At 33.5% G+C, this 141915-nt stretch overlaps 13 protein-coding genes across 21 annotated transcripts; 11 read left to right on the top strand and 2 right to left on the bottom strand.

Annotated features, from left to right (window-relative positions):
• The first annotated feature begins 15914 nt into the window (after positions 1–15914).
• Positions 15915–20246, top strand: LOC133677329 (calcium-dependent protein kinase 32-like). Its single transcript, XM_062099303.1, has 8 exons — positions 15915–16998; positions 17778–17901; positions 18055–18198; positions 18345–18497; positions 18646–18761; positions 18936–19103; positions 19224–19454; positions 19754–20246. The coding sequence occupies exons 1-8, from the start codon at positions 16492–16494 to the stop codon at positions 19907–19909; spliced, it is 1599 nt and encodes a 532-aa protein (XP_061955287.1). The 5' UTR covers positions 15915–16491; the 3' UTR covers positions 19910–20246.
• Positions 20247–32170: 11924 nt separating this feature from the next.
• Positions 32171–38932, top strand: LOC133677253 (probable galactinol--sucrose galactosyltransferase 2). Of its 2 annotated transcripts, XM_062099168.1 has the most exons (15): positions 32171–32376; positions 33013–33062; positions 33820–34033; positions 34352–34599; positions 34996–35086; positions 35177–35225; positions 35336–35427; positions 35543–35653; positions 36226–36348; positions 36575–37127; positions 37266–37333; positions 37441–37575; positions 37665–37882; positions 38168–38256; positions 38353–38932. In XM_062099168.1, the coding sequence occupies exons 3-15, from the start codon at positions 33843–33845 to the stop codon at positions 38713–38715; spliced, it is 2331 nt and encodes a 776-aa protein (XP_061955152.1). In that variant the 5' UTR covers positions 32171–32376; positions 33013–33062; positions 33820–33842; the 3' UTR covers positions 38716–38932. The 2 variants fall into 2 exon arrangements, with proteins under 2 accessions (XP_061955152.1, XP_061955151.1); XM_062099167.1 differs by lacking the exon at positions 33013–33062.
• A 7599-nt stretch (positions 38933–46531) lies between these two features.
• On the top strand, positions 46532–49796 carry LOC133677142 (polygalacturonase-like). Its single transcript, XM_062098984.1, has 10 exons — positions 46532–47041; positions 47572–47700; positions 47799–47966; positions 48095–48115; positions 48295–48502; positions 48591–48672; positions 48837–48945; positions 49049–49165; positions 49263–49529; positions 49618–49796. The coding sequence occupies exons 1-9, from the start codon at positions 46733–46735 to the stop codon at positions 49479–49481; spliced, it is 1362 nt and encodes a 453-aa protein (XP_061954968.1). The 5' UTR covers positions 46532–46732; the 3' UTR covers positions 49482–49529; positions 49618–49796.
• Positions 49797–51670: 1874 nt separating this feature from the next.
• LOC133677109 (cellulose synthase A catalytic subunit 3 [UDP-forming]-like) lies at positions 51671–58251 on the top strand. Of its 2 annotated transcripts, XM_062098941.1 has the most exons (14): positions 51671–51962; positions 52632–52812; positions 52900–53120; positions 53205–53274; positions 53346–53547; positions 53790–54056; positions 54157–54502; positions 54594–54731; positions 55095–55220; positions 55290–55502; positions 55655–55916; positions 56283–56485; positions 56719–57069; positions 57328–58251. In XM_062098941.1, exons 1-14 carry the CDS (start codon positions 51933–51935, stop codon positions 57910–57912), a joined length of 3195 nt encoding a protein of 1064 aa, XP_061954925.1. In that variant the 5' UTR covers positions 51671–51932; the 3' UTR covers positions 57913–58251. The 2 variants fall into 2 exon arrangements, with proteins under 2 accessions (XP_061954925.1, XP_061954924.1); XM_062098940.1 differs by lacking the exon at positions 51671–51962 and having other exon boundaries at positions 52575–52812.
• A 4704-nt stretch (positions 58252–62955) lies between these two features.
• On the top strand, positions 62956–64890 carry LOC133677295 (small ribosomal subunit protein uS5x-like). Its single transcript, XM_062099233.1, has 2 exons — positions 62956–63709; positions 64546–64890. The coding sequence occupies exons 1-2, from the start codon at positions 63032–63034 to the stop codon at positions 64696–64698; spliced, it is 831 nt and encodes a 276-aa protein (XP_061955217.1). The 5' UTR covers positions 62956–63031; the 3' UTR covers positions 64699–64890.
• A 2569-nt stretch (positions 64891–67459) lies between these two features.
• Positions 67460–78612, top strand: LOC133676465 (protein SEMI-ROLLED LEAF 2-like). 3 transcript variants are annotated; one of them, XM_062098129.1, is made up of 20 exons: positions 67460–67613; positions 67899–68184; positions 69160–69234; positions 69857–69972; positions 70348–70462; positions 70637–70711; positions 71041–71088; positions 71765–71967; positions 72062–72255; positions 72416–72708; positions 72886–73035; positions 73128–73535; positions 74129–74278; positions 74722–74797; positions 75909–76036; positions 76348–76548; positions 76663–76800; positions 76920–77042; positions 77329–77523; positions 77772–78612. In XM_062098129.1, exons 2-20 carry the CDS (start codon positions 68038–68040, stop codon positions 77934–77936), a joined length of 3000 nt encoding a protein of 999 aa, XP_061954113.1. In that variant the 5' UTR covers positions 67460–67613; positions 67899–68037; the 3' UTR covers positions 77937–78612. The 3 variants fall into 3 exon arrangements, with proteins under 3 accessions (XP_061954113.1, XP_061954110.1, XP_061954111.1); XM_062098126.1 differs by having other exon boundaries at positions 70583–70711; XM_062098127.1 differs by lacking the exon at positions 71041–71088 and having other exon boundaries at positions 70583–70711.
• A 660-nt stretch (positions 78613–79272) lies between these two features.
• Positions 79273–82068, top strand: LOC133676836 (uncharacterized). Of its 2 annotated transcripts, none has more exons than XM_062098607.1 (3): positions 79273–79431; positions 81525–81625; positions 81704–82068. In XM_062098607.1, the coding sequence occupies exons 2-3, from the start codon at positions 81532–81534 to the stop codon at positions 81847–81849; spliced, it is 240 nt and encodes a 79-aa protein (XP_061954591.1). In that variant the 5' UTR covers positions 79273–79431; positions 81525–81531; the 3' UTR covers positions 81850–82068. The 2 variants fall into 2 exon arrangements, with proteins under 2 accessions (XP_061954591.1, XP_061954592.1); XM_062098608.1 differs by having other exon boundaries at positions 79305–79450.
• Positions 82069–90410: 8342 nt separating this feature from the next.
• On the top strand, positions 90411–92941 carry LOC133676889 (accelerated cell death 11-like). Its single transcript, XM_062098675.1, has 4 exons — positions 90411–90831; positions 90929–91101; positions 92266–92411; positions 92634–92941. The coding sequence occupies exons 1-4, from the start codon at positions 90640–90642 to the stop codon at positions 92738–92740; spliced, it is 618 nt and encodes a 205-aa protein (XP_061954659.1). The 5' UTR covers positions 90411–90639; the 3' UTR covers positions 92741–92941.
• A 7820-nt stretch (positions 92942–100761) lies between these two features.
• On the bottom strand, positions 100762–105016 carry LOC133677522 (leucine-rich repeat receptor-like tyrosine-protein kinase PXC3). Its single transcript, XM_062099602.1, has 2 exons — positions 101926–105016; positions 100762–101487 (listed from the first exon to the last, which is right to left on the bottom strand). The coding sequence occupies exons 1-2, from the start codon at positions 104264–104266 to the stop codon at positions 101162–101164; spliced, it is 2667 nt and encodes an 888-aa protein (XP_061955586.1). The 5' UTR covers positions 104267–105016; the 3' UTR covers positions 100762–101161.
• A 12602-nt stretch (positions 105017–117618) lies between these two features.
• Positions 117619–122142, top strand: LOC133676855 (uncharacterized). 3 transcript variants are annotated; one of them, XM_062098633.1, is made up of 9 exons: positions 117619–117795; positions 118402–118620; positions 118726–118775; positions 118862–118931; positions 119052–119157; positions 119371–119437; positions 119788–119863; positions 121118–121416; positions 121853–122142. In XM_062098633.1, the coding sequence occupies exons 2-9, from the start codon at positions 118461–118463 to the stop codon at positions 121934–121936; spliced, it is 912 nt and encodes a 303-aa protein (XP_061954617.1). In that variant the 5' UTR covers positions 117619–117795; positions 118402–118460; the 3' UTR covers positions 121937–122142. The 3 variants fall into 3 exon arrangements, with proteins under 3 accessions (XP_061954617.1, XP_061954618.1, XP_061954616.1); XM_062098632.1 differs by having other exon boundaries at positions 117621–117780; XM_062098634.1 differs by lacking the exon at positions 119788–119863 and having other exon boundaries at positions 117620–117780; positions 119371–119444.
• Positions 122143–122874: 732 nt separating this feature from the next.
• Positions 122875–128680, top strand: LOC133676853 (magnesium-chelatase subunit ChlH, chloroplastic-like). Its single transcript, XM_062098630.1, is given in 6 exon segments — positions 122875–124064; positions 124066–124609; positions 124923–125005; positions 125615–127417; positions 127598–128074; positions 128191–128680. Coding segments are annotated over 6 exon segments (4146 nt in total). The 5' UTR covers positions 122875–123203; the 3' UTR covers positions 128569–128680.
• Positions 128681–129203: 523 nt separating this feature from the next.
• Positions 129204–133892, bottom strand: LOC133676854 (probable glycosyltransferase STELLO1). The gene is made up of 3 exons (XM_062098631.1): positions 131695–133892; positions 130302–130428; positions 129204–129965 (listed from the first exon to the last, which is right to left on the bottom strand). The coding sequence occupies exons 1-3, from the start codon at positions 133413–133415 to the stop codon at positions 129498–129500; spliced, it is 2316 nt and encodes a 771-aa protein (XP_061954615.1). The 5' UTR covers positions 133416–133892; the 3' UTR covers positions 129204–129497.
• Positions 133893–138816: 4924 nt separating this feature from the next.
• LOC133676480 (uncharacterized) lies at positions 138817–139967 on the top strand. Of its 2 annotated transcripts, none has more exons than XR_009835616.1 (2): positions 138817–139201; positions 139688–139967. XR_009835616.1 is itself a non-coding variant. In XM_062098148.1 (2 exons), the coding sequence occupies exons 1-2, from the start codon at positions 139022–139024 to the stop codon at positions 139913–139915; spliced, it is 384 nt and encodes a 127-aa protein (XP_061954132.1). In that variant the 5' UTR covers positions 138817–139021; the 3' UTR covers positions 139916–139967. The 2 variants fall into 2 exon arrangements, 1 of the variants encoding a protein (XP_061954132.1); XM_062098148.1 differs by having other exon boundaries at positions 139712–139967.
• Positions 139968–141915: the final 1948 nt, after the last annotated feature.

Here is a 141915-nt window from a genome sequence, read left to right as displayed (position 1 = left end):
TGCATTTGTCCGTATGTATCTCGCAAGTTTCTTCTGGGAAACTACCTCCTAGACTAGCGCAATAGTAAAAAGTTTCTGTTTTTTTTTGTTCATTTAACCGACAAGTATCAACTAAAAATCTCGGTAGCTGCTGTCCAAGATTGTTCATAAAGCACACGAGTGTGATGGCTAGGCAGCTCTAGCCTCTATTATGGGATCTTGAATAGGAATTCTAAAGCTATAAATAATATAAAAAGCTAACCACATCACTTGGAAAACCTAACCATACACGTTTTTTTAGAGGAAGGTGTCAAAAGCAATTGAAAGCTAGTCAACATATAGTCTGTAGTTTTCGATCTACCTATCATGGAACAAAGAACAGTGATCAAATATGCTGGCATTTATAGTTTGTTTCGTTTCTTAGAGATTTGAAAGGAAACCAACGGGTTTTTTGAGACTCTAGCACAGGAGTCGCAAATGATAATTATAATTTTTAAGTTACAGTGTCATCTACAACTCTTTTAAATTTTAAAATTACTAGATACAAGATTCAATAAAAAAATAAAAAATATGAGAGATAAAAAAAAATAAAAAAGAAAAAAAACTCCAAATACATGTTTAAATTAACGACATCATCGATACTGTTAAAAAGATTTTAACGAGATAAATCTAATAATATCAAGAAAGTCACCAATGATGACCAAAAAAATATTAATACTGTTGAAGCTTCAATAATAATATTACAAGTACCTTAAAAAAATATTGACAAGACAAATCCAATGATACCAATAAAAGTCACAAACGATAAACGGAGTGGGTTACATGAGTCATTTCAAGATGTTGAGTCACACTTGGCTTTAGGCTACTAGTATAGCTCACTACATACAATCATCGTTTATTATCTTTCTTGGTGTTGTTAGATTAATCTTGTCGGGATTTTTCCAATAATACCGGTGATGCTATTATCAAAATTTTGATGTGCATCAAAGATTTTTTTTTTCATTTTTTATTCTCTCATAATTTTACAATTTGAGAGGATCACATGTCAAACCTGCTACTCAGAAATCATAAATATCATTTACGATTCTCTAAATTGTATTATTTTTCTGAATATTTTTTACACCATGTTATTTTATCAATTATGTTTCTTACCATGCTGAAAACCAAAAAACAATAACTCGAAATCCAACGATCCCAAACCACGCACCAGATAACCTAATCTTTAAACTGCCATGTGCTATATGTGATGCCTGACGACGTCATGATCCAAATCAATGGGGACACAAGCACCCTCATCACTAGTAGCAATGTTACGATGCATGCATCTAGCTGGTTCGGAGAAGATCTTGCTTTATTGAACTATTACTCCCCCTATCAGCATCAACACATATCTGCAATTGGTAACTGTATGTCTGTAAGAAATATAATGGTAGGTAACTCGGTTGATAATTTGTAATTATCAGCATCAGCACATAAATCCGCAATTTACAGCATAAAAAATTGGAACCGCTGAATTAAGTTTTCTCCAACATGTAAATTTGCAGCAAATGCAAGCTAGTCAGAATAAATCCAGTATCTCTTACTGCATTCAAGATAAGAATGACAATGCTTATAGCTGGGAGCTCCATCGATGACAACATCTAACTTCTCCTTGTCTAATTTATCCACAGTTTGAACTGTGGATTCACAGGTGCAGCATTCTGTAACTGCTTTATTTATGCAATGTAGTAATCAGGGGGAGGAGCAGGAATTTTTCCTGTCCAGGACTATAATATAAATACATATAAATTAGTTTTAAAAAATTAAAATCAATTATTTACTCGGATATATAAATTTATCAAGTTAATAATAAAATTTTAATTCAAATACATAACACAAAATATAAAAAAAATTAAAATTTAAAGTACATAAAATTCAAAATAAAAATAAATTATACTATCAAAGTTGTATCTTTCGATGTTTTGTTTAATAGAATTCATCTATGATTGAATCCAAATCAATATCTTTAACAAGCTCTCGTTCAATGTAAATTATCATTGAATCTGCTAAGAACTCCTTTTTCATTTTATTGCGAAGCACAGTCTTAACATGTTTTATAGCTTAAAATATCCGCTTTATAGTGACAGTGGAAACAGGCAAAGTCAAAACAAAACGAATCAACTTGTCAATCAAATAATAGTGCTGTGAATTATTTGTTTCAACTAATCCTCGACATAATTCAAAAATGATAGACATATTCTGAAAGCTCTCATGATGAATCATATCAATTTGATAATGCTCTAACTGAGATCTCAAATAATACATATCTTGTTCATTGAAATCTTCAGGATAAAATTTCTCAACAAGCTTGTAAATAACATTAGCTTTAAATGATTTAAAGTTGTTCTTAGGTTCTAAAGCAAAGTTAAGTACAAGGAGTTCCACTGTCTCACCACTGAAGTTAGAATTTAATTCTTCTAACTGACAATCTATTGTTGAGTTAAATATATAATAATAATAATGTTGGTAAACTGTCACTGAACCTTGTTATTGACATGAACGACCTGTAGCTTTTTTATACAAAGCATTCATATATGGTATGTAAATTTTTCACAAACATCAAAAGTGCACATCTAACTCCATTATTTACTTTACTAACAATTTTAAACTTTTTTATTAAAATATTTGCACAAATTTATAATATTATCATCTCGAATTGAATCGATATTAATTTTGCCTTCATTTCCACCTCTTATCAACTTTAACTATCTTTATAATAATAAAAATATTCAACATTGACTTTTTTAACTCACCAATCATAACATCATAACCTGGTTATCAACTCCGACATAACTGACCTTATTTGTGGCATTCTTTCTTTGGCTGCAATCAAGAAGTGGCCCCATCATTCACAAGTTTGATATTCTTTGGCATAGGTACTCCTGGTGGCTTAATTCCAAACACCGAACCTGTAATCTAAATCTATGCTGAAATCTGGGTGAAATCTCTCCAGCTGTTTCAATTGCAGTCTTGAGGTCAACCTGTGGATTTCCTGCGAAGATTGTCCCATTGCCAACTTAGCCTTGTAAACCTACGATTGCCCCAGAAGCAGACACTAAAATTTCCTTGTGCTGAAAACCTACAAACATCTGCCAACCCTTCAGTTCATGTTCGCCTGTATTAATTATCGTTGCCAAAGATTTGAACGCCCATGCTTGCACGGATGCATTCTGTACCCTTGGATATTCTTTTTCACGAGATGTGAAAGAATAGATAAGAGATGCAGTAATTTATTTTTTATTACCTGGCTACAGCCCACCTTAGCCTTGTAAAAGGCTCCGCCCTTGGTAGTAATTGAAGGGACCGAACCCAATGAACAAAGAGAACCCTGCAAGAGAGAAGAATTTTCCCCAGTCATACGAGTTCTAAAATTAGATGGAGATCAGCTATTCTATCATATGCCCCTCTCATTTAATTTCTTAATAGATCCAATCTTGTATAAATTTCTACACTTTCTAAATTTACATGCATTGACTAAGGTTGTGTTTGTTTCTTGAAAACTGGTTTCCGGGGAACAACTTTCCAAACTTTCCTGTGTTTGTTTGTCATTAGAAAAATTGGTCAACGGAAAACATTTTCTAGTCAAAGAAAAATTTGGCTTGATTTCCGAGAAAGTATTTTCCTTTTATTTTGAGTGGAAAACACTTTCCGGAAGTTGTGAAAAATTTAGAAATGTCATATTATTTGCTAATTATATCAAATTTGGTCCTCAAACTTTTGATTGCTATATATATTTTGTTTTGAATATTTGTTTTTCAATTCATCCCTTAGAATTTAATTTTTATATTAATTTTGGCTCATATTTTTATAATTGTTATTTGCTTTTTCCTTATCATTTTTTAATTGAAATTTTTTATCTATCAAATTTGATCCTCATTCTTTTGATTGTTACTTATTTTATTTGAAATAATTTATGAAATGTTAATTATTATTATTTTAATTTCTTCATCTTTCAATTTTTTTATTTTTTAGATTTGATCTCTATTATTTTGATTATTATTTATTTTAATTGAGATAATTTATAAAATTATATTTTTTTTCAATTTCATTCACATTTAAATTTTTAATTTGTAATATTTATTCCTTATTATTTTAATAAACTTGAAAAAAATAAAACATTAATAAGTTATTTTCCAGCTTATTTTCCATGACATAACCAAATATTGGAAAGTGTTTTCTAACTTATTTTTCATTACACTACCAAATATCGTAAAATAATTCATTTTTTCAGAATTTATTTTTCTAAAATTTACTTTTCAAAAAAAAATTATTTTTCAATAAATAAACGGCCTAAAACAAAGTTGTCTCTGAAAAGGCACTTGTGTTGATAATATCCACGGCTTGTGATAAATAGCCAGCCCGGCCCAAAAGATAAAGCATATAAGCATAGTGATCAATGGCTTAATTCCATATTTTGGCTCTATTATTTTAAATAGCCGTTCCATCTTCCAACAAGCCTGAATAAGTGCAAGCTCGAAGGATGAACAATATCGTGATCTCATAAGGTGAAAACCTTGTTTTTACATCTCTAGATATAGCAATAAGGCCTTTTGGCCTTGACCATGAAGAGCATAAGCAAAGATTACGGCATTCCAAGATATGCAATCATGGGCATTCATTGCATTATAAATGTTTGATAAGCATCCACAACTATTCCACATTTTGAATACATGGTAATTACAGCATTGGCTACAGAAATATCACCATGAAATCCTGTCTTAATAGAATATGCATGGAGACCTCTCGCTCTTACTAAAGAAGGCAGATAAACGTAGAAGCTGTGAGAAACTCACCGAGTCTCGTTTAATACCAGCTAATCTCGGCTGAATATGAAAAACCATGGGATCTTCATTGTTATCATTCTCAATAAATTCCACTAGATTGGCATTGAAAACTGTTTGGGGAAAGACAAAAACTGCTCTTGCAAATTGCAAGTTCTTGCATTTGGCATGTAAATCTATCAAGGCAATCCAAATATCAATATCATAGGAATAACCAAACCAAGCGTGATCACTAATCCATGAATTTGAATTCCCGATTCCAAGTTTTAGCATTTTAAGGGGTTTGGGAGTGTTTAGGTGTTTCGAGGTAATCATTTTGTGCAAGAGAGGATTATGGACTCGAATGATTTAGAACGTGAAAGAGGGATTACGATTTTTAGCAGAAATACTTCAATTACCTATAAGGATACCAAGATTAATATAATTGATACTCCAGGCCACTCTGATTTCGGTGGTGGAGTTGAAAGGATTCTCGATATGGTCGAAGGAGTTCTCATTGACAATTGGTATGCTTGCAGATTGCGTGCCAGAAGAACACACGGGGGCTGTGGTTGAACTTCTTGGCAGAATTAAGGCGTGGACAGATGTTTGATATGCAAGGGGTTGGGTGCGTAAAATATTCACTTTGCTTTAATTTTATTTTTAATGTTCTAGTCATGGAACATGTAAAACAAAAAACAAAAGAATCGCTTGCATGTGTTCGATCAACTTGTTAACCATATATATATAGAAAGATGAAAACTGCTCGTACAAGAAATCTTAAGCTGAGATGCCTTGACAGCAATATCTTTTTGATATTGATGTTTCTGTAAGTTTACGAACCAACCCTGCTTGTCATTTGGCCATGGATCTAGAAATAGACAACAACTATTTTCTACATTATCACTTATCAAGACAAGAACAAGCATGTGAAATCTCTCTCTTGAGCTTTCAGCATGATTCCACATTTAATTAGTTATTGCAATTTTTCTTGCATTGCCAGTGTGTAAAAAAGTCAGTTTTTGTTTTTCATTAACTCTATCACTCTGGTTATCTGACGTTGATTTTATGAACTTCTTTTGTTCACTAGATCCGAGGGAACAACCCTGCTTCCCATCCGTTGTCTTCTGGGATTGCGAAATGCCATTTGACAGCCTCTCGTGGGCACTGCCATTCTCAACACAATATTTGATAGCTACAGAGCTTGGGCTGGAGATATAATAACACTAGATCAGGTTTCATAGGTGATAAACCTAAATTTAAAGGCTAAAAAATAAATTTGTAAAACCTAATTTTCTTTGTGCTTAGTACACGGACTCGTCTTTCTTATACTCTATTATATTTGTTTTTCTTTTAATAATAATCAACAGGATATTGAAAAAGTTATATGTGTATTAGAATTTGCTATGTTTTGTATCTTATTTTTTATATATATATTTTTTTGGATTCAAGGAAACCCCATCCCCTGGAAAGTGTACTTTGTGGGTCCAGATGAGTGAGTAAAACCCCGGCTGTACCAGGCTATTATAAGAAGTGCACGCCCTGACTCGAACTCAAGACCTGCTATGCAGATCTCAAGCCCTTTGCCACCACGCTACGCCCACCATTAGATGTATAAATTTTTTAAAATACCCATCATATTTTTATCGATATTAATATTATGTAAAAAATAGTATGTAAAAGTCATTTAATTACCTACTATAATCTCATCCACATTAATACACATGTCATGAATATTTTTTTCTTTTTAATATTATCATAGCAATATTACATTTTAGCTCTTTCTCTTTATATATAAAAAAAACTCATATAAGCTATAAATAGATGATAGATCATGAATTCTTTAAACAAAAAGTTAGGAATTTTTATTATCTATTGCATATTTATTTTTAGAGTATATTTATATAATATTATTGTATTTTCTTTCAGAAAATCAGTGATGTAATCATTAGAAAGTCCTCAAATTCATTAAAAAGATATTTTGTAAGTATCCAACACCCACTTCAACTATTTTGACTAGAAAAAATAAATCAAATTATCAGAACAAAAAGATTAATTGATTATCCAAGATACAAACCTTTCTCAAAGTTATTTGGATTTTTTGTGAAATCATCAATTGATATATAATTACAACTTTCAGGATTCTTTTAGATCTCTCTGACTTTTGAGTATAAATTATTTGTTTGAGTGTATGTATTGCACATGAGCATATGTTTTGATGAATTGCATGCTCGACAGAAACAACAGTGGTTGAAAAAGAAACTATTGATCTTCCCCCGCCCTCAATTTCACAGGAGACCTAACTGCTTTACTAATAAAACTATGTTTATGCCTCTTGGTTGATAATTAAAAAACAAAAAACCTTAATTTTGATCTGAAACACGACAACCGAAGAAGAACCTAATTCCTGATCTGTGTCTAGCGAAGTAGATTCAAAAGACCATAGGAAATGATCTTTTGTTTTCACAAATGTTTGTTTTTCTATTTCTCTTAGGATCAATCTTTCTACGTGACTTCGTGAGAAGAGATTTTTTTCACATTGCCTTTGCAAGCCTTTTAAAATTATATTTTCTGATATATATATTGATAATTAAAACCAATTAACCTATGTAAAAAACCTCAAGATAAACGAAAGTAATGTGGAACTCAACCACAAATATCTGCATGTGGGGTTACACACGTATTTAATTACGTGTCTATTTTATTTTATAAAAAATGGCAAGAAATTGATTTTCAAGTTGCCTTTGAGGATGGAACATCTACGTCTAATTACGCCCTAGCTAGTTCACAAGAGAGAGGGCAAATGTTCATTGGACCTGGAGCAGAAGTTTATAAAGGTCAATTAGTTGGTATCCATCAACGACCTGGGGACTTGTCGTTTAATGTGTGCAAGAAAAAGGCTGCTGCTACCAATGTACGTTCACATAAAGAACAAACAGGTAAGAAGCAGGTTCAGTTCATAGCTGTTTTAACTGCCTTACAAATCCCCCATTTTCCTTTTCGACAGTACATTGAAAGTTGCAAAATTATCATATTTTCTCCAGAAAATGGATTTTTTATTGGGCTGATCATCAGATGAGATACTGTGGAAAGAGATCCTTTTCCTTGATATCACCTATAGGCTAATATAAGATACAAGGAAGAATTAATATCTTGTCATGTTACTGCTACTTTCATGCAATCTGCCTGCTCCTGTTTACTTAACGGCGCATTTATCTTTTTGATGCAGTGGTTCTTGATATCCCCTTGGATTATAGCCTGGATGACTGCATTGAGTATATCCAAGAAGATGAACTAGTGGAGGTTACTCGCTCAAGCATTCACACGTGCAAAAATGCAAAACCTGCAAAAAAGACAAGGTGAACAGTATAGACTTACACCGAGTGGATCTGTCAGGAGAGCATCCTTGTGAAACTAATCCGAATACAATACAAGCCGCACGCTTCCATGGCTAAGTTCATCCCATTTCTTTTACCTTTGATGCCATTTTTTTCTGCTCCCTCGCGTAAAAGTATTAAAGCTCTCTTCACGTACCATTTTTATAGAAATTTTGTTTCCTCATATATGATGGTATATAACTACATGGGTCATCCCATTATTCTAGTCTTGAAGATTTCTTGATGCAAGTTATACTGCTAGGGAATGAGCAAGTGAAGGTTGTCGTTGACATTGTAATTCGGATCGTGCTGTCGTTCCTCCCTGAGAGTGGCTGAAAATGATAAATATTATTTTTAGCAAGAATATATCCCAAGACAATCACAATATCTTTTTACTTCTGGTACATTTCCAGTATATGGCTACTTACAGCAGCTTTCAGTTTGACCCATTAAAGCATCTTTTTCCCCTTTGAACACTTGACCCCTTCAAGTTTCAATCCGAGGTTTGCTTTGTCAAGAGTATAAAAGAAGTTTGGTTTCTACGAAATGTTATAGGAAATTAGTTTGGTTTCGGTCCTGGGGCTTTGTCGAGATGTTGACAATACAATTGTTGTGACTGTGATCATGAAGAAAATATATATCCACTCCCATCACAATAAAGAAAATATCGAGGGGGATAAGATCAGGAAGCCGTCCAGTACTTATTCGACGTAACACAACATAAATGTCTGTACAAGTGGTTAATTAATGAGCCCATGACTTGGTTAATTAGTTTTGTGCAAGAATTAGAAGTTTCTTCTATGTGGTATCCAGAGTCAATTGCCCTCATGAAAGGCAATCATGGACCTTTTCTTCTCCATCACCGGCCTTTCCAGTCCTCCTCCATTGTGGGTTTGTTTAATACCACTGACATACTTTTGTTGACCTCTTATTGCTGACCTCCATTCTCTTGGATGCTATTTGTCTTGAACTGGGTCCAAAGTGTGACTGGTTACTTTTGTGCCACGCAGCCAGCTAGCTAGGTGAACAGCAAAGAAAAAACAAAGGGAAGATTCTTCACATACCATTCTTGACCTGGTGATAATGTAAGCCAACAGGATCAAGGAGACTCGTTGTTGTGGGGTTCGATTAATATAATGAATACTAGGTGTGATTGATAGCAGCCGTACGTAGACTTCAATGTTAAGAAGCGGATTCGGCAAGGCTTAAGATTATTCTTATTTATGTCTTCTCCTTTGTTTCTAGAGAAATGAATATATGCATGCAATGTTGGGTATGATAATATCATTACCAGCAGGAAACATGAATCCTGCATCTTTCTTCGGCCTTGTTTTCTTCCGGGCATCATTAATTGACAAACTGTAATAAAAGAAAAAAATAAAAATAAATTGAGAGGCTTTGTGTAATTATTTTAAAAAAAATGGTAAATGAGACTTTTTAATCTCCTAATTATAGTTAGAAAACTCAATTCTTGTGATAAAAGAAAATAGTTTGAAATGAAAGTGTGTCCAGACTAGATCATCAAATTAGCAGTTCTGAAAATTGATTCGTCAAATCGTATTGCTATAAATTGATCCACCATAGAAGGAGTTTTATAACTATGTTCCAAGTATGAAAAATGAGATCACATATAGAGATTTGGTGTTGCTGGAAAAGAACATTATTATCAAGCATGCATGCATGAGTACTAATCGTGGTCTCTCAGGTGAGGGGAAAAAAAACACAAATCGATCGGGGAAAGGAAGGTTTTGTTCCTACCTTGTACTCCAAGTACAAGATGTTAGACCGGAATAGATAAACTGTGAATTAAATACAAGACCAGCACACTCGAACCCATAAAACAACACAATTAGAGAGACATGTCAAAAAGAAGTTTCTTTCTTGTACTTTCAGCTTTGGTTTCCCTATCTAAAAATGAAAAGCACCAGATGGCATCATCATCATCTTTGACCCACTTTAGATTTTCTTAATATATTCTTAAAGTCTGAGTAATTCTCAAATATTATAACTAATTAAGTCTAATTTTATTAATTAAATGTGTTATCTTTTTTTCTGATATATATAATATTCTATTTCGCTGTCAATCTCTCCTAGGTTTGAAATCATAAATTAAATGAAAACGTGAAAACCAACAATCTCATTTACCATATAATATAAGCCTCAAGAGATAAATTAGTGTTAATTTTTATGGATTTTTATCCCCTTACGCACAGAATCCAGTACCCTTGTTGCTTGGTGCCCCAACCAGAATTCAAAAGTTCGTGCACACTGGCATGATGCCAACTCCAGCCCTTTTTACCACCTCAGACTGAGTTTTCTCCTTTGCATAAATGGTACCCCAACAAGAATGATGCTACTTGCGCTGGTTGTAGAAAGGATGTCCGAGAATTGTCTTCCAAGAGACAGCAACTCGAGAGGGAAGTGATCATAGGTGTTTGCATGCAATGTTTCATCATTCTAATTTAGTAGGCCACTGATATAATATCTTACATTGAAATCCGAAACAAGACAAACAATCCTACTAGATGAAACTAGTATATATATATACGGTAATATTGGTCACTTTTTTTTTTGTTTTTTTGGATAAAATGACTTGGGTGGATCTATAATATCTATAAAGGTGAAACGTGGGAAAGTGTTGATTAATTTTTTATGAAAATATAGGAGGGCCTATTGATGTATTAGAATAATAAGTTCACATACATATATATATATATATATATATATGAAAGAATTAATGAATAAATGAATGATTATATTTGGTAATTGGAGATTAGGTTTGGAAAACCAATCAACCAAGCTAGAAAGTTAGCTAAATACAAATCAATCTTCGATTACAAATTCAAAACTCAATTACTTTCATGAGCATTGTTGAACAATTCCATTTTATGATGAAAATGTTCATGAAAATTAAACACTTTTTAATAATTATGATAATATTATGGTATGTAATGTATTTTTCATACAAAATAATTACATGATAGTTATAGATAATTTATATAGAAGCTAATTTTTAATGTATTAATTCATACTACAGGTACAAAAATAAAAATAAAATATATTTATGTTTTTAAATCATTTTAATGTATTGATATCAAAAATAATTTTTAAAAAATATAAAAAATATTTTAATATATTTTTAAACGAAAAATATTTTAAAATGACATCATTATCATAATCTTAATCTGTAAAAAAATTATACATGCAGTAAGAAAAATATTATATTTTTTATATTTAAGAGCAAACTCGAACTTATTCAAAAGTTTTTACTTACCGTGATTTTATACAGCGCACCTGGAAATGCAAATTGTGCACGTATATAGTTAATGCAAGTAGTGCTCCAATCAACTCAGTGTGTTGCACTTGTATAACTAGTCTAATGTACTGGATTTTATAAGAACTCTAAAGTTAAATATTGTATTTAGGCTAGAAGAGTATATATTAGGATGCAGTAACCTTTTAGAAATTATCGTACACCCTAATTCACATGTAAGTGTGGGATTGATAGTAAAATCTTGAGTTGACGGGTTCTTTTCTATAATTTTTTTTTTATGATTTAATTCTTGAAAATAATTGTTTATCCGTGAATGATGTTTAAAAATGTCTGTGATATTAAAAAAAAAAACCTTAGATTGTATTTTATATGAATTTTGAAATCAACTTACCTCATGTAAAAGCGTTCAAATTCTGAAACTCATTAAAGTTTTTAGTAATTAAAATATTAAATATTAATTTTATTTTTTTAACTTATAAATAACAAGAATTTTTTATCTTTTTCACTTACATTATTCCTGACTATCTTAACTCGGGAGAATGATCATCGCAACACATACACATATAACAAGAGTTTCTAAAATTTTAAATTTGAACATTCATTAGTGAATGGTGGTAATATTTTTCCATAAAAAATAAAACAATTAGTTTGATGTTATTGGTCTAATTAAGATTGTGATAAAAGTTATTTTTAAAGTATTTTTAATTTAAAAATACATTAAAATAATATTTTTTTCATAATTTTTTATTTTTAACATTAATATATCAAAACAATAAAAAAAATTAAATTAACTTTTTTTCAAAAAAAAATTAAAAAAATTAAAAGAAAATACACTCCAACTGCACTCTCTATACTCTGTACTAAAAACTAGTTATATATTTAAACATGGTAATCATGTGGCTAATTACATAAGTATGTATTGTATTTCTTTTTAATTTTTAATTATACTGTACTCGTTTTTGAACACATGAAAGTGCAACGCGAAAGACAATTTCATACCTTACTTTCCACAAGTCAAGATTATCAAGTTTGACCGAGCATTCCAGGACGACGAGTTTTTTTTTTTGGTTTTTTCATTTTGATATGACAAAAATGACCTCCTGTTATCATTTCCAATGACGAAAACACCCTTTTTTGCAGCTACGTCAATTAGATGAGACAGGTCAGCTGATGGCTTTTCATTTTTCTCTTACCCAGAAAACCCCCCGCAATGTGACAATAATCAACACTCGAGCCATCTTTCTTACGTGAGATACAGTGCCCGCAATGATTAGAAAAGGGCAATGATGTCATTTAAGAAAATGAAGAAGGACATCTATGCCCTTTTTTTTAATCTTAAAAACCTACATACCTACTTGATTTTAATTGAATGCAAATAGTTTCTTTTTATTTTTAATGATGATTTTTATTTTTAATGATGATTAAGTGATTAATTTTTAAAATATATTTTAATTAGAAATATATTAAAATAATATTTTTTATTTTTTAAAATTTATTTTTGATCTCAATACATCAAAATGATCTAAAAATAATAAAAAATATCAATTAAAAAAAACTTAAATTTTAGTAACAATTAAATAATTTAGTCACAACCAGCTTCTTGTCTAACAATCAGGTCATCATATTTTATATATATATATATATATATATATATATATATATATATATATATATATATAATGGGGTTATTTTTGGGAATACGATATGCAAGAGAAATTCTCGAAGTTTTCATGTGGCCTCCAGAAGATCATGTCATGACAAATAGGAGAGTGCCACGTAAACACGCAAGTTTGCCAACTTTAAACACCTCTGCTTGCCGGTAAAGACGTTCACAAAAGCCAAATGAATATGAGTTTGATAACAAGGTTAAAGAAAAGAATTTAAATTTTTTAATTTTTAATTTTTTTCGCTTGTTATATAAAAAATAAATTTTAAAAAATAAAAAATATTATTTTAATATAATTCTGAACAAAAAAACATTGAAAAACAATCAGTACCACAATATTAATATCATGAACTACTGTCAAATAATCATCTTAACTCAAAAACTAAAACTATTAGTTGAGATCTCAAGATATAATTTATATTATTCTCTAACTTCAAGTGAAAGTTTTTTGAAATTAAAACTTCTACAGATCCACATTGTCTTATACTTAATTGTTATCAAATAAATAGAAATGATGAGATTCGAATTCGTGACCGTTTGATTATCAAAACTTTAATACCATATTAAATAATTATCTCAATCTAAAAACTTAAACTATTAAATAAAATCTCAAAATATAATTTATATTATTCTCTAACAACTACCAGAATTATCCATCACTAAATTTATATATTTTACCCCCTTTTACGTTGATGAAGGATCCATACATGGAAAACACATAAAAAATAGCCGGGCAGTAAGGTAGTTAATTTTGTATGGCACCCACCCACCTAATTAACTTGGAGAATCACATGGGATGGAATGATATGTGATTTCACGTTCTTTATCTTGTTTGATGAGTGTTGCACAAAGGCTCGTGGGATTCATCATGAACGAGGTGACCACAATGATTCTTCCATTGTTGATGATGATGATAATGGTGGTGGTGTTATTGATTCTTGAAGACGACCATGAATTTTATATATATATATACCCACCATAACTCATTTTCACAAAAACCCACAGCAAGCTACATTAACTCGGACATTCATATATTAAAAAACACACACACACACACACAGAAACCTAGCAAAAGGGAGACAATAAAAATTAACAAGACCTAGTCATCCAAAGTTATAGTTGCCGACAGCCTGACTTTCATTTGTTATAATGTCCCACACCACTATATACAGATTACACTTCTACAATCCTTGTTGTTTTTGGGGTGAATTTGTAGTGTTTTTGAATAAATTTTATTTATTTACTGAAGTAATCAATGATATTATAAGTGGAAATATTCTTATTATTTTTGACAAGTCATAAGTTTTAATTTTTAGTTTTTTTGTGTTTATTTTTTTTCAAGATGAGTTAAGAAAATAATTAATAAAATACTATTAATTACTCTATGGAAATTATAAAATGTTTCTGTGGCCTTTTTAAGTGTTTTCTTAGACTATTCACATTATTACAATTTCTTTTATCGAAATGTTGGTGATGAAAAGGACAAGAAAAGGGTGAGTCTCCAACTTGTTTCTAATAGAGCTGTAGATGTTTTCCATTAAAAAAAAAAAAGATGATATTTAGAGAGTGTTTGGAAACGTAGCTGCGAGTGTGTTTTTAAAAAATTTAAAAATTTTTCTTTTTTTTTTACTAAAATTTAATATAATTTGTACGTTTTGGATCGTTTTGATGTGCTGATATCAAAAGTAATTTTTTAAAAATAAAAAAATATCATTAACATGTATTTTAGCACGAAAAATTATTTAAAAAATACTCATAACCACACTGCCAAACACGCTATTAGTTATACTATGCTTTCGAAATTTGAGATTTTATTTTTGAAATTTCACAGCCAGGTGATATCGTAGCATATTTTTTATTTCACACCATTCCATTTCAACTACACGAATAAAGTACACCGTGCTTTGTCGTATTTTTTCTAGATTCGGTGCAAATCTTGATAGACGAGACTTGTTTGATGGTTAGTTTGATATTGTTTTTTATGGTAATTGTTTTTAAAATAATTTTTATGGTAATTGTTTTTAAAATAATAATTTTTAATTTTTTTAAATTTATTTTTATATTAAATATTAAAATAATATGAAAACATTAAAAAATTAATTTTAAAAAAATTAATTTTTTAAAAAATATTTTTAAAATATAAAAATAAACAAGACTTTTAAAATACAAAAATAAATAGGTAAGTTTTTCAAAATCTTCATCTCATTATTGGAAATAAAAATAAACTATATCAACTAATAAAATCATACCAAAAGGTAATTAAAAAATATAATAATCTTATTATACAATTAAAGTAATATTATCGAGCTAAATTATAGTAATGGAAATTAAACACACTTGATGAGAAGTAATATTGTCAAACTACTTCTACTAATCGAAATCAAACAAATTTTTTTTGATCGAGTTTATTATAATTAATAAGTAAGGAAATATATTCACTTATCAAGTAGACCAACAAATATTGGTCCTCTTATACCATTAAATAATTAAAAAAAAATTAATAAAAATAATTTAATATTAACATATTTTAGATTTGGTTTTTAATTATCACGACTTACAAGTTTGAGTTATTTTAAGATCGTTGAAGGTTTATATTGCCATTAATTTTAAAATTTATAAAATTAGTCGACGTATTAATTTAATCTGAATATTTATATTAATAAAAAAATAATAATAAAATTGTCTGATGAAAGAAAAAAATAAATTGAGTATTTAAAAGAAAAGGAAAAAAAAAAAGATGAGTCGAGCTTTGTTTTGGATATTTTGGGAAAACAACAGAGTAGCCTTCCATCTCTCTCGGGGACTCGTAGTGATATAAAATTGTCAAAGAGAGATCAAGGAAAGAGATTGGAAGGTAAGTGTAGTTGTGCATGAGATGGTAAAGAGGTTTGACTTTTTTGTTCTTCTCTTTGAACCAATCCAATCCAATCCAATCCCGTGTTGTTTTGTTGAATGAATTCTTAGTTTGTATATAAAAAGATACAATAGTGGATGTTGCCTTGCAAATAAATTCCTCTTATCAACCGCATTACCTTCCCTTCCCATCCCGTGAATATTACACCTTTCGTTTCTTGTCTTGAAATCCTTATAAATTTTCTTTCTTGATCTATTTTTCCTTAAAAGGCAACAGCTTGTTTGGAAATCTAGATTTTCTTCATGAATCAAGCTTTATCCTTTGTTTTTTGGTTCAAATTCTGTTGAGAGATTTGATCATTTGTAGCTGAAGTTTGTATCTTCCAAGCTAATTTCAAATACCCTTTCCTGTTTTCGTCTAAAGATCAGATTTCGATTGATCTAATCATCCAATTCCGTTTTTTTCTCCCTTGAAATTCAAGTACCCCACAAAGGGACAGAAGAAACATCCTCTTTATAATTTTTCTTTTATTTTTTTGAATCATGGGTAATTGTTGTGTAACACCACCAGGAGTCCCTGATCATGAGAAAAAGAAGCACAAGAAGAAACAAAACCCATTTGCCTTAGATTTTGGGCACCATAATGGAGGCACGAATCACAAGCTGATTGTGTTAAGAGACCCAACAGGAAAAGAAATTGAGCAAAGATATGAACTTGGCAGAGAACTAGGCAGGGGTGAATTTGGAATCACATACTTGTGTACTGATAAGGAGACTGGTGAGAATTTTGCTTGCAAATCTATCTCTAAAAAGAAGTTAAGGACAGCTGTTGATATAGAGGATGTGAGGAGAGAAGTGGAGATCATGAAACAAATGCCTCGGCATCCTAATCTTGTGACCTTGAAGGATACTTATGAGGATGATAGTGCTGTTCATTTGGTGATGGAGTTGTGTGAAGGAGGAGAGTTGTTTGATAGGATTGTGGCTAGAGGACACTACACTGAGAGGGCTGCTGCTGCTGTTACGAAGACCATTGTGGAGGTTGTTCAGGTAAGAAACACTCTTGTGGGTTTTTTTTTTTAAAAAAAAAATCAGAGTCGAATCCATTCCATGTGTTGATTGTAAACGCTTGTACATGAATTTTGCTTTTGGATCTTGAAATGGTGCTTGGTGCTATTTGAGTGCTGAGGAAATATGGTTTTATACTTGGTGTATGGAAGCCTAGGACCCATAGGTTGTTGGTAAAATGTTAATCTCCTGGGAGTGATTGGTGCATACTGTCTGGTAGAATTATGGGATAGTTTGTCTTGATGAGTAGATGCGGCAGATATTGATTCTGGTGATCTGAAAAGTTTATTTTTTACCGTGTGGATTCTCTCTGTTGATTTCCTCCTTTTGCCCTGGCTTCTTGTGCTTACTGCTGCTTACTTTGAGTAACCTCCAGGGTTCATCATATCTTGATTCCTCCCCTGACACACTGGTCATTAGCTTCGTGAGTAACTGTGTTGTTAGTACCTAAATGTTTGATTACCTCTTGGTTTTATCAGTTTCCTCTTTTCTTAATTTGATTTCTCACCACTGTTTCGAAACTCTTTTGCTAACAATGAAGATTTGACTGTAAAATAATTCATTTGTTTAAAAATGTTAATTCATTTGACTGTATTAACTTCTGTGTTGTCCAAAATCAATGGAAAGGCTTGTAGGGATTTCCTTCCTTTTTATCATACAGCATGCTATTCCTAAAACGACACTATTCCTCCCATCTTGCACACATTATATTCATTTAGCGGAGTCCTAATGCTTCTGAGATATGGTTTGTCATGTTGCAGATATGCCACGAACATGGGGTGATGCATAGGGATCTAAAACCCGAGAACTTTTTGTTCGGAAACAAGAAGGAGAATGCACCTTTGAAGGCAATTGATTTTGGATTGTCAGTGTTTTTCAAACCTGGTAATGTCTTATTGTTACCTATCACCTAGTGCAATGTGGTCACTTTCTTCATCTTCTTTTTTTCTTCTTACGAACGAACCCATTTCATTTTGCATTTCTGCTTTTTAGCTTTCATCCTTCTATGTTCATTAGCTGAGGTTTTACTTTCTCCAGGTGAAATATTTACTGAGATAGTCGGAAGTCCATACTACATGGCTCCTGAAGTGCTAAAGAGGAATTATGGCCCAGAAGTGGATGTCTGGAGTGCTGGTGTAATACTTTATATCTTACTTTGTGGTGTTCCACCCTTCTGGGCAGGTTGGTATTTTGTTTTGGTTAAAGAAAATCCTACTTTATGCATAATTATTGTTTTCATTGGGTGCTCAGGAACAATTCCTAGCTATACATGCATGATATACCGGTATAGGTATTTTCCACTAATAAAAACTCTGCCTCCACTGCAGAAACTGAACAGGGAGTTGCACAAGCAATTATCAGGTCAGTTATTGATTTTAAGAGGGATCCCTGGCCCAAAATTTCTGAAAATGCCAAAGACCTTGTGAGAAAGATGCTTGATCCTGACCCAAAGCGCCGGCTTACAGCACAGCAAGTGCTAGGTAATGTTCATTACTAATTAATGGAATTGTTGTCTTATGCTTTTGGATCTTTTATTATTTGGTTAATTGGATGAGATTGCTTGGGAAACTCCCAAAATGAAATTCTTGGAAACACAGGTCTTCTAAGTTGCTTGTTCTTGAAATGCAGATCACCCTTGGTTGCAGAATGCAAAGAAGGCTCCTAATGTTTCTTTAGGTGAAACAGTAAGAACAAGGCTCAAGCAATTTTCTGTTATGAACAAACTCAAGAAAAGAGCTCTGAGGGTAATGTCTTAAGCATTTGCTGGGTAGAATAAGTAATCTAGTGATTATTTTTTCCTTAACAGTTCAAGGAAGCTTGGTTTTGCCTCTTTAAATTGTTTGGATTTGGTATTTGTTTTAGTCCAAATTCTGTCTCTCTTACATTATCTTCCGTTCTTTACAATGTCAAATTAACAGGTAATAGCTGAGCATTTGTCAGTGGAGGAAGTTGCTGGCATAAAGGAGGGATTCCAACTGATGGATACTGGCAACAAGGGCAAGATTAACATTGATGAGCTAAGAGTTGGATTACAAAAACTTGGCCAACAGGTCCCTGAGAGTGATCTTCAAACTTTAATGGAAGTGGTAAGTCATCAAAATTTAGGTATTCTACATTTTTACACATTAATCTTGAATGGGAAAAAGAAACCTCTATACCGTCAACTGCCATTTTGTGCCATGAACTTAACAAGTTTTCTTGAACAGGGTGATGCAGATCGAGATGGCTATCTGGACTATGGAGAATTTGTGGCTATTACTGTTCACCTGAGAAAGATGGGGAATGACGAACACCTTCGCAAAGCCTTTGAATTCTTTGATCAAAACCAAAGTGGGCACATAGAAATCGATGAGCTAAGAGATGCCTTGGCTGATGAAGTTGATGGAAGTAATGAAGACGTTATTAATGCTATAATTCATGATGTGGACACAGATAAGGTCAGTCTTTTTTCTTTCAATTGTGTTTTTTTCCTGGATCTATAAACGGCATGCATGTTTCACACATTGATGGAAATCGAGTCCTCTGCATACACCTGTATATCATCTTTCTTATATGAAAAAAGAAAACTTATATCATGCATGCAAGCAAAAGATGCAATGTGTTCCTTTTGAAACTTTCTAATGAAACCCGGAAATGTCTGCAAAGTGTAAACTGGTAATGCTTCCCATAACCATCGGTGCTTATTCCCCTTGCCATGCATGGAATCTAACCCGAGCCCCCTTCTGTGAACTTGCAGGATGGAAAAATAAGTTACGAGGAGTTTGCCGCAATGATGAAGGCCGGCACAGATTGGCGGAAAGCATCAAGGCAGTATTCACGAGAGCGGTTCAACAATCTGAGCCTGAAACTAATGAAGGATGGATCATTAAAATTGACCAGTGAGGGTAGATGACTCAACAAGAATTAAACTGTATAATCTGTGTTTTTTCCCCATATCTTATTTTATTATTTTAAAAATCTTTATATTTAACTAGGACTTGTGCCCTAGTTGTGGTTTTTTGGTGTTGCAATGTTTGATTTGTTTGTTGTGTGAGTGATGAGAAAAAAAGCGCTGGTGAGAGATCGAAGGAGCTGTGTTGTAAATAGTGTTATACTGTTAATACCATTATCAAATTCATCATCTAGCAATTGTTGGGTGTAAATTTAACCATATGAATCTTTATTTCCTTGTTACAAAACGCTTCAAGGGGGCGCTATATTCTCTATGCATAGCAACATCTTGGTCTGTATGTTCTTTCTTTGCAAATTGCTACTCTAATCTCTCAACCCATTCTTTCACTTTCATTTTGATTTGTATTCAGGTTAAAAATCATAACAAGAGATCAAAGGAACGTTGCAAAATAGATATCCAGGAGATGCTTGTGTTTTTCAAGAAGAAAAATATGACACTCCTTGACTTTATCGAATTTAATAAATTTGGTTAATTTAATAATATAATTAAAATAAATATTAACAATAAATAAAAAAATAATAAATAATTAACAATAAATAATTATAAAAAATGAACTATTAATATTGTACCAAAAAAAAAAAAAAATAGAGATTCATTGTCGTCCTGCCATGGATACTGTCACATCACCAAAAATAGCTTATTGAAATAGCTTATTGAGACGGTTTTAAGTTAAACAGTTCTAATTTTTTTATTTTTTTATCAACCCGACCCGGTTACAGCCTCAGGCTGGCCGGATCTCGAGTCGACCCGCCAGCTCGGGCTTCAAAACTATGGTTCTAACACCATTTTGAAAGCCTGCACAATAACACCAAAAGAGGTTGCACACCCCTTCAAAGCAACAATCTGGAAAGTAAAATAAACAAAATATCATGAAGTGAGCATTTCATATTTATATTTAAGCAATTAATTTAATTTAATTCAAAAACAAAATTTCTTTAAAAACTAAATTTAATAAAGAACTATAAATAAAGAGACTTGATAAAACCTGATTTATTTTTAAAATTAAAAAAAAATCTTATAGAAATCAAATAAAAAATAATAGAGGATAATCTTCAATTAAAGAAATATTGAATGATGAAATAGAAAAAAACATGAGCTTTTTAAAAAAGGAAATAGAAAAACAAGCAAACTCTAACGGGTCTCTTAAACTTAGGTTAATCTCCTAAACTCGCAACTCATGAAATCTTAAACTCAAACTCAATCAAGAAGATCAATTTCCAATTAATTTAATGTTGAATAATAAAATAAAAAAAATATTAATTTAAAAATTTGCCGAAGTAACAAAAATAGCAATCAAAAGAATGAAATTGAAAAAAAATTAAAAATTATCTTAAATAAAACAAATAGCAATAAAAAAATAAGGACTAAATTTGAAGAAAAAATAGATGAAATTGAGAAAATTCTAATTTATAAATTATTTTAGATAAAAAAAATATTAATCAAAAGAATATGGATCAAAATTTTTTTAAAAAAATTGAAGTGATATTTTGAAAACTTGGAGGGTTAGACACAAAAATTAAAGAGCGAGAAAAGAAGAAAAAGAAAAAGAAAAAGGATTGTTGACATCAAACCAAATGTTAGTAAACTACAAGTATCATCTAGAAAGGAAGGGGCTACTAAGACAATTCCAACAAAGTCAAGGTAGATTATATTGGATCGCCAGAATCCACCACTCACATCGCCTAAACTCAATAGAGCAGCATTGCACGTTAATCATTTTTATCTTTTAAATAGTATTTTATATTTATTAAAATACAAAATTATTCTTCAATCAAGAAAAAGCCTTTAGATTATTTTTTTTGCTTTAAGAGTAATTTAATCATTTTAATATACTTAAAAAATGAAAATTAAAAAAAAAACCCTCGATATTAGTTAAATAAATTTTATTTTAAGAATAATTTAGTTATTTTATGTGCTTTAAAAATATAAAAATATCAAGTTATCCTCAATCAATTTAATAATTATTAATAAAACTTGTAAAAAAATTATATTACCCTACGAATAACGATTTTATTCGAGAAGGATAAAAGCATCGTGACTGTATTCCAATCCATGATATAATAAATTTGTGTGTACCATGAAACACTCATTCTTTTAGTTTTTTTTTTTTCAAAAAAAATTAATTTTAATATTCGCATGTAACTAGCATGCTGTTTTCCACCGCTTTTCTTTTATAAGTGAAAAATAAATTCCTGCAAACGTTCACTGTGTACAATAGAGTGGTTGAACAAACAAAAGGCAGTTTTTTTTACCAGTTATGTTAGGCTAATAATGCCTACGAACTCTACATGCTATACCTACCGTACAAATGCCGTGTCGAAGTGTAATATCCGCATGTTTGATTTTGGGTTTTAAAAATATTTTTAAAAGGAATTAAATTTTTTATTTATTTTAAATTAATGTTTTTTTAGTGTTTTTAGATATTTTAATGTGTTGATATCAAAAATAATTTTTTAAAAATAAAAACAATTATTATTTTGATATATTTTCAAGTAAAAAATATTTTAAAAAATAACAGCAAACACATTTCTAATCATACAGGCTATAATTAATACATGAATATGACACTGAGCTTGCGAAATAGTTATTTTTATATTAAAATTAAATCAATTTGGAAATCTTGACAAAATTATACTTATTTAATATTTGTTTTTGTGTGATTTATTGAGGGAAACTAAATTAAAATAAATTGATTTTGTGTATAATTCAAATAGTTGAAAAATCAAAATGGTAAAAACTTTGCACCTCACAAAGTATTAGGAAATTAAATAGATATTAATATTTTTTTTAGATTATAATTTAATTAATCACTTGTATTTGAGCACAACATTCACGTTATGTACATCCATTTTTCAAACCATATGTTGGACTTGTTTAGAATTCTTCGAAAACTTGAAAATCTTAACAATTAAAAAAATAATATAATAAAAATAATTATGCTTTAGAGAAACAATATATGTTCAAAATTAATTTATTCGGGAATGCATCTTTCTAATTTGTTTTGAAGTAACAAGATATTAATGGCTAAGAAATGGTCCTGAAATCATAATTAGTATACAATTACGGCACCATCAGGTTTCAATTATTGATGAAAAAGAAATGGTGAGATGTAATATCAAGTAGTTGTTATTTTTTTAATTTTATTTTTAATATTAATATATTAAAAAAATATAAAAAAGAATTTTAGATAAAAAAAATTAAATTTTTATAAAACATTGTTGAGCCGCCTTTAGAGACTAAACAAAGGTTTAAGGCATATCTCATAAATGTGACCCTGTGATGTGTGATGGACATAAAGACGACATGACATTCCTTTAATTAGTCTATGAAAAAAAAAAGATTATTTATTTTTAGAACACATGATAAAGGGGTTTCTTTGTGTTTGTGATATGTTCCTGGGCCCTTCTTTTTGAGTTGCAAAATTAAGGCTTCTGGCCCAACTAGCCCATTTAAGGGTGAAGGAGAGAGCGGTGCTCCCTGAGACAAGACCTCGCAATTCTACGCAGAATTTGTTTTTGAAGAAAAAGCTTTGCTCAAGTTAAATTGGTTCATTTTCGACTGTGTCATGCAATATCAGGAGAGTCATGGAGCTAATGTCAACGCAAAGGATGGCTCATTTTTTTTAACCGTGCTCTAGGAAAAAATATCAAATTACATTTATAATAATTATTTTTTAAAAAAAAAAACAGTGTACATGTAATAATTTACGCATAAAATAACTCAGATCAAACATCTTTTCTTTTCTTTTTTTAATTTTTTTTCCGACAAGAAATTGATGGCTAGGAAAATATATAGGTCTCGGGACAATAATTTAATTTACGATTAAATCACCATCAATTTCAATTATTGAGCAGCTTAAAACTGTGAATATTATTATAAGAAAAATAATAAATTGTGAGACAATTTTTTTATTGCACCCTCCAGTGTATCCTAATTAGCCTTTGTTTTTGGACTCATTTGATGACCAGGAAAGACTTGGCCCATTTGAAACTACATTTACCACACACTTTGGCCCATTTGAAATTGGGTCAACAAATATCCATCAAACCCGGGGCAAAGTGATTGAGCTAACCCATGTATGCCCATGAGAATCAGCTGCTTCTATCAATGGTATCAATTTCGTTGGAGCGATACATTTCGATTTTGGAGTCCGTCTCGGGTTGTACTATATATAGTTCTGATTTAAAAATAAATTAACTTAAAATAATACAATTTAAATTTTAAATATAATATAAAGTATCTAAATATAATTTTAAAATTTAAATATTTATATTTACTAACTACTAGATTCATGCGCTATGCTGTATCAGATTAATTTTTTTAACATAAAAAAAACTTCTAAGTATAGCTAACATTTTTCTAGTAGGAAAAAAATTAATCTCTGTTGGAGTTGACTCTGATATGATTTGATCAACTTGAGGAGTTTAAAGATAATTTAGATAATTGGTAAAAACATAGTTTGATTAAAATAAAATTTAAGACAATATCTTTTTTTTTAATATTAAGACGACAACATATTAGATCTAGCTATGTCAACTTAATTTAACCTTTTGAATTCGCGATATGAGTCATGAGACCATGATAACCCCAAATAAAGCAGGTAAAAACAAATTATGAAGCTCAATTTTCAATAAATTCATTATTGAATGATAAAATTAGAAAAAATTCAATCTAAATAAGGACATGATAAAGAGACTTAAGTTTATCCAGGATAACTTATAGAACTCGTGACTCAAGTCATAAGACTAGGATAACTTCATATAAAATAAATCGAAACAAATGAAAAAGTCTAATTGATAATTAACTAGACGTTGAATGATAAAATAAAAAAATTATTAAAATAATAGTTAAAAAAACTCGAGTCAACAAGATTAACTTGTCAAACTCGTGATGTGGATCATGAGACTGAAATAACAACAAAGAAAGCAACTCACAACAAATTATAAAGTCCAGTCTCTAATAAACCAAGTGTAAAGAAATGAAATTAAAAAAAAATATAGGTTAAAAAAAATAAAATGAAACCGAAATATTTCAACCAAATTTTGATCAAGAAATTTGGAATAAAACGAGATTCAAAGCAAGATAAAATTTATTCCAGTTGTTTTTTTAAATGAAACAGAATATACCACTTATTCCGAACAAAACAAAATATAGGTGTGTTTAACATACCATTTACATTGGTGAATCTTTCAAGCAAAAGTAATATAGAAAATCACACAAATGAACAAAATAAAACTAGACCGGAATCATGAAAATCTCATTCATAAACTGCCATGCAGGTGTGTTTAATATGAATAGAATATGTGACCTGTGATGAATATAAATAAATATGATCTGCATATTTGCTAGATTATTCTATAAATAAGAGTTTCTTCTGTGTTTTTTTATAATTTTGAAATTCCTACAATGATATATCTAATTTATTAATTATGAGCCTGTTTTTCTATTTTTTCATATTGAGCTATTTGAGGAAATTAAGTTCATATGCAAGTTTGACAAAAAAGGTTGAAATTCAAAACATAATTGCTTAAAATGTTGGAGTGGTGGGATTTTACATGAAAATGACCCCATGAAGATTCACAAGTATTTTGTATATTGAATATATAACGTGAAAATCCTTATTTTGCAGTGGTCTTCTGTCCATCTCCTCTCAAAAGCTAGCTCGAGGGACGAGGCTCTCTATTGCACTTACAAACTCCTTCACAAGCTCCTTCCTCAGCTGTTATGGGACAACCTCAGCAACCTCTCCTTGGGCCTTCGATCGGAGCCGCCACAACTCATTTCTCAGCCTGACTGTAGGGTATAGACTCGGTGGTAAACCTAGCCAGCCTCCATTGTAGGGTCCAAACTTGGTGGTAAATATGTGCTCCGATATTAATGTTTTAAAGATTTTCGTTAACAGATGGGAGAGTTTGAAAAGAAATCGAGAGAGAATTAACATATTGTACTGCTAAATTGTTTCATTTTTATTGCTTCTCCCCTTAAGTTTCATATTTCGATATACAAGTGACGTTTTTTTTCTTAAGAAAATATTGTATAATTCCTTGTTATTATAAGATGTTAGAATATAATATATTTTTGGAAAAATAGAATAAAAACCCGACTCATTTTCTTAACTGTGTTCCAATATCCTTGCATCTTACAAGGGAGAAATAACAAAGTATGTGTGTATATATTAAAAAAGAAGAAGCAGTATACATATAATAATTTACAATTAAAATAATTTAATTTAAAATTAAAACACCATCAATTTCAATTATTGAGATGCTTAAAATTATGAATATTATTATGAGAAAAATGATAAATTGTGAGACAAATCCTTAATTGAACCCACCCGTGTATCCTAATTAGGCTTAGTTTCTGGGCTCATATTTGATGAACAAGAAAGACTTGTTATGTTTCATAGAACAGGATCTGTGCTGTGCCTGAAAATTACATTTCACCCTCACTTTGGCCCATCTGGAACCGGGTCAAGAAATACCCATCAAACCCAGGGCAAAGCTATTGAGCTAACCCATCAGAAGCAGCCGCTTCTATGCCATTTGCATCGGCGAATCTTTCGAGGAAAAATTAGATGGGAATCGTGAAAAATCTCATTCATAAACTGCATATTTGCTAAATAGTATAATAAGACAAAAAATCATTTTTCTCCGCTTGCATGACTCAATTTATGACGTAGAATTTGCTTTAAATGTCTCCTCTTAATTTGTACTTGTTTTTAATTTTATTAATAAAGTTTTGTTGGTTTTGACAGAAAAAGAAAATAAAAAAAAACTCCATTTTTTTTCATTACATTTCCTTTGTTTTTTTAATATTTATTTTATCACAAGAAATAAATATATCATATCATGTTTGCAAGATTGTTCGGTTAGGGAAATCGGTAAATATCAGTTTTTTTTTTAACCGAATTCATGGCTTTTATGAAAATCGCATTTGTTATTTAAAATGGACAGGGCAGAATAATATATAGATAGAGAGAGAGTCGGTTATTGACAGCGTTCTTTTTTTTACTTAAATTAAAAAAAATAAACATAGAAAATAATATCTAAATAAATACATTTATTTTGTATATTTTTTTATCAATATACACAAACAAGTTTATATAGATTTAAAATATAATAATAAAATATTATGACAGTTAAATAATTTTGAATTAAATTAAATAGTTGTTATTTAATTTTATCTCAAAAGCCATAAATATCAAAATTAATTATAAAATTTTTAAATATATATATAATTTGAGTTCTATAACTTTCACTTAATTTATTATATATAAAAATATACTTGTAAACACTTTAAAAAAAAAATTTAATATAAAATAAATTATTTATTTATTTATTTATAAATTATCCCCGTCATTTTCATACTAATAAATATAGCACAACCATAACCATGGATTGTACGGGTCCTACCTTACCTGCCACTCAATCAATTTTGTCTTGATATGGTGACCTGTGATATATGGATTCATATCCTCTGTCCTTCTAGATCAATCTCTTTCATGATTTCATCATTTTAAGGTACACCTTAAAATGAGGGCACCTTGTTAGGACACAAGCAGGCCATGGCCTTGTGTCAAGTACAAAACGGGACGTCACCCCTTCCAAAGTGTCCGAATAAATCTGTTATTTTTTTTAAAAAAATTATTATTACCGTCGCACTGATATATTAATTAATATATAAGCTTCTAGAAATTATTATATTAATAACCACATAACTTAAATTTGAAATTATATAATAAATAAATTTTTTAAACCTAAATTTTCAAATCAATTCAAAGGGTCCTTATATTATTCATGCCTTGAATATTTTTCCCTCGGAGAGTTAAAATATACTTACTATCGGTATATGTCCTTTTCACGCACTCCTAATTTCAAAAACAACCAAACCATCTTGCAAAGTCATGCATGAAGACAGAATCTTAAAAGATTAGCTACCAACCAACAAGGGATTTATTTATTTATAAATTTTAAAGGTATTTTAAAAAAATAAAATTTGTTATTTGTTTTTCTTTAAATTAATTTTTTATATGTTTTTAGATTATTTTAATGTATTCATATTAAAAATAAATTTAAAAATAAAAAATATTATTTTAATATATTTTCAAATAAAAATTACTTTAAAAAATAACTACCACTAAACTCCCAGCAGTCTTAACATGAGAGGACCCTTCAAGGTGGAAGGATGGAGAACAAATGGCCAGTGCGTTGCAAATGGTCTCAAATCCAGACCTAAACCTTGGAAAATCATGGCTTCATTTCATGCTAGCCAGTTGGTTTCCATCGTCTAGATGAAGCCCACTGGTCTCCATTGAAAAAAATGATAGTTTTGAAGAGTACTGCGACGAAGCCAGAAAGCATATGTTGCTGGCTCGCCAATGGGAATGAACAAACCGTCGTCTCTTTTTTTAAAAAAAAAAAAAAAAAACAGATATTTGCTAAAAAATAAAGAGCTTTAATTCGTAGCCACATGAAGTAGTGTCTATACTCTGCCAAGTGCCCTAACTTGACGCAGATATTTCTATGCACGAAGACAGCCTCGTGAGCCCCTCGTATGAATTGAAAGGTACATCGACCAAGTAATATCACCTTCGTGGTAAGAAACCTCATAAATTCCTTTTACTAATATCACCGTCTTAATTTTTTTTTCTTATTAAATTAAAAAGTAAAATTGTTTTGAATTTTCTTATATTCTATTAACATATCGTATCTTGATGAACTCAAGGTTTTTAATTAAAATCAGTGTTTTTATTTTTTAAAAAATATATATTTTATGATTGTTAAAATAATTTAAAAAATATTAAAATAATATTTTCATATTTTCTGTGTGATTGAAAGCTATAAAAATCATAAATGTAATAAAATCATGTTGAAAATCTATTAATTTATTTAAAAAAATTAAATTGAATTTTCATGAACAGTTTATTATTAGCATTATTATTTTTGTATCATATACATAATAATTAAAAAATAAATTATTAAATTCAAATAAAAATTTAAAATAGTATTTAAGAACTATTTCAAAAACAAAATAATAAATGAATCTAGTAATTGTATTTTGAGTGCAAAAAAACCAAAAAAAAATAAAATATAGAAAGGGATCATGCCCGACACCACCCATCAATAACATGCATGGGCCTACAAACCAACCAAGCCCACTCAATTGGCCTAGTATTTTATATATATAAATATGATAAATTACTCGCCGCTTAAACTTAGAACCTCGACTTCAACCCTCGCACTAAACTCTTGAGTTACAAAATAAAGTTATTAATCAAATAATTTTTTAAAAAATATATCAACTTGGTTTATTATTCATGAAGAAAATTAAAATAACCCTCAATTATTACAGACTTCGCTTAGTATAGTAGAATAATGACATCTTGTGCTGGCGATTTCTCATCAAAAGGTTGTGTTAGTGTTCATGTGAGCATCTAAATCCCATCATTTGGGATCTATTTAGCATAAACAAATACTCTGCTTTTGTTTATGTACTTTCTTCGAATGGCCATCAAATGTCATCCTCAAGCTGCCGCCTCTCGGGGTATTTACCAATCGGTCACAGAAGCGTGCAAACCGAGGATTGAAAAGCAGCCTCCGAGTGAGAAATGCAACCAATGATATAGCTTCAATCAACCTTTTGCATCGGCTGCATCCCTTGCAGAAAGCACTGTTCCAAGCCATCATGAAGTGGGGATAGTTGGAGAGCTGGTGTCATGATTTTTAAAGTCATTTTTATTTAAAAATATATTGAAATATTATTTTTTAAAAAATTATTTTTAAGATTAATATATCAAAATAATTTAAAAATATCAAAAAATTTTAATTTTTTAAAAAACTTTTAAAACACAAAAATAAATAACAATAATTAAAAAAAATCCGCATGTGGGGTGGGTGGCATAACAACGTTCGATATGTGGACCGTCCATGTGCAAATTCATGGATTTCTTCTCTCACATGGTCAAGATATGGACTGTGAATGAGGCCGGTGAAATTGATGCTCCGTTGCAGGCGATTGGAGAGCTGCCTGGCTAAATTCTACCCGCAAACTTTGACCAACAAAAGGTTAAAAGATGCAACAAAATCACATGATATATTATCTCCTTTACAGAAAGCGAAAAGTCTACAGTCTCCTTCGTAAAAGCCTAGCAATTACATCAGCTGACAGGTTTCAAATCTTGCCAAATACATAGCCAATCTACCATTACCAACGTGCTGGTTCAGAAATCCAGATTCCGGCGTCCACATTTTTGACGCGCGTCAAGGAGAGGATTTCAGCTATTCCGTTACTCTCAGTCTCTCACACAAGCACGCACAAGATAAAAAATAAAAAAAAAAAAGAATTAAAAATGAGGAATTGATGTTGATACAAAAAATACATTTAGGTGAAATGTCACAGTGTAATATTTTCGCGCTTTAAAAGTATGATATTTAGTAAATCTTGGTATTTTTAAGTGCAACTTAATAGTTGACCCAATTTATAATAATAATATTTAGTAAATGTTGGGGTTTTATAACGTGATAGGGTTAAATTGTGCTATTTTTTTTGGTAACGTGATATAATCAAACTATGTTATTTTTTATAGCGCGATATAGTTAAACTATGCTATTTCTAACTCAACCAGTCAATCGGTTTGTAATGGTCAACGAAACTAGTCAATTAATTCCAAAAATAACAAGGAAAATCTTAAAATTGCCAAAACCTGGGGACCTAACCTAACAAATTTTTTGATATCTAAAAATATGATGGTTTACATAGCGACATGGTGGCTACAATAGATAAAATGACCTCCAGAAACTCGTATAAAAATTTAAGTGTGATCCAACAACCGGATTAAATATTATGATCTTTTGAGCTGTTATTCTGGTCTGATATAACCAGACATTCTCTTGAGCCCAAACCTGTTTCACTGGTCCATAAATATATTTACTTGGTCATTCACGTAATATGTTTGGAGTATGTCCTCATCTAATAATTGCAAACTCACACTCGACTGCTTAGGATCATCCACTAATGCATAAACAATAACTTTTTGAAATTTTGATTGGAGTCTATTTTTTAGTTTACAGGTTTGATAGAGACAATTTCAACTCATAAAATATATTTTGAAGAAAATTTTTATAAAATTATGATTTTTATACAAAATGGTCGACCAATTAGTACAATTAGATCTAATTGATTGACCGATTGAGGCAGAAGATTGGAGTTTGACTATGCCGCTCTTCAAAAGAGCAATATTTATTAAATATCGTTATTTTAAAGCGCGATAATTATATTGTCGTGCTTCAGAATAACAACATCTTGTCTCTTTTAGAAATAACAATATTTAGTAAATGTCACGTATTTGAAGTGCAACATGGTTAAACTATGTTATTTCATTGAATATTTTTGAAACGGTGTTATTTTATCAGAACTTTTCTTTTGCTGGGATAACTTTATAAAAAAAAATCCAAATATATTAATTTTCTATTAGACGGTGGGATGTTGATATATGTTCCAATTTTTATATCGTATAATTTAAGTATTTTATCTTTTTTAATTGTTATTATTCTAAAAAAAAAACAAACGAAACATGCAGCAGATGAAAATAGCATCTCTAGAAAATTTAGTACAAGGGAAAAATCGATATAAATCAGCTCAAACTATCAAATAATAACCTAATATATTATGTATATTAACTATCACCCCCTTCATCTTCATGCAATTAGACTTTACCTTAAAGATTTGCATAAGAATTGATTATGATGTTAGCTGATTTTGATGAATTCCGACGTAATTATGGTATAGATATTGTTCCATCCTCCACCATGCTATCCCAAATCAAAAAAAAAAAAAAAGGATCCAAGCATTCTCTAGAACATTAAATCAACAAATTAAGTAATGGTTCGATAATAATATATAAATGCAGCTCAGAATTGAGTGACATGATCATGTAAAATCAAGCCCTTGAACTTGCTGGAGCCGCCGATACAGCACCGCCTTGTCTATCATTTTCCCAGGAATTAAATTACTCGAGACTCCCACCTTGGCCTACCTGTTATCATGCATGAAAGAAAAATATCTCAATTATTTTAATTCCACCCGACAATGATCTCCACGTGTCAAGATCTAACCATTTAGGACACCAAACTTGTTCGATCTTTAACACCCAACATGGTATAAAAACCCTCTTCCCGGCCCTCACTTTTACCATCACTCTATTTCTTGATATTCAGCTCGTCTCCATCACTGAGCGTGCTTTGTGCTCCTCTTCAAGAACAAAGCTTTCCTCGTAGAATGCTCTTCTTTTGAGATCCCAAGAAAAGAAAAGGAAAACCCTGCTTGCTAAAGCCCTTTTGGTCTTCAAAGCTTGAAAACACAGTTTCTTGCTCGGCTAGCAGCAAGAGATCCTTTTTTTATTATTATTGGTGAGTTTTTATGAATTTCTTGATGGGAACTTATCTTACTTCCTTTGCTCTCGGAGAAACTGGTCGGTTTGTTTCTATCATAATAGACATTGCTAGTTTTCATAGTGCTCTCTGATATTGGAAGAGGCATGATAGCTTCCCGGCGAAGTTCTCTTAATTTCTCATCTACATCTGCTTAATCTGGCGTTGGTGATCGAATTGGAACAAAAACTAACTCTATATTAAGCTTAAAACATTCATGAATCAGAAATCAAGAATCACCACGATTCTTCAATTTGTTTAAGCGTTTGTTAATTGAAGTTATTTAATTAATTAGCTCTCTACCATTTTTTTTTTATTTTCCTTTACTGCCTCGATAAATTTGTTTAAGCTTTTGTTAAATTAAGTTATTTAATTAACTAACTATCTACCTATTTTATTTATTTTTTTTCCTCTCCTGCCTCAATACTGCCATTTTGAAGCTTTCTTCGAGCTCCTTTTCTCTCAAATCATAATCATCAACTTTGTCACTGTCATAACCCAATTTTTGACTAACTTCATTTTTCCTATTTTTGTTTTTTTTAACTATATACAAGAGTTTTGTTTCGGCTTTTGGATGTGAAATTTTAGAGATTGTTTTTGTTCTTGAATCCACAGGAAAAAAGGCTTTACAGCTAAAAGTGAACAACGAACAAACAGAAATGGAAGTATGAAACCATTGTGGTCCTCTGTCTTTACTGCTCCCCACAAATCCACCCTTTCCTTTATTTTTAATTTCCTTTTGAAGTCCTTTCTTTATTGTGTATTTTCACAGAACTCCTTGAATTCTATCTAATTTTCGAACAACACCCCCACAGAAATCCGAGAGGGATGCGTTTGTTCTTTTTCACAGGTTCACGAAGCATAAAAGGCTAAAACCCTGACTAACCGAAAACTCCAAAAACTTAGATTTATTTCGCTGTCCTATCCCCAAATATAAATTTATATGTAATTTTTTTTTCCTAATACTGATTTAACATCTATTTTTTCTTTTTGGAGATACTCAAACATCCCATTAGATTTGGTTCTTTGTATTTTTGAATCAGTACTTTGGAAAGTAACGTAAAAGATTAATTGGTTTCTAGTTTGTAAATATTTTATGGTAAGTGAGAAGGAAGGAAAGACAGAAATGATGAGGATTGCAAGAATCCAACAACAGCAGCAACTGAAGTGGATACCTTTGTGGAAGTGGGGTGGAAGGATTTTCAACAATTGTCGCAGAAACCATCGAAATGCTCAAACTAGCATCCTTAGAAATTACCCTTTTCCTCGCATTACCTTCCAATCCAAGAATCACACAACCCCTTTAGGATCATATTTAGTAGGCAACCATTTTATACCCTTTTGAGTTTTTAGGTCACTCAAGCTTCTTGGATTTGGGTTGGTTTGGTTTCTTCTTCTTACTATTTTTTTTTGGCTATGCAGTAACTAAGTGCAAGACAGCGACAATGACGGTGACACCAAAGATTTCAATCAATGATGGGAACCTTCTGGTTCATGGGAAGACAATTTTAACTGGAGTTCCTGATAACATTGTTTTGACGCCTGGCTCTGGTGTTGGACCTGTTGCTGGTGCTTTTATTGGTGCCACCGCTTCTCATAGCCAAAGTCTCCATGTTTTTCCTGTTGGGGTTTTAGAGTAAGCATCTCCTTTCATTGCTGATGATGTTAGAATAATCCATATATATATATATATATATATATATATATATATATATATTAATTTCGTTTCAAAAATCCTGCAATAAATTAGAAGTTAAAAATGAAAAAAAAAAACATGATGTGTTTAGTTAAATTTTTGCTGGTGAATATAAGACATAATGGCTTGATGCCTGCGGATGGTGTGTTTTAGTTTTACATTTAGTCACGTGGACTAATACTAAGTAAATAGTTTGATGATGGATATGTGGATGGTTTTTGAATTCCTGGAGACGCTCACATTCAATTTTGGTGGCAGGGATCTTCGTTTTATGTGTTGTTTCCGATTCAAGTTATGGTGGATGACCCAGAGAATGGGGAAGTGTGGGAAAGATATTCCTCTGGAGACTCAATTCATGCTAGTGGAAAGCAGGAATGGCGGTGAAGGAGTTGATCAAGATGATGCACAGACAATCTACACCGTCTTCCTTCCCCTACTAGAAGGCCAGTTCCGTGCTGTACTGCAAGGCAGCGACAGGAATGAGATGGAGATTTGCCTTGATAGCGGTGAGTTGATTAAAAGTGTCTGGTGTAAACTTATATGCACCTGCCCATGAGTGTAATCCTTGTTAATCTAGTCTCATTCCATCGGCTGGTATTGAATGAGACCACAACACAGACTTATGGGCTGTACCTGTCATTAGTCACCATATTTCATATGGCAAAGACTACTGTTAGTTCAGTCCCATCCTGCTGGCCATTAGTAGCAGACTAAATTCTGAAATTCTGGGTTGGAGCTCATGGATGCGAACACTATCAGGCTGCAGAATCAATCAATTACTCCATTCAAATGAATCAATTTTACGGAGTACATTTCAATTGGAAGAAATAGATAGAAAGGAACGAGTTCGAAAGAGCCGAAACGACATGTTTTTTTTTTCGTGGTGTGGTTTGGTTTTGCAGGGGATAGTGCTGTTGTAACCAATCAAGGACTTAACCTGGTCTACATGCATGCTGGGATTAACCCCTTTGAAGTCATAAACCAGGCTGTCATGTGAGCTCTCGACTTTACCTTAATCCAAACTTGCATCGAGTTTCAATTTTAGCTTGTAATCACCATTTTCCTAACAACTTATGAAAACAGGGCTGTGGAAAAATATATGCAAACTTTTCTTCATCGGGAAAAGAAAAAGGTCAGTGATTTTTTTATTTTTTGAGTATGTTAAACTCAATTTTTAATCAAGAAGTTCGGTTGTAAGTTCATCATTTCAATCTTATGTTGTGTTCTGTTGATCTTGTGCAGCTGCCCTCTTTTCTTGACTGGTTTGGCTGGTGTACCTGGGATGCCTTTTACACGGATGTCACCGCTGAGGGTGTTAAGGAAGGCCTTGAGAGGTAATTCAGAAATAACATGGGAGATTGAATTAGATCCTGATCATACATGACATAGAGACTTAGATCTACCAACACTGAGATTGAATGACTAAATTGGTTCCTATTGTGACTGCAGTCTGTCAGAAGGAGGGACTCCCCCACGATTTTTGATCATTGATGATGGTTGGCAACAGATCGAAAATAAAGCAAAGGAGGATGCTAATGTTGTTGTACAAGAAGGAGCACAGTATGGACTCTATATTTCTCTCTTACACAGGCACACACTCGTGGAGATGGCCCAAGTGTCGGGATGCTAAATGAAAAGTTAAAAATAATAATTATTTTAGCTTTTTAAAACTTATTTTACAAATAAAATGCCATTTTTTTTCATTTTTCTTACAAAAATATCATTCCTACATAAATTGCAAAAATGATAAAATAATATTTATTGTAATAGTATTTTTTTTATTTGATTTTTTTAAATTTGTTTATGAGATTATCTTGATGACATGCGGTTTGGCAAGTTCACTTTGGCAAGTTCACTTGAATTAACTTGGTTATTTTTTATTGTTATTTTTTAATTGATTTTTTTTTTAAAAAAATTATTTTTTTAAGTTATTTTTAGACCTGAAAACTCTTTGACAACGGGTCATATCAAGTTTTACTTTTCTAAATAGCATCTTCAATGAGAGATGCTCTTAGGCATAATGCGCATTAGCTGGGAAACTTTTCTAGAATAATATTTACCCATTTTGATGTTATCGTGATTTTGCTGATAATATCTAATCACTTGAGTGCTTGCAACTTTCTTTGTTGAAGATTTGCAAGTAGGCTTACTGGAATAAAGGAGAATTCAAAATTCCAGAAGAACTGTGAAAAGAATGAGCAGGTGATTGGACTGAAGCATGTTGTGGACGATGCTAAGCAATGCCACAATGTGAAGTGAGTGATCTTAGTTCTATTTCTGTATTAACTATTTTGCTACTGTACCAGCGGCGCACTTTCATGAAAAATTTTACCTTAATAAAGAAGGGTTGTCTGCAGTTCCCTTTGGTGCAGGGGATGTTAGTCTCATGCATCCACAAGATAAGGAAGGGAAGAGGATTAGCTGAAAGCAGGGTATAATTTTTTTAATTCTCATCTCATTTTGCTTTGTTTTCTGTTACAGGTGTGTTTATGTATGGCATGCTTTGGCTGGTTACTGGGGTGGAGTTAAACCAGCGGCTGCTGGTATGGAGCATTATGATACTGCACTGGCTTATCCGGTTCAATCTCCTGGTGTTATAGGCAACCAACCTGACGTTGTTATGGACAGCCTATCAGTTCATGGCCTTGGTTTAGTGCATCCAAAGAAGGTTTTCAACTTTTACAATGAGCTCCATGCCTATTTAGCATCATGTGGAGTTGATGGAGTAAAAGTTGATGCTCAGAACATTATTGAAACACTTGGTGCTGGCCATGGTGGAAGAGTGTCTCTCACCCGTAGCTATCACCAAGCTCTTGAGGCCTCAATTGCAAGAAACTTCCCTGACAATGGATGTATTGCCTGCATGTGTCATAACACTGATGGAATCTATAGTGCCAAGCAGACTGCTGTAGTGAGAGCTTCTGATGATTTCTATCCTCGAGACCCTGCTTCCCACACCATCCATATCTCCTCTGTGGCTTACAACACTCTTTTCCTTGGAGAATTTATGCAACCAGACTGGGATATGTTCCATGTAAGTGAAAATGAATCAATTCTGTTCCTGTGAGGTCATCAATTTTTGTCCTAATTGTTTTATATATCACTCTTAGGGGGGCTGCAATTAGTTTTGATATAGCTTTCATCTATGTAACATGGAATCCATGGTTTGCAGAGTTTACACCCGGCTGCAGAGTATCATGGGGCTGCTCGTGCTATTGGTGGATGTGCAATCTATGTCAGGTATTCTTTTTGTTGTTAAAATTATCATCTGTTGCCTATCATTCGAAAATATGAAACATATCACAAAATTCTGACATGGAATTGTACTCTCACGCGATCCTGTGCAGTGATAAACCAGGGAACCACAACTTTGACCTATTGAAGAAGCTGGTCCTCCCTGATGGATCTGTCCTCCGTGCCCAACTTCCAGGCCGGCCAACACTTGACAGCCTCTTTGCTGACCCAGCAAGAGATGGAACTAGGTGTGTTATTTCTTCTTTGCATGATGGTCATCTCTGTTTTTTACGTGCTCCTTCATTTAAAATCCTCATCCTGGATATCATTTTTGCAGCTTACTCAAGATCTGGAATGTGAACAAATGCACCGGTGTAGTAGGTGTCTTCAACTGCCAAGGTGCAGGGTGGTGCAAGATTGAGAAGAAGACCCGCATTCATGATGAAACTCCAGGTACTCTCACGGGCTCTGTTTGTGCTAGTGATGTTGATTGCATTGCTCAAGTTACTGGTGCAAAATGGAATGGGGAAACCGTGGTGTATGCCTACAAATCAGGTAATTACTCGACTTGTCCTTCCTAATATAAATTGACTCCTAAAGAGTTTAAATGTCAGCTATGCAATTTAATATTGCTAGCCTTGGCCCTCTCTATATGAAAGGAAATTGAGCCTTAAAGTGAGCTCCTAATGTTGAATGAATTGTATTAGAACATGACAGGAAGGGGTTATCTTCAATTTCTGGTAGATCAAGGCTCAATTTTCTTCAGAATTGGTAAACAATGCCTATGAAACTTCCGTGTTTAAATCATGTTAACGTGTTCCTGTGCCTTTTGGATTACAGGGGAGTTGGTTCGGTTGCCTAAAGGTGCTTCAGTGCCAGTGACACTAAAAGTTCTTGAATATGAACTCTTCCATTTCTGTCCTATCAATGTGAGTCTTTCTCAACAGATTTTTTTTCCTTTGCTGTTGCTGTATTTTAATTAGACAACTATGATTCACTGAATGATCATACTATCAATGATGCAGGATATCGCTTCCAACATTTCATTTGCACCAATAGGCTTGCTTGACATGTTCAACTCAGGCGGTGCTGTGGAGCAGGTTGAAATCCATATGACTTCTGACAAGGCGCCAGAGCACTTTGATGGTGAAGTCTCCTCAGAGCTGACTACTTCTCTCAGTGAGAACCGGTTTCCAACTGCAACCATTGCAATGAGAGTCAGGGGCTGCGGACGGTTTGGTGCTTACTCTTCCCAGCGCCCTCTAAAATGCACTGTGGGCAATGCTGACACTGACTTCAATCATGACTCTGCCACTGGGCTACTGACCCTGACTCTCCCTGTAGCAGAACAGGAAATGTACAGATGGCCTGTGGAGATACAGGTTTAAGCAGATTGAAGTAATGACATTTTATTAATATCAAGTGGAATATCACCATTCTTAGGAGGGTGTCCCTGCATCTAGGCAGGGATGATGGCGCCTGACTTGCAAAAGTGATGGGCGTGCATAGCATGGAGAGAGAGACCCCCTTGCATTGATGAATAACCAAGGGGCATGATATTGCTGTATTCCATTTATCAATAATAGAAGTTCCTTTCTTTTTATATTTCCACTCTGCTCCCTGTTTATTATCTCAAGACTGTTTGATTTTCAACAGCAAGGTAAACTCTCTATTGTTCTTGCGGGCTTTATTAAAAAATTAAGTTTAAAATGTAGTTTTTTTACAGTTTTTATAAGTATTGTAAAATTTTATTTGTATTTGCATTTTATTGTGAAAATTTTTAATTTTTTTTTTGTTTAAAATTGATATATTTTTAGTGTTTTTAGATTATTTTGATGTTTCAATATTAAAAATAATTTTTTAAAAATAAAAAAAATTATTTTGATATATTTTTTTTAAAAAAATATTTTAAAAAGTAACTGCAATTATACTTTTAACAAATATTTTATATATTTTTTATTTTTATTATACATAAACTTTAAATTATGTATTTAAATTTAACTAATCATAATTAATTATATTTTTTTAAAACCACGATCACATGTTAACTGCTATTAGCCCATTCGTTGCTAAGAAAATGTGACAAAACAGAGGCGATGTGGATATGGGTTTAGAAAATCCAAAATCCGAAGTTAGAAAACATAGAATATTTTTTTTTAACAACATATTGATGATATTAGTTTAATAGTTTGACTAACAAAACTTATTATTCGGTTTATGAATTTTATTTAGTTTAATAACTTAAAAAAATTATTTTTTACCTAAATATATAATAAAAAAGATATAAAAGATTTTTTTTAAAAAAATAAAAGATAAAATTAAAAAAAACAAAAAAAAAAAACCAAATGCATAGGTGTGACTTGAGTGGCCAAAGTGTACCTGGATCTTTAAAAAAGAAGTGTTGTTTGCTTGCTGTAAAAGACGACATGTCACATGTCTGCATAAATTCTGATCACAACAATTGTAACCGGAAATTGAGACAACTTTTTTTTTAAGAACTCATTTCCTCCTAAAAATAACTAATAAAAACCTCTAGAACTTTAAAAAAACAATTTATCGACTTATAAAATGGTTTAAAACATAAAATCAAACTAGATAATATTTTTCTTTCTCGACCTTTATCTGTTTTTTTAGACAATATTGAAGTTTAAAATAATCAACATCAAACTCTTCTCATTGAATAGAACTTGTTGACACTAACATCAATTGTTTTAGTTGCTGAAATTAGTGTCAACTAATACTTTATCTCTTATTGACATAATTCAATAACTTTCTCTATCCTCTCTCAAAACCAGTAACTAAAACAATAAGGAAAATGAGCTTTTGAATCAAAATTAAAATCACAAAAACTTTAGGGATTTTCAAGTGAGAAAAAATAAAAGGACTAAAATAAACTTTTCCTTCAATCTTTTTATTAGCCAATAGATTTCTCTTTGTTTTATGCCTTTGTCTCATTTGTTTTAGTTGTCATTCCTTAACAAATTTTGACATATTAGTTATTAATATTTCTATTAAATCTTGTAATTGAAAAAAAAAAACATTAGGATAAAAAAAAATGGTTGGTAGAGCTACAATAAAATACGTAGGGGTTTTAATATATTTAGCAATTTTATATATATATAAAATCACACCTATAAGGCTGGCCTTTTAAGTTCTCAAAAAATTCCATCTACTAAGGATCTTACACCTTTATAATAGATGTAAAACATCTCAGTTCATTAGATATTGTGATACCTAAACTATATTTTTGTCAATTTACCCATAATTATTAATTAAAACAAAATCTATAAGAAATTAGGAATACAATATCCATACACACTCATAATTTACTGTGGATTCTAAATTTACCATTTTACCCTCCACAATTGAAATTATATAACTAGCTTTCAAAGGTAAAATTGTTTTTTTCGTGAAACTCATTTGTCATTACAAGATTTAATAGAGATAAAATGGTCTTTTAGCCTTTTATTTGCACAGTATAATGTACAAAATACCCTTGAAAGTTAAACTTCTTTAACTCTTTAGGCGAGGGCATTTTAGGTTTTAAAATTTTTTTAGCACTATGTAATTATTACAATACCCTTAAAATATAAAAAACTATTGCTTAGGTCAAGGGCTTTTTAGTCCTTTTATTATGGTTTTTCTATCAATATCATATACGGTGAAGGACATATAAGTATTTTGATAAATTAAATTAAAAAAAAAAGAGAAAAATTGTTGGTGCATACAATACACACTCTAGCGTGTAGGAGGCGCCTGTGCCTTTTGAACAGAACGTGTAACACCTCTCAATGATAAAAATAGACAACTGTTATCTCCACTGATGGTTCATATAGAGGTGCATCCATGAGGGTGACGCATGTGAAGCTTTTCGTGGTGGTTAGGCAACATTTGAATTTTTCCTCCCTCTTCTTTTATCTTTATTCCCCTCGTAAAAAGTGTTAGCCCAACCAAGAATAATAGTTGTCCTCCATTTTCTTCTTATTCCAATTGTGCAATTTATTCTTTTGATTGCTCTTTATTTGTTTTGAATATTTTTTTTTAATTTCATCCCATAAAATTTTATCATATTTGATATTTATATCAAGTTTGGTCCTCATTCTTTTGATTGTTTTTTTTTTTTTTCCGATCACATCCCTTATCATTTGATTTAATTTAATTTTTATGTCAAGTTTGACACTCATTCTTTTAATTTATTTTTTCCTTGATTCTTTTTTGGAATTGGTTTTCTTTTTTCAATTCATTCTTTCAATATTTAATTTATTTAGAATTAAGTTTTGTTAATTTTTTTGACACAGTAATCCCGGTCTCAAGACTCGGGTTACAAGTACAAAATTTTAACCCAGATCGATATCGATCTTTGTTATGTCTTTTTATCACTAATTTTATTTTTTAATTTCATCATTTAACATTGAGTTTATTAAAAATTAAAAATCTTTATTATTTTTTCTTGTTTTAATTTCTATGATGATAGCTTGGCCTCACGATCTAGGTCACATATTTGTCATGCAAGCTTGGAATTGTTCAATGCTTTTATATCATTTTTTTATGTCAAAATTATTTTTAATTCTTTTAATTGCTTTTTTTATCCTTTTAAAAAAATAATTTTTATTTTTCAGTATTGAATTGTTGAGGATTGAGCTCTGTTACTTTTTTTTTATGTGGTCAACTTTGTTTCATGTCCTTGATCACGAGTGTGGGATGTTAGTCCAAGTTGATATTAATTTTTTTTTCAATCTTTTTTACGTCAATTTCTCTCTCTATTTCAACCTTTGACTTCGAGTTTATCAAATTTTTATTTTATTTTAATTTTTTTTTATATTTTTTATGAGAATGCTTCAGTCTTATGATCATGATCATAAATTTACTATGTTAATTTAGATTGGGTCGGAGTATTTTTTTTCATTTATCAATTTTTTTTTATCTTTTAATATTAGAATCTATAACTTAAGCCCCGTAGTATTTTTACTTTAAAACATGCTTGCAACGCTTTAACATCGTTTTTTAGGTTATGAAAAATAGGCCCCAGCAAAATACATCTTTCACTTGAATATATATATATATATATATAAAAGTTTAAGTTGTTAAACCTACTCGAAGCAAGATTTAAGTCCTCAGGGGTCGACTCATAAAAAATAAATATTTTTATAGGAAGAAAGCTTATGGGCTGAACACAGGCTTATAATGCCAACCCATTTATGTCCTCGTGGACTCTATAACATAAAGTCCAAACAAAACCCTAATAAATTTCTCAATTCTCATCAACGTTTCTCGGCTCCCCTTTCATTATAAAACCTTACTAGGAAGGTGCCTCTGCAAATTTACTCTCTGCTTTTGCTTCCGATACTTCATTTATTCTCTCTCTCTTTTTTTTTATCTTCCTCTTTTTGATCTGTTATCATACTTCTTCCTTCTTCTTCTTTTGGTTTTACTCTGTTCTCGTAATAAACCTATTTTTGATTTTAATCTTCCTCTGAAAAACCTTGGTTTTATCTTCTTTTATCAACTTTTCTTCAACTTAGACTAGTTTAGGCTAGGTCGAGTCGACTTACCGAGCCACTCCAAATTTATAACCATGACAAACTATGCATGAGAAACTATATGGGCTCCATTAATGGTAACGAGGTCCAACAAGTCTCTTCTAAATTATGAATGATGATCAATGCTGATACAATTTCTTTTGTATTTATGCCCCATTGTATGGTTTCATAAGTATGTTTAAATGGTTGTTATATTAGGTAAATTTTCTCTTTCTTAATGTTTTCTTATCTGTGTAAGTTTCATTGACGTTGAAACGAATCCAATGACGAAACAGGTTTTGGATGATGTAAGAAAAATGCATTGCATTCAAGTTTCCCGGCCAGTCTTTTTCTCCTGTAAATAAACAATTAACCCTCTCTCTATCTGGTTTGTCATCATGTGGATTGCTTAGTAATTGATAAAAGTCGATGTTTATGCTCTTAATTGATTAAACTGTCAAGTTTGATCATTATACAGTTACATCAGTGCCTTACCTTGTTCAAGTTCCCAATTGTATCTGTGTCTAAAAAATCATCCTCTGCTCACTACTCGAGGGCCCACTGATACAGATGGCGATCCCAGATGGGATGCTAAGCTGTGTTCCATTAACCTAACATGCCCCTTTATCTGGAAAATCATTCCCATAATTTGTCTGGTCATTATTGGTGATAAGAGAGACGATTACAAGTGTGTAGAACTCAACATGGGGGCGCTGGTGTTAAAGTCTTGCATTTCATGATTCCATGGAGACTAACACCTTAGAAAGTTTAGTCATCAACAAATGTTCTCTACACCAAAGTTATTCCCCTCCACTACTCTAGACAAATGGAGTACGAAAGCATTAAGTTAGCCATATCTACACACATTTCAAGGTCAGATGACGACCATATCAAAATCTGACACGTACCCATCCTATAAACCCACATGCAAGAGACAATTATATTTACTCCCAGTTCAAACCCTAGCTAGAATCATATCGGGTTGATGTACACCCACACACGAAATATACACCCCTCAGTGTCCCCAGCTCCTCTTGATAACCTTGTTTGCAAGAACTAACAACATATGCAATGAACCATGTGAGTGCCATCAGCAGCAGCAGCAGCAGAGCGAGTAGTATGAGGAATATTTATGGGCACATGAGAAAAGTTATGGATAATTACCAGCAATCTTTCGTGACCTAATTCTAAGCAGTTTGATATCATGTTGAAAAGTGTGAATTCTATATATAATTCTTAATGTTACAGACTCCCGTGTAGAATCCTGAGTACGCAAGGTGGGATCGATGCATGCTTGTAACCATGCAAATATGTACAAGAAGCTAATTATAGATGATAATATGAATGCAATTTCCTTGTAATCAATCGTGAATTAGTTTGAGTTTGTCTCTGCTTTACACTCTTGATTGTGACGCCATTGATTGATAATCATCGCTTTTGTGTGTGCACACACGCAAGGTATCAAGTATCAAGATAGATTTTCATGGTTTCTTCATACAAAAAAGAAAAGGGGGGAATGAGTTATATGGACATTGTTCTTGTCCAATACAGGGTCCAAAAGAGAAATAGTAGACTTGTAAGAATTTTATTTTGCTTTTCCTGAAAACCAACTAGAAGCTGCTGCTATATGAGCAACATGTTTAGCCAGGATCGATTGAAAATTAATTATCATGATTACCCACCTTAATTAATCTTCTCTTGCAAATTAATAACAAGCACAAATTGAATTAATGACCATAAAAAAATCAGTTCAACAAAAAAACTTAAACTATTAGGTAATATTTTAAAATATAATTTGTATTATTCTCGAACATACCCCCTCAAACTTTGAGTTTGAAACTTGCATATGTTCATATTACCTTATGCTTAATTCGCTACAACATTTAACAATATTACCAACGGAATTTTTTCGTCGGCATGAGATTATCATTCTGCCGGTGAAAATTTTTCCGACTAATTTACTGACGGAATACGTCCATCAAAATAACATTCATCGGTAATTCCATCATGATCTGTTGTTAATTCTGTTGGTAAAAAAAAATTGATGGTTTTATAGATGAAAAATGAGTGCCAAAAAAATCTCATTTCATTCCGTTGGTATTTTCCTCGGGAAAATTTTCATATAACAAAAAAATACCATATGCAATTTCGTCGGTAATTATTTAAAAATATATTTTTTAAAAAATCTATTTAAGAAAACTAGAAAATAATTAAATTAATATAAATCAACAGTCTATAATGCTCATAATTGAGTTTGCTTGGAAAAAAGAAGAAGAAAATCAACTCAAAAAATTTACAACAAATAAATAACACAAAAAATAAAACAAAAAAATCCTACGACAACATTCATACAATTATTAAGAATAAAAAATTTAAAAATAAAATAAATAACAAATATAATGAAAAAACACAAAAAAAAGAAGAAAAAAAAATCTTGCCTTAATGTAATTGCAAGTAAAGTTGCGAAGAGAAAAAAAAACAAATTCATAAAGTATGTTAATTAAAAAAAAATATGGGAAGAGAAAAGAAAAAAGAGAAGAAGACATACCTGAGAGTGGAGGAGAAGAGATTGAGGACAAAAGAGAAGAGAAAGAAAGAAAGGGATGTTAATGTTTTTTACATAAAGAGAAGAAGAAAAAGAACATGCTCGTTTGTTGTGAAAAAAGAGATTCTATTTATTGGGGTATTTTACCGATGGTTTTACTAATGGATAATTAAATGTTAATATTTCTAATAATTCCATTAGTGATTTCATTTGTAATATTTAATTTAAATTTTTAATTTAATAAAAAATTTTCAGAATCCACCAAATATCACCAACAACTTTCCAATCCTTCGGTGATTCTGTCTATAATATTTAATTTAAAATTTTAATTTACTCAAAATTTTTTAGAAACCCGTCAAATAACACCGATGACTTTGTAATCTGTCTATGATTTTATTTGTAAAGAACAATAATTAACAGTGCAATTAGAAAGTGAACAGTTGCAGTGCTCTCTGAAAAATACCGATGAAATATTCCTTTGGTGATTCTCTTTGTAATTGATATGATGAACAGTGTTAGGGAGAAGTGAACAATTTGCCAATGAATTTACTGAAGGAATTAATTCTGTTGGTTTAAATGACATGCCATTGTATTTTTTTGCTTTGTTCTAAATATTTTTTCCCACCATAATTCTCTCGGTATATACCGAGATAATATTTTTGTTGATAAAATTCACTGTAATTTACTGACAGAAATATTTCATCAATATTTCTGTTTGTATTTATCAATTTTATGGTAGTGATTTTTATCAAATAAATAGGAATAGTGAGATTCAAACTCATGACCACTCAATTATTAAAGCTCTGATAATATATTAAATAATCAATTTAATTTTAAAATTTAAATTATTAAATAAAATTTTAATATATAATTTATATTATTTTTTAAATCACACTTTATATAGATAGGCATACATAAAGAAAAGGATAAGATAATGGATGCCTGTATAGTTAGTAAAGTTGGGCATATATTGAACCCATCAAAGATAGGTTATGCCAAGTGCAGAATTTGGATTTTTATCTTGTGCTGATCAGAATATAATTTGTTATTAACTTTAATATTACATGGACAACATACAAAAGAATGCATGTAGATTATGCCAAGAGATCCTTTCGTCGTCTCTGTGATCTCTGGGGTCACAAGCCATGCCTCAAAAGTCATGCTCAAGGACACACAACCATCATTTCTCTCCTTCCTTTCTCCCTATAAATATACGAAAAACATCATGACATTTTCTTCACTTCCATACCTCTAAAATTTCATTTCCCATGTAACAATCTTTTGCTATACCTTTCAGATTATCGATCCTCTTTCTTGCAAGAGAAGAAATATCTAGTTATAATGGCCTTACAAAGGGCACTTCTTTACTCATTCTTCATAATCTCCATCTCCATTATTTCTTCCTATAGTTGTTCGCAAGAGGACCCACTTAATAATTACCTTGAAGAACAAGCATCTGGCTATGATTCTCAAGCTTATCCTTCGTATATTGAAGATGGCGGGTTTAAGGACTTACTTAAGCTACGAAGTGATGTTTTAGGTTTGCAGACGTTTAGCAAAGAGGGTAGCAAATCAACTCCAGTTATAACAGTTGGTGTCAGGGACTTTGGAGTAAAAGATGATGGAGGAGACGATACAGATGACACAGAGGTATTTTCTTCTCAGATAGTCAAGCTAGCTTTACATATATATACCACAAATTAAATTACATGATTATATAACTATAATCCATTAATATTATTATAGCATGCATGTATATTCATATTTTATTATAAGCATGTGTACATGTGACCATTTGTTCTTACATTAATTAAGATTTCAAATAATCTTGCTTTTCATTTGTGCAAATTAATGCACTGGGAATTCATGCAATATTTTCTAATCCAGTACTGATTAGCAACTTAATTTCGAGATAAATACTCTTAGAGCATTAATTATTTTACTTTTAAATCTTTAATTTGGTGACAAGAACTGGACCCTAATGTGAGACATGCTTAATTTCTCAGCACTTTCCTAGCTCTGCCTCCTACCAATATTCCTTTTCCACGGCCTTAATTAATTTCTTTTTTTTTCTTTTCCAAAGAATGCTTGATTCTCTTTCACTTGCTTTGTAGGAATATTGCATACCTTCTATTTATATTTCCTGCAAGTATTAATATAGACTTTATTGATTCTCTCAGACATTTGAAAGGGCTTGGAAGGAAGCTTGTTCTTCCCCTGAAGGTGCTATTATTGTTGTGCCCGAGTACACTTATCGTCTTAAGCCGATTAGATTCCAGGGTCCTTGCAAATCTAATATTGCATTGCAGGTGAGTTTAACTGCATATATAGATATAAATGCATAAATATTTGGAAGATGCTTCCTCCGTGAGACGGATAATAACCGTTTTTGAGAAACTGATGTCAGGTACATGGAACCATTGAAGCATCTTGTAATCAATCGGACTACAAAAAGGATAGTAGACATTGGCTACTCTTTGATAGTGTTGAGAATTTACTAGTTGAAGGTGGTGGAACTATCGATGGAAATGGGAAGATATGGTGGGAAAACTCGTGCAAAGTCAATAAATCTCTTGTAAGCCATATATATTTATAAAACTCAGTGTTTCTTAATGATAATTTTAGGAGTAATTCTTTCATCTTCTCAATTTTCTCCTGACCAAGAGCAACTGAATCTCTTACTTTTTCTTTCATTACCTGCAGCCTTGCAAAGAGGCACCTACGGTATGTTCCTTGTCTGTATAGTTCTGCAATTTTTTTCTGGCTTTCATCTTATGGTGGTGCGTGTGTGAATTTAATCAAAAGCAGTGTATTTTCCCCTAAAATTAAGCTTTGAGAATTAAGTAAGAGTATAAACTTAAGAAATTGTCATTTGGGAAACTATATGTATGCTTTGCATGCAGGCTGTCACCTTCTTTGAATGCCAGAATTTGATTGTGAAGGACCTCAAAATCCAAAATGCACAACAAATGCATGTTACTTTCAAGAAAAGCAATCATGTTCTAGTATCCAACCTCACAGTAACTTCACCAGAAGAGAGCCCTAACACCGACGGCATCCACATCACAAAGACTCAAAACATCCAGATTACTGATTCAGTCATTGGAACAGGTATGCTGTTATTACCCCCCCACCCCTCTCTTTCCAGATTCATTCCTTCATCGCATTTTTCTTGACTGTCCTGTGTTCTTTAATGAAGGTGATGATTGTATATCCATTGTAAGTGGATCACATAATGTGAAGGCCACGGGCATAACTTGTGGACCAGGTCATGGAATCAGGTCTGAATTATTAATTAAACACCAAACTTTAACCTTCTATATATGAACTGATATTTTTCTTTCTGGTATATTACTTATTTCCTTTGCTAATATATATGTGTGTGTGTGTTTCTGAAAGCATATATTATCTAATATTTCTCTTTCAATTTCCTTTCTATCAATAGTATTGGAAGCTTAGGAGCACATGATTCAAAAGACCATGTTTCAGGAGTTACTGTCAATGGTGCCAAGCTTTCTGGTACCGCAAATGGTGTTAGGATCAAAACATGGCAGGTAATATTTACCATCCTTAATTCACTTTATCAGCAATATCGATGTGCATCGTATGCCATTTAATCAAAATTTAAGCTCAGTTATGATCGTAATTAATATGCAGGGAGGGTCTGGGAATGTAAGCAACATCAAGTTTCAGAATATTGAAATGAACAAGGTCACCAACCCCATTATAATAGATCAAAACTATTGTGACCAGGATAAACCATGCAAACAACAGGTGAAGAACTCTATCCTACAGGATCTTCACAACTAATTAACATTGCCCATTACCGTTAATTTAGTTCTTAAAATGATTTCTTGATCACGGCATGCAGAAGTCAGCACTTCAAGTGAAAAATGTGATGTACAAGAACATAAAGGGGACTAGCGCTTCTGAAGTGGCTATGAGATTTGATTGCAGCAAGGCTTATCCATGTCAAGGGATTCTATTACAAGATATTAATCTTGAAAGAGCAGGAGATAGAACGGCCAAAGCTTTGTGCAACAATGTTAAATTAGCTACGTTGGGAGTTGTTTATCCAAAATGCTCTTGATGGAAAAATAAATAAATTCAAGAGAGAGAGAGAGAGAGTAAGAACAAGGTATGAAAGAATTTCCTAGTGGTTAGAGAATCGAACCTTTTCAAGTGGTTACTTTATTTTGACGTTTCTTTTGTTTTAATTTTCTCAGGTTTCAATTGGACCTCCATGGATTGTTTATTGTACATGATAGCTAGCCAATCATTGAGCAACTAATGTGTACATAATTGAAGAAACAAATAATTTATTGTTTTGTGTGTGTATTTACGCACATATGTATGTATATATTAGAAAAGTTGATTGTTAATAACAAATATTTGTATTTTTTAATTCCATGAATTATTTTTTTATCACATTTTTAGTAGAATTTCTTTTGTAAAAATCTCATTTATTTAGTGAAGTAATCCCACAAATTATTAAATATTTAACTGTTCATATAAATAATTAACTAAATTAATTTATTTTTTAGTAGTTTGATTAACAATTTTGTCTTGTAAGTAGTTAACCAGAGTTATGTTGAGGCTGCAAGTTTGGAAATGAGGACATAGTAACGACAAACGACGTCATTTATCGGGTCATTTGCCCTTGTTAAAAGAATTTTTTTAAAAAATCACAATCACACGGGCACGGGCTTGTCTCTGGCTCACACTTTTGGTCTTATTAACCAGCCACCTTAGCTCAGGCACCAATGAGTTTGTTTTTTTTTTTTTTTAATTAGTCTTTTAATTTTTTTTTAAGTCTCATCCTTTAATATTAATTTAATGTTAGGTTTTTAGATAATTCTATTATTTAATGTTTGATGCGTTGTGGATTGATTTTTATATTTTTATCATATTATAAAATAAAAAAAATAATTCAACCTAATAGAGTCAATAGCTCGATTTATAAGTTTTTCTAACTTTTTTTTTTTAATTTTATCATTTAATGTTGATTTATTTAATTTTATTATTCAGTAGCGATTTGAATTTTTATCATATAATAAAATAAAAAAATTAATTTAACTCAGTAAAGTTCATAATCCGGGTTGTAAGTCTTGCAAGTTGACTGGGGTGAAAAATAATATTTTTTTATTTGATTTTTTTTACGCAAACCTGCCTACTGAATAAGATCATGTCAAAATAATTTCCACACAATTTAATTTAAAACTCAAGCTAAGTAAATAGCTGAGTTAAAATTTTTCAAGTTTAAATTATTATATCGAGTTTAATGATAATATCAAAAAAAAAATTGACGATTTACATAATATTTCCTTACATTTCAAAAAAATTAGATCTAACCCGCAATAAAAGCACATGTAATAAACTAGTAGTTAGATATTTAAAAAAGTAATCAAGTGAAATATTTTGATAACTTTAATATTTTTTATTGAATAATATCAAATAATAGATTAGATGGTTAAGAAAATTTGCTATTTTATTTGATTTTTCTAATTCTAACCTTGAAATTAGTATTTAATGGAATTTATTTTTTGAAATATATCAAATTAATATAAATTTAATATTAAAATTGTTTAGAATAAATATTTAATTTTAATTAATGTACAAATTACTTTAAAGATATTTATTATGTAAAATTAAAAAACATTCATGTCATACCAATCATTGGCCTTAGCCTAGTGTCATTATTAGAACCATCGAACAATGAGGCTGACCCCTCCCCCATAAAAAAAAAAAAAAGTTTGATAATTATTTTTTTTCATGTATATGTTCTTGTGAAATTCAAGGTCGTTTAAATTGACCATTTGACCCCTTGGTAAACGTCACTCCTTCAATCAAGTCCTCACAGTAAAAAAAAAAATTCCAATTGATGCTAACAGTTTCTGCCAGCTCATCATCCTCTAGTCAAACCCCCACCATTTTTACACAGTTCCAAGCGTTTACTTTAACACCAATACCCTCCATTTCTCAATTTTCCGTCCAAAACTCGTGGCATATCAGTAAATTCACATATCCAGTGTTACCTAAACGCGAAGACTTACCTTCATTTGTTTGGATCCTGTCCGGTTACTGCAGAGGAAAGAAAAGAACCTCTACGAGGAACTACATGATAAAACATCCATTCATGTTTTGCCACGTCAAAAAGTCCGACACTTTATGCTTACGTGGCAAGTTCTGAAAGAAGCAAGTACTGTAACTTAAATATCTCCAACCTTGCACCTCAACAAGTTCCAGTTTGCACGTTTTTCTCTTTTGACAGCTTTTTTTATTCTTCTCTAAATTATTTATAAAAAAATACACGAAGAAATGGAGGGGGACGGGCAGTGTGGATCTGTGTCGGCCCTTGTCGTGTCTCTCTCAAAGTGTCGGTGTGTGAATTAAAGCTTTTATAGTCTACTAGGCCATAATTATTTGTGTGTGGCATCATCAGAACTCCATTGGTCATCAATGGAGGGGCGCCTTTAAAAATAGCTGCTTTCAAGATTTTGTGACCAGGGATAGAGCATTTTGCTTGCTTAAAGGGGCAGTAATGGATCTAGAAGGAGATGATGCTGCCGGGGTTAGTCACATTTTAATAACTTTGCTTAGTGTTACTGGGATTGATAGATAGAGAGTAGACACTCAATTGGTTGGATTGCGATGTATGAAGGGTGTTGTGCATTGCCGCTTTCAGTACCTTTTGGTGAAATGTTTAATGCGATCCAATCGGGAAGAAATTTTTGTTCTTTATGCCATGGTTGGATTCTTGAAAGAATATAGAGAGGGAAAGTGGAAGTGGGATTTTGTTGCTGTTCTTGTTTCATTTAATTAATTATTGTAGATGAAACTACTTCGATGAATTTTATATTCAGTCTACAGATCCAAATGGGATTTAATGTATAGCTCTAAATATGTTTAGCATGTTTGTCAGGTATCTTTGGTGGAGTGTAGATCATGAGCTATATTTTAGATGCAAACAGCTGAAACTTTTGCTTGTGTAATAATCTAAAGCTGCCTGCTTGATTGTTAGTGGTTCTTAATTTCTCTCTTTTGTTCCTATGGAAAAATCCGTTGGTTTGCTGCACTTAGAATCAAGGAAGATAGTTCCTCTATTTTTAATCTAATATATTTGAACTGCTTGGAAATTCTGCTGTCTTTGTGTTTTGCGGGAGCAATTATGAAATCTGTTCCTAGGTGCTTTTTATCTATGAATTTACTTTTGACTTTGGGTGTTTTGCTTGTTGTTCAGCCAAAAAAAATCCAGGTCTGCCAGATCTGCAGTGATGATATTGGCAAGACTATAGATGGAGAGCCCTTTGTTGCTTGCCATGTATGTGCATTTCCAGTTTGCCGTCCATGTTATGAGTATGAGAGGAAAGATGGTAACCAGTCCTGTCCTCAATGCAAGACCAAATACAAGAGGCATAAAGGTTAGTCCAGCACCATTTGTCGCTGCTTTTGCAATTTATGCTTAGGTAGATAATGTGTCTGTGATACATTTTGTTCTTCATCATCAGGAAGCCCTCCAATTCAAGGGGAAGAAATGGGAGATGCTGATTCTGAAGATGTAGGAAACAAGTCAAACCATCACATATCAGGCGTTCAAGATGAGAAGCAAAAGATAGAACGTATGCTGGGTTGGGATTCGAGTTCTGGTCGGAAAGAGCATCTTGCAACCACAAACTATGACAAAGATGGTTCTCTTAACCATATTCCTTATCTGGCTGGTAGACGTTCGGTAGGTGATGCAGCAATTCGTTGCTTCTAGTTTCTCTTCTCCCTTTAATATCAACGATAGTTGTTGATAATATTTATATTTCAGGTTTCCGGGGATCTTTCAGCTGCATCTCCTGAGCGTTACTCAATGGCTTCTCCTGAAAGTGGCATCAGAGGTATGAATATGTACGTACTAATAAAATATCACTGGGTTCAGATTTTAACGTTTGTATTGGACTTTCTGCAGCAAATATAAGGGTGGTGGATCCAACAAGGGATTCTGGCTCATTGGGGTTTGGCAATGTAGCCTGGAGAGAGAGGATTGATGGTTGGAAGATGAAGCCAGAGAAGAATACTGCTCCGATGAGTGTTAGTAATGCACCATCTGAAGGCAGGGGTGGCGGAGATTTTGATGCCAGCACTGATGTACTCATGGATGATTCTTTACTGTAAGTGCCTGAAGCACAGCGTAAAATTGATTCTTTTATGCACACTGTCTCTTTATCATCTGCCTAACAGCATTCACACATTACCTGTATGAAACTGTGACTTTTCTTCCCTGTCCTCCTCCAGTTTTTCCTCTCTCGGTTTCTCCCTTTTGGCTTTGCAAATCCATTAGTTTTAATTGAGATCATATTTGTTTTTTTTTTCCTCGTTGTTTTCTTGTATTCATTCCATTGTTGTAATGCAGAAATGATGAAGCCCGCCAGCCTCTCTCAAGGAAGGTTTCTATTCCTTCCTCTAGGATTAACCCTTACAGGATGGTCATAGTTTTGCGGCTTGTTGTCCTTTGCATTTTCTTACACTACCGTTTAACAAATCCAGTGAGGAATGCTTACGCTTTGTGGCTAATATCCGTTATCTGTGAGATATGGTTTGCAATATCATGGATATTGGATCAGTTCCCTAAATGGCTTCCTGTGAACCGTGAGACATATCTTGACAGGCTATCTCTCAGGTAGTTTTTCCTTTTTCCTATAATCTTGTAAGTTGTAATGTTTTTAAATTTTAATAAAATCCTTAAAAGATTTAACTTTGGATTTTTGAGTGCCTCACAGATATGAGAAAGAAGGAGAGCCGTCTCAGTTGGCTGCTGTTGACATTTTTGTCAGTACAGTCGACCCTTTAAAGGAACCTCCACTGGTCACAGCCAATACAGTACTATCTATTCTTGCAGTTGATTACCCAGTCGACAAAGTCTCTTGTTATGTTTCAGATGATGGAGCTGCTATGTTGACATTTGAAACTATGTCTGAAACGTCTGAATTTGCAAGAAAATGGGTTCCTTTCTGCAAGAGATATGATATTGAGCCCCGAGCTCCAGAATGGTACTTTTCACAGAAGATTGACTACTTAAAAGACAAGGTTCATCCATCATTTGTCAAAGAACGCAGAGCTATGAAGGTAGGAAATTGAGGTTCTAGTGAATGATTTTGATACTCATAAACTTAGCATGTATATATTACTTATCTTACTCCAAATAACTTTATTTCAGAGAGAATATGAAGAATTTAAAGTTCGTGTCAATGGGCTTGTTGCAAAGGCACAAAAGGTTCCTGATGAAGGATGGGTCATGCAAGATGGTACACCTTGGCCTGGAAATAACATCAGAGATCATCCAGGAATGATCCAGGTTTGTCCATTTTCAAACCAAACTAAGATTTTCCTCAGTCAGAAATGCCTTCTTAGGATAATTACAACCCACACAAAATTCACAACGTTGATATTTTTTGTGTACTGCACTCCTGTAAATGGCTTTTGGCTTTTCATTTCGCAATCTATAATTTTCTGCTTGCAGTTGAATAGTTATGTTTATCCTTCCGTTTCATAACCTTTTTATTCTATTTGCTGATTGTTATTTGGGCTTCACAACACGGAAACTACTGTTTTAAGCAACCTTGCCTTTTTTTTATTGATACTTCTCTTGGATCAATTTTTTCACGTTAAAATCAACACATGTCATGGTGTCTAATCCTATTTACATCATAATTTGCAGGTTTTCTTGGGCCATAGTGGAGGACTTGATACTGAGGGTAATGAACTTCCACGGCTGGTGTATGTGTCTCGTGAGAAGCGTCCTGGTTTTCAGCATCATAAGAAAGCTGGTGCTATGAATGCACTTGTAAGTTTTCAGTATTATCAATAATGGAACCTATTAAGGTTTTACTATTAACTATTGTGGGTTGTGCAGGTTCGTGTTTCAGCAGTCCTCACCAATGGGCCCTTCTTGTTAAATCTTGATTGTGATCATTACATAAACAACAGCAAGGCATTGAGAGAAGCTATGTGTTTTCTAATGGATCCTAATCTTGGAAGAACAGTTTGTTATGTCCAGTTTCCTCAGAGATTTGATGGGATTGATAGAAATGATCGATATGCCAACCGTAACACTGTTTTCTTTGATGTAAGTACTCACGGCAATCTTTGGCACAATTTTATCCTCTTGTAGTTTCATGATATAAGTGCCATGCAGAACTATTCATTTTACACGTTACAAAAAACTAAAATTCGTACATTTTCCTTGTTGATATTTTGTTGATGCTTATGCGATGTTAGATAAATTTAAGAGGATTGGATGGAATCCAAGGCCCTGTATACGTGGGTACAGGGTGTGTTTTCAATAGAACGGCCTTGTATGGCTATGAGCCTCCTCTCAAGCCTAAGCATAAGAAACCAGGGTTTCTGTCTTCATGCTTTGGTGGATCACGAAAGAAGAGTTCTAGATCGGGTAGAAAGGATAGTAAGAAAAAATCAAGCAAGCTTGTAGACCCTACTTTGCCGGTATTCAATTTAGAAGATATAGAAGAAGGGGTTGAAGGTAAGCATGGTCTTTTATTTTTCCTTAGCTGCTGATCTATCACATCTTCATTCTGCAGACATGGATATCTACTTACATTAGTTGGTGACTAGTCAATAACACATGGGTCTTCTATCTTTAATGATTCAAACTTCATATAATATAGCTTGAATTTTTTTTACTTCTATCCATTTTCTAAGTGAGAGTGATTTTGGTGGAACTTGTCTTCAGGATAGGGTTTAAAAATATTATTGACACACAAACAAGTTACTTCAGATAGTGGTTTAGTGGTGCTAAATAGATGATAGTCACTTGTCCTGTGGATAGTTATTGGTTACCTCTCCTTTGTGCTTGCAATGCTGATATTTCTGCAACTTTCTTGAAAAGGTACTGGATTCGATGATGAAAAATCATTGCTCATGTCTCAAATGACACTTGAGAAAAGATTTGGCCAATCAACTGTGTTTGTTGCTTCCACCCTTATGGAGAACGGTGGTGTTCCGGAGTCCGCCACCCCAGAGTCTCTTCTCAAAGAAGCTATTCATGTCATCAGCTGTGGATATGAAGACAAGACAGACTGGGGAAGTGAAGTATGTTAACCTTTTCTTTTCTCTAATGCTGGTACAATTATTTTCCCAGTTTTTTTAGCCTGTAAATATTGGTGAATGTACTATAAGCCAAAGATTATCACTTCTTCATCCCTCACAAAGAGAAAGGGAGGGAGTGAAGGAGGGTGAGAATTCTATATGCATCCCTACCTATGGCTCATGTTGACGCATTAATTTTGTATTTCTAATAAACATTTTGTTGTTTCTTTCTGCAGATAGGATGGATATATGGTTCTGTTACGGAAGATATCCTTACAGGATTCAAGATGCATGCTCGTGGTTGGAGATCAATATATTGCATGCCGAAGCGTCCTGCCTTTAAAGGATCTGCTCCCATTAATCTTTCTGATCGTCTAAATCAAGTGCTTCGGTGGGCTTTAGGTTCAGTTGAAATTCTTCTCAGTCGTCACTGCCCCATATGGTATGGCTATAGTGGAAGGCTAAAATGGCTCGAGAGATTTGCTTACATCAACACCACCATTTATCCAATCACATCCATTCCTCTTCTTGCCTATTGTACATTGCCCGCCGTGTGCCTTCTTACGGGAAAGTTCATTATTCCACAGGTGAATATAGTTGCACTTGCTGTTTCTGCTTTAGATTGCTGTATGAAAGTTTTGAAATTATGGAACAACAGAATCCTGACCTACAAATAATATTTTCTGTTGATGACTACTAAATAGAAATGTAGTTTTCTCCTCTCTTTTTTTAGGTTATATGCAAAGAACTTGTAGGCAGAAAATAACAATTTTTTTGGTGATTTGTCTTGAAAAGTAATATTCCGTGGTGTTTACATGCCTGGTTTGTGTTTTGTGGTATTGCAGATTAGTAACATTGCCAGTATCTGGTTCATATCCCTCTTTCTTTCAATCTTTGCAACCGGTATTTTGGAAATGAGATGGAGTGGTGTTGGGATCGATGAATGGTGGAGGAATGAACAGTTCTGGGTTATTGGAGGTGTGTCAGCTCATCTCTTTGCTGTCTTCCAAGGCCTGCTGAAAGTCCTTGCTGGAATAGATACAAATTTTACTGTCACTTCAAAAGCATCTGATGAAGATGGTGATTTTACCGAGCTATATATGTTCAAATGGACCACTTTACTTATCCCACCAACTACTCTCCTCATAATCAATCTGGTTGGAGTGGTTGCAGGAGTCTCTTACGCCATAAACAGTGGTTATCAATCTTGGGGTCCTCTCTTTGGCAAGCTTTTCTTTGCTTTCTGGGTGATTATTCATCTTTATCCTTTCCTCAAGGGTCTGATGGGACGCCAAAACCGAACACCTACGATTGTTGTGGTGTGGTCAGTTCTCCTTGCTTCTATCTTCTCCTTATTGTGGGTACGTGTTGACCCTTTTACAACCAAGGTGACTGGACCAGACGTTACGCAGTGTGGCATCAACTGCTAGAGGAACAGAATCGTAACCAGAAGGAATAAATTTTCCTGAAGATTTATGCAGATATCCTCAATCGGAAAATCATCACCTTTTGCTCGGGTCTAAATAACCGGACCAGAAAATAATATAGGTTCATTTCTGTGTTATTCTTTACATTTTTTTGTTTTTTCTCCTTCATTTTTTCAACAAGTTCTTTAGTCTCTTGAGTCGATTCACCTCATAAGCTTGTAATCCCAATCCCAAAGTATTTGGCCTCTAGAAATGATACTGTTCATCTCCTCCATGCATGTTGTATGGGATAATTTCTTAAACTTGTATGGCACAAATACCCTTTGCTTTATCGTCCTAAAAGTGGGCTAGATTACCTTCAGAAGTAGCAAGCAGAGGCCATGGAATGAGACAATTGCAGGTTATCAATGACCACCTGCACAGCATAGCTAAATGTCCCATCTCTCGCAGAAATTGGTTCATTCTATTTGAGGAGTGAATCAGGTAATGCAGAATGAAGAGCAATAACAAATTACACGTACAAATATAAGGATAAATGATGATATAATTCATAAATTATATGGCAGTTTGAAATGATTGGAACTCTTCAAGCAGTAGAATAATGGGTTTGGAAATCCAACATGAGTGCTTGAATTAAAAAAGAGAATCAATATTAAGTTCCTGGTTTTAAATTTTGTTTGAGAAAGGTGTTGTAACTCGATTTTGATCCCATTTCGATCACATTCTTAAGAATTCAAAAAACAATAATTATTCTATAATTTTCAATCATTTCACTTGTAGTTTTTATATCGATAAATATTAAAAAAAAAAGATTATTGAGTAAAACAATAATCATGCAAGGAAAGATGGATAAAAATAAACATAAAGTTTTGCCCCCTCCCCAAGAAATTAAGTGATAACGATGAAAAAAAAAGGAGGAGATGAAGGAAGGTTTGAGAAGATAAGAAGAGAAAAATAGGTACAAATAAGAGAGACTCGTGCAAGCAAAAACGAGGGGACAGTTTTTAGAAAGAAAAAGATGGAGTGAGAGAAAAGAGAGAGAGAGTAATTTGTTTACAGGGAGAAAGAGAGAAAGAAAAGGAGAGATGAGAAAAAAAAGAGTGAAGAAAAATTTTAAAAAAAAAAAAAAAAACATGGCAACTCCCCCTTGCTTCCCATTTTCTTCTAATTTTCCCTCTTTCCCACTGTCACCAACCATCACACCGTCATTCACAGCAACTCATGGTAGCTTCCATATCGTCAGCGCCAGACAGCCTCCCACATTGACAGTAGTGCTGCCAGACAGCCTCCCACATGTAGTGCTGCCAGCAGCCCAAGAGTCACCCCCCCCTCTCTCTCTCAAGCAAACCTAGAGTCACCAACCACCAATCATCATGTGTCCTCTTCTCCCATGGAAAATCACCAATCACTGCGACCTACCTCCTTCTCTCCATGAATTGAGAAATGAGTATGCATATTTTCAGAGTGTTAAAATGTGAGAGAGTCATAACCAACATGAGTATGCTGTACAGGCATGCACAAGGACCAAGTAACAAAGAAAAGATTTGCGTATATAGCCTGAAGAAAAGAAAAAAAATCCTTGACTGAAAAGGAATTAAGAATGAGGAAGTTAAAAGATTTATGTCTGCAAGTTGCAACAGAAGAAAAATACCCTAATTAATGGCAAGTAAAAATAGAAGAGAGAAGGGAATATGGCATTGCTTCTAAGGGTATCAGGAACTGAAATGGGATTCCCGAATTGAAACATTTCTTCTTTATTATCTTTCTTTTATCTTATAATGATTGCTTTACATATGTATTTTTGAGGTGCAGAACATGGATGAAAAGCCTAAACATCCATGCGTAGTGAAACTTCAGGGGGCAAGCTGTAGACCCTGATCTGCTTTTTATACCCACCAACCATGTGTGATTCATGGAGGGAGGTAATAAAAATAAGGATGGTGTTCATGGCATGTTCATAATTCATCTTCTCAAAACCATATATGTAAGTATTTCTTAAAAGAAAGTTTAAAAAAAGAAACTAAGTTACTGACTACGATAATACACTCATTTGCATACTCAACTCGATCTAGCCACAGGTCTTGGCCTTATTATAAGCAGATGGAAGTCCAACTTGCTAATTTAGTGCTTAATTAATAAGTTGAATTCGGTAATATTGTGCTATTTGAATTCAAGTATCAACTCTAAATTGTTCGTAGTTGTCTTTGAGTAATCATTGAATCTATCCTAACACTAGATGCCATTGGAGAAATATATGGGAAAAAAAAAAGGGTTAGTGATTATTCTGAGTTTTTAGTAACTCGAAATAAATACAGTCATTATTATGGGTTAACTTGAGAAATTTGAGATATAGAGTTTGGATTAAACTGATTTTTTAATTAAATCAAACTAAATATTAACATGGTCAAACTCACTTGATTGAGTTTTTAGTGACTCGTCGTAGTTTATAATGTTTCGATTAAATTTGACCAAACTCAATTCAAGCTTAGCCAAGTCAATACCTTATAAAAGCATTATTTATTGTTTTAATAAAATTAATTGACTCAGAATGTATTTGGTATAGTAGTATATGTTGTAGTTGTGATTTGAAAAAAAAATATTTTATAAAAAGTATTTTTAGTTAAGGTTGATTTAATATTTATATAAGTTTGGTTAAAACTGTAGTTGAAATTAAAGGTAAACAAAAAATACTTTAATGTGTTTGATTAAGAATGCTTTTCAAATTGAAGTTATATAATAATTTTTAAAAATATATATTAATATTAATGATTTTTAATTTAAATATTTTAGATTTAACTACTGTTATTATATAATGAAATGAATAATACTTAATATAAAATATTTTTTTATTATTCCATTAAACTATCTACAATTCCATCACGTATGAAATACATCCGACAAGGACTACAGTTTCATTGGTTTCGTAAGCACTCAACAACATCAGGAATAAAATTGGGATTGCAATCAAATCTATAAATGTTACATCATCAAACGATCTCTTTTTGACCTATGTAGTATTATTGAATAATATGAAACATTAGTTTTTCGAATAAAATACAATTAAAAATAAAATTTAATTTTTATTTTGTTTTACTGAGTCGGACCCGATTCAATACATTTAGCTTTAGACCGGATCTAGTCTGACTGGAACAATAAAGACAGTTTCCACCGTTCAAGTAAATAGTGGAGAGAGTTCACTCTCCACGCAAAAAAAAAAAAAAAACAGATAAAAATTGTTTCTCATAAATTGAAGTTTGACCTCAATTTTTGAGTGGGATTCATGTTAAAAGGAAATGTGGTTTTTAATTTAGTGTTTGTTTCTTGTTGCTGCCATATTCATAGTGCCAAACAGACACTTAGTTATCGTGCGACCCATACTTTTTTTTCTAGATGTTTAGGCTTTGCTGAATAATGGAGCATTACTCCATTTTTCCAAAGGAAAATGAACTTTGCTAGAATGCTTGCCTTCGAAATTCTTCATTAGTTTTAGATACTTTATAATCAATCGATTGATTATATATAATATTATTATATTTATATAAATATATATTTATTATTAATAAAAATTTAAATTATTTTTAATATTTATATAATATTATATTAATAAATATAAAATAAAGATAAAGTTATTCAGAACATGCTTTGTTGTAAAGCAAATGAGGATTTGAGTTTTGTGTCAATTTCTCAAAGAGGAACTCATTTGTTCGAAGTTATCCATTACGATGATAAAAATTAATTCCAATTACTTGTTGTACAACGTTGTATGTTTTTATTTGGATAGAAGATTGAGCTGATCAATTATTAATAAACATTTTGATAGTACAAATCTTATACTGTTCTTGTGTTTTTTTTCTTCTTGCCTTTTAATCATGTTAATTATATTTAATTTTTTTTCTTTTAAAAAATTAATAATATCCGAAAAATGTTTTTATATGTCAAAATTTAAAAAAAATCATGGAAAACAAGTTAATTTGAAGACGATTTTTATTTTGATATTTTTTCCAAATGTAAAAAAAAAGGAAATTATACTTGAAATCTACCTAAGGGCCTGAATGGGCTTCCACCAGTTGCCGAGTATATTATCTTAAGACAATTCAGAAGCCTTTTTTACCTATTATAGGCCCACGATAAGCCCAAAGAGTAGCTGTGAGAGGACCCGGGATTTAATTGATTTGGTCCAAATCCATGTCTGGCTGCTTGTAGGTTCTCACGCCGTTAGTCTCAGGCTACTGATGGGCAATGGCCTCTTAGTTTGTACCTTAGGGACTAAATTGAACAACACCAAAGTTCAGGTCACCTGATTGATAAAAGCATTCTTTGAAAACAATCGCGTATTAAATTTAATTGCTATTGAATTGGATTCAATTTGATGTTGAATTTCACCTGTTCGGGCGTCAAATTTCTTTCATGTGCTATTCATTAATCCAGGTTTTGGGGATAAAATTAAATTCCTATTGTCCAAATCTAAAAAAAATTAAGAATAATTTCATATTTTGAATTAATTTAAATAAAGTTAAGAAAAAAATGATTATTTTTCAAGCACTAATTAACATAATAATTCCATTGATGATTTTGTAGTGAGGTGTAAAAGAAAAGAATAGATTTGTTAAAAAAGAGGAAAAATAATTATGAAAGTAGGACAACTTCATTAAATAAATAAAGTAAAAAAAAAAAGCAATATATATATAAGTACACAAACAAAGTATTTAAATTCATTCATAATATAATAATATATTGTAAGTGAACGGTTTGATAAAAATATGTGTATATAAATTTTATTTTTAATAATTTTCATCGATTCACAGCCGCTTGAGATGAAAGTTTCAATGAAAAATAATTTTTATTAATTATAATAATTGAAAATTCTATTCTATAAAATGTTTTTAATTAAAACCACCAATTTGAGAGTTTATAAGTTTAGAAATTTAATTAAACACAAATAAAGTAAAGGTACCAAAGTGATCACAATGAAAATCTCTAGCTACTACTTCAAACCTTAACCCCCACACGAACCCTAGCTCTCCACTCCTCTTATAAATCCCTCCTTTTCAACACTCCTTCAACATCTGCGCCTCTCTCTCTCAAAACCCTAATCTCTCACATTTCAACAAAACCAGCAGCCATGGAAGAGCGCCCCCCTGCAGAACGTGGATCCTTCGGTCGTGGCTTCGGTGGACGTGGAGACCGGGGAGGCCGAGGTGGACGTGGAGATCGCGGTGGACGAGGCCGTCGCCGCTCTGGCCGCAAAGAGGAGGAAGAGAAATGGGTACCAGTCACAAAACTAGGCCGCCTTGTAAAAGATGGCAAAATCTCCTCCGTGGAGCAAATCTACCTCCACTCACTACCCATCAAAGAGTACCAAATCATAGACACCCTTATTGGTCCTATCTTGAAAGATGAGGTGATGAAAATCACCCCAGTTCAGAAACAAACAAGAGCTGGTCAGCGAACCAGGTTCAAGGCCTTTGTTGTTGTTGGTGATGGGAATGGACATGTTGGTTTGGGTGTGAAGTGTGCTAAAGAAGTGGCCACTGCCATTCGTGGGGCTATTATTTTGGCAAAACTCTCTATTATTCCGGTGAGGAGAGGGTACTGGGGGAACAAGATCGGAAAGCCACATACTGTGCCTTGTAAGGTTACAGGGAAGTGTGGCAGTGTGACTGTGAGAATGGTCCCTGCCCCTCGTGGAGCTGGGATTGTTGCTGCCAGGGTTCCTAAGAAGGTGCTTCAGTTTGCTGGAATTGATGATGTTTTTACATCTTCCAGAGGATCTACGAAGACTCTTGGAAACTTTGTTAAGGTTCGGTTTCGACATGTTTATTTTGTTGTGTGCTTGTGGTTGCTTTTATTTTCTGAACTTTTAAGTGATTTATTGTTGTGATGGGGTGCAATGTATAGTTTGTTAAATCTTTGGTTATGAATTGATCTGGAGATGTTTTTCTTGATGAATTTATTTTGCTTTGCCCACGTACATGTCTTCTTTTACTCACGAGACTGGTGGATTGATTTGTTTGTTTGAGAAAGTTGAGGCTTTCCCTATCACGAAATGTTGGTTATGGATTTTGATCCAATTTTTATGTTGTCATGTTTCTCATTACTGAATGGTGCTTTTCTGGGATTTGAAATGGAAGTAAATGTATTCTGCACTGATTGTTAATGATTTTCTTGTTTAAAACTCCTTTTCGCGCACAATTACGCCGTTGTAAATCATCTCTTTTGATTCCTTTTTTCTATATTGGTAGTAAAACAATTTATAATTAGGAGGAGATGATTAAGACAACTCCACTGAAGTAGAAAGTAAATCCATGTATGTTGAGGATATCTGTCTAGTTTGGGTTGCCTTGGTTTGCTATTCAGTACTGTTGTGTCAGTTTCTAGTTGATCCCTTGTGTCTTTATCTTTTGTTTGCTGCTGAGTTGCCATTGTAAGCAAGTAATGTTTACTTACCCGCTTGTTTTTCCACTTCTGTTTAATGATGTTAGAACTTTAGCATCTATCTATTAAGCATTGATGTAAGATCACCACTTCACTACTTAATTGCTTGTTCTTCTTGTGCGACTGAGGTGTTGAGTGTTAAGATGTAAAAATTAATGATGTGTATCATTGCGGATGTCTGAATCGTTTGTTCATCTGCAGGCCACATTTGACTGCTTGCTGAAGACTTATGGGTTCCTGACACCCGACTTCTGGAAGGAGACTCGCTTCATAAGGTCACCATTCCAAGAGTACACAGATCTGTTGGCAAAACCCACCAGCAAGGTTCTCATCACTGAGGTTCATGACGATTGATTCTCATGCTGCCTGGGATGCCATGGAAGATTATTACAAGACAATGTTTTTCCTTAGTATAGGCTGTAGTCAAAGATGATTATTGTATTCCCTGAGGATAGCCATGTTTGTTTTGGATTCCTTTCCAAGTTTTGATTCGGATTTTTTAAATGTTATTTTGGATGGATTTGCAATATTATGCATGTTTTAATACTTGCTGGAATCATTATTTGCTGATGTGCTGCTCCCCAACCTAGCACTTAGGTTACCAATCTTCTTGACACTTGAATCAGTGTGTTTAAGGTGGTTGTTTCGTTCTTCATTACCATGTCACCCTTTGTTGTTCTTGAACGAGGAAGGCCGGTGCTAATCTCGGACTGGATGACAACATGAGCTGATCGTCGATATTAGATTGAGATAATGATGTTGCTTGCTACGACTCTGGAAAAAGTCTGGATTGTTGATGTCTATAATAAATGTCCCTAGCCATCACCTTAGCACAGCGTTCTTTCACCCTTGAACTGGAAAATCTGCTGTGTTCGTTAAGAACCAGTCTATGGATGGTATGTCCTGTCTCTTGTCCAAGAAGATTTGATCCCTTCTCATTAGTGCATTGCGTGTGTTTCGATACCCTCAATGAAATTTAATAAATTTCTGTGTGATCATCCTAATATTTAAATAAAAAAAACCAAAGAAAAATGCGATTTGTTTTTCAAAAAATTCAGTTTAAATATTATTAAAGTGAATAGTTTATGATTTTTGAAAGTGAAACAATACATGCATCAACGAACAGAATTTATCCTTTAAACCAAGCACATTTATTAATTTTCAAATTTAAAGTTCATAAACATGTTGAACCATGCCCCAAGTTTAAGTTGGTATTTAGGTGGACTGGATGTAATAGATCCATGAACACCTTTATCTTCCATGTTGAAGAATTCGTAAGCTAAAGATGAGTTAGGTTCGTGTTCAGAATTAGAGGGACTCCTCTCAACAGCCTCATCTTGCTTCTTAAATTAAAGAAACCCTTTACGGTGCTAGAGGAATCAATTTTATTAAAACAATATGATATATTTTTTATTAATTTGCTTTAATAATTATAAACTATTTTTTAATAAAACTGATAATTTCAGTTATAAATATTGTGTTGGTTAAAATAAATAAATGATACGTTAACAAAAAAAAAATTATCTTAATAAAAGAATGTCAAGACCAATGTATTTTAAGGTTCACGATAGTATGGAAAAATTCTCATATATATATATATATATATATATATATATATATATATATAATTGAGGTTTTTTTAACAATTATAGCAATCATATTTTATAATTTATTGACTTTTTTTTTAAAAAAAATTTGAGTAACCTAAATTAACTTTATAGACTCGTAACTTATATATTATTTTAAATTTACTCTCGAGTAATATTTTAAAATTATAAATATATTTTCTCAAATTATGAAAGGGTATTTTTATTTCAATAATGAACATTTGCTTTAAGCAAACCATGAAAAGGTGCATCCACTTGACTTCTACAGGTGTTGCTTTTGTACAAAAGATTCTACTCATGTGATAATATTACAATTAGACATTATTAGCTTCGGTGCTCGTGTTTTACCATGGGATTGATTTTTTTATATATATATAAGAAATAATATTTAGGTGTTAAAATTAAATAAAAAATAACATAAAAATGGATCACGATAAACTTTTAAATACGATAATTAGAACTAAGTCAATTAAAAATATCTCACTAAACTTGTAATCTAGATTATATAATTAAAATAACCCGATAAAATAATAAAGAGAATTGTAAAGTTTTTTCATTAAAAGAAACAACTTGTACTAATTTTTTAAATTCTTGATCCAAATCATTACATTTGAAGTATTTAATATAAAAAAAACATTGAAGGATGAAATTGAAATATATATATATATACACACACACACACAAAGGGATTAAAAAATAGTAATTAAAAGAATGAGAATCAAAGTTAAAATAAAATTTTAATTTTATATTTAATTCAATGATGAAATTGAAAAAAATCAATTTTAAAACAAATAAAAAAAATTTAAAAAGAACAAGAATTAAAATTGATATAAAAAATAAAAAAATATTATAATTAAAAAATAAAATTAAAAAAAATAATAACTTCTACAAATAGATAAAGAAAAAGAAATTAAACAATATACCGTTATACCGTTTCATTTCAGTAATATAAATATCCTTGCAGCTATGTTTTCTAAGTGTCAACTAGCTCTCTTTAACTTTTTATAAGCTCTATAATTGGAGTCTACTCATTTTGTTTGAATGAAATTTAATAAAACCTCTCGCGCACCTAGCGATTTTGTAAGCATGACAACTTATCTGTTGTAAATATTTCTTATATCATAATCGAACAGTATTTTGCTTTCAATTACACAACCATTTGATCCTTGCTTTTAATTACATGATTATAGACATTTTGAGACAATATAAAATAAAAAAATGTGGATCATTTTTACTGTCCACAGGAAGTAGAAGTAAACCGGAGGTCAACGTTGATCAGGGGGTTAACATATAATTTTCTGAGCTATACGGATTAGCTTAGTAGTTTATAAAAGTTTAAGGATTCAGTTATAATTTACTCTTATCTGTTGGTGTAATTCAATTTCAGGTGATGCGATGGGGTCCGCATGTAATTCCATTTTTGAAGGTGTGGAACTTTCCAATCATTTTTTAATTTTAATTTGACATGGCGCCTGCTCATAATGCAAATTTTTTTTTCCTTAGTAGTTAGTACAGGTTTTAGAGAGAGAGAGACACGGAGGGAGGGTATAGGACAGGCATTAAATTGAGTGGTCTGGACAATGCTGGAAAATCGGTGCCTTTTTTACATGGTTTAGAGAGATTTCCAGCCTCTGGTCAGCTGTTTCTTGGCTCTGATCCGAGGTAAAATATATCGTATTTTCATGGTTTGGTTATAGGTTTTTTAAAAAATTTTCATTTATTATAACCCCTTTTGTTAGTTATATTTGTCTTTAAGAATTCTGATACTTCTTCACAATTTTGTGATTAGTTATATGATTTTGATTCAGTTTTCCTGTCCCCATAACGCCTTTTCTTGAATCTGAATTCCACATTGTCTTGACCGAAATTGTTCTGTATGGTGAAATTTTGAGTGTTTTTTTCCCCTTTAAGAATCCCTTTTGTAAAATTTGTAATTTTTCAACACAGGCTGGCCATTGAATTTGAGGGTACCCAGTTGAGTTTTGAGTCTTTCTTTCCCTTCTTGTTGCCGAAATCTTGAGTTTCTGTTCGGTTTAGAGGGGAAAGAGAGCAAAAAAAATTGAGGGAAATATATTTGGAATCCAAAATGAGCGCGATTTCGGGTTTAGTTTCAAGGCAAGTAATGCCTGCATGTGGTAGCCTTTGTTTCTTTTGCCCTGCAATGAGGGCAAGGTCCAGACAGCCTGTCAAGAGGTATAAGAAGCTCATGGCAGATATTTTTCCTCGAAACCAGGTTAGCACTCTTTAAATTCCTATCTTTTAACATTTTTTTTTATCACATTTGGTATGCATAACAAGAAGTTAATAATTTCTTGTTTCTGCATTTGTTGGTTAATTTATGTGAAGGCGGGTTTAAAGGAAAGCGATTTCATGAAAATAAGCTAGTTCATACTTCATAATGTGGCAATCCAATTTGGATTACACATATTCTTTTTTCCCTCTTTTAGCTGATTTTCTTTGCCAGTGACAGAATATGTTCATCTTGAGGTAGTTATATTGTACTTACTGACTGAAACATATGATGTCAATGTTGCAACTGCCAGCACATGGTCTCATGTAATGAAAAACAGACAGTGTATCAAAGATGAACAATGACCATGTATTATATCACCGGGGTTGCAAATGATGTATCATTGCTTGATAAATCTTAACATAGAAATAGGTTGTACAAAAACTTGGAATATGAGAGTGAGGTTTTACCTTTCAACTCCTAGATGGTCTGTGTTCTCTTTAGGTATTAGAAACAAGTGCCATCATTATGCATTAACAAATAAAATTTCATTAAGATCTTGTTCCGATTGATCCTGGAGCAATTTTGTGACTTGGGACACTATTGAATCCCTAAATAGCTTCTAAGGTACCATTTAAGACTCAGCTTCCTGTTTTTCTCCTTGCCACCATAAGTACGTTTTAGAAAACCTTGTTCTTTGTATTCGGTCTTACGTCATTCTTTTGTTCTATTTTTGAATTTTTCGATTCCACACCATCTGTTTTTTCTTTTCTTTCTATTATATTGCAAATGAGATTATGTAGCTGTCTTTTTTTGTTTCTGGTTTACTTCCCTATCAAGCTATTCCTGCATGAAAATGATGAATTTTAAGCCGCTAGGGTTTCAGACTCGTCTCTGAAAATATAGTTTAATCAAGCACGCATGATGCTTCTGAAAATTTTCATTGAAATTTTGTGTTAATGGAATATTTAACGACAGGAGGAAGGACCAAATGACCGGAAGATTGGAAAACTATGTGAATATGCTGCTAAAAATCCTCTCCGTATCCCAAAGGTATAGTTTGTTTCATATAAAACTGCAAATTAACGCAATAGTTGTGTGATACAGGTCTGATATTTTGGAAAGTTCCAATATGTCATGTATTTATTTATTTCTTGAATGAAATAGGGTGAAATTTGCCTGATATTAGCCTTTATTGCCTCTGTATGGTTGAAAAAACCTTTTGGAAATAATATCTGCTAAAATTGCCGTCCAAGTGTTATTTCTTTGGGAAATCAAGAAGTCAGAAAACATTTATCAGCCAGGTTTCTTTTGTTTGTTTATTATGGAACTAATATTTGTGAGAGTTTGTGTGTCTTCTTGCTCCCTTTTTGTTAGTTGTTTGATTAAATTATTATTTGTCAAGAGATATAAAACATGCTATACACACATAAATGATTGTATTTCCTATCAGCACACATGAAGTACGCCCAGATTAATTAGATAGGAAACTTTTTGGCCTTATTTAACCTCGTTCACCTCCATTCCCTTTTTCTTTTGCTGGAACGAGATTGGGTTTTTGATGCTGTTCAAGTTAGACTATTTTACTGGTTGAAAAATCATATAGATTCTCTTCACCCCCCTCCACAACGGGCATTATGATTGTTATGTGATTAGCTGCAAATTTGGTAATCAGATCACATGTTCTCTTGAGCAAAGGTGTTACAAGGAACTGAGAATTGAGAACTTTCAATCTGCAAAAATTGTGATGTGCATTTACAGGAAATTGCTGGTCACCTGCAAGGAGCAAATGTGAGTTTATTCTTCCATGATGATTTCTTGTGGGTTGTGCAATATTTGCATTTTTAAAATCTCATTGTTTTTCCCATTGTTTATAGTGTTAGATTATGGTCTCTTTCATACTTTCTTTTGTACTATATACACCACCAATAATACCCATTTAAGTTTTCTTAAATCACACTTGTAGAAACAAGGGACATCATTCCCTATTGAGAATCCAAGTATTTTTAACCATACTTGCATGCTCAAGAACTAGGCCAGTTTTCATTTCTCTCCACTTGATATTTCATCCCCTCCACCTTGAGTAAATAGCGCAGCATCTGTATTTGCTTTCTTTGCTCTCATTTCCTGTACGTGGTGTATTTATGATTGGGGATTATTTCACAGGACTTTGTTTGCAAGTAGCTTACTGGGCATCATTAATACTCTATTGGATCAAACACGGCAGGATGACATCCAAGTTATAGGATGCGAGACTCTGTTTGACTTTGTAAATAATCAGGTATGTGCTATTGGTTGTTACTTCGTAACTCAACATCATTGTCGGGGGTAATTTGTTCTTGAGCTTCCAGGTTCTGCACAGAGGAACCTTCAAACTCTCTCTCATAGCTGAATTTTGCAGAAGGATGGAACTTACATGTTTAACTTAGAAGGATTTATTCCAAAACTCTGTCAGTTTGCTCAAGAAGAGGGAGAGGATGAAAGGGCAAAAAGTCTACGGGCAGCTGGGCTGCAAGCCCTTTCTTCAATGGTACCCATTTCCTCCATTTTTCCTATATTTCTTCAAAATCTGGAACTATGGTTCTTCTGAAATTGGTGGTTAACAACGGGCATAAAACAAATAGACCTATCTTGAATCTTACTGTAGCCAGCGAATGTGATTACTTCTAAATGCATCTTGCCTGACTGCTTTGTAAGTCTTTCTTGCTCCAAATTGTTCTGCAAACAAGTGCCAATGATCCGAGGGAAATGATTTTTTTTTTGTTTTCCATATAAATAGAAACTCTCTAGTATTAGTACTTTTCATTTCAATCATTCTTATTCCAAGGGGTTCTTTTTTTTTCCCTTCTGTATTTGTAGGTTTGGTTTATGGGTCAACATTCTCATATTTCAGTGGAGTTTGACAATGTAAGCAGATTTTTGGACCATCTTGGATCACATTGCAAGTTTACCTGTGCATGACAGTTTTTGATACTTCTTATCATCCTCTCCATATTTCTACCTGAGAATTGAAAAATAATCAATCATATCCAAATGTATTTTCCAACCTGCCCATAATTTGACCAAGTCGTTTAGTCTGTCAGCCGTTGCTTTGCTTATTTGACCAATATTTTGCTCATTAGATAAGTCTTATATATGGACATATATGCACAAAAGAAATTAAAAAATAAAAAAGAAATGTGCTAACTGAGGCATTTCAAATCCATGCATGAACTTTCCTATTTCACCAGACAGATCTGCACTCAACATCTTTGCTTCAAGTGACTGCCCTCAAGAAGACATGAACATGCATGATTGTTCTTAGAAGAACAAGATTTTTACCATTTATGCAATGTAACAACACCTATAGGTACATTCATGTGGACACAGTTTACCGTGGAAGCTATTCAAGGCAGTCTCTGCAGTAGAGCGTCTTAACAAAATCTCATTAATCTGCATGCTTTATCTTTCCTTTTTTCTTACCACTATTTAAAGAATGTGACCTACATTTCAGCTCATTCAATCAATCATTCATTTTTTTGGTACAAAGATAAATAGTTGTTTACCTTTTTTTTTCTAAAATACTTTCCATATAATTAAACAGATAGTTTCAGTAGTCTTGGAAAATTATTGTGGTCCTATGAGGAGTTCAGAGAACCTAGAAACTGACAAGCAAGGTCCTCAGAGTCGGTGGGTGCAAGAAGTGCTGAAAAATGAGGGGCATGTCACTCCTTTGCCAGAGGTCATTACAAGGGTTCCTTCTTGGAGGACAATTGTAAATGAGAGAGGCGAAGTAAATATGACAGAGTAATCTCTTGGCACAAGATTTTATTGGTGAAGACATAGTTTATTGTATTTCATCATCAACTATTAGATATTTATCATTCTTCTGGTTTGGCAGAGACTCCCAGAACCCCTGCTTTTGGTCCAGGGTTTGCTTGCATAACATGGCCAAGTTAGGGAAGGAGGCTACAACAATTCGGCGTGTTCTGGAATCGTTGTTCCGATACTTCGATAATGGAAATTTATGGTCCCTTGAAAATGGTCTTGCCTTCCCAGTTTTAAAGGATATGCAGTTTTTAATGGATAATTCAGGTATATAAGCAATTCTTTTACCTGTTCAATTGGTATTCCTAAGGCATTATTTTATTCCCTGTCTTTTAATTTCATGAAGCATGCTATTTTTGTGCTCTTCCAATTTTAATTGTGGTTTGATGGGAGACTGATTGTGTTCTTTAATTTTAACATGTTATAGGGCAGAATACACATGTTTTGCTTTCCATATTGATTAAGCATCTCGATCACAAAAATGTCCTTAAAGAACCCAGCATGCAGCTCGATATTGTTGAGGTTACCACTGCCCTTGCTCAGCATGTGAAGGCCGACCCTTCTGTGGCAATAGTTGGTGCTGTAAGTGATGTCATGCGTCATTTGCGGAAAAGCATACACTGCTCACTTGATGATGCAAATCTGGGTGCTGAAATAAAAAATTGGAACAAAAACTTGAGAGAAGTGGTGGATAAATGCCTTACTGAGTTAGCATATAAGGTGGCACTCATCTCCATTAACTCTTACATAAAGCGATGCTTCTTTGGGTTTTAAAATAGTGTTCCTATTTTAAGTAATCCAATTTCATTTTATGTGTGCTGTAAATGTTTTATATATTATGATCAATTACTTCAGGATTTTCAAAGAGATAAAAAACTGGTTGCTATTGGTGAACAGGTTGGAGATGCTGGCCCTATCCTTGACATTATGGCTGTGATGCTGGAGAACATCTCAAATATTACTGTTATAGCCAGAACTACTATTTCTGCTGTTTATCGTACTGCTCAAATTGTTGCCTCATTACCAAATTTGTCATATCAAAACAAGGCAAAGCCAAACTTGTGGTCTTTTTCAAGGTTATGATTGTTGACTACCTTCATTCCTTTATTTATCTACTCTACATTTCTTATTTCTTGCAGGCATTCCCTGAAGCTCTATTTCATCAGTTACTTCCAGCAATGGTCCATCCTGACCATGAAACAAGAGTTGGAGCTCACCGCATCTTTTCTGTTGTTCTTGTGCCATCTTCAGTTTCACCTTGTCCATCCTCGACTAATAAAGGCTCTGATCTTTCACGAACTCTGTCAAGAACTGTCTCTGTCTTTTCTTCTTCAGCTGCCCTTTTTGACAAGCTACGGAGGGATAAAACTTCCACCAGGGAAAATGTCTTTCAAGACAGCAAAAATAATGCTCATGAAGGTGAACACATCAGTAATGGGATGCTTGCTAGATTGAAGTCATCTACCAGTCGAGTATACAGCTTGAAAAATCCTCTTGTACCTTCAACATCAGATGAGAATCCTGTAAACAACTTAAATAACGAAACCGTAAGTTCTGGCAATGTCAACTTCTTATCATCTAAATTGTAGCTGTCCATCTGGGTTAAATTTTGTTAGTACTCGCTTAACTTCAGTGGGATTGCATCTGTTATAATTCTCTTCCTTAGGTAACCACTATAGTCTAATCCTCTAATTGAGATCCTAACTATGCACAAAGAATTCTGCGTGATCCTTACTGCTCGTGCAGAAGAGTTTCCAGATATGCATTTTTCTTCTAAAATATGCTAATATATTCATCTGAGACATCAATACAGTATCAAGAAAGGAGTGTAAGAGTCTGCTGGAGATGCTTAAAATGTTACCCTAAGGAATATGGGTCAATTCAACATAATACTGTATTCTGGACATGCATGGACATAATCTGTAGATACATCTTTCACAAAAAGTGGGCCTTAGCTTTATACATGTATATTATGACTTATACAAAAAGTGGTTTTCCGAAGCAGGAAATTGCAGCCTGTAGTTTATATATAATCAATAGCTTGAATACCAAAAGTAATGAACTCTTCAATTGGTTATTAAAAATTGTCTTAATTTAGTCTATCATTGTATATGAATCTTCTGCATTCGTTGAACCTCAGGAGGCTGGTTCTCTAAGGCTGAGTAGCCGCCAGATCACTCTTTTGCTTTCATCAATTTGGACACAGTCCATTTCTCCTGCAAATACACCTCAAAATTATGAAGCAATTTCTCATACATATAGCCTGGTGTTGTTGTTCTCTCGAGCCAAGGTAATTTCTCAGTTAATGTAATTGACAGTAGCTCTTTAACAGGCACTGGTGGTAATAACAGTTTCGACCTATGGCTAATCTATTTTGCTATCTCCTTTTGTGTCTGTCATCAATGTTTAAGCTTGTCATTTCTCTATCTGCATCTGAAAAAATTCCTAGAGTATTTTATCCGCCTTGCAATGAAACTCTAATCACAACTGCACCACAATTTCTTCTTGAACTTTAGTTTAGAAGATACAACATCCACAAACTTTAATCATTTATAGGCTCCGTGAGAAGTTAAGTGATGCAAATCTATTCACCAATTATGTCTCATTGATCCTGAATGGCTGCGCAGAATATTTCTGTTGGCTATCTCTACAAATGCTCTATCTTGTCCTTTTCCCCCTCCTATTTTTTCTGGTTAGTTTATGAGTTCTATTACATTTTATCTTCTTTCACAGAATTCCAGTGACGAGGCTTTGATTAGAAGTTTTCAGCTTGCATTTTCTTTGAGAAACATTGCTCTTAAGCAAGAAGGTAAGATCTCAAAGTTATTACTGCATGGAAAGTTGTTCCTTGTAAATGAACCAGGGCTGAGTTTTCTATCAAAACTAGAAGATGGCGTGCTTTGCGTATTATGTATATTCATGATTGACAAAGTTGCATAAATGAAGTGAAAATAAGTAGAGGAAACTTAGATTAAACTTTTGAATTTAAAACTGAATTTGTCCTAGATAATATGAGGCTTGTGGTTGAGATGTATGACTTGGTAAAGGATTCTACTTTTTGTAGCATTAGCTCATTCACAAACTGGGGTATATATACTATTTTCAATTTTTCATAAAGGAGCCAATACCAATTAGAGTCATTCATTACAATAGTTGAATATTTTTAATGATGAAGGGTATTAGTGACAATAATTATGGCTAACTAAGCACAAGAAAGGTTGATGGGTTCTTAGGAGCACGGATGAAGCTTTCACAAAATGTGGCTGCTTGATCTGAATTACTTTACCAAAAATTTAATAAATCCGTTTGGTAGGTCATCCAAGAAAATCTTTAACCTCTTTATTACTTCCATATAATGGAAAGTTAAATTGAGTTGTGCCCTAACTTTCAAAATTTGATTACTGAATACAATAGGGTGGAAGGTTAGGCGGTGGATGAATTATATTAGCGCATACAGGTTGAATATTGAGTCCTATTATGTTTTGCTGATAAGTATGTGCTGCATCTTGAGTTGTAAAGTATTTAGATCACAGCTCCTTTGAAGAAGTGGTTGGGGTACAATTAAATTCAACCGCATTTAGTTTATCTTGCTATTTTCCAAGTACTTTCATGCGAATAAGCATGTCAAGCAGGGAACGAACATGTTAAAATTTTGCATTTGGATATCATCTCTTTAATTGAAGCCATAATCTCGCTGTTGTTGCACAGCTGTGCTGCATCTTTAGTTGTCAATTATTTATACCACAGCACCTTTGAATAAGTGGTTGGGATACAATTAAATTCAACCTCATTTAGTTTATCTTGCTATTTTCCAACTACTTTCATGCTAATAAGCATGTCAAGCAGGGAACGAACATGTTAAAATTTTGCATTTGGATATCACCTCTTTAATTGAAGCCATAATCTTGCTGTTATTGCAGAGCCACTCCCACCATCACGTCGCAGATCCCTCTTTGCCTTGGCAACTTCAATGATTCTTTTTACATCGAAAGCGTACAATATTATTCCGCTTATTTATTGTACGAAGGTGGTGCTGACAGAAAAAATGGTAAGTGTATCATTGCTAATTAAGTTGTACTTGCATTGGTTTACAATTGTAAACATCTGTTCACTAGCTTGTTGAAGGTTCTATATTATGTGGGGATTATGCTTTCTGCTGTTACATGCAAATGATTGTTTCTGGTTACTTTCATGTTATTTGTGATATATAACCATAAACTTCATATTTTCTTATGGGGTTTGATGCTTGTGATATATAGCTATATATCAAGCAAATGACCTTTTCTGGTTACTTTCACGTGCTTTGTGATATATAACCATTAACCTTATGTTTTTTATGGGGTTTGATGCTTGTATCAGATCGATCCGTTTTTGCACTTAGTTGAAGATTGCAAGTTACAGGCTGTGAGTACTGAATCTGGCCACCCTGCAATTGTTTATGGATCTAAGGAGGATGATAGCTCAGCTTTAAAATCCCTTTCAGAGATAGATGTTACTGGGAACCAAAGCAGGGAATTCTTTGCTGCTGAGATTGCTAAGAGCTTGGGAAATTTGGCAAAGGTAAAACATTTATCAGAATTGTTTCAGTATTTTGGTCCTGTCATTTGATGATTTTACTCTAGATGGTATCACTGTGTGATAGCACTGTATTAAACAGTGACTTGTTCTCTACAGTTTGAAGCATCCACTATACAGGAGAAACTCCTCAACGAATTCTTACCCAATGATGTGTGTCCTTTGGGAGCCCAGCTGTTTATGGATACTCCAATGCAAATAGATCAGGTTGATTCCGAAGATAACTCTCTAATGGAGGTAAATGCCTTTCACTATTTTCTCTTTTATTAATACTTGGGACTTGCATTCTCAGAGAGAGAGAGAGAGAGAGAGAGAGAGTTCTTGGTACTCTCATCATCTTATTTTTGTTTTTGCAGGGCACTCCACTTTTTACATTAGATGATGTTTTTCTAGATTCATTGGAAGATCAAACCACTCAGACCACAGAGATTGTCTTCCAAGACACTGACCTATTGAGCGTCAATCAACTTCTAGAATCAGTATGTTGCCTATACCATGCTCTCTTGTTAAGTGCTATTTGCTTTTAGAAGTTTGACGAAGGCTTTTGTTGGTGCTGTAACTTAAATTTTTAATGCGGATTGGTTTCTCATTTCAAGTTATTTATAGTATCCAGTCTACTCTTCTCTTGAGGCCTTGCTTGCATGGCCCTAATGGTTTGGGTTTGGGACTTGTCTTCAATCTAACACATTGAAATCTTCCAATTATGCAGTAAAGGAAAAAATAATACAAAAAACATGATTACAGAGAGGTGCTTTATGTGTGCAGGTCTTGGAGACGACACAACAAGTTGGACGATTGTCTGTAACTGCACCTGATGTGTCTTATAAGGAAATGGCTCATCATTGCGAAACCCTTCTGATGGGAAAGCAACAGAAGATGTCTCATGTGATGAGTGTCCAGTTGAAACCGGAGAGTTTGATGAATGTCTCCCTCCAGAACCATGATGATGAAATAAGGAAGGTAATATCTTAATTGTATGCTGATTTGGGTTCAGATGGTCGTGATTTCTTACTGCATGAAATTTTAACCTGGACATACTCGCTATGCATTTCTTTGCACGTATCATCCATGTGCGTATGGTATGATTATTCTAAATGTAATATCATTACTTTCTCCGAAGCATAGCCTTAAAAGTTTTCATTGTGTTTGCATGCTGAACTAATCAGCTTGAGAGATTCCCTCACCTCTTCTAAATGAAAATTATGCAGGTTACCAATCCTTTCCTTGAACAAAATATCATTGCAAGCCCACAATTACCACTAGTTGGCACTGTTCAAATGCAGTGTGGGGCAGAGTATCAACATCATCCTAACTTCTTCAGGCTACCGGCATCAAGCCCCTTTGATAACTTTCTAAAAGCTGCTGGTTGTTGATCGTAAAGAAGTAAGAGAAGCATGTTTTCTGTCTACAGTCAAGAATCAAGTGATAAATCAGCTCGGAGCTCGAAGGCCATGCATCTGCAAGAATATCTTGTCAGCGTATATATATCGCAGTTTCTATTAATTTTTACATGTCCGAGATGCCAACAAGATTGGTTGATGTTGGTTACTTTTAGTCACCTTCAATTCTTTCATTCTTTACCTTTCTCGTTTCTTTTACCTCCATATATTTGGCAGTGACTGTAAGAGGAAGGTGCCTGCCATTTGCTTCTTGTCCAGTGGTCCTGCAAGAGTGTTCGGATACTGCCTGGATTTTTAAGGAACTGGTATATCTTAAATGTCCATCGCTGAATGATGATAGATGTGCAAGTAAATTCTATACTTGATCATGTATGCTATTTTGAGATGTGAAGCCTATTGAACGAAGTCACCCACACTTGTTCTTCTATGTATTCATAGTAAGAGATACCAAAAACCCTGTTCCTGGATTGCAGTGTCTCCTAGCCCGACTTGAACCGGAGACAATCAGCTCTCTCTCTTTCTCTTTATGTTTTTTGAAGGATTGTTTTCTACTAGTTTCATTTATTGTGTCTGAATGCTCTCTAGCATCATTTTTTTTTTTTATCTTATAAATTTAATAGCATGATTAGCCATGCATGGTTGGCTTCAATTCGAGTACTTGTTGCAGCACAAGTCATACCCCTTTAATTTAAAAAAAATAAAAATTTATTGGTTAATCACCTTTGTGGCGGCATTGTAGTTGTGATGGTAACGCCGATGAGAATATGATAACAATCCATCAATAATAATAATAACTATAATAATATCAAATTAATATCTATTTTTTAATAATAAATAATAATAATAATAATAACAATAAAAGATAATAATATGATAGAGGTGTGACTATAATAGAATATTAATTATAAAATTTTAAATATGTTTACAAAGATATTGGAAGTACAAATGTTAAAATATATGAAGGTGGTGATAAAATGATAATAAAAATAATGATGATAATAATAGTAATGGTATTGTGATGATAATAATCATAAATATTCTGATAATATTATTGGTAAAATAGTAGTTATAGAGAATGGTGATGATAATGTTTGTAACATAATGTCCTGTATATTAAAAAAAAAAAAAGGAAATCACTTTTCATTGTTTTAAAAAAACTGTTTTGAGTTTTTTAAATTGTTTAGAATAAAAAATATATACACAGTAGTTCTAAGATGGGCTAAAATAATTTCGATGTAGAGCCCAGCCCAGACCAATTATAAAAATAAAATGGATAATATGTCCTAGACAAGTTAAGCCCATGCAGAAAAAAACCGAAAAAGAAAAAGAAAACCCTTCCTCTTCCACACGCGCACACACAAATAAAAAATAAGAAAAACAAACAAACAAGGAACAGGCAACATCTCTCTCAGAAGCTTCAAGCAGACCGCAGGGGACCCGAATCGCCTTTGGCAGATCCATCACCATCGTCAGTTCCTCTCTCTCTTGTGGGTTTCATTTCTCTGATTTTATTATAACCTCTGTTTGGTAAATAAAGGTACTGTATCAGTGACTTGGGGTAATGTTTTTCAAGACAATCTAGTTTCCCTCCTCCTTATTGTCAGCGTCTAACGATGCGCTCATCGATATCATTCACCATTAATGTTCAATCATTGCCAGCTGAGAGGCTTCCAACTGCTTTGTGGTTTTTAAACAATGCCAACTTATTTGTAGACTCCAATTGAAATGACAAATACCATTGTTGGTCATTAAAAAAAATTAATTTGAACCATTATTCATAAAAAAAGGGGTAATGTCTCAACGTTTTGATTCTTGGTTCATTTTGGTTTTGGTTAAGTCTTGTAATCGTTGCTGTATTAGCTCGTAAATAGATTTTGACGATGTGGGTCTTGTTAAACATTTGAATCAGTTTGGTACTTAATCAGCTCGAGAAGTAATTTGTTAAATTTATGTGAAGATTGGACTTAAATGGAAGGGACTTAGTGTGTGAAATTCGAAAAATTCAACTGGATCGTGGGTCTTTTATTGATTTGGATTCTAGCTAGACAAGATAATAATAAAAAAGGGTTTAGAAGGATTCAAAAGAATATGTGATATGGGTTTGTTGGTTTTTTCTATGAAATAAAAGGTTTGCTTATGTATGTATTTGTTCCAGTTTAGTTTTTTTTTTTTTGTGCTTTGAAGATTCTATGTTAATGATGTAAGGGATAAAAGCGATTGCAAGAGAGGGTTTGTAGTTCCTGAAATGGTAGGGATACTTGTAGGTGATTGTTTGTAATGGTTGTTTCTGATGTGGAGATAATAGAGGGGATTGGTTAGGTCTTTTGTCAGAAACTAGATTGAAAATGAGGAATTATAAAACTAGCTAATATGCTTGGAATCATTTCTGTCTAGTTATGTTTTTATGAGTGATCATATTATTTTATATGATGGGATGCTGTTACATAACTAGCGTTGCAATCTTTTCACATTGACCTCATCTGGGCTCCGTTATAAGCTGCTTCTTTTTCTTGACATTCTTGCCATGCTGTCCTTTGTTTGAGAGAGGATTCCCTTTTGGTTTCTTTTCTTTTTTTCTGTGGGGTTTGGGAAGCCATAATGGTTTTTAGAGGTGAAGGCAACCTGCAAGCTTAAGCATGCAAAGAATGCTGAAAGTCTTAGATAGGTTGTCTACAACCATGCATGGGAACTGAGGAAAGTAGGTCTTACACCCAATGACATTTTTGGCCTATTTGTTGATTTGGTCATCAGGATGAGTTATTCTCATGTATCTATGAGATTGTCAATATCACTTTCAATGACATAGGGTTAGTTGTAGTTTGTTTTTACAGTTAGAACTGCATTTGGCATTATATGACTTTGCATTGGGGGTATATTTCACTTTGATTCTACTATGTGTTACTGTATTGTGTTGTTTGTCAGATCTTTCTCCACTGAAACCGATGAGTCTAGTTTTTGAAGTAAGCACATAATTGTCATGCCATACATGCCTTTTTAAAAAAAAAATAGTTACGTGCTTGTTCTGTTTACAAAATCATTGATAGGACAGTTTTGTTCTATGGGACCAAGTTTGTTTATTAGCAAACAGCAGCAGAGCCTGAGATTTTTTTCGTGGGTTGTTTGTGTGTGGTTGTGCTGACTTCTTTTCAAGGATATTAAATATTTACTGAAAAAACAAAAGATATCAAATTTTATCAAGGACACAAACATATAAAATTTTCAACTCACTCTAAAATTCTCCAAAGAAATATTTCACTTGAAAATTGTGCTTCTATTCAAATTCCTTAACATTGTTTTTGCAATCTCTTTCTGGTATTCTCGCCATGGAGGCACGTTATACATAGATACCTCTATTGGGGATATCTTGAGTAGTCCATCGGTGACCTTTTCTGCTTCCATCCTTGGAGGCAGCATGGATGCTTTTTCAAAAGTGCACATTTATGAATTACCTGAATTTTTTCTTGAAATAAGCACAGGCTCATAGCTGGAGTAATGGATTGTGAGGTGTCATTTAGGGTGCTAATACTTCCCTCTCATATGAATGAGTTCTTTTCTTTGCAGTTTGAGTATGTCAACCACGTACATAGCATCTGCTATCGTGGGATCATTTGCAATAGCATATGTTTGTGACCATCTTGTTTCGGACAAGAAGATATTTGGAGGTAAACTTTTAGTTGTCCTGTAGTTTTAGTTATCTTCTATTGCTATGATTTTAAGGCCATATTTTTTCTTAAACGCAGGCACTACACCAAGAACAGTTTCAAACAAGGAATGGTGGGAGGAGACTGACAGGAAATTTCAAGCATGGCCTCGTACTGGAGGGCCACCAGTGGTGATGAATCCCATCACTCGCCAGAATTTCATTGTCAAATCCCAAGATTCTTGAATCCAATTTTAGCTTGTGAGAAGTCAGTTTCAGTTCATTGGGGTGTTCTTTCTGCCATTGACAATGTTTAGCGATGTTCCAATACTTGAACACAGCCATTTTTAGCTCTGATGACAATGGCCTTCGCGCCTTTTTATTTTTTTTTCCTGGATATGGGTTTCGTCAGCAATGCTGTCATGTTTCAATCCAAATAAAAGCAAAGTGACAGAATTCAGAGCATTTCATTGTTTCAATTTGATTCTTGGTTTGAATGAGATTCCTGGAAGGTGACTGGAGCAACGATCAAAGATAGTTCCTTAATCCATGACCTTACATTTGAGGGAAATTATCTCTTATTACACCAAATAGCATGACAATGAATCGGATCTCGATGCATTGTATATGAGTTTTTAGAAAGTAAATGATAGGACTCCAGGATAAGATTTACTACAACCGTGTTTGAAAGTGTTTTTATAATTATTTTTTAAAAATTATTTTTAATATTAATATATCAAAATAATTTAAAAATATTAATTAAAAAAAAAACACATCAAACTTTTCGTGGATGAAGATAAATTCCATCCATTCAAAATGTAAATTGTATTTTCTCATGGTCTCGGTCAGGGTTTCAAATATTTGGATATAGGTAAATCGCCCGAAGAACAATTAAAAACATAAAAGATATGGCCCCTTCATTTACTGTGCAAATCTTCTGTCACTCAGAAGTAATTGCGTCATCTTATGGTTTATTTATTATTATGAAAAATTATCAAGGACATCTTGTTTTTTTCTTTAAATTTTTTTTTAATAGTTTAATTACTTGATTAAACTTGAAAATAATTAATTAATTAACTTAAGTCTTAAGAGCTTTTTTCTAGATTTTACTTCAATCATCACAATGAATTGATTTTGTTACGCTGAATTCAATTTTTTACCCTTGAAATTCAAATCTTTCAAAACTTGCTTCAATGTAAGAGTCATCGAGCCTTCTTTATCTTGGAACGGCGCGTGTCAACGGTGGGGCAATGTATCGCAAAAGAAGACGAAAACACAAGCCAGTCGATTTTAATCTTTGTTTACTTTCTTTCAGATCTGTTTTCTTCTTTTTTGGTTCGTTGTTCTTTCCTTTTCAGGTAGCAGATCCAGCGGCTGTGGGTCGGTCACGGTTGAAAAGGGGAGGGCGATGGTCCTGCTGGTGTTTGAAGGGTGGCGTTGCCACGGTTGGTGGTGAAGAGAATCGGGGTAGATGGAGGAGCTGTCGATGGTCTGTGGGGGCAGAGGAAAGGAAGACAGAGAGGGGAAGATCTGGTGAGGAAAATGATGGAGAAGAGGGAGGTCTGTCCGGTGGGCGTTGGTTTTGGGGGTATGGTTGGTTCGGTTTGTTTTGTTTTGTCTTGGCGAGCTGCGGTTCTGGTCGAGGGAGATGAAGGGAATGATTGAGAGGCTGGGAGACGGAGGGCTGTGAGAGGGAGGATAGAGCGTGCAGTGGCAGAGGGGGAAGCTGGCGATGGAGAAGGTGAATAATAGATCTGGAAAAGAGAAGGAGTAATCGGGCGACAGAGAGAGGGTAAAGTCGGGGACGGCTGAAAAAGGAGCAAAGGAAAAGAAGGTGGGAGCGGCGACCGGTTTGGTTTTTATAGCGTAGGTGGAGGCGATTCTGTGCAGAGAAAATATATCTACGATTTTTTTATGGTTACTTAAATTTTCTCCGCTCAAAATTGCCCCGCTACATGGAAACGGGGCGTGGGAATCTATTTATAAGTGAAGAAAGTTTTTTTTAATTGATTGGTCCCTGGAGTTTGGTGTCTTTCACGGATTGATTTTTGGCTGTGAAAATTTTTAAATTAATTTTTAATTGATATCAAAACTTTAATGCAATTGCGCTTTTATCCCTACTTCAATTAATTAACTTGATAAAATTAAATCTGATGTTTTAAAATTTTAATCTTCTCAATTAAGCTTAAATTAAACTCACTAACTTAATTTTTATCAATTAAACCTTTAATAAAATTAATTTGATTCATTTAAAGTACAATTAAGTTATTACATTTAATTAAATCCTTCAATTAAATCCAAATTAATTCTCAAACATAATTAAAATTTAATTTGACCTATAATTAAATCAAATTGATCTATTAAAAAATTAATTATATTATTAGACTTAATTTTCATGTAAATTCTTTCAATAATCATTTAATTTGACTTTAAATTTGCATTGTTTCTATTTTTTGGTATAATGGAGTACAATTAGGCTTTGAATTTCCTTCAAAATTTCAACTTGATTTTTATGTATTTTTGAAATCCTTCTCGGCTTGTTTTCTACATGTTGACAGTCTTTATTTTATTTTATTTTATTTTGGAAAAAAATGAATTTTTTGGATTAACCCAAAATTGGGTTATGATAGTTGTCCCCCTCTTTACCATGCTCATGATAGAAAGTGTCGTAAGAGACTTTAGATAGTAATCATTATGGAAAAAAAAGAGATAACAAACTCACCATATCAAGAAATGATGAATCCTTTTGAAAGTATTTGAAGTGAGAGCTAGAAAGCGCATTAGAAGAAAAAACAGAAAGGTCTTTCTGGTAAAATTTAAAAATTTTAAAATGATCGAATTATCATGGGTGACCTACCCATGAAAAAATAAAAAAGAGTTTTCAAGGTGGTGAAAAATGCGAAGGTTTTTCAAAATGGTCTTATTGTAATGAACGACCTGCCCAAGTGAAAAATGCGAATGATTTTTCAAAGTGGTCTTATTATAATGGGCGTCATGCCCAGGTGAAAAATGCGAATGATTTAAAATTGTGAAAAATACAATTTGCCTGGTGAAAGGATTTGGCCAGAGATGCCTTTAAGAGATGACAAGATAGGGCTCAAAGACGCGCTATCTAGGAGGTAAGGGTTCAAAGACAATCTCAAAAAAAGATTAGATATAAAGATAGAGATAGAGTTAAAAAGCGCACTACCCAATAAATGAGGTCTCAAGGCGCACTCAAAAGAACATATAGTTAGAAAACGCACTACATGGAAGATGAGAACTCAAAGTCGCACTTGAAAGGAACATATGGTTAGAAAGCATACTATTTAAGAAGCGAGGGCTGAAAAGCACACTCAGAAGAAGGTAGGGTTAGGAAACACACCATCTAGGAGATGATGGCTCAAAGGCGCATTCGTAAGGGGGATAGGGCTAGAAAGCGCACTCAAAAGGAGGTAAGGGTTCAAAGACAATCTCAAAAAAAGATTAGATATAAAGATAGAGATAGAGTTAAAAAGCGCACTACCCAATAAATGAGGTCTCAAGGCGCACTCAAAAGAACATATAGTTAGAAAACGCACTACATGGAAGATGAGAACTCAAAGTCGCACTTGAAAGGAACATATGGTTAGAAAGCATACTATTTAAGAAGCGAGGGCTGAAAAGCACACTCAGAAGAAGGTAGGGTTAGGAAACACACCATCTGGGAGATGATGGCTCAAAGGCGCATTCGTAAGGGGGATAGGGCTAGAAAGCGCACTCAAAAGGAGGTAAGGGTTCAAAGACAATCTCAAAAAAAGATTAGATATAAAGATAGAGATAGAGTTAAAAAGCGCACTACCCAATAAATGAGGTCTCAAGGCGCACTCAAAAGAACATATAGTTAGAAAACGCACTACATGGAAGATGAGAACTCAAAGTCGCACTTGAAAGGAACATATGGTTAGAAAGCATACTATTTAAGAAGCGAGGGCTGAAAAGCACACTCAGAAGAAGGTAGGGTTAGGAAACACACCATCTGGGAGATGATGGCTCAAAGACGCATTCGTAAGGGGGATAGGGCTAGAAAGCGCACTCAAAAGGAGGTAGGGTTAGAAAATACACTTGAGAGATGAGGTCTCAAAGATGGACTCGAAAGGAGGTAGGGTTAGAAAACACACTACCCGAAAGATGAGAGCTCAAAGGCACACTACTCGAGAGGTGAAGGCTCAAAGTCGCACTCGAAAGAAGGATAATATGGCCTAAAGGCGCACTCAAAAGGGAAAGAGGTAGGGCTGCAAATCGCACTATCTAAGATGGTGGAGGGCTAAAAAACGCTTATGAAGGGAAAGAGGTGGGGCTGTAAAGTGGAAAACCTGAGATGGTAGAGGGCTCGAAGGCACACTTAAATGGAAAAAGGTAGGGTTGTAAGGCATGAAACCTAAGATGGTGGAGGGCTCAAATGCGCACTCAAAGGAAAACAATATAGGGCAATAATGCACAAAACCTAAGATGGTGAAGGGCTCGAATGTGCACTCAAAGGGAAAAAAGGTAGGGCAGTAACGCACAAAACCTAAGATGGTGCAGGGCTCGAAGACGCACTTAAAGGGAAAAGGTAGGGCTATAAGACGTAAAACCTAAGATGATAGAGGGCTCGAAGGCGCACTCAAAAGGAAAAAAGGTTGAGCAATAAGGCGCAAAACCTAAGATGGTGCAGGGCTCGAAGGTGCACTCAAAGGGAAAAAGATAAGGCTGCAAGGCGCAGAACATAAAATAGAGGAGGGCTCGAAGACGTACTCAAAGGGAAAAAAGATAAAGTTGTAAAGCACACTCGCTGAGATAGTGGAGGGCTCGAAAACGCTCTTAAAGGGAAGGAGGTATGGCTGTAAAGCGCACTGGCTGAGATGATGAAGGGCTCAAAGGCACACTTAAAAAGAAAAAAGTAGGGCCATAAGGCACAAAACCTAAGATAATGGAGGCTCGAAGGCGCACTCAAAGCGAAAAAAAGGTAGGGTAGTAAAGTGAAAAACCTCAGATGGTGAAGGGCTTGAAGGCGCACTCAAAGGGAAAAAAAGGTAGGGTAGTAAGGTGTAAAACCTAAGATGGTGCAAGGCTCGGAGGCACACTCGAAGGGAAAAAAGGTAAGCCAGTAAAGCGCACTTAAAAGGAGGTAGATATGCTTTTAAAACGCACCATTTGAGAGATAAATGATTAAAAACACACTTAAAAAGGAGGTAGAGTTCGAAAATGTACTGCACGAGAGGTGATGGTAAAACACCAATTTGTCAATGATGAAAGCAATGCATCATGATTAAAATACATGTATACTTACATAGAGTTTTCCTTTTTCTCAGAAGTTTGAGTCTCTGATAGTAAGTTTTGATGGCTCTTTCTGTTCTTACTTACTCGAGTCATATCTTGTGATCTTGACCTCTGAAAGGGATATGACATCAGCATACTTCTTTTCCTACAAACCTTTATATGAAAGGTTGCCAGCTCTATCCAACATTTTTTATTTTTTTAGAAAGAGAATCAATGAGCCAACCCTATTATGTGTTTGTTGGATTGCCCCCCAGCTTGATCATACCCCCAAGTGTTCAATTTGGGTTTTTCTTAGGGATAAAGCTATGTGAAAGAAGATTTGGTTATTTATAGGGAGTTATTTTCATGGAGAATTTTTGGAATTTCAAAGCTATTCCAAATACATAAATCATATTGACATTGGTTTAAAGCAAACTTGTTCCGAAGTAATTCAAGTGATTTTTATGGTCAGGTTTTCATAAGTGTTGAAAACTTTTGTTTTGCTTTTGGTGAAAAGGTGAAATGACATTTTATTGGTCAAAGCGGTTTAAGCTTCAATTTAAAGGTTTTATAGAACCAATTTTCAAAACATTCATTTTGTTTGCATGAAGAATACGCAACTCTCGTTAATATTCTTATTCAAACTTTTCATGGATGAAGATAAATTCCATCCTTTCCCATCCATTAAAATGTTAATTATCATTTCTCATGAGCTTGGCGAGGGTTTCAAATATTTGGATATAGGTTTAAAAATAAATAAATGACAAGATTACAGGAAATCGCGCAAAGAACAATTAAAAACATAAAAGTTATGGCTCCTTGATTTACTATGTAAATCAGCTATTATTGAAAAATAATTGGGTCTTTTCATATGATTTATTTATTATTATGAAAAATAATGAGAGACATCTTAGTCTTTTTTTATAATAGTTTAATTACTTGATTAAACTTAAAAGTAAAAAATTAATTAACTTAGGTCTAAGATTTTTTTTTTCAAAACTTTACTTTAATCAACAAAATGAATTGACTTTGTTACCCTTTAATTCAGATTTTTTTCAAAACTTGCCTCCAGTGACTTATTAGTACTTTTCTCTTAATTTTTGTTTTTTTTATAATTATCATGTGGTCTTAGAGGCAATATAGCATTTTATTTTTTTTATATATAAAGTTGTTGTTATATGCATTGCACATGCCAGTGCATGTGATGCCTCTTCAATGGCTAAAAATGTTTTTCTGTCAAGTCATTGGAAGAGTCGTCAAGTACTTTTTCTTTTGGTACGACGTGTGTCAGCAGTGGGGAAATGTATCACGAGTGAGGCTTTTTTTCTTCTTCTTTCACCCCTCTAAAATTTCATATTTGTCCTCTTTGTTCCCAATTAGATAATATATTATTTTTTGTAAAAGTTTTATTGGTTCTAAATTTCATCTTTCAATCTAAATTTATAGTATATTAGTTTTTTGAATTTTATCCCCGTTCTTTTGGTTCTTTTTTAAAAGTTGTTTCTTTTTTTAATTTTACCCTTCAATCAAAAATTTATAATTGTTCTTTGATTTATTTTTTATTTTGATTTGTATCCTCATTTTCTTAATTTCTACTTTTTGTTTTTTATCCTTTGTGTAATTGATTATTTTTTCAATTTTATCCTTTAATGTTTGATTTGTTGGAGACTAGGCTTTATGATTTTTTCATGTATGATGCTTTTAGTCTAATGATCTAGATCATGAGTTTGAAAAGTTAACATTGAATTATATTTTTTTTATTTGCTTTCTATAGAATCTTTTGCTAATTTTAAAGTGACCCATTTATCTCGTATATTTTTATTTGTCATTCGTTTTTTTTGTAGATTCAGCTGTTTAAAAAAAAATTAATTAAATTAAATTAATTGTTTACATATAGGTATTATTTGCTCATTTCATGATTTTTTTATTAGAATTGAGCTGCTTATTCTGTTTTGATTTGATTCGAAAATGTATTCCTATCTCCATATTTTGAAAGTTTTTTCTTTCAGTATGCATCAAATTTCTTTCTTTCTGGCATCTTTATATATATATATATATAAGGCAAGAAGAATACTTGCCGACTTGTGGCATAACGCGGACCGGATGGTGGAAGGAATGAACGGTTGATGAAACTGCACTTGGGTAGTTGAAACATCTGTAAAAAGATCTTTGGGTGGTTAAATCAACACCGATGAAAGGGATACAAAAAGATACATGTTTGTTTCTCATGAAAAGGACCGCAGAGAAAATGTCAATCGCTTGTAATGGGGTTCGAGACTTGTGTATGTGTCCTTGTAAGAGGTAGGTGATCAATGCATTTGCCGCCTCCAGTTTGGGCTGTTTGGTGATAAATATCTATGCTATTGTTTGGTATTCTATTTTGGATGGAGTTGGATAATTTTTTTATGATTTTAAATTGTTTCAATGTATTAATATTGAAATTAATTTTTTTTTTAAAAAAATATTATTTTAATATATTTATTAATAAAATATATTTTAAAAAATAATAAACATCTCTTACACGACAACTTACCAGTGTAAAAGCTGTATGAGTCTTGGTTTTTATGGGCTGTGAATTGTTCACAGGTCTCCATGATTGATGGTGAGGAGACCGGCGGATTTGACCGATGTATTTGGGGATAACAGGTGGCTTTGGAGCGTGTCTGGTCGTCTTACATGGGATCTCTACGTGTTTTCTTCCTATCTATGAGTGTTGTCTGTCAAGGTTTGGTTTGTTTTTATATTATAAAAATATTTAAAAAAAATTAAATTTTTTTATTTTTTTAAAATTATTTTTTTATTTTTTATACCATTTTAATGAATTAATATTAAAATAATTTTTAAAATATAAAAAAATATTATTTTAATATATTTTTAAATAAAAATTATTTTAAAAAATAACCATAATTATACTTTTAAATACAATCTAAACATTTATAGATTTGTTGGGCCTTTTATAGACTTAGGGATTCAAATCCATGATTCTGTTCCAGTAGTGAATTGGAGGGTTCTAGGATCCACATGTAAGGTTCACGATCCATCATAATTGTGAAACCGCGTTCCCTGTAAGCCTTACCTCAGGCAAAGAATATTGGTGATGTAAAGGTAAATGGGAGTATAATAGTTATTTTTTAAAATATTTTTTATTTGATGTTATATTAAAATAATTTTTTAATTTTTTTTAAAAAGTTTTAATATTAATTTATTAAAATAATCTGAAATTATATAAAAAAAAATTAATATAAAAAGACAAATAAAAAAATTTTAAATTCTTTTTTAAAAAATTTGAAATGCAAAAATGTCTGAAAACATTGTGATAAATATTATTTTTTAAAATATTTTTTAAAATATTAAAATAATATATTTTATAATTTTTAAGATTTATTTTTTATATTAACATATTAAAATGCTATAAAAAAAATTAATTTTAAATTTTTTTTAAAAATAAAAATCTTCGAAAACATGCATGCACGCAATGCCGACTAGAACATAACTCCAAATAAGCAAAATGTTAGCTCCATTATCTATTTAAGGGCTAGGAATTAGACTGGACAAAATTACAGGATTCGTGTTGAGAAAACGTAAACTTTAAGAATCAAATTGGAATATCTCTGAATAGTTTCTAAATATGTTAATTTACTATTCTCCCATCCCTGAAGGTCTCTTCATTGTCCAGTATTAATAAAACAACTCACCATCTTCAACAAATCCAAACCTCACCTATCATTTAATCGAGAGAGATTGAGATTTAGATTTTGACGAAAAGGGTTCAAAAAAATGGGCGATTTAGATACTGCAAAGCCACTAAGAAAGATCGCAGAAGCCTTTAAAGAGCTAGAAGCTACAATAAACTCGCAATCCCAAGATGTTGAAGTGGCACCATTCTCTCATGCTTGCTCTCTCGTTTCTCCTCTCTTTGGTTGCTTAGGGATCGCTTTTAAATTCGCTGAAGTGGATTATGTTGCCAAGGTAATCTTTCATTTTTATTCATTACCGACAACCCATGTTTTTTTTTCTCCATTTACAATTGTTTGATCCTTCCCTTTTTTATGATAAAATCGAACAGGTGCTTGATCTTGCAGAGGCATCGAAGTCGATTGGTACATTACAAAGTTTGTTAGAGAAGGATATACAAGGGAATTCTGTGAGAAAATCCGGGAGTCACTCAAGAAATCTTTTGAGAGTAAAGCGTGGGCTTGTTATGGTCAAGGTCTTGTTTGAGCTGATTCTTGTTACAGAGTAGGTGTTTCTTAACTCCTTTTCGTTTCGTTTCGTAAGATGCCCATCTGGCTAAAATTCAAATAGTTGTTACATGGACAGGGTTTACGTAATAATTTTTCCTGAAATTTTTGTACTTGCTGAAGTTATGGTTTTTGGGTTGCTTCGTTTTTTTATGCATAATAAAGGAACGCCATCATTAAGTCTTCATTAGAGGATAACAGTGAAGTTACTTGATTTGATACTTGATTTCTTGCGAGGTGTTGTATTAGGTTTGTGCTCAATGTTGACAATTTGGGTTGTCGCGTTTCTACAAGTTTTGATAATTGTCGGCTTTGATGTGTTTGTCTTGGCTTTTTAAACCTGTAGTTTCAAGAATTTAATTTACTGATATCTGTATGTCAATTTTCCTTTTCTTGTTAGTTTTCCTTTAGCTTGTGTGAAGTGATTAGTTTTAAATTTTTTTTCGAGTTTACCACAAGCATTTGCTCTTGAATCGACTGAACTTCCATCAAGGAGAGTACTACTGAAATCTTACAAAGAATTTAGCATCTTTTGTTGCCTTCAGGATGAAACTGTTATGCATCTTTTGTCGCCAGATCAATTGTATGTTATGGAACAAATAAGAAAGTTTCAGCTACTTTTCCTGTTGGTACAAAGGTTGGAGACTATACAAGTCTAATTCTTGCTGAACCTAGGTTCAAACTAACATGTATTTTTTTTTAATTACTGTTTGAAGGTTTAGTGATCTATAAATGCTAGTTTTTCAAAATGCATTTGTCCTGAATCACCTGTGGGTCACTGGGTATTTAACCTTCATTTATTTGCTGTATATCTACTCCAATTATACTCATTTTGTGCCAAGGTGAGAATAGTCAATTTACCTCTTTAAGATGCAAGTATTGGTCTTTCTGAAGGGGCGGACACCCCCTCTGGTTCAATTCTTGATTTAAGAAGCAATAGATTGGTTTAGTTATAAGTTGCATGCCTCAATAAACCTCCAGTGTGAAGAAGGTGATGCCTGCGTTTCATCACCTTAATTTATACACAATCACACATTGAACTTCTTGATCAGAATAAGCAAATTATAGTTGCAAATTTAATCAGATTGGCCTTGATCTGGAATTAATGGTTTGTGTTTATGGATGAGAAGATGGTTAACAGTTCCTTTTATTCCTGTGTCAGGGGAAATTCTTTGAAGGGCCCCGCTTCAAAGGCTTATGAACAGGTATTTGCTCCCCATCATGGGTGGGCAATTAGGAAAGCTGTTGCTGCAGGGATGTATGCCCTTCCTACTAAAGCACAGCTGTTAAATAACCTAAATGAAGATGGTGAGTGCTTGGACCATTTCAAACGCTTGTTAATGAAATTCATTATCTCGCAAGTTCCTGAAAGGTGTGCAAGCAAATATGCTTGGAGGATTACAACCTGTTTCCAATTCACTTGTTATCTGACTTGGTGTACCATAAAAACATGTCTGTTCTGCAGGCACTCTTATGTGTGTTAGAATGATTCAAGTCATATTAATTTCTTCTATATTTGTTATTTTGCAGAAAGCTCGGCAAGTATTCAAATGCAGAGTTATGTTGATGCATCGGCGCCGGTAATAATGTATGTCGAGAAACTCTTCCTAACCAGAGGATTGGGTATAGATTGGTGAACAATGGACTTCTACTGAAATCTGTGTGCTGTGACTGTCCTTTTAGTTTCCTCCTTTGGTCCAAAAACATTAATATACTTACAAGTGGCATAATCAAATGTATGTTTATTGAATGCCTCATGCAGTGATATAGACACTGTTAAACAGTTATATCTAAACACAATAAGCACTTTCTAGTGTGATGGTGCTGAGTTCTTATTACTCTGTTGCTTGCCTGTATTTTATTTTCTGAGCGCTAGATTCAGATAGGAACATGTTTTTCTTCTTTCGCTTTGCACTATGCATGAATAATTATGTATATAAAGAGGAAAGGGGGGATTATTTCTATCGATATGCAAGTTCCATCTTCTTATTTGATTTCTTCGCCTCCCACGAATGATTGGAAATTTTCTTATGATCCAAAAGGAGCTTGAAAATTCTTTTTTTTCATGTTTCCCTTTTTTCACTTCCTCATTCCAAGTCCAACTGCACGCTGTTAACTTTGAAAAACATTGCACAGAACAAAGACCATTATTCTATGCTATTAAAAGAACTGGGATTCTTTATATTGTTCGACTGCTCGGGATAATATGTTAGTTTAATTGTCTTGATAACAAATTCGTGTTGCAGTTTTGTTGGATAGTGAGTCGGTCGGATCCAAGAGGTTGCAGGTTCTGGCGGCAACAATAGTTTCTTTAAGGTGACATATCAACTGTGTTTTTTTCTTTCAAAAAATTAGCTCAATTGGTTAGCGCACTCGTCAGAGCCAAGAGGTCGGTCGTGCTGGAAACAATATTTTTTCAAGTGAAAGTAATAGATGACTTGTCGACGTCGCGCTGGCAAAAATATTTTCTTTCAAGCATGATTCGTTGTTTGTGTTTTATTTTTATTAAAATAAATAAAAGATGAACATCATACTCGCCCCTAATATATATATATATATATATATATAAAAAGTAAAGCATGGTTAGGCGTGTGCATCTAGTCTCCTATGAGGAGGCAGGTGTTAGGCATGACCTTTTGATGTTTTTTTTTTTGTTTTTTTTTACTTAAATGTTTTTACCATTCATTTACTTTTTAATTTTAACATAATTTTTTAATATTGTTATAAATTTTTATTTAAATTTTCATATTTTTTTCAATTATTATATATATGACATAATAATAATAATAAATTGTTCTTTGAAGTTCTATTCAAATCATCTTTTTATTCTTAAAATTTTTAAATAGATTTTGAACCTATTTTTATTATATTTATGATTTTTTTATAGCTTTTAATCACATATAACTTGCTTTAAAAATTATAAAATATTTTTTTAACATAAAAAGTATTCCATATGAAAATATTGTGTTCACTAAAAATGAATGTATTTTTCAATTTAATAACAAAACCAAAAAAATTTCTAAGATTTAGATTATTATTTTTATGATTAAAAATCTTTTTGTCCTCTCCGGAGCACCATTATACGAACTATTATGTTGCTAGACCTTGTGTTTTTGATATTACGAAATATATTTTTTTAATTGAAAATATATTAAAATAATATTTTGAAAATATAATAAAATCATTTAAAAATAAATAAAATATTTTTTTAATAAAAAACGATTTGAAAAGAAGGGAAAAACAAAAAAGGGATGACGTAGCATATCCAGGCTCCGAGCAAATAGCATCGAAAGAAAATCCAGCAAATCGTGTGCCCATAGCGGGTTTCCATCTTGGGCCCACGATTTGATGCTTCATCTCAAAAGTCAAAACTACGACGATGGTAAGTAACTCCAGCTCACAGCTGGGGAAATTTTCTTGCATGAACAAGTTGAAAAAACCAACCATTCCACATCACAAAACGCTATCGCCTGTCGGTCGACAAATGTGACCGGAAAGATAAATATGGTTTTTTCAAAGAGGAATTAAAATCATCTATATATATATGGTCTACACTCTACACCAGTATTATAAGAATTCGTAGACTTGGCCTGGCAGGGTAAGATTCATGGATTCGTCAGGTCAGACCAGGCCAGTTCAGTAGAAAAACCTAATTTTTTTAAAAAAAATCAAAATTTAAGTTAATATAAACCAACCTATCTGATTTATGATTTTAGTATGTGCTGTGTTGATCTCCAACTATGGTCTAAACATTATATAAGCAAAAGTAAATTATTGACTAGTTTATAGGGTCGTACTACGCGACTGCTTAAATAAAAAAAAATTGAATCCTAGCCATATGAAATTATTTGCTGATGATGATAAACCTGACTTAATAGGGATAATTTTAAAAAATTTTGTCTCGATTTCTTGTTTAAATAAAGTTTAGCATTAAATCATGTAAAAGTTATTACCGATTAATTTAAAGATCTAAAATTAAATTTAAAACCATGATTATTTTTTTTAATATTAAAATAATAATATATTGAATCAATACGGGTTTCATGATTTAAACCCATTAAATCCACAATCCATGTGATAGACTAGGGTTTAAGGATATTTTTTAAATTATTTTTTATTTAATTATATAATAATAAAAATATATGCTTGAAAAATCAAGTATAGATCAAATATCAGGATATTTATTTGAGATTGCGATAACCTAAAAAAAATCAAAATGATTTATGAAGAAAAAATCAAAATTAAGCAAATATTAAATAATAAAATTAAGTAAAGAATGACGTAAATGAAAGGAAAATGCAAAAAAAAAAAAAAATCATCTTCACTGGTCTTTTATATGTGTAGAAGTGGGCGCCCCGAATCCTTTAGAGTTGTTAGGTAAATAGTATTTGTAGCTGTAATTTCCTTTTTCTTAGTATTACTATTTGTTTTTTTTACGTACCTTCTATGAGTGCCCCTCCCTTGCCCTCCGGGAACTCTTTTTGGCATGGAGACTTGAAGATGACCTTGCATGTGTTAATGAGAAATTGTCAGCCATCAATGCAGTAATGTTAGATGCTGATAAAAAGCGATCAAAGAATCACAGGATACAAATCTAGCTAGGGAAGCTCAAAGAAGTCTTCTTGTATAATGCTGAGGATGTGCTGGACGAATTTGAGTGTGCAGCTTTGCGAAGGCAAGTAGTGAAAACTGCAGGAAGGTAAGAGACTTCTTTTCGAGTTCTAATCGGCATGCATTCCGTTTTTATATATATATATATATATATATATATATATATATATATATATATAAAACATCATCGAGAGACTTTCTGAGATTGCATCTCTCAGGTCTGACTTTGATCTCACCGAGCAGACTATTAATGGTCATGTTTTGGCTCGGGAAACAGAATTAAAGCCATTTCAGAGCTTTTCTAGACTTTCCGGAAGAGAAGAGGATCAAGAAAACATCCCTCCCTCATTCCAATAGTTGGATTGGAGGGCCCTGGGAAGACCTCTCTCGCTAAATCAGTATGTGATGATGATGAAACTGTAAAAACTCATTTTCAACTGTACATGCGGGTGTGTGTTTCAGATGGTTTTAATCTAAAACAAGTGGTAGCAAAAATGACTAAATCTCCAATTGGTGATAAATGTATTGATTCAGATACGAAAAAATTGCAGGAAAATTGAAGAAATCCTAGATGATAGGAAATACTTGCTCCTTTGGATCATGTTTTGAATGAACATCCTAGGAAGTGGTTATTGCTGAAGCCTTTGTTATTAAAAGATGCAATTGGCAGTAAACTTATAGCTACTACTCGTATTAAACGTTTTGCTGAGATCACGAGTAAAGTCTTCTTGATGAAGAGGACTTGTTTGTCTGTCTTACGAGTGTGCATTCAAGGAAAGGCAAAGGCAGCACTATCCAGTTCTGGTAAAAATTGGGAAATAAATAGTGGGAAATCTGTAAGAGATACTGAGACATAGGAAGCAAAGGAAGATGGTGATTTCTTCTTAAAAAAAAAGGTATTTTACCTGCTTTAAAGATGAGTTATCAGCGACTGCCTTGTCATTTTAAAAGAAGCTTTCTTTATTGCTCTTTTTTTCCTGCTAAACCTTACAAATTCATTGATGTCTTCTTGGTGCAATTTTGGATAGCACATGGATTCGTTCAATCATCAACCGAGTTGATTTCCAAATGTTTTTTCTTCAAGATGTTGATGATGAGCCTTTTACAATGTTCTTTAAAATCTAATTATTCACGAAATGATTCGAACAGTTTCAAAGACCCAACATGCATTTTTTTGCATTAGGCTCTTCCATTAACTGAATAAGTTAGTCTACTGTAATTCTCTTGATAGGAAGATAAGAAAATGGCTCATCTACTCTGATTTCTTATTTGGATTCTGATCTGAGAGCACTACCGATATGTTTCAAAGAATGTTATCCTAATGTAGGTTTGTTTTTGACTTAGATCAACCTAAGTTAAATGAATTCTCCATCGCTCCCATTTTACTTAAATAATCCAATATCAAACTTCATACCCCTTAAAGTTTATATGATTTAATGCATGATCTCACATTATCGTTGGCTTGAAATGAATGCTCAATTATAAGCTCTAACAACCTGCAAATTTCCAGAACTTCCAGGCACTTGACATTTCTTGATCCTCATTCTTTTCCTTTCCTTTCTTTTTTTCAAGCTCTTCCTGTATTCCTAGAGAAATTAGATCGCGTTAGAACAATTTTCTTTCCAACTAGTCTAGAGAGGCCTAGTTGCATGACAGGTATTGAGAAATTTCTGTCCAAATGGAAGCTTCTGCGGGCACGGCAAATGGATGATTGTGGACTGGAGGTGCTGCCAAAAATGAGAGGCACTCAGAAGCAACTGAGATGTATCTGTTTACATAGCTTTACAAAATCCAAAAAACTACCCAAAGCTACTTTCAAATTACAAAATTTGCACTCTGATTCTGCGTGAAGCATTGGAAGAGATGGGAGGTACATGATCAGCCTTAGGTTTTTATGCCTATCCACCGCGCAGAAGCCTTTGCCAGAAGGTGGGATTCGGTGCGTGGGCTTTCTTCAGAATATATTTATTGTTGAATGTGAAAATCTTGAATACTTATGTGAAGATATGCGAGGTCTTAAAAGTCTTCAAAAATTACATATTCTATAATGTAAGTGTTTGATCTCTTCATTCGGTTTTTTTCTACAGTTTCGCAAAATTAATACTCAAAAAATAATGAAATGGTACTTGAAATTATGAATACACGAGACAATACAAGAAGAAAAAAATATTAAAAAAAAATAAAAATACAATATTGAAAAAAGACACAATCCATTATGAATTAAAATAATTATCTACAATGTTTTTTTTTCACTTAATTTTTTTTATTTTGAATTTAATTATTTTATATTAAGTTGATTTAAAATTAAATTTGATATTTTATTTTAGTTGGTTTTATATAAAGCTCTCATAATATTAAGAATAAGTTTCAATGATGAGTTAATGCTCAATTTAAAAAAATAAAATTTAATTTTATTAATTTAAATTGATTAAAACTTTTAGAGCCTAATTTCAAACTAAAAAAAATATTAAAATTTTTTTATTCTAAAAAATAGCGTTTTTATCTCAACTTTCTGAATTAATATGTGATTGTAATTAACAATTTTACTTTTATTTATTAACACGTACAAGCAAGTAAAAAGAAAATTTGATGGTAAAAAAACATTAACAACATTAATATTTTTTTTAATTTCTTCTTGCATTAAGGGAAAAAAATGTTTCATTTGAGGGCGTAACACAGGAATCAAACTAGTAAAAAATAAATGAAATGAATATGATGAGCGCACCTGTCGTTGTTTATGTTGGTGATTTATTTGGCTTGACGTGGTTTGTTGCTCCTTTGGTTACGGGTTCCAGTGCCTTGCCTTGGCTTGGACTTGTTATCAATATCCTTGGATTGTTCCTTGTGTTTGCTTGCTTCGCATCCTTTTGTTGGGTTTACAAGCCAGTCATGAAATCTACACTGGCTTTGGTGGTGGTCTAGTTAACTTAGAATATGTTAATAGATCAAATCACATGATGAAGCTCGGGAGAAAGTTCAGACACTTTAAACAAGCTAATCAATAAAACATGGCTATAATTTTTATAGAAATCAGTATATTTTGCTTAAAAACTCATGTTTAAAATGATAAAAACAAGATAATAACCCAACATGCCTGCTTCATAGAATGTTAAGTTTAGATAACATGATTCTAACTTATTTTAAGGTCCAACATCTCTAAGTTTAGATACACACTGAGTCCAAGTACATTTAGATGACTATGTGTCAAGTATAACATTCTTGAGATCAGCTATGCGCTGAACTTAAACACATGTGAATTTGACAAGATGTCAAACTTATTATTTTGGGTTCAGCTACGCGTTAAGTATAAGCATATATGATCTGATGAAATGTCAAACACAACATCTTTAAGTACAGCTACGCGCTGAGTCCAAGTATATATGGTCTGATGAGATGTCAAACACAACATCTTTGAGTTCAACTACGCGTTAAGTTTAAGTACACATGAGTCTAGCAAGTTGTGAGACCCATTACTCTTAGGTTTGGAATAATTTCAGGTCCAAATGCATATGGAATTGATAATCTTTGTAAGCCTTATTGGCTCAGGATGATTTGTTTGTTTATTCTTTTATCTTTTAATATAAAATTTTAAAAATTAAGAATGATCATTTACCTACATTTCTAGATGTATAAAAATCTTTTAAAAACCTATCATATTTTCATTAACATTAATATTGTATAAGAGATATTTATTCCTTATTAATGTTGTGTAAATGATATTTATTTTTTATTAATGCTATATTGAGAAAATAATGTTTCAGCATCTCCATTCAAGCAAATGGTTTTTATTTTTTCATATTCTCTAAGTATTTGTACTTTTATTTTCAGAGCATTTATCATACACAAATAAAAAAACACTTTTATTTTTAGAATTTAAAGTTCATCCTCTCATTAATTATAATTTTTTTATCAAAAATTATTAACTTTATTATTAGAAGATCCATAAATTCCATAAAAAAAACTATTTTGCAAGTGTTAAATCTTCTATTATCAATCATCAGCTTCGTAAACTTTGAAGAAGGGAATATTAACATAAACATGTGATTATTTTTTATCTAAACACTTAAAAACGTTCATTCTTGATCATATTAGATTTTGAAACATCATCAAAGTGATTTTTTTCTTATTGTTTCTGGATTATTTTTTCTTTTACATATTAGATTGATTTAACTGCTATTTAAACAATTTTATAATAATTTTAAGATCATTAACTTTCAAAATTATTCAATTCAGAGTTTTATCGAAGTGTCATCTATATTTTTGGTTTCTGCTGTGAGTGTTTTTCTAGTCGCATTGAAGCTAGTTCCTTGCCGAAATTGGCTTGAGGCTGCACGTGTGTTCCCTGCTTTCTTCAAGCTTTTATTTTCTTGCTAGCTGTTCGTGGTTTTCTTTGGTACTTTCTCGAAGCCATTGCATTAATAAATTATTGAGCACATGGTTGTTTTGGATGCTTGATGATTTAATAAGAAGTATGTTCTCAGGCATTGTAACATAATATTTGTTTATCTCTGCTTCAGTGGCAACAGAGTCACTGAAAACAATTTTTGTAAATAAGGTTATGTGTGTATGAAATCCAAGCTCTTTCTCCTCTCTTACTGTTTTGTTGTGGAAATAAACTATCTTAGATGTTTTCTTCGTAAAGATTTTTTGCTCTTGAATGGCTCAGTGTTCATACATTTATGCTAGGGAGCCAAGAAACACATCCATTCAATATTCACATTAGCACAATCTAACTTATGCCTGCGAGCTGAACAGGATCTGAAAGAATGTTCAGGTTGGATTTATCTTCTTGAACTTGTGAAAAGGAAGCCTGCACAAGTAAAACGTCTACCAATTAGTCCTTAGCACGAACATTTTCAACAACAAAGTCCTTACAGCTTCCTCCCTTGACAAAATTAATAAAAATACATTCCAGTGATGTTTCATCCTAACATGAAGCTATGGTTTCGCATACAAGTCTAAATGTTATTTTAGTATGACTTGTCTCCAGAAAAAAGGAAGGGATGTGGAGAGTGGGAACTCAAGTAGCGTGTACATATTCTTGACGTATTTGGAAACCTGCAACTCTGCTGGAATTTCATTAGAAAAACTGTAGTTCACATATATTTCCAACATCTCAGGACCAGAACTTCAATGTTACAATTGTAGGCTTAATATGCAACAAAAACTCAAGAGTGGTCTTTTTAATGAAGCAACCTCATTCATACACCCTTCAACTGTTTTTTCTTTCCTTACTCATATTGTTTACAAGTTGCCATTATTGGAACTGAATTTGGTAAAAAGCAAATGGACAGAATCCAAGCTCGGACTAAAATAATCCAAATCTGAGTCTTTCTCCTCCAGGCAGGCATATCAGAAACGAATCATAATTTCAGAAACAAGCTTCTTGTGTTGTGGACAGCCCATTAACCAGTCTTGCTGAATAGGTAGCGCAGAATGGAGTTCCATCACCCTTGCTTTATTTCTTGAAGCATTTCAACTACCTTCTTCATTTTTGGCCGCTTTGCTGGTGTGCTGTCGGTGCAGAGTAATGCTACCTTAAGAGCTGCCAGCATCTCTCTCCTCCAACCAAAGGAAACGGTGCTGAGTCTTGCATCAAGAATCTGCTCAGGAGTCTCTCCCCTAGCTGGAGCACCATGAACCCACTTCACCAAATCTACCCCTTCACCAAAGTCCTCGTCAACTGGTATCCGAGTTGTTAGGATTTCAAGCAGTACGACCCCATAGCTATAAACATTTCCTGGAGCGGTAACTTGCATTGTGTATGCATACTCTACATAACAAAGAAAAAGTAGAATGACAGTGAGAAACAAAGGGATGTTTAAATCTTGTTCTCTGAGCTCATACACTTTAAGTGTTAAAGCACAGATCGGTTGACAAAGCTGTTAAACACGTATGAAAATAAATGCTTGGTACTTTTGCAGCAATAATTTCATAGGTTGGTTGAGAAGCAGTTCATCATACTGCAAATAACCTGCATACGTTGGCCATAAATTTGTCTACAATAAGCCACCATCTCTTGTATGTCATAATTTTTCACTATGAATTCTTATTTGCATGCTACTGGTTGCCAGACTGCCACTGTTTTATTTCTGACAAGAGAATTTACATTCATCGAGAAGAAAATAAAGAAAAGAAAAATAAAAATACTGAAACCAATTACATTGATGAAGCTACGAAGTCTAGAATTATTCAGTTTAAACATGCATACCTGGGGGAATATAACCAAAAGACCCTGCAACTGCACTGATGCTTGCGGTGCCTCTGGATGGATCCAAGAGCTTTGATATCTCCACTTCCCCAACCAAGGGCCTAAAGTCAGCATCTAAAAGAACATTACAGGAAGAAATGTCAAGGTGGATTATGGCCACGTGATGAAGAAAAGCCAATCCTTCTGCCACTCCTATGGCAATGGATAACCTTGTAGGCCAATCAGGTTCGTACTCGGATTTCTTGCTTGATTCATGAAGAAGCTGAGCTAATGTCCCATTGGGTAAGTAATTATGAAGCAAAAGAACGATGTCTTCGTAAATTACAAACCCAACTGGTCGCACTAGATTATCATGACAGAGCTTGCTCAGTCTTTCAAGCTCCCTTATCATCTTGTTCTGGTGATGAATAATGGTTCTGTCCATGGATTTTAGTCTCCTCGCCATCAATACCATCCCAGAAGGCATAACTGCCTTGTATACCGCGCTGAAAGTCCCACTGCTGATCTTATTTGAATCTTTCAAAGTTGCTTTAACAACAGCATCAAGATCTATTGCTTGCCTGAGATTTTCAACAAAGACATTTCCGGCTATTATTGCTGGTTGGTCATTGATTTTGTCATCATCAATTCCTGCAGTTTTGGCTGCCTTTTCCTGACTCTCCCTCAGCATAAACAGCAGAACAACTATAGTTACTGAGACAAATACCGCCAAACCAGAACCAATAACAGCTAGTATAATCCTGTAAGAGACCTTATGATGGTAATTCTTCCGACCAGAAGGATAAGAATTTCCACATGACAAACTCAATGGCTCACCACAGAGACCTTTGTTCCCAACAAAGCTTGAATTTAGACTCTTTTGAAACGGTACAAAGGTGGGCACAGGGCCACTGAACAGATTGTTTGAGAAATTAACCTCTAGCAAACTTAACATTCCCTTGAATGAAGGTGGGATGGTGCCCGAAAGTTGATTGTTGGAGACATCCAGTGAAACCAGCTTGTCGAGCTTCCCTAATTCAGGGGGCAGTGCTCCATGGAGATGGTTGAAGCTCAAATTCAAGGCTATCTGTAAATTCCTGATGTGACCAATCTCCGGAGGGATACTTCCAGTCAAGTAGTTGCTACCCATTTGCAACTCGAGAAGCTTCATGCAATTTCCAATCTCGTGAGGTATCTCACCTTTGATTGAATTCTGACCCAGAAGCAAGAACTGCAATCTTGACATGTTGCAAATATCATTAGGGACAGTGCCATTGAATCTATTATTGCTAAGGTCAAGCTTGTTAAGACTCTTCCACCCAAGAATTGATTTCGGGATATCTCCATACAAACTATTGCCTGAAAGAATCAATTCCTGCAGATTTACAAGCAGTCCAAGTTCAGGAGGAATAACTCCAGTAAATCCATTTGAGGCCAAATTTAGGAGGGTAAGATTAGAGCACCGAGCAAACTCAGACACAATCTCACCAGATATGTGGTTATTGGCCACTTCGAAATATGTGAGGCTGCTAACATTCCCAATTGCCTTAGGGATGACTCCTACGAGATCATTGTTCCCGATTCGGATATTAGAAAGGCCTCTGCAGTTGCCAACTGATTCAGGAAGTTCACCGTTGAACCGATTCATAGTAAGAATCAAGACTTCCAACTTCCCCATAGCGAAAATGCTCTTTGGTATTGGCCCTTCGAGCATGTTCGAATGAAGGTTCAACACCCTCAACTCAGAAACTGAACCTAGATTATCAGGAATCTCACCACCTAATTCATTCTCATAGGCGGTAAAAACCCTCAAGTTTGTCAAATTACCCACCCAAGATGGTATAGAACCATTCAGCTTATTACTAGAAATTTGAAAATCCTCCAACTTTTCTAGACCCTGAAACTCATCAGGTATCCATCCTACAAGCATGTTGTTAGAAAGGTTCAATGACTTGAGGTTTCTAAGACTACCCAACTCCATAGGAATCACACCTTCAAACTTATTCAAAGACAAATCAAGAAATTCAAGCTGAGACAAATTCCCAAAAGCTGAAGGAATTTCACCATGAAAATTATTGCTAGAAAGATCAAGCTGCTTCAATGCTTTGAGCTCGGAGACTAGAGTCGCATTACCTCTAAGGCCAAGCCTTGAAAGATCAAGCCCTTCAACCATTGAATGATTCAAGCCACAGTTAATGCCAGCCCAGTTGCAGTAATTTGTGTTGTTGGCACCCCACCCAGGGACTCCAAGCTCTCTTTTAATGGCTAACAGTATAGCTTGTTCATCCAACTGAGCAGTCACTAACTGGGACTTTGATAAAAACCCAACAAGAAAAAGACACACGAAGCATAAAAATGTCATTATTGAGTTGGTCTTTTATTCCTGGGCTAACACTTGTTCATGCAAGAATTCAAGATTTCGTCACCCCCGACTCAAGAACATTACCATGTCCTAAAACCCCACTTCTCATCAATAATAAAGTTTTGATCTTTTGATCAAAGAATCAGACTTCACAGCAAGAACACTTCAATGGGGACTTAGAGATTAAAACTTAAAGGAGTTTCATCAAGAAAAAGGCCAAGAATTGCAAACCCAAAACACAATTTAAAAATTCAAGAAAGCCCCATTTGAGATTTCTTTGGAATCAAAGCACTGCAAAGTGTGAAGTGGTCAAAGAAATGTGATTTAGAAACAAAAAGACCCACATCAAAGGAAGAGGAAAGAAAAAGAGAGAACAAGCAAGAGAAGCACAACAAATGAGGAGTGCACTATAAAACATGAGCTGTAAATGCACTCATATTTATCAATACATATCAAAGAACCAAACAACAAGAAAATGGCTCTCAAGGCCTGTGTGAGTGAAAGGCAAGTGTGAAGTTGAGGAGAAAGAAAAAAAAAGTACACAGTAGTACTATGTTCCTTGCCTTAGTCTTTCTTAGTTCTCTTCTTAGTACAGTAACAGTTGGGTTACAGACAGAGAAGAAAGAGAGAGATTTAAGGGTCTGAAAAGAGTGGAGGAATTCTGTTCTTCTCTTCACTCACGTAAGGCTTTTTCACGAGAAATGAGCGGTGAATTGAGAATGAAAGCTGCAAAAAAAATTGAAAAATCTCTCTTTTTTATCCCTCTTTCTGTAAGTTGTCTGGGACTGGGTTTTGATACTTTCTAGGACAGTACTTTCAAGTAGCCCCCACAGTTTTGGCCCTCTTTCAATTAATTAATGCCCAATGTTGGTGATTTTTTTTAAAAAAAAAAAACTAATCTTTATGCAGTAACATACGAGCTGAATGGAATTACATACTTGCATTTTAATCAGAAGTCCATTTGTACAAGAACTGGTTCAGGAATTGAACAATTGACCTGCGTCAATTAAAAAAACAAAACTTAGTTTGAAAAATCAAGGTAACAACGTTTTAAAAATGCAAAATCCAGTTTGGACGAGGATTAATTGGATTTTTTTAACACCAAGCTTGGATTAGGGTACGAGCTAGTCAATTCTCAAGTCTATCAGCCAATCCAAACCAATTTTAATAACAATATTTATAACCCCAAATTTGGTAGAAAGAAATAATTTTTATAAACTTATTGATTAATTTTGGTATTACAAAGGGAAGGAAAAGGAAAATTATTTTTTTTAGTTTTTTTATAAAATATATTTTTGAGTTATAAATGAGATTTTATTTAAAAAGAAAAACAATCCACGACAAAAATATTTTTTTTAATTTTAATATGACATTATTTTAATTTAAATAATGAATATGAGAATATTTTAATGAAAAACCACTGTGTGTAATCTAATTTACCTTTTTATATATATATAAGTAGAAACCCCAATGGTAAAATGGTAATTTTCGTTAAGAAAAAACAAGAGAGACAGAGAGAAAGAGAATGTTATTTCATGTCAAGAATCACGTTCAAACCTCATTATCTCTCTCTCTCCATTTTCGGAAGGATTTGACCTTAGGAGAGAAAAGGAAAATATAAAGCTTTTTTTCAAACTCGTCCCAATTCCCAAACTCAAATTGTAGAAGAAAATATAAAATAAATTTTCATAAATTATGATAAAGAGAAAAAAAAACATATGCATTGAAATTCTGATTTTAATATTATTAATACTATTAAAAAAATATTGATGGGATAAATATAAAAAAATTAGAAAAAAATCATGAATAATAACTAACAAGAAAGTCACACTTGTAGATCTAAGATGTTGGGTGGCTCTGTTTTTTTTTTTTTCATAACAAGTGTGATCATTTCCAATAATTGTTGGTGAGTTTTATTAGTTTTGTTAAATTTATTTTATCTAGATTTTTGTAATAATATATAAAAATATTAGGATGGCCTGCAATCAAAAAAAAAAAAGAAAAAAAGAAAAAGGAAATAATACTGGTGCTGTGCTAGCTATCGATCTTGTATTTGACTAATTTCATTGACTTTATGGGCAAAGATCATGATGCAGATGCTCTGCCCCATTTCCTTGCCATTTGGCACTATTTTTTTCTTTTTTTTCTTTTTTTTTTTGCCTTGTTGCCATTTTCTTTAACAAGGGTAGGTTCTTTTTTGAAACATAATACCACGTTCTTTTTTTTTAAAAAAAAAGAGCAAGAAACCACGCCTATAAATTTAATTAATTAATTAATTAATGTACAGAAAGGTTTCTAAATTGTTAGTTATTTAATGACAAACCAATTTTATGCACTATAAAGAAAAGTTTTTCAATGCAATACAGGATTGTTTGAGACAGAGATAAAAATATTGTTTTTTAAAATAATTTTTATTTGAAAAAATAAAATAATATTTTTTAAAAATTTATTTTTGACATTAACACATCAAAACAATCCTAAAATATAAAAAAATTATTTAAAACAAAAATAAATTTAAAATTTAAAGAAAAGTGATTACACCGCTTCTCCAAACACACGCTATGTTAAAACAAATTAAAATAGAACAAAAAAGTTTGGTCAAATTGATAATTTTAAACATTGCTAGGAATAGAAAAAGAAAACACAATATTTTGAAGGGAGGGAGGGAGGGAGAGAGAACTATGTCTTAAAATCATGCATGGTGCTCCTTTATTTTGCACATTTGGTTAAATCTAGTCATCTAATTAAAGTTGGCTCCAATCAACCCCTTTATTTATAATTAAAGACAACTCTAGATCCACGCTCAATTATCTTGGTTTTGATTTGACCATTTAGTTAGAAGCAAAGTCGGATCAAGGGATGCAATTACTTTTATTTAAACAAGAAAGCTTAATTTGATAAAATATAAAAAAGAGAGGTACCAAGCATGATTTTAGCCAAGGTAATATGGTTTTTTTTTATATAGATGTTAAAGTGGACTCGAGGCTGGTCTAGCTCAAGACCTGAGTTATAATTGGATATGAATTTTCTTTTAAAATAAATTAAAATAATCTTGACAAGTAAATTGAATTGCAATTGACCCGTCTAGTTAATTCGAAGAAACTAAATCAATTCTAAATTAATATTTTTAAACTTAGATTAGATAATGGGTTAATTTTAGGTTAATTTATCGATTTTATACAAGTTTAATAAGTTAAATAAGAGTGGTTTTTCCAACTCATCTCGTTGGAATAAAACAAGGGAGGAAAATTGATTAATGATTAAACATTTTAGCAAGTCAATCATGAAATGGTATATTTTGAACTAGCCATCAAATTACTAAATTTCAATGGGCTCTAACTAGGCCCCCCCTTGTCCCTAGAAATGCATGGAGGAAAGCACTGTGCCTCCAAGAATCCCAGCTTCCAAGCACATATCGGGAAAGGCAATCTCTTGAAGGGAGGGAAGAAGTGGGAAATTAACCATATTATTATGATCTGACCAGACAATGCGATACGATACGTCTTAAAGACAATAGCAGCATGACAGGGCCATACAAGAGGAGACGTGACAGGCCCATTAGGATTGCGACAAGTGGGAGCTCCTCCTCTAATGTGATGTGGGGAGATGGTTCACATCAATTTCCAGGGCCCCGTCGGCCGTCACCCTATTATTTTTATGCATGCCTTGCTTTTGAAAACTTTCCCTTTGAAAAGTACACTTTGTCCTCTAATTGTTTCCTCTTGGTTATCATTATGTGCATCAAATAATATAATCATGAAAGAAAGTATTATTTAAATTGTTGATGATAGTCTTACTATAACATTAATGAAGAAAAATGATTTGTAATGAGTGTTGCATATGCTCACCTCCACCTTTCATTTTTTTAAAAGTAATGGAGGCACCAACCTTAAACTTTCTCGAAAAGAATTTTATTATAAAGAATTAGACCTTGTTTATTTTTATTTTAAAAAAAATTAATTTAATTTTTATTTTTTCTTCAAATTAATATTTTTTTCATGTTTTTTATATTATTTTGATATACTGGTGTAAAAATATTATTTTAATATATTTTTTTAGTAAAAAATACTTAAAAAAAACAATATATTTTTTAAATTATTTTGATATACATATGAATAGTTTAGTTTTTATTAACTAAAAAGATGGACTTGATTTCAATATAATAAAAATTAATCTTTGTATATGAAATTAAAGAAAAGATAGAAAATGATTGACGTGGTTAAATCATTTATGTGTTTCGAAACCCATTTCTGTTTACATAATTCTTTTTCTCAAGTAGGATAATAATTATTGATATGGTACTTTAGTCGAACAAAAATATAAAAATAATTTAAAATAAGCATAATCGTTGTGTATAAATAATGATAAATATTTATCGATCGATCAAGTACTTAAGGGAATTCATCATTCCTCTTTTTCTCTGCTGGTCTCTCCCTAATTGATTGTGCTTGCATCTCAGTATCTACGACTCTCTTTTTTAGTATAAACGGTTTTATTATTATGGCATTAAGCTTATATTTTATTACAAGTTTGAGTTCAAATACAATTTGCTCGGTCGTGGCAAAGTATGAGCAACATATCTAGTGTTTCTCCGCATCTCGAACTCCTCCTTCCCCTACCAAAACAATTTTTAAAAATAAAAAACGAAATGAATTATTTCATATGGTGCATGGGACCTTGTTAATGGATAATATATAGCTGTGGCATCTCACAGACAAGTAGGGACAACGTACCATGGTATAAACACACACACACACACACACATATATATATATATAGTATGGTGGAAACGAGATAACAAAAATTAAAAATATTTACTTTTACATAGACTTTGCTTAAAAAGAGCAAAGACAACATCATAGATGCCATGGTGCCTTTTGCTCAAGACCGTGGTCAAGACATAGAACACATCGACGAGTATATATTCCTTTTCAATGACAAACCAAGACCTCAAGTTCTAAAAAATATATCCAAAAGAATAAAAAATTGCATCAAACACCCTCTTACTTTCTATACAATCAAACTTGATAAAAATCTAAGCAAGGAACGTTGAATTGAGGCAGGAGTTTTGCGGGAATCAGGGATTTGGATAGACACGTAAGAAGGACAACTATGTTTCCATGCGATGCGGCATTCTTCACCACAATTGAGGGGTCAAATGCTTTTCTGTCGCATTTATTGCCCTTTGAGAGCAATATTTCTCAAGTCCCAATATTCTCTAATTTGACTCTAATTCTGGCGGGAAGTCTGCAGAAATTCTGCAAGAAAGTTCCACGTATGGTTCAACGAAAATTCGTGTCAGAATTTCTTTCACGATTGGTATGGGAGTGATCAGTAATAAGTATGTGTGTATATATGTCGTTTTTATGGTTCGAAGCCCTAGAAATGATTTCAAATGTTTCCTCTGCCTCTTTGATTTTTTAATTTTAATTTTTAAAAAAAATGTTCGAATTTGAGATAAATTGAACTATGACTCATTAATTTTTTTCTAGACAGATCCTTACTTTTACATCTGGATATTGAAATAAAAGTTCTGAATCTAATCCAAATAATTTGTAATAAAAATTTATTAAAGAAAAAAATAATATTGAGTCTAACAAGCCAGGTTAGCCTGTCCGGTCCATTTAGTTAGGGGTTTCAGAAAAGCGTTTTAAAAATTAAAATCAACCAGAGTTTAGATTTGTTTTTTCATAAATTTTAAAGGTAAAAAAAATATCTAATATAAACTTCTCCCATCAAAGTGTATATTTTACAAGGCTTATAACATACTATCTATGTTTGATATCCTTTTTATTTCAGTTTTTTTTAATTTTATATTTTCATAAAAAATCAAAATCAATTGGTATTAAATTATAATTAAATTTCTGAAAAAATAAAAAAATCAAATTAAAAATATATAAAACTTTACATAACCCATCCACAATAATGTATTAATAAAGGGAAGAGTAGAGATTTTTATAGTGAAAAACTCACGTATACTAGAGTAATACTTAATTAAATTAGCAAGCTAGGCATGCGTAATTTATGTTTGCATAGAAAAAAAGGGCAACTTTAAATATCAAGCAGAGTCGGACACAGTACCTTGAAATCCTAATCCCTATGACCCAGAAAAAAAAAAAAAATTTCCAATCCCTATAGCTTATTGCATGCTTGGACTCCATCGGAAGGTCCAATGGCATGTCTTATTTTTTGATGCTTTGATTAACCACTCTCAAACTTGATTAGGCAAAGATGCCATCTAAGGTCATAGGAAAATCCTTAGGATTCATGATAGCATCATTAGTGGTATCCCAGCATTGATTATAGAGAATGCCGGTTTGTAAAGCGAAACCCTAAACCCAACTTTTGCTATTTCTATGAAAGGAGGGCTACACTTCTAGAGCTATAATTACCGACAACAATGATTTCGCCACAGAAAGAAAAAGAAAATGTCCTGAAGACAAATCGATTCTGCAGTCAAATATTCCGGTTTGATATTAGTTTTTTTTTTAAAAAAAATTCCTTTTGAAAGAAAGAAAGAAAGAAATCCATGGATACTACGGCGCTGTGTTATGATTTTGGACGAAAAAGACACTGCACAGAACAAAAAACATGTTTGTGAGATATGATGATAAAGATTTCGCAGATATCAATGAGCTGAAAAGGATGTATTTTCTTCAAAAGACAAATAGCATTTCAAGTCTATACAGTTCTTTTCAAAAGCGAGATGTCATCTCCCCTGTAGACGATGCCTGTATGTCTTGATTAGAGTAAAAACTGCCCTACAATATTGATCCCAGTCTCAGCTTTTTACCACTTACTATTTTATCTCTATATCAATGTAAGTCGAGCCTAAGAACTTCAGCCGTGTGAATTTTCATGCCCAGATCATAGAAATTCCCAGCATGCAAAAATCGATACTGCAAAATGGATGTAAATCTTCATGCGTGATACCCTCATAGCGATGGATATATGGGACCTCCATGATTTTCCAGAAGAACCAGGGGTCCTTCATAGATGTACTGTGATTGAAACAAGAAAATCCCAGCTGGGTTGTAGTAAGAATAAAGAAAAACAGACACAATCCTACCCTCCCAATCCGTACCTTTTTCACTTTCTGCAGACATGACTCCACTGTCCATCTTCCACCAAAAGCATGTGCATGGGTGATGGTGTGGGGGAGCCACTTTTGGTGATTGTCATCCTTACGGCCACAAGAAAAGGACTAAAAAAGCAAATGGGATTTCATTGGAGAACCTGTACTGATTGAGATCGGGCACTCTCTTTACTAGACATGCATCATGACCCTTGTGCCATGGATTGTCTCACCTGCTAGGGCATCATTGGTCCCCTCTCCCCTCCCTCTTTCTCTAGGGATTTTTCATTTTTTGTCAGAGTTATTTTCCTTTTCCATTACCACTGGAACCTTAGTGACATCACACCACATCAGAGTGCGGGACGGTGATGGTCCATGGACCATGCTAACTGGCCCATGGTGTGCTTTCTTGTGGGTGGACACTCGACCTACATGGGCTATGCAAATATCAAATCTGTGCAAGGATGAACTCAGATTTCTCAACGAGGCGAGGCAGGGTCGCCATCGTTGGATAAAACTCAAAATTAATTTCTAAACGCATCAACTCAAAAGAAATGTGGGACATTGGCAAGCTGAAATTTGACATTTCACTTTTTGCTACGCTATGTGTAAAAGGTCTACTTAGTTGTAACGGCTAAGAATTTGTGCATAAATCCACAACACAAATAAATAAACTAAATATGAAGTATATTTTGGAAGAAAATTGTACTACTTTATCCAATAAGCGAACACTTGGATAAAGTCTTTTTTTTCTCTTTTAATCAAAGATTAATCAAGCATTCGTAAGCATTACAAGCAGAATCACATAATAAAAGCCTTACTTGGTCCAATAAGAAATACAAAAAAATCCCTCCCAAAAATACATCCAAAAAAAGAAAAAACACAGAGAAAACATCTTAATCGCATTTACGTTTCACAATGGTTATCCTAAACACAGCAGCTAAGCCACAACGTGGATTAAATCTATGCTTGCATGTGATCATTGGGTAATACATTAGCCAACATACTTGCAAGTAAGATTTTATGGTTATTAGTTTCAGGATTTGTAAGATTAATTGAATTACATGTAAAGTTAAGCTAACTTGAATATTCATAATAATAATAACAATAATAATAAAAGATTTCAAGTAAATTTTAAAAATTAAAAAAAAAATCAAGTGCTGTTAATCTAGAAGGCCAAGGTTGCAATCTAGTTTAAAAGGTAAAAGTCCAGGTAGACCTATTTCTCTCTCTTTTTTTTAATGGATAGATTCATCAACTATTTATCTTTTTTATTTTTTTTTAAAATTAATTCAGACTACATGTTGTCTATTATAATTTTTTTTTAAAACTTCTGATGATCAAAGAAGCGGGTTTCAAATATTATAACCCAAAAACATTCTCCAAACTTCAATAAATCTTTTTCAAAATCGAAACGCCTGAATTTAATCTAAAATCCAAAAATCCAACCCAACTAAAAATAACTTTAAGGGCCTGCTTCCACTCTTTTTGACAAGTTCAAAGGAATGAGTAATTGGGAATTCCAACATACAACTCTGGAAGCACTGTACAAAAAAGATTCAAGGTATGTTTGTAATTAAGCTTTCAATCACTGTAATCTAATATTTATCCTCTTTTGCTCAAACTAGAATTGCACTAACGTGACATTAATAATTCTTATGATAGTGCTAATGCTAGGTACCTTTAGACAATTACTGCAGAATCGTTGAAGCCTTAGTTATCAAGATTAATTGGGCTTAATTTTCCTTTTTTTTACCAAGTTGGTAATGCAGCTGGCTATCATGGCTGCTGATGTTGAGTTAAGCCTAGGGTGCAGTGTTATGAATTTCATACTCCAATATAGTAATGATTGCTGTGTGTTTGCAAGGAGTAAGGCGGCTAAAAAGTCACGTGTGCAGCATAATGGTCGCGACATGCGTTCCCATAATTTGCTAGATCACAGGAATGTGAGGGCAAATTACTGAGGCCACAGACTAATCTCAGCTGGGCGCTCTCAAAGGGTCCTAGCATTGCCAAAGAAATGGCTTCACCGTGAAATGGATAATGAAACAGAAATGTTCAATGGACGAGTGAATCGAAGATGGGCCATGGCGACGGCTAGTTCATCACGGGCAGATGAAGAAAAGATCAGCATAAGACCAATAGAGGAGTAAGTAAGTGAATGATGGTGGTAGTCTGGTAGATGTGATAAGGATTGTCCATCCTAATTATTTTTTAGAATTAGATGGATGAGAACAACTGCGTAGATGAGAATACTAATTATTTTTCGTATCAGCACGCCTAAACAACAAAAACACATAAAAAAAATAAAATTTCAACAACAAAAAAATTAAAGTTTTTGAAAGCACATGGCCAGCCGCGTTTCCCAAACGCTTACAAGAACCAGCTGCTGCAGCTAGTGTAACCATGGAGATTCGGTGTATAAGACAGCAGAAGTAAAACCTGGAAATAATATACTAACCAGTGAGGTTCCGAAGATGATGGTACTGGGCATAGAGTATAACCATCAGCACGTTGTTGCTGTTGTTTTTTTGTCAGATTCATCGCTATTTGCTCCATTGTTGAAAATAATTTTTTAAGTTTTTAAAAATAGAGAGAACGTTCTTTTTGACAGTAGAGAGAATGCTTAGGTCAATGACAATAATTCACATGTAACAAATAAATTATCGATACGTTAAAGCCTAATAATAGATATATATAGAAGGTTCTAGTTTCTTAATGCACTCAAATTTGCTTCCCTTTTTTTTTGGATGACAAATAATGAGGTTCGGTTAAGGTAGAAGTCCTGCTATCATTACAACTAGCTGCTGTTCAAATCTAGAGATGAATCAAGCTTCATAACTTTAATTCTTTCGAAAAAAATCTCTTATCCTTCTCTTCTACTATTGGAACTAACCCACATTTCGTGAATCCTTGCTATAGCATCATCCCTAAAAGCACTATCTGGAAGGGAATTGCGTAGATCGTCATTCAACTCCTGATGATTATTAAATTGAATATCATTATTGGGCTCCACAAGATGATCATTGCCCTCCATATTATCTATAGGCAGCGTGGTCGGCGGCATGGAAGAGATGGGTCCATTCAATCCTGCGCCATGCATAGTCAGGGGCATGGAAGAGATGGGTCCATTCAATTCTGCGCCATGCATAGTCAGGGGCATGGAAGATCCATTCAATTCTGCGCCATGCATAGTGATCAGGGGCATGGAAGATCCATTCAATCCTGCGCCATGCATAGTCAGGGGCGTGGAAGAGTTGGGTCCATTCAATCGTGCGCCATGCATCATGGAATAGTTGGGTCCATTCAATCGTGAGCCATGCATCATGGAATAGTTGGGTCCATTCAATCCTGCGCCATGCATCATGGAATAGTTGGGTCCATTCAATCCTGCGCCATGCATAGTCAGGGGAATGGAAGAGCTGGGTCCATTCAATCTTGCGTCAAGCATAGTCAGGGGCATGGAAGATCCATTCAATCCTGCGCCATGCATAGTCAGGGGCATGGAAAAGTTGGGTCCATTCAATCCTGCGCCATGCATAGTCAGGGGCATGGAAAAGTTGGGTCCATTCAATCCTGCTAAGTGCATTGTAGAGTTGGGTTCATTCAATCCTGCGGCATGCATAGTCATCAGGGGCATCAAAGAGTTTGGTCCCCTCATGAATCCCGCGCCATGCATAGTCAGGGGCATGGAAGAGCTGGGCCCATTCAATCCTGCGACATTCATTGTCAAGGGCATGGAAGAACTTGGTACTGCAAATGCTACACGTTGTGAAGATCCTCTGCCAGTCCCCTCAATTGAATTAGGCAATGTATACATTGCTGGTTCCATCATTGCCGCAATCTGATTACTGTTGTCACCATAACAACATTGATTCATGTTGGAATCATAAGGTTGGATTCCGTTAAAGTAAACCATTGTATCACTAGTAAAAGCGGCATGATTGGCTGGTTGCTGAGAATTATAATTATAAGACGTGGAAGCATCATTTCTTGAATCTGCGGGGCCATGGCTTACAGTGTTGCCATGGTTTCTTGATTTTTTACCAGTCTTCTTAGCTTCTGCCTTTTGTTTCTCTCCTTTAAGGTATATTCTACATAAAATACAATCATTCAACTGCAACAAAATAATATGTCCATCAGGGAAAAAAAAAACAAAGAATCATATTTAAAAGTAGAGAATAACTAATTCATACCCTCATGCCTTTGGTATTACTTGAAGAAACATTATTAGTTGTAGGATAGTACTCATGCATCTTCCAGTCTGTTCTATTACTACCTTTCCCTTTCCCTTCATAAAAATCTAGTGATCTTCTTTCGACCATCGTGTTGCTGTTTTCATCAAGGATTTTTGTATCTGGACTTCCAGTAGGCTTCCAAAATCCACCAGGCACTCCTCGATCAGGTCGATTCCCATTGGGATACTTTTTGGATCTAGTAGTGAAAAAATACCACGCATCTTCGCTATATAGCTTGTACTTTTCTGATCATACAAAAACCAAAAAAAAACAAAAATTCCATTAGACACATTATTCATGGATCAATGTAACATTGTTTTATACACAAACAGGCATTAACTATATATTATAATATACACAAGGAAGCAATATACTAACCAGCAAGTGTTTTTGGATGGTATTCGTAAATATTAACTTCATGAATACGGTTCTTAGGCAATGGTTCATTCCTAATCTTTTTCATCAAGTACTCCACAACCAGCTCTTGATCACGAGGGAAAAACCTGATTCCGGGTGCGAAGCCACGAAAATATGGATCAATGTAGTTCCCATCATCTACATTAACACGACCTACAAGAACCGATCAGTAGAATGTCATTATATAATTCACAAACCGATCACTATACGAGTGAAAAGCTTTCAGTTTCAAAGAAAATACAGGAATAAAACTACGCACTGCCATAATTTAATATTAATACTCACTAGAGGATCCTTGTGGTTGTCGCTGGTCAAGGCGATTAACCAAAGTAGTAGGTGAACAGGCCGTGATCATGGCATTGTTGGGCGGCGTACTAAACTGATCAGGAAACATATCAGCACTGGCATTGCTAAGGATATTTGTACTAAATTGCATGTCATTGACGTTGCTGTCACGGTCACTTGCACCCGCTTTCATCTTCTTACTGCTGTTGTAGTTAGACATACTAGACTGGCCATTATTTTGCTGCATAGCTGAAAAAAGCTTCTTTCTTTAGAGGATACAGAGAAGAATAGGTGCTTAAGAGCATACCTGTGTGCAGGGAGGGGAATATAAATATATTGCTGCTCAACCTGATTACTAATACGGAATGGACAAGGTTTTCTGTGTTCTTCAAGGCATAAAAGAGACCAAGAATTCTTTGATTACTTTTATTTTAAAATTGTAGATAAACATTAAGCTAAAATTAGCAGCCTGTACTGTGAAAACCCGAAAATACAGGAGTCCGTATGTCCGTACAATTATTCAAGTAGCCAATCAGATTAAATTGAGAGGATACTCTCTAAATAAAAATATAGGAGGTAGTATTTTAAACTGATTAAAATTCGGATGAGTTAAGGATAGGCCTGGATGTGGGCTTGGCCCACAATTTTTATTTTTATTTTTCTTAAATCGGTATTCTTCCTTGCGACACGCCATGCATGGTTTGAGCTTTGATTCGAGATTTATCTTCACTTCCGAAAGCGAGCAATCTTGAATTTGGTCCCTCAAAGAAGAAAATTTATTTTTCAATTAGGCAAACAAGGAGTTGATGTGAACGGGCCATTTGCTTCGGGCCCGAAATAGATCATCTTCTGAACTTCGGAACTGAATGAGGCCCAAGCTCTGGCTATTTGGGATTCCAGCCCAAACATAGAAATTGACTAAAATTTATTTATTTTTTATTTAAAATTAATTTCATCATTTTAATTTTCTTCCTAAAATCCAAAAGGTTTTCTTTATTTAGCATGATTTTCTTTATGGTTTAGAAGGAAATGGTAATTTCCATAAGATAATAGTAAAATAAAACAAAACAAAGGACTGCAATTTAATAAAATAAAACAAGATTTTGATTATTATACATGAAATTTGATTATTATAAAAACAATATTCACATTAAAGTTTCAAACATAATAATACTTATTTGTGTTCAATAATTATTTTTTTACTACACAAAATTCGATATTAATATTATGGAAAAGAAAACATAGCTCAAATTTTGTTAGTTATTATTATTATTATTATTTTAAAAAAACATTTATGAAGGCTCAAATTTTGGGTTGGTTTTGACATAGAAAGATCAACTAGGGGCTTCTTGGTTTATGGGCTAAAACCCCGGACGGAAAACTAAACTCTGCTAAACCTCTAGTCTCCGTTTGCCGAAGTACACAGTTCACACTGCTTTCGAGCTTTACATGTAAACTTGGTTCTCTGCTCAAGTTTCAAACTTGATAGCTAACAACAGGTAACAACAAAAGCTGTAAGCCCATGTCAAGGTTTTCACTGATTGGTCGTTTTTTCTTCTCTGTTAGTTTCATGTTTAGAAAATAGAAAGTAAATTCTGGGTTTTCATTTGTTTTCTTTTTCATTTTTGTTTGATTGGGTTTGTTGGTTTTTGGAAATGAATTGTGCAGGAAGATGAGAAAGTTGTGATTTTTTGTTCCATTTCTGTGTGTTTTTCATTCAGACTTTACACTGCTGCTTAGCTCTTTAACAATGATACTACAGCCTGTGCTAAGAACCTGAACTTAAATAAGCTTCTGTGTTTTGTTAGAAAATTTTTTTTATGGCTTTTGTATTGTTGTTCAATGTTTGTACAAATAAAAGGAATTTGGGATGTGGGTTTGTTGTGTTTGGTGTAAATTTGAGTGTATATGAGCTACTTTGGTTTGGTTTTGAATTCATAGTGGATAAAGGAGAGATCAGTCTCTTGTGTTTTGTGAAATTATCTAGCGGGTTTGAGAAGCTATTTTATATTTTAGCTTGGATGAATGCTTGAAAATATAGAAATCTTGGTTATTGGACATATGGGAGTGTTTAAAACAATGTACTTTGGTTGGATTGTTAATTTGGTTTTACATTATAGGTTGCCATCCATATTCAAGAGCTAAGGGAGCTTTTCAGAAATAAGTTGAACAGAGTAGAATGGGGGTGCCAGATGCCTCTGGGGACTTGTCATCGGAGATGGAGGTGGATGCTTTCAGACACCTCTTCCCTCTTCGCTATTTTGAGCGTCATCTCTCAGAATCTATACGCCCAGATGCAAGGCCTCTTGGAAGAGCTAGAGATACAACATTAGCCCTTGGTTGGCTTAGCATTGTTTTAGTCTTACTTTCTCTCATTTTCATGTTCCTAGCTAGATATTGCTCATGTAATCTTGATGATTGAACTGAATGTTATTAATATGTAGGGGCTGTTGCGTCTGCTCATGGGTCAGCATTGGCAAAGATTGGTTCAACTGTTAGTCTCCTCCCCCTCTTATGTGTGTCTAAATGTGCATGTTTGAGTAATCTTATTCAAAGTCATGTACTTTCTTTCTTGCGCAGACCATGTTGGCTGCCATAAAAATGGAAGTGATGACCCCTTCAACAGAGTCACCAGACGAGGGCTGCATAGGTTGTTAGCCATGCACTTTGAATTTTGTTTATCTTCTCTTTTTTTAATTTTCACGCATATGTACCTTTTTCTCTTGCTTTGATTTATAGGACGTCAATACATGAATCTTGTTTTTTTCAGCTATTGATTTCCACATGCCTCCAATTTGTTCTCCAATTGTTAGGCCTGGTAGGCCTGCTGAGGCAGCACCAGTGATATCGAAGCAATTATCTGATACCATATCAAGGCAAGTGAAGTTTTCTGCTTCTATTGACCCCCCCCAACGCCTCATTTTGCATGCAGAGATGTGTGTATCACATAAGCTTCACGTTTTAGCTTATTGTGTTGGTTAAAAAAAGCCGTTAGCCTATTGAAACCAACTTGCTCTATTTGTTTTTAGTGGATTCATAACTTGTTCATTAATATTCCTCATGCATTGTCTATCATTGACGTGTTACAGTTCTGGCATGATTAATCTAAAGGAACTGTCCTTGGTCAGTGGAAAAGCTGCCTGGATGGCTTACCTGGTTAGTGGTATTGGTTTTCACCTTCTTTCTTAATTTTTGGCTTCAAAATTAAGGTGGTCACTGCCTGTTTTTCTCTTTTCAATCTTTCAAAAGCAGAAATGCGTTTAATGTATATTGGGCATTGATCAGATTTTTTCCCTTTATATTGTTCCAAAAAGAGTTAGCGTCACTGGCTGTTTTTCTCTTTTCCATCTTTCGAAAGAAGAAATGCATTTAATGTATATTGGGCATTGATCAGATTTTCTTCCTTTATATTGTTCCAAAAAGAGTTAGATTTGGCATACTTTGACAACTATGATATATTTTTTTTTCCTGTTGAATGAAAAATTAATGTGTCGTATCTCCTGAAGGACATCTATTGTTTGGATGCTGATGGTGCTCTTTTTGATGCTGCACTACTTTCAGCTGTTGCCGCGTTCTCTCATTGTAAGACTGCATCTTTTTCATGTTCACATAACTTGTGGCCAGTTAAAATGAAACAAGGCATAGACTAACAAGAATACTTGCCAAAAGCCCATATACCTCATTCCACAACATGTTTCCCGCTATTCATTTACTGTGAAATCACTTTCCATGGACACTGGAAGATTGAATTTGATTCATTTTGCATTAGCTATTGAAATTCTATCATATGTGTAGATTTTTTTATATCTATTCCAGTGGTTTGTTTTTTTTTCATTAATTCAAATTAAATGATAGGTGTATTGGATTTGCTATGATACAAAAGTCTTTTTTTGATTGGAAAAAAAATGTAAATGTATTCTTATATTAGAAAAATGTATAAAAATGAATATTTACATTTTTTAAATTATTTTCAATTTTAAATATAAGAATAGATAGCATAAGAGACAAGAGATAATCTATAAATTTTGACTTTATTTAACTTTATCTATTTTTTTATCAATGTTTTTTATTTGAGAATCTTTTCTATTCTTATCCGATCCGATCCGTTTTTTTTTTTTATGTTCAAAATTAATTAGAAATTTTTCTATTTCATTTCTTGTTAGTTTAATGTTTAGATATGTGTTTGGTTCTCCAGCGGGTGAACGCTCCTGTATTCTTCAAAACTCAACCACTCAAAAGAGTTGAGGATTTATTAAAACCCAGTTTAGATATGCAAGAACAGGTTCCAAAAGTTCTTTGTTTTCTTTCTATAGAAATTTACTGAAGTAGCTCTGGTTTCTATAAGTCCAAATAATTATGTCAAGGAAAGCCAGTTTCTTGTGAATATCATACGGGCCTAAAAATGCCGTTCATGAAGATCATGGTTCTTTGATGATTTGAAATAATCTGATCTGGTTTGTTGATTTAAAATCATTTGATTTGAGAATTCTGTATAGCATTATATTCCAGATAATTTCCATGGTATCAATGGCTTCCCATATATTTGGTACACAATAAGCCTTCATCACTTTGCTAGCCTAACAAATGACAGAAAATGTGCGGTGACACCCAGTTTTACCTTTTTTCTAGTTATACAGCTATTAATTATTCCCAGGGCAAAGTAGCAATGGTAATTTGTTGCCTTTTCTCCTTATGAGTTCAGTCCAAGCTCGAACACTTTCTATAATGTTAGTTTGTTTCACTGGATGTGATTTTTGTACAAATTAAACTCTGCTTAACATTCATATTTGTATCTGTAGCTGTCTTTATTTATTATGGAAAATTAATATGTTGCAGTGCAAATCCCCATAGTTTCCTTAAATGATGATGGAAAAATAGTACTTGTATCGGAGGAAGATGAGGGAGCAAAATTGGAGAAGGAGCCTGTCAACAAGGAAAAGAGGAAGCTCACACTGAGCAGCATTCCATTTTCATTAACATGCATACTTCATAAAAATTACATCTTGGCAGACCCCACTGCAGAGGAAGAGTCCATCATGGAAACTCTTGTAACTGTGGTTTTGGATTCATCTGCCAGACTTGTATCTTTTTACAAGCCAGGTGGATCAGTTTTTGCCTATACATCAGCTGTCCAGGTTAGTTTGTGCTTTTGATAATATAGATCGATGGCTCCCAAAATATAATTTGATGGTGAAGCATCCACTTAAGTTGTCACTAAGATAGGAAGTAGAACAGTCTGTTCTTTAGAAACTTCAAATGCCCAGATCATTTTAGGAATTCTAATCCTTAACACAAGTGATGTTTAATGAGGTAGATCTGTTTGGCTGGGTTTTCTTGTTCCAAATGTGTTAAAGACAGTACACAATAGCAGATAGCTAGGAAGTGATATATTCGAGCCTTTCAAATAAAACCATGGAACTTTCTATTAACGTATAGGATACATTTCTAGCCATTTGGTTAGAACTCCTAATATGGTTTGCATCATCACTTGTTTCTTGGTTAGGCACTAAGTGAATAGTGAGATGTTTATTAGTTTGATGCTTACAAAGAAGTGGCTTGCTGAGGTTGCAGGATTGCGTTGCATTGACAAGGCAGAGAGTCAAGGAACTTCAAGAGATTTTAGATGAGGCCATTTCTGGTATGGAGATCGACTAAGTTTCATTTGATAGGGAGTAATTCTACAGTTTAAAATACAATGTTCATTCTATCTTCTTCCTACTGTGTAACGAGTGATTCTGAAAGAGATTTTTCGAGGTAAAAGTTATTAGCGAATTGTTACTCGTCAATGAAGAGCTGTAGATGACATTTTCTTCCATCTTTATTACAAATTACAAAAAATACTAAAAGGACTCAACGAGCTATTTACTTTGTCTTGTATTGTGAGGTGAAAAACAGTAGATTCAAACAATGTATTGGTCATTTTGTCTTTAATTGCACTTAACAATTGCTTTGGAAGTGGGAGTAAAATCATCTTTTATAAGGGATCCAAATGTTATTTGTAAATTCATCGGAGGTAATTTAGTTATTTGATTTTTAAAATTTATAGTAAAAATATTTTGTTGCCTTTAAAAACATTATAAAACTTTAATCGGCTTGTCGAGTCAACGAGAGCTTGAATTACTCAGAACTTGAACCTGGTAAACCAGAACATAAATCAAATACAAAATAAAAGAAAGAAAAACTTGGTTAATCTAGTAAAAAACCTAGGCTAATCAAGTGATGTGATAGACCCAGATTTAACCCGATCAAAACTTGATCCTTAACTCTTTTAGAATGTTGTGCGAATGACAAATCCTCATGTTTAATTAATTTCCAATCTTGGTGTTCGTCCATGCATGAATGCTATGTTAGAATTAAAAACATTGCTTGCTTTTCGCTGAGAACACAATCAAAATGAAGAATCTATTACAAGGCAAAAGGCCCCTCTTCCACTGCAAGAAAAAAATCTAGTCACCAATTTCCCTATCATCATCCAATTCCTCCTCAGTTGCTTTTGGGAATCCAATTCAACCAATCAGATTCCAGGAAACTCCATCATAAAAACCCTAGCAGATAGATGGGGGTATGCACACTCCCATTATAATTCCTTGACTACCCATTTCGCCACGTGTCCTTCCCTCTCACCACTAACCTTAATAACCAACTTTTCTCCTCTGAAATGCCCCCCTACACCTCCACACGCACAAATTATAAACTCACAGAATTTAAACACCTGGGGGAAAAAAAAGAAGAATAAAGAAACAAAATTGAACCACGACCAAAAAAACACAGTGACAAGAAACAGAAGCAGATTCATAATTTTTTTCTTCCGAAATCTGTTTTCTCTAGCTTTGTTTCTCCCTCTCTCAAATTTAGAAACAGAGAGGAGAAACAGAGGGCTCTGTTTTTTGAGTTGCTTAAAGTGAGCTTTTTCCTACCAAGAATGGCTTCTCTAGTGTCCTCTCCATTCACTTTGCAGTCAACCAAACCAGACCAACTCTCTTCACTATCTCAAAAACACTACTTTCTTCACTCATTTCTCCCCGAGAAAATCAACCAAACCAACTTCAAGTCTTCATTGAAAGTACAATGTGCTGCAATTGGCAATGGCCTATTCACACAAACCACCCAAGAAGTTCGCCGAATAGTACCTGAGAACAACCAGAACCTCCCCACTGTGAAGATAGTCTATGTAGTCCTTGAAGCTCAGTATCAATCTTCACTCACTGCAGCAGTTCAAGCTCTTAACAAGAGCTCCAAAGATGCATCATATGAAGTTGTTGGTTACTTAGTATAGGAGCTTCGTGATGAATCCACATATAAAACTTTCTGGAAGGATCTTGAAGATGCAAATATCTTTATTGGGTCATTGATTTTTGTTGAGGAGCTTGCATTGAAGGTTAAAGCTGCTGTGGAGAAAGAAAGGGATAGGCTTGATGCAGTTTTAGTTTTCCCTTCAATGCCTGAGGTAATGAGGCTTAACAAGTTCGGTTCTTTCAGTATGTCACAGCTTGGTCAATCAAAGAGTCCATTCTTTCAGTTGTTCAAGAGAAAGAAGCAGGGTGCAGGTTTTGCTGACAGTATGTTGAAGTTAGTGAGAACTCTGCCTAAGGTTTTGAAGTACTTACCTAGTGATAAAGCTCAAGATGCTAGGCTTTATATCTTGAGTTTGCAGTTTTGGCTCGGTGGGTCACCAGATAATTTGCAGAATTTCTTGAAAATGATATCCGGGTCTTACGTTCCTGCGCTGAAAGGGAAAAGGATTGACTATTCTGATCCAGTTTTGTTCCTGGATAGTGGAATTTTGGCACCCTTTGGCTCCTTGTATGTATGATGATGTAAAGGAGTACTTGAATTGGTATGGAACCAGGAGAGATGCTAATGAGAAGCTTAAAGACCCTAATGCACCGGTAGTTGGGCTGGTTTTGCAAAGGAGTCATATTGTAACTGGTGATGAGAGTCACTATGTGGCTGTGATCATGGAGTTGGAGGCAAAAGGTGCTAAAGTGATTCCAATTTTCGCTGGCGGGCTTGATTTTTCAGGGCCTGTTGAGAGGTTTTTTATCGATCCAGTTATAAAGAAACCAATGGTGAATTCAATGGTATCATTGACTGGTTTTGCTCTTGTTGGAGGGCCGGCAAGGCAGGATCATCCAAGAGCTGTTGAGGCGTTGAGCAAGCTTGATGTTCCTTACATTGTTGCATTGCCTTTGGTGTTTCAAACAACTGAGGAGTGGTTAAATAGTACTTTGGGTCTGCATCCAATTCAGGTGGCTTTGCAAGTTGCTCTTCCAGAGCTGGATGGTGGCATGGAGCCTATTGTTTTTGCCGGCCGAGATCCAAGAACAGGTAAGTCTAACTTCCTTCTTTAGTCTGTCCTCTTACTCTTTGTTTTGTTCTTTGTCATTGCTCACATGATTTTAGGTACCACCATTATATTTTGTAATCCACATTAAAATTTAGAGCTGCTATTATTTCCAAAATAGACAAATATTCAAAGAAACTACAGTTCAAACAGTCTTTATCTTTCAATGCTTATATTTTACAAGTTGAAACTGGGCAATTTCTTCATTACTTTAATTCAAAGCAGTACTTATCCATGCACACATGACTTCGAATTCTTTTAGTATTAATAAGAGAAAATACTTTAATTTAATTGCAGGGAAATCACATGCTCTTCACAGGAGGGTGGAGCAGCTCTGCACAAGGGCAATCAGATGGGCTGAACTGAAAAGGAAAACAAAGGTTTTTTCCTTCATTCTACGTATCTTCCTAATCTTTAAACTCTGAGTCATATTTTTTCTTTTAAACCTTGAGGTTTCTTGTTTACTTCCAGTTAATTAGAAAACAATATATGAAGCATAAGAGTTCGTAATGCTTAGGCAATTTTCATGATGCTTAAAACACAATGAAGCAGCGCATCATTCCCACCCTCATTTCATTTGCTTACAAGTGAAACGAGAATTTCTTTGAAAGTAAAAATAACGAAAATGACAAATTTTATTAGAGATAATGGAAATGATTAGAGTCTGATAGGTGCATGTATTTACTATTAGCAGGCCTCTTTGCTGATGTAAACCTCTGTTATCACATTGTATATGTGCACTAAAAAATTGATTAGCAATGAGCTTTATAGTTCAACAACTGCTTACAACGTAAATATGATGCTGATTGGATGATCAGGATAGTCTGTCCACTTCTGCCATTTTTTATTTACTCATCTCCCTCTCTCTACTGTGTGACAGAAGATTCACATTTTCATTTCCCACTCTATATTCTCATATAAAACAATACTTGAATTCAATTTGACTATATTTTTTCGTCACATAATGACAAGTGTATTACCTCATGCAGACTGAGAAGAAGTTAGCAATCACTGTCTTCAGTTTTCCTCCAGACAAGGGAAATGTTGGGACAGCAGCCTACCTTAATGTCTTCTCATCCATCTTCTCAGTTCTGAAAGAACTAAAAAAAGATGGCTACAATGTTGAGGGCCTTCCGGAGACTTCAGAAGCCTTGATTGAAGACATAATCCATGATAAAGAGGCTCAATTCAGCAGCCCAAATCTGAACATTGCTTACAAAATGGGTGTTCGAGAATACCAAAGCCTTACTCCATATGCCACTGCTTTGGAAGAAAACTGGGGCAAACCTCCTGGAAATCTGAATTCTGATGGAGAGAATCTCTTGGTGTATGGAAAACAGTACGGTAATATCTTCATCGGAGTCCAGCCCACTTTCGGTTATGAGGGTGATCCTATGCGACTATTGTTCTCCAAATCAGCTAGCCCACATCATGGGTTTGCAGCTTATTACTCCTTCGTGGAGAAAATTTTCAAAGCTGACGCAGTTCTTCATTTTGGCACTCATGGTTCGCTTGAATTCATGCCAGGGAAGCAGGTGGGAATGAGTGATGTTTGTTATCCTGACAGTCTCATTGGGAATATCCCCAATGTCTACTATTATGCAGCTAACAACCCATCTGAAGCCACCATTGCTAAACGCCGCAGCTATGCAAATACCATTAGCTATTTGACCCCTCCAGCTGAAAATGCTGGGCTTTACAAAGGCTTGAAGCAGTTAAGTGAGCTTATCTCCTCATACCAATCCCTCAAAGACACAGGTCGTGGGCCACAAATTGTGAGCTCCATTATCAGTACAGCTAGGCAATGTAATCTTGACAAAGATGTTGAGCTTCCTGACGAGGGAATGGAGATCTCTGCAAAGGAGCGAGATCTTGTTGTTGGAAAAGTATACTCTAAGATCATGGAGATTGAATCCCGGCTTTTGCCCTGTGGGCTTCATGTCATTGGTGAACCACCATCTGCAATGGAAGCTGTCGCAACTTTGGTTAATATTGCTGCCTTGGACCGTCCTGAAGATGGGATTTCATCGCTCCCAGCAATATTAGCTGAAACTGTTGGACGAAACATAGAGGAGGTATATAGAGGGAGTGATAAGGGAATCTTGATGGATGTAGAACTTCTTCGGCAAATAACCGAGGCCTCCCGTGGTGCCGTCTCTGCCTTTGTGCAGAAAACAACTAACAATAAGGGTCAAGTAGTAGATGTCGCAGATAAGCTTACCTCGATCCTTGGGTTTGGAATCAATGAACCATGGGTTGATTACTTGTCAAACACAAAATTCTACCGGGCAGATAGGGTTAAGCTGAGAACACTCTTCCAGTTCTTAGGAGAATGTTTGAAACTGGTAGTGGCTGACAATGAGCTGGGGAGTTTGAAACAAGCCTTGGAGGGCAAATATGTGGAGCCAGGGCCTGGTGGTGACCCAATCAGAAACCCAAAGGTGTTGCCAACTGGAAAGAACATTCACGCACTAGACCCACAAGCCATTCCGACAACAGCAGCAATGTAGAGTGCAAAAGTTGTGGTGGACAGATTAATCGAGAGGCAGAAGGCTGACAATGATGGGAAGTATCCTGAGACAGTTGCACTTGTATTGTGGGGAACTGATAATATCAAGACCTATGGTGAGTCCCTGGCTCAAGTCTTGTGGATGATTGGAGTCAGGCCAGTAGCTGATACCTTTGGTAGGGTTAACCAGGTGGAACCCGTAAGTCTTGAAGAGCTTGGAAGGCCTAGGATTGACGTCGTGGTCAATTGCTCAGGAGTGTTTAGAGATCTCTTTATAAATCAGGTACTAGGTCGTTTTCATATTACTCATTTGTTTTCATTTGGGGAAAATCATGAGGATCAGTTCATAATATTTAACATGTGAATATTTCACTTCTTTGTGTTCTCTTACTTTATTAGCTGACTTTTTTTCAATCTTTCACTGACTAACTTCTGTATCATTTTTCCTTTATTTTATCCACAGATGAACCTCCTCGACCGAGCTGTTAAGATGGTAGCTGAACTAGATGAGCCAGCTGATCAAAACTATGTCAGGAAGCATGCTCTAGAGCAAGCTGAAGCCCTTGGTGTTGACATTCGAGAAGCTGCAACTCGTGTATTTTCTAATGCCTCAGGATCATACTCCTCAAACATAAACCTTGCAGTGGAGAACTCTTCGTGGAATGATGAGAAGCAGCTTCAAGACATGTACTTAAGCCGGAAGTCCTTTGCCTTTGATTGCGATGCCCCAGGTGCAGGCATGACGGAGAAAAGAAAAGTTTTTGAGATGGCTCTGAGCACAGCGGAAGCCACTTTCCAAAATCTTGATTCCTCAGAGATCTCACTCACTGATGTGAGCCACTATTTTGATTCAGACCCAACAAACTTAGTGCAGAATATGAGGAAGGATAAGAAGAAGCCTAATGCTTACATTGCAGACACAACAACAGCTAATGCTCAGGTTAGCAATTGGACGACTACTGCGATTGCAATCTCTTCTAATTCCAAAGGCTTTGATTCAATAGTCGAATCTAGTAATTATAAGTTCTAAAAAACATCAAATTTTGTCTCTTCCAGGTACGCACTCTAGCTGAGACTGTGCGGCTTGATGCACGGACCAAATTGTTGAACCCCAAGTGGTATGAAGGAATGATGTCTAGCGGATACGAGGGTGTTCGTGAAATTGAAAAGCGGCTAACAAACACTGTTGGATGGAGTGCAACTTCAGGTCAAGTCGACAACTGGGTCTATGAAGAGGCTAACTCAACCTTCATCCAAGACGAGGAGATGTTGAACAGACTCATGAGCACCAACCCGAATTCATTTAGGAAGTTGGTGCAGACCTTTTTGGAAGCCAATGGACGTGGGTACTGGGAAACTTCACATGAGAACATTGAGAAGTTGAGGCAGTTGTATTCTGCAGTTGAAGACAAGATTGAAGGTATTGATCGGTAAATTGTAAATGTACTACTGGAAAGATTTGCAAATATCAGTTAACAATGTTGATTTCCTGAGTTGTTTCTCTTGAATGAATGGATGCGACTCTCAGGAACATTCAAAACGCAAATTTTGTCTACAAGTTTCACTCTCGCAATTCTATCCCTTTCAAGGGTTTTGTTAGCATCTCAGAATAACAAAAATCTTCTCTCCCATTACTATACCTCAAATAAAAATATGAAAACCCAAGAAGAATGTTAATTTGATTACAAGGATGTTCCTCAGTCAAGACAGAATATGATAGCCAAGCAGAGCATGCCTTCTTTTTTCTTTTCCCTCTACGATAAGCCAAGCAGAGTAAGACAAAGTATACTCCCAGAGGCATGCAAGCCTGCTTGAAGAGAGAGAACAAAACTGGGCCAAAAAAGGCCAGCGGCTGCCTGAACAGAATTGAACACCAAGGCCTAATATAAAACAGAAAGACACCAACAGAACAAACCCCAAACAAAGAGATAAGCCACGACGAAGAACCATATCCCAAAGCACCACAGCCGGGAAGGCAGACATTGAAATAGGAACAAAAGAAGAAACCGAAAAATGTTTCTTGATTTTGAGAACTGCACCACTCAATCAAGAAATTAAGAAAAAGAAACTGAAACGAGTATCTTCTTCTCTTGTATTTTTCAGCCAAAGAAAAAGATCTAACACATTTTTCCATTGAAGGGGATCCCCATCAGTAAATGAATGATACAAGGTAAATCTACAAAGATGTTAAAAAGGAAGAATTACAAAAATTTTAAGGAAATAGATAAAAAGAGCCCTCCCCCTAAACAAAAAAAATTGAAAAAAAAAAAGTAAAAACAGAATTTGGTATAACAGGTACAAAGTAGTTTGAAGCTTTCTTCCTCTATTCTGGCTCTTGTAAGTATTAGAAGATGTTTTTACCTTCAAACCAACTCCATTAGGAGCGGGTCACCTTCTGCCATTATTCTTATCAGCTTTATGAAATCTTGTTCACTAGACACATTCCATGGATGAACAGCAGGTACTTGAGCAGAATAAAGAGTTGAATTATCAGGTGGTGGCTTCCGCTTATATACCATTGTGCTAAGCACTGAATCAAAATTCTGAGGTGAATCCATTGACATAAAGAACATGGGTATGGCAACCTTTTGATGAATATCTAGATCACCCACCAAACCAACAAGATCTACAAAGTCGGTAACGAAGTGCTGAGGAATATAGAATATCTCAGAACTGCCTATCACGAGGCTCTGGTCACTTTTCATAGCTTCCTTGTAATTGACTTGGAAGTGAACCGGCATTGAGCCAACAACTTTTCTTACCATTTCTGCTTGCTTTGCATACCAATCTGTGTTTCCATTGGTTGACACAGTTGTCCAGGACTTGGATACCTAATGCCATAATGTGTTAGAAAGATGGGGAAGGGGATCTACATGTGTTGCTCACAATAAGCATGCAGCATCACAATATGGACATAGATATGAACACTATTTATCCAACTGCAGTATTGCCTTTCATCTTATACCATTGAGATCGTTACTGCTAGTTTAAAAAAGACATTAAGATATTGAATTTTGTGAATGGCGTGAGAAAGAAGAAACAAAGCTCCAGCATATCAAACCAATGTGCATGATCCTAAGGCATAGAGAAAAATGAAATTGGTAAAATAAAGCAAATTTATGTCTTGCGATGACCAGAAAAGTAGAGGACTAAGAAAAAGAAATTACCTTGTCAGTAATCCAAAGTTTAGCCTTGCTAGCTTGAAGCAGATTCCAGTAATTAAGAATAGTATCATCCTGAAGGAATAAAAAGCCTTCGGCACTGCTATATCGATCGAATATCTTGGGCAGATGCCTATAACCAATATTAGATAGTATTATTAGTTAACAAAGTGACACCAGTTAAGATGAAAAGTATGGGATACCCACTTGACAAGGCAAACAGTTAAAATTTGACTTCACACCAATTCCAGGGTTATCAATAACAAATGCATGCCTAAGAAACCAATATATCAACTAGATAACAACCAGAGTTTGCTTCTAGAACTGCAATAAAAGACACGGCAACAAACTCACACTGACATAACTCCAAAATAAATTCGAAGGAAGAAAAGGAAACAATGCCTCCTTAAGAAATGGACAATTATAGAAGGAAGTTGGAGACTCCAAGAAAACTCACGCTCTGGTCTTGCATATGCAAATACTAGAATGGTTTATCCACAAGCACCAATGCCTCATGCCCCAAAGAATTTGAAAATAGACTAGCTTAAACTATTGTAGTACATAATCATTTCCTCCAGCACACAATGTCCTTCAACATAAGGCAAATATTTCAAAACATCACAAATGGAGATCAGCACAATCAATCTGGATGGATGTTTTCTGAAGTACTCTGTCCTGGCTTGAAGACCAGAGCTTACATATCGAGTTCGAAGCTGGTGATTAAACTCATTCCCAGTGGCATGAGTAACCGGCAATGTCAGTTGAAGGATATGATGATTCCCAAGGCCATAGTCTCCAACTAAAAGAATCTCAATACAAAAAGGATTGCAAAAGTTCTCCAGGATTTCAATATTACCCTAAACATGTTTTAGAAAGAGGAGTTGAAATAAGAAACATGACAAGAAACATAACCACCAAACATGTTTACATTGACTGCCTTATTTTATACAACTCCAACAGCCATCCAAATTCCAACTTTAATGTCCAAATGCACAAGTTCAATACTGTGACTATAGGGCATAAGCAAAAATCTATACATTAAATGGATCCCACAACATAAGAGAGATCAATCCTAGATAATCAAAAAGATCTTGAACTAAATGTAAGTAATAAAACCAATTCCATGAAAACTCTCTCCATGCACCCTTGCTACCCATAACTTTAACCTCGGACTTAATTAGAAAAAATCTCTTTCATTTTACAAGAGTGCCACAACTTCCCACCACGCCAGCTCCCCAGCCTCTATAGGAGACAGTTTTAGTTCTAGTTATGTAGATTTTTCTATCTAACATATGAATTGAAATCAGATATCCAAGGCGATGGTTTGCATAAGAATCTAGATTTAAATTATGGTAACAAAACAAGCAAAATAAATATTTCTATCATATAGATAACTTACTTGTACATATGATCCAAATGGCCTGCTTCAACAGCAAGATCCTCATTCTTCTGCCACGACAAGATAATCACAGTTTTGAATATTCTCCCATAAAGCAATCTCCATTCCAAGGCAGTGCGTTCGACAGGCCCATTGCAAAACATAATAAGCACAACATTCCCAAAATTCTTCCTCCATCGAATTAAATTGGCGATCTCATAATTCACAGTTCCTGTTTCCTCCACTCCAAGATGCACAGACGGAAACTTCCGAGGAACAAACTCCTTTCGATCCCCATGACCTATAGTCGGACGTGGCCGATCCAATTCAAATGACATTAACCTAGGCTGCCGATACCCTACAGCAAGCAAGTCCTGAAGCCAAGCAGCAGTAAACTTCACATCCTGCTCACTCCAAAACCCCTCCTCTGCCATAGCAAAACTCAACTCTAAAATCTTCTCAAACAACCTATGCTCACTCGACCTCCATGCAACCAAGAACTTAACAAGCCTCCCAACATTAACATGAAGATCCTTCTCTTCAGAAAAAGGGTACCCCCCAACTGTATCATATCTATGCACAGTAGGTGGATAAACCACAACATACCCACCAATCTCCCATAGAAGCCTTTGACCCCAGTAGCCTCTCAAAACATCAGAAGCCATATTACTAACTGAAACTGGAAGCATCAAACCCCAGAAAGCCGATGAATGGTAAATCGTATTAAACGAATTAACTGGCACCATTACCCCTTGAGGCAATGCCACTTTCGGGGCACGCTCATCAAACCTAATATCGAAAGCTTCCAAACCCGTTTTCCTAGTATAATAAAACACAGAATCAACATCAGGCAATCCATTCGATATCCCTTGTTGTATAAACTGTTTCCCACCATAAACCTCAGTGTAAAACTCTTCATGACCAAGTTCACCCACATTCTCTAATGGTAACCCTCTTGGCCAAACTGTCCTTTGACCAAAATGAACGTAAGGATTCACTACACTCCTATTCTCATTCTCATGACTATATTGCAATATAGTCTCCTGCCTAGCCCCCTCCCCTATTAACTCCACATCAAAATGCTTCCCTAAATCACCATCAATAACCTCTCCACGATCATCAGCATCAAAAATTTTCTTTGCCCCATGTTGGATCGCGAACAAATACCCCACACTCTTCCGTAAATAAGAATCATAAGGTACATAACCCAAAACTCGAAACCCTAAACTCGCTTGTTGTTCCAAAGACAAGTAAATTGCACCCTTCAAGGACCAATCATTTGGTGTCCTTGAATTCCCAATTGCAAGCAATTGCCAACCTTTAATTCTGACAAGCTTTTTAAGCGAATCGGTAGGGTGATGAGAGACACTAACAACAATCCATTTCTCTGACCGGAAATTCGCATAAGGCGAAGACTTGTCAGTGATTGCTGGGATATTGTTCCAATCTATGCGGGGGAAATGATGGGTTTTGTCTAGAGGTTGTGCTTGTGATTGAAGGTAGAGAAAAGCGGCGGTGTCACCAGTGCTCCGGAGGAAGAAGATGGCGGCGACAGTGGCGATCAGCACTGTGATTGTGATGATTTTGTAGAAATTCTCAGATACCCATGTTGAGAAATCTAAAGATTTTGACTCTGAGAAGCGCTGGTGGAGGTCGTGGTGGTGGTGGTTGATGGTGGGTCTGATTTGGGATTTGGGAGATTTTGGATTTGGGTTTGTTGTTACTCGGCCTTGGACCAACATTGGTAAAAGTAAAATGGGTACTTCTTGATTTCGGTTTTTTCGAAGAGATTGAGCTTCAATTGTGTGGTGAAATTGAGAGATTTTGAAGAAATTGAAGATCAAAGTTTCAATCCTCTGTGTTTCTTCGAGTTATTGATTGAACTTGAAAGATTCAATCTTTTTGAGTCTCTCTTATTCAATATAACATTGACTCTCACTGTCAAAATGTTTTCTTGATTTCCTCGTCTCTCTTCTAAACACAACACAGTACACACTCTCCTCCTCTCTCTCACTCTGCTTGTTTTTTTTTCAGCGTCTCTCTCTAGAAGTAAGTTACAACAACGTCTCCTATCCTTTTCTTTCTCTGTCTAGAAATGAAACAGAAGTCTGCTTGTTAGCAGCTAACAAAGAAAGGAAAGAAGTTTGTTGTTGGCTGCCGACGACGTAAGGGTTGGGTACGGGGTTGCTTAGGCTTGAATGTTGTGTAATGTAACGTACCTGCTACCTCTTGTTGAAGTGGGGTGGGGTGTCACTGTCTCTGTTTAGTTTTTCTCTCTTCAATTATTATTTTTTTAGTTTAACATGGATATTCGAGTTAGCTTGCATGTATTTCAACTAATTCTATGAATTTTTAAATTAACAACCATGTGAGTCTTTAGTGGTTATCATATAAGCAATCATAAAACTCGAATCTGAGACTAAAAAAAATAACTATTTTAATTTCAAGTTTTTATCATTAGACTATTATCTAAATAATTTTTTTTTCTTTTTTTTTTCCTGCTTGCATGGTCATTGGATGATTTCAGATTCTCAATCTGCTGCAATTAATCATGTCGGCTTGATTGATTTTAAATGAATTTTATTTTTTTTATTATCATTAAAATATTTAAAAGGTATTTTAAAATATGAAAATAATTATTTTTAAAGTATTTTTACTTGAAAATATATGATTTAAATCATATTCTCAAACATTAATTTACGAAAAATACATAATTTAATCCAAATATAATTAAATTAATATAAAAAATTTTAAAAACAAAACAATGTTTTTTATAAAAAATAATTGTATAGTGATGTTAAACTAACTCAACAATTTAATAATATGTTAGCTAAGGTGATTTTTTTATTATTTTTAATATTAATCCGCAAGTATCTTGCTTATGTATCATAATTTTCTCTCAAATTAGATTTAAAAATAAATCTCGAGCAAATTTAATGTATGAAGAGCTAGGTCACTCCTAGATCTAATTGTGAGCAAGTCATTTAGAAATTTATTTCTCTCCTCCATTTCTGGTAAGATTTGATCTTCAGTCTCAATCAATAACTTAAAGCTGTAATTGCGATTTTTTAGAGAGAAAAAAAAGAGAGTGTTTTGCTTATCTGTCATGTGGGGGCCAGCGGGTAGAAAAAAAGAAGAAGAATGAAATGCCCATGTGTTGTTGCGGTAGTTGCCAGCAAGGGAAGCAACTTGTTTGGCTATGGCCATTTGAGTCTGTGCGGGTACGGCAGACTCTGCTAGCTTGGGACATTGCTAAACGAAATGCTTTCTATGTTTTTTTTGCGGATTTTTCTCTTTTTAAAAATAATATAGTTTGTTAAAAGTTTTGTTACAGAAACATGTTGAAAAAATATTTAAAAAATAATACCATATTTTATAATATATGATTGATATTTGAAATAATGATGGCGTTTTAAGTACATAACCGTTATTTCAAATAATAATTTTTTAGTTATGTTTCAAAACATATTTATTTTACATATTAATTAACTTAAATCAAAATCAACCCAAAATTTTATAAAAATAATCAAAGGATAAGATTCAAGATCAATTACTAAAAAAGAAAAGGAAGATAAGATGATGTGGCATGAGAAAAAAATAAAGAAAGAAAAAGAAAGAAAAAATAGATTAATGAAGACACATTAGAGCTCTACTTTCTACACATTCAGTACCATTAGAAAAAATCTCAAAAATCTCAACAAGACAATTCTAATTATACCTTGAAAAAACACCAAATAAGATTATAATTAACCTCAAATAAACCCTTAATAAATTACGACAACATCTGATAATCTTTTAAGATGTTGTTAGAATTGTCTCGTCGAAATCTTTCTAACAATACTGAGTATGTAAAAACAAAGCTTTGAAGTTTTCCGGTAACCCATTTTTTCCTTGTCATTGGATTTTTATAAAGTTTTAGGTTGACTTTTTATATATATTGATTAAATAGAAAGAGACATGATTTTTTAAATAATCATTATTTTCTATAATAGTTGTGTTCAATAGTTATTTTTAATAGTAGCCGTTATGTTCAAACAATATTATTTTTTTAATATTTTTTATTTTTCAAAACTTTTATTAAAATGTGTTAGAATTATAAAACACCTGTTTTTTTGCTTTTGCTACAAATTACGAAGGGGTTTGATTGAAAACCCGGCAATGAGGTCAATGGGGGCTTAAGGGCTTTCTTGCTTCTATTATCTTAACAACTCTCTTTGTCAAGCAGATGTTGAAAACGAAGTAAGAAAATATATATATATTAAAAAAAAAACTAAAAAAGTATCAGATTGTGGTACCTGTGATCTACATTGAATCATGTTAATAATACATTTGATTTCTAGGTGCTGGCTATTTTTAATTTGCATACACTATAATGAGATTTATTTATTTTTTGATAATTACTTTAATGGAAATTAATTTATGATAAAAGTAAGCGCAGATGTCTAATAGTTCAGAAGGTATTATAAATCAGCACCTTCAAGAAATAGAGTGATTCTAAGATGAGAAAGAAAAAGAATGCGCCTAAGAATATAGTAAAAACAAGAAATTAGTAAATGAAATTTTGCAATTTGTTCCTAAATTTACCATTACAATTAGTTATTTGTCTTGTTTTTCATCGTCATTATTCTTCAGCCAACACGAATCTTTGGGCCTACGAATTGAAGTGGGCATAAGGGTTTCAAAATTCATGGGCTGGATTAACATGGCCGATTTGAATACATCGAGGGAAAAAATAATATTTAGTGAAAGAAGGAGATTTGAACATGCTGGGACGACTTTGAAAATCTAGGAAAGAAATAAAAGATTCATCATCGTTTTTAAATCAATAAAAAAAGAGCTCGTGAAAGTTGAATTTAACTTGTTTTTTGAAATAAACGAAGGCTATTTACCATGGTACAGGGGGGAATATTATTTACTAATTTACAATGAGAAATGAAAGAATTCAAAATTTGAAATTATTGTAAAATTGATCATAAAATTATGGTTTTTACCTAATTTTATGAATTTTATATGATTTTAGTGTGATTTTATTATTATTATTATTATTAGATGATTTTACACGATAAGTACATATTAACTAATAAAATTATATAATTTTACAATTAAATGATAATCTTTAACAATATTATGCAGATTTGTCAATGCAATAACTTCCACCAGGTAAAGAACTAAATCAGACTTGTTAGGGCATCTCCAACTATAGAGGTAAATGAAATGCTGAAATCAAATAACTGCCAAAAATAACTTCTTTTTTTTTTTTGCTTATTCCAATGGAAGTGCTAAAAGAGAAGGTGAAGTAACTTTTTCCCTTGGCCAAAAGCTATTCCTGCATGTTTTTTTAGAAAAGCTAAAAAATAGTTGGTCTTGTATTATACTTGAGTTTTGGGTTTTCAATGCACAAATTATTATTTTTTACTTTTTAGCTTTAGGTTTTCAAAACTTTGAGTTAAAACACTAGTTTTTATAAATACTTCCTTTTTTTTTTAATCATTTGAGTGTATATAAGAATAAAAACTATATTTATACTATTTCAAATGTTATTCTAACACTTTAGCACTTTAAAATAAATTTTGAGAGATATCATTTTGGTTTACACTAGTTATCTGATCAGCATTCCATCGCATGTTAAATATTTTTATTTCTTATAAAACAATTATGTATATAGATTTTTTCAATGCATTTCAGTAGTTTAAAAAATTTAAGTTCAAATAAAATTTTTTATACATACATGTAATCAAATAAATCAAAAACTATGCATGTAAATAAATAAATAAATAAAACAAGTCATTAACGATACCTAAAAATAAAACTTGAAAAATTAAGAGACAGATGTGAATCAAAATATTAAATTTGAAAAGATAAGACATTTACCCGGTTATGCTTATTAAATTTATTTATTAAAATAATTTTTTATTTAAGTAAACGATAATAGAAATAGAGATACAAATTAAATTGATCGAATAAAATAAAAGGAGAAAAAAAACATCATAAAAGGCTGCACATGTTAGAAAGACTATCTGAAATAAAAAAAAAACTTTATTTTTAAAAATAAATTTTATCCATACAAAAGTTAAAAAAAAAATTATAAATGAATAAGAAAAGCTCTTTAAATTTAAATGCATAACTAAAAAAATAATTATCATTTAAAAGAGGTTCTCTAATCAAAATGAAAGAGAGATGGCGTATTAATTTAAATATAAATTAAAAAATTAGAGGACAAAAGCTTGAAAAAAGAATCGTTAATTTAAAAAAAGAACTAGAAAAAAAAACAAAGGCCAGGTGTTGCCAAGCCTAACAAGCCAGGTTAGCCCCTTTGACCCATTTTATCAAGACTCGTGCGATTGGGCCTTGAATTTTTTTTTATATGCATCCAATTTTTTATGAAAAAAATCAGACGACATATCGTTTGATTTGCCTAAATTTCAGCTACTATGATGGTCGTAAAATTAGGGTTTAATTTTTTTTATCAAAAAACCTGTTTGTCAACTTATTTTGACCAAAAACACAAATAAAATACTATATGAACCGTGATAAGCTTATCTATGATATAAAAAAACCACCCTTAAAATCAAAATCAACTTGAATCCAAAAATCAACCTAAGCGCAGATATGTTTTTTCACGAACTTTAAAAATACAACAACATCTAATATGAACTTCTCTAATAAAATGAAATCATTTGACACAAATATAGTCTGTTTTAATGGTCTAAATCGGTATCAATAACACTTTTCTCTATTTACTACTGGAATTCGGCGATCTTTCTCTCTCATCTCTCAACCCAAGACTACAAAATAACAAAAATGAAGTTTTGTATCAAAATTAAAATTATATAATTTGTGTGATTTTTAAAGGTTAAGAACTAAAGTGTATTTTTTACAAAATTTATGGCATGTCACTCATGTTGGTATTCTTTTCATATGTTCCTTTTTCTTTCAATCTCATGTTTTTATAAGAAATTAAAATTAATTAGTTTTTAATTAGGAATAAATCACAGAAAAATGATTTGAGAATCAAATTTGAAAAAACATAATAATAGAAAGAGAGAGAGCACCAAAATAGCATTAACAGAAACCAAACAAAAAGTACAAAACTCCAATATTTTGAATCTCCCCGCCACCCACACACAAAATCGTTTCGTTTCTTTTTGCTCAAAACGACAAAAATGCTTCCGTTTCCTTCTCCTATTGAACCCACTGTCGCCTCTGCTCTCCTCTCCACTACCACACCTCTTTCTCCCCCTCCTTCAAAGTACTTACTTGATCGATCAAAACTCGCTTTCTTTTTTTAATTTCTTCTCGGATTTCAACCAACGATTTCGTTTTGGTTGTTTTTTGAGGCTCGGTGTTGATGGAGAGAAGAAATCTGCGAAAGAGCAGTAGTGAAGAGGAGAGCTTGAGCTTGGTGTCTAGTGGCTCGAAATCGTGCGCTTCATATCTAACAATTGATGGATCGCGGTTTAAGGAGATTCGAGGTCACAAGCTCAGGATCGTCGCTTTCGTGTCTCGCTTCCATGAAACGAAGCTCAAGGTGATCCTCATTTTATCCCGGTTTAATTTTTTGAGTTTCTATTTGGCTTCGTTCTATTTAGCTTTGAGTGATCGTCTCTGTTGATGCTTATTAGTTGATATTTTATAGCGTTTCTGTTCTGTTCAGATGATTTTTCACAGCGAGTTTTTGTTTGAGTGACTATCTCCATTATAAATCCCTTTTTAGCCTGTTTGATGCTTATCAGTTGATTTCTATGTGATATTTTTGGCTCTGTTTGGATGATAATTTTTTTTTTGAGTAGCATTCTCCGTTTGAAATCATTATGAATCTCTTTCAGTGATTATCGGTTGATTTTATTTAGTTGCCTTTCTGTTTGGCTGTTATCTAACCCTAGCTCTCTCTTACTGTATTTGTTTTTAATTAAGCTCTTTGAATTAAGTTCTTGATAGCTTTGTGTTTGCCTTTAATTCGGTCCTTTTATGCCTATTTTTTGACAAGTTATTAATATTAATCACTGTTTTTTAGTTTATTTTCGTTTAATTTTTGCAGATAGCACGAAGGAGGCACTCGAAGGTGAACCGGAGCTCTGGCCACCAGAGGTCCGTCGTGCTAGCTCCGCCGGAGAAGGCAGCTGCGCTGGTGGCGTCTACAGAGTCAGGTTCGTGTTTGTCAAGTGGTTCCAGCGCGGCTTCAAGCAAGCAAAGCCACTTTATGAATACGAACGGATTGATGATGAAGCCGGCCGGCTCGTGATGATCAGGAGGAGACGAAGAGGATCAGATCTGGCTTTGGCTCGCCTTACATGAGCGGCCGAGCCGAAGCAACATGGAGGCTGCTGTCAAGTGGTTGTTTCTCCGAAATTAGGATTCGTCGAGTGCTTGGCGACAGTCCTAGCACAAGCAAAGCTTTAAGAAAGTGAGTGAGTGAAGTCGTTCACATGATTGGCACGTGGAATGTGTTAGATCTAATAGCGTTACAGTAATGCTTCTGTAAATTTGATTTCCTACTTGGAAAATTTTTAACACTGTTCGTTTTGTTGTCAATAGAATACGGTGAATTTCACCTGCTGTGGTGTAATGTCAGGCTGTTCAAAGCAAAAGGTAGTGAAAAGATCTGTTGAGGGAGGGAGTCATGACCATCTACACGGTAATGGACTCTTCTCATAATTTTTTTACTGCTTTCCCATTCCAATGAAATGATTAATTTATGAAATTAGTCCATAAAAAGTTACCGCTGTGTTATAACTGTAATTAGTGGTCTATCTTTTTGCATATAGCATGAGAAATAACTCATCTATCTAGAGTTTATCCATCCCACTAACCGGAAAGTTTGGTCAGCCGATACACTATATATAAACATATAAGTGAAATGGGAAAAGTCTGTACATGATTAAGGGTGTGTTTGAAAACACGGTATAATCTGTGTTATTTTAAAATTTAAATATTTTTTGTTTAAAATAAATTTTTTTTAATAATTGTAGATCATTTTGATATAATGATGGTAAAAATAATTTTTTAAAATAAATTTTTTTATTATGATATATTTCTAAAAAAAAACTTTGAATAATCACTGCTATCGTAATTACAAGCACACCCATTAAGCGGTAGCATGACATAGAGCAACAGCCTTGCCTTTTGTAGCGTTTTCTGCACAACATTGCCGCGTAAAGATGAGAAAACAAGGAACCGTTTGACACTATTATATACATTAGGATGGCAGTGGCAGTGCCTCTCCATGATCCATATATACATTATAGTTAACTGAATTTTCCCTATGTTGATACGTTGTACTGTTTTTCCTACTGTGCCTAGAGAGCGGCCTTGTTCATGTACATTTTTTTAGAATGCTTTGTTCACACCTTGAGTTAATAGATTGAGAGCATAGCTTCAGCTTAAATTGATAACTATTGGAGGGGGCCCTAGCCATCTATGCCCCTTGAATTGTTGTTAAGATAGTTTTGAGATGTGAGGACTGGGCAGAATGCCAGAATAATCGCGTTTCTTTCTTTTTAAGAAAAAAGAATAAAGAACAGCTGACACTTCACATCCTAGAATCAACCTCAACTCGTTTCCTGCCTCTCTTGACGCCTTCTTTTAATTTAATCATATATCTGAGGATGGTTTTTTTCTCCACAATTCTTGTTGGTTTTTATTTTATCTTCTTTCTCTTCGCCTTTAATTGTATTTTAAAACATTTCTTCGCCTCAATATTCTTTTTGCACCAAGGAAAGAACCTTACCGAACAGTTGTTGGGCTGCGATCTGCCGGCATTTTGTTTATTAGAATGGCCAGCTATGAGGTTTGTGATTTGTTAGACGACATGGTACATATATATATTGCATCAAAGGAAACTTCAAATCATGTCAGATTGTTTTGCTTAAAATATTTTATAAATAAAAAATATTTTGTGTAAAATATTTTTTAATAGTGATGAAATGATGGTGATAGTAATAAAATAACGGTGATTGCGTGGTGATTATAATGATAATGAAAAAAATAATAATGGTGAGATGATAATAATAACAAAAAAAAAAGATAGTCATTATAACGAGAAAAGAGAAGATAAAAAACTAAGAAGAGAAGATAGTTAAAATAGTAAAATAATATTATAAATATATTATTATTTGTAAAATATTTAACGGATTTTATGAACTTAAAATACTTTTTAGTAAATGAACCAAATTTAAAAATTGACTCTAAAATATTTTTTATTAATTAATTTTCTTGTAAAAAAAATTATGAGAACAAATACAA

Source organism: Populus nigra, chromosome 17, assembly GCF_951802175.1.
Source record: "Populus nigra chromosome 17, ddPopNigr1.1, whole genome shotgun sequence".
Taxonomy (NCBI): domain Eukaryota; kingdom Viridiplantae; phylum Streptophyta; class Magnoliopsida; order Malpighiales; family Salicaceae; genus Populus; species Populus nigra.
This window is presented reverse-complemented; position numbering and strand designations above follow the sequence as displayed.

What these genes read in the sequence shown, in the direction of transcription:
- LOC133677142 (XM_062098984.1), top strand. Translation starts at nt 46,733, where the DNA reads ATGGCCTTACAAAGGGCACTTCTTTACTCATTCTTCATAATCTCCATC. An exon ending in CTTGCAAAGAGGCACCTACG is followed by an intron (nt 48,116 to 48,294) that starts GTATGTTCCTTG and finishes CTTTGCATGCAG; the next exon opens with GCTGTCACCTTCTTTGAATG. An exon ending in TTAGGATCAAAACATGGCAG is followed by an intron (nt 48,946 to 49,048) that starts GTAATATTTACC and finishes ATTAATATGCAG; the next exon opens with GGAGGGTCTGGGAATGTAAG.
- LOC133676855 (XM_062098633.1), top strand. Translation starts at nt 118,461, where the DNA reads ATGGGGGTGCCAGATGCCTCTGGGGACTTGTCATCGGAGATGGAGGTG. An exon ending in AGATACAACATTAGCCCTTG is followed by an intron (nt 118,621 to 118,725) that starts GTTGGCTTAGCA and finishes ATTAATATGTAG; the next exon opens with GGGCTGTTGCGTCTGCTCAT. An exon ending in ACCAGACGAGGGCTGCATAG is followed by an intron (nt 118,932 to 119,051) that starts GTTGTTAGCCAT and finishes TGTTTTTTTCAG; the next exon opens with CTATTGATTTCCACATGCCT.
- LOC133677295 (XM_062099233.1), top strand. Translation starts at nt 63,032, where the DNA reads ATGGAAGAGCGCCCCCCTGCAGAACGTGGATCCTTCGGTCGTGGCTTC. An exon ending in CTCTTGGAAACTTTGTTAAG is followed by an intron (nt 63,710 to 64,545) that starts GTTCGGTTTCGA and finishes GTTCATCTGCAG; the next exon opens with GCCACATTTGACTGCTTGCT.
- LOC133677329 (XM_062099303.1), top strand. Translation starts at nt 16,492, where the DNA reads ATGGGTAATTGTTGTGTAACACCACCAGGAGTCCCTGATCATGAGAAA. An exon ending in CCATTGTGGAGGTTGTTCAG is followed by an intron (nt 16,999 to 17,777) that starts GTAAGAAACACT and finishes GTCATGTTGCAG; the next exon opens with ATATGCCACGAACATGGGGT. An exon ending in GTCAGTGTTTTTCAAACCTG is followed by an intron (nt 17,902 to 18,054) that starts GTAATGTCTTAT and finishes TACTTTCTCCAG; the next exon opens with GTGAAATATTTACTGAGATA.
- LOC133677522 (XM_062099602.1), bottom strand. Translation starts at nt 104,266, where the DNA reads ATGACATTTTTATGCTTCGTGTGTCTTTTTCTTGTTGGGTTTTTATCA. An exon ending in TTTTGGTTATATTCCCCCAG is followed by an intron (nt 101,488 to 101,925) that starts GTATGCATGTTT and finishes TTTGTTATGTAG; the next exon opens with AGTATGCATACACAATGCAA.
- LOC133676889 (XM_062098675.1), top strand. Translation starts at nt 90,640, where the DNA reads ATGGGCGATTTAGATACTGCAAAGCCACTAAGAAAGATCGCAGAAGCC. An exon ending in AAGTGGATTATGTTGCCAAG is followed by an intron (nt 90,832 to 90,928) that starts GTAATCTTTCAT and finishes AAAATCGAACAG; the next exon opens with GTGCTTGATCTTGCAGAGGC. An exon ending in GAGCTGATTCTTGTTACAGA is followed by an intron (nt 91,102 to 92,265) that starts GTAGGTGTTTCT and finishes TTCCTGTGTCAG; the next exon opens with GGGAAATTCTTTGAAGGGCC.
- LOC133676836 (XM_062098607.1), top strand. Translation starts at nt 81,532, where the DNA reads ATGTCAACCACGTACATAGCATCTGCTATCGTGGGATCATTTGCAATA. An exon ending in GGACAAGAAGATATTTGGAG is followed by an intron (nt 81,626 to 81,703) that starts GTAAACTTTTAG and finishes TCTTAAACGCAG; the next exon opens with GCACTACACCAAGAACAGTT.
- LOC133676480 (XM_062098148.1), top strand. Translation starts at nt 139,022, where the DNA reads ATGGAGAGAAGAAATCTGCGAAAGAGCAGTAGTGAAGAGGAGAGCTTG. An exon ending in TCCATGAAACGAAGCTCAAG is followed by an intron (nt 139,202 to 139,711) that starts GTGATCCTCATT and finishes TAATTTTTGCAG; the next exon opens with ATAGCACGAAGGAGGCACTC.
- LOC133676465 (XM_062098126.1), top strand. Translation starts at nt 68,038, where the DNA reads ATGAGCGCGATTTCGGGTTTAGTTTCAAGGCAAGTAATGCCTGCATGT. An exon ending in TTGACTTTGTAAATAATCAG is followed by an intron (nt 70,463 to 70,582) that starts GTATGTGCTATT and finishes TGAATTTTGCAG; the next exon opens with AAGGATGGAACTTACATGTT. An exon ending in ATTTGTCATATCAAAACAAG is followed by an intron (nt 73,036 to 73,127) that starts GCAAAGCCAAAC and finishes TATTTCTTGCAG; the next exon opens with GCATTCCCTGAAGCTCTATT.
- LOC133677253 (XM_062099167.1), top strand. Translation starts at nt 33,843, where the DNA reads ATGACGGTGACACCAAAGATTTCAATCAATGATGGGAACCTTCTGGTT. An exon ending in GGAGATTTGCCTTGATAGCG is followed by an intron (nt 34,600 to 34,995) that starts GTGAGTTGATTA and finishes TTGGTTTTGCAG; the next exon opens with GGGATAGTGCTGTTGTAACC. An exon ending in AAGCAATGCCACAATGTGAA is followed by an intron (nt 36,349 to 36,574) that starts GTGAGTGATCTT and finishes TTTCTGTTACAG; the next exon opens with GTGTGTTTATGTATGGCATG.
- LOC133676854 (XM_062098631.1), bottom strand. Translation starts at nt 133,415, where the DNA reads ATGTTGGTCCAAGGCCGAGTAACAACAAACCCAAATCCAAAATCTCCC. An exon ending in CATTTGGATCATATGTACAA is followed by an intron (nt 130,429 to 131,694) that starts GTAAGTTATCTA and finishes TATTGGTTATAG; the next exon opens with GCATCTGCCCAAGATATTCG. An exon ending in AACTTTGGATTACTGACAAG is followed by an intron (nt 129,966 to 130,301) that starts GTAATTTCTTTT and finishes TTATGGCATTAG; the next exon opens with GTATCCAAGTCCTGGACAAC.
- LOC133677109 (XM_062098940.1), top strand. Translation starts at nt 52,590, where the DNA reads ATGAATTTACTTTTGACTTTGGGTGTTTTGCTTGTTGTTCAGCCAAAA. An exon ending in CTCATGGATGATTCTTTACT is followed by an intron (nt 53,548 to 53,789) that starts GTAAGTGCCTGA and finishes GTTGTAATGCAG; the next exon opens with AAATGATGAAGCCCGCCAGC. An exon ending in CTGGTGCTATGAATGCACTT is followed by an intron (nt 55,221 to 55,289) that starts GTAAGTTTTCAG and finishes TGGGTTGTGCAG; the next exon opens with GTTCGTGTTTCAGCAGTCCT.